General features: G+C 42.1%; 3 protein-coding genes, 1 non-coding gene and 1 pseudogene across 6 annotated transcripts; 2 read left to right on the top strand and 3 right to left on the bottom strand.

Moving 5' to 3' along the window:
• Nucleotides 1-52,586: 52,586 nt before the first annotated feature.
• On the top strand, nt 52,587-54,509 carry LOC136319513 (small ribosomal subunit protein eS8 pseudogene; annotated as a pseudogene).
• A 5,405-nt stretch (nt 54,510-59,914) lies between these two features.
• On the bottom strand, nt 59,915-91,875 carry ATPSCKMT (ATP synthase c subunit lysine N-methyltransferase). 2 transcript variants are annotated; one of them, XM_066253609.1, is made up of 5 exons: nt 91,853-91,875; nt 73,733-74,019; nt 72,100-72,237; nt 69,961-70,011; nt 59,921-60,447 (listed from the first exon to the last, which is right to left on the bottom strand). In XM_066253609.1, the coding sequence occupies exons 1-5, from the start codon at nt 91,866-91,868 to the stop codon at nt 60,277-60,279; spliced, it is 663 nt and encodes a 220-aa protein (XP_066109706.1). In that variant the 5' UTR covers nt 91,869-91,875; the 3' UTR covers nt 59,921-60,276. The 2 variants fall into 2 exon arrangements, with proteins under 2 accessions (XP_066109707.1, XP_066109706.1); XM_066253610.1 differs by lacking the exon at nt 69,961-70,011 and having other exon boundaries at nt 59,915-60,447.
• On the bottom strand, nt 62,136-62,211 carry TRNAT-AGU (transfer RNA threonine (anticodon AGU)). Its single transcript has one exon. It is a non-coding gene; the product is annotated as a tRNA-Thr (tRNA).
• A 351-nt stretch (nt 91,876-92,226) lies between the features above and the next one.
• Nucleotides 92,227-108,635, top strand: CCT5 (chaperonin containing TCP1 subunit 5). The gene is made up of 11 exons (XM_066243573.1): nt 92,227-92,416; nt 95,374-95,434; nt 97,756-97,920; nt 99,674-99,872; nt 101,108-101,300; nt 101,381-101,530; nt 104,943-105,062; nt 105,700-105,885; nt 106,463-106,600; nt 107,503-107,683; nt 108,361-108,635. Exons 1-11 carry the CDS (start codon nt 92,312-92,314, stop codon nt 108,486-108,488), a joined length of 1,626 nt encoding a protein of 541 aa, XP_066099670.1. The 5' UTR covers nt 92,227-92,311; the 3' UTR covers nt 108,489-108,635.
• A 4,929-nt stretch (nt 108,636-113,564) lies between these two features.
• On the bottom strand, nt 113,565-130,436 carry CMBL (carboxymethylenebutenolidase homolog). Of its 2 annotated transcripts, none has more exons than XM_066253611.1 (6): nt 130,135-130,436; nt 121,346-121,581; nt 117,541-117,648; nt 116,670-116,812; nt 115,166-115,257; nt 113,565-114,270 (listed from the first exon to the last, which is right to left on the bottom strand). In XM_066253611.1, the coding sequence occupies exons 1-6, from the start codon at nt 130,165-130,167 to the stop codon at nt 114,091-114,093; spliced, it is 792 nt and encodes a 263-aa protein (XP_066109708.1). In that variant the 5' UTR covers nt 130,168-130,436; the 3' UTR covers nt 113,565-114,090. The 2 variants fall into 2 exon arrangements, with proteins under 2 accessions (XP_066109708.1, XP_066109709.1); XM_066253612.1 differs by having other exon boundaries at nt 130,237-130,435.
• Nucleotides 130,437-144,179: the final 13,743 nt, after the last annotated feature.

Raw genomic sequence — 144,179 nt, forward strand, 5'->3', positions numbered from 1 at the left:
CTGTATTTAAGGAGACGGAATTGCATATTACAAGAAAATGATTATTCAGCTACCTTTTCATTAACAATTTGTCTAAAAGGAGACAGACTTAACTGCTTCTGTTGAAGTTGGGAAGCAACAAATTGAATATGTTCCATAAGGTTTATGTCATACTTCAAACATAAGGTGAGATACAGACACCATGATACTGCATTTGGAAATGGCGGTGGGTTTATTGTCACTTGGTGGCTATTTAATTGAATAGCCATAAATACCACAAAAGGAGGGGGAGGGCTTGTCATTATCTGAACAGTAATCTCAAGTGAAAACTGCAATGATTTCTTTTTATATATGAATTTGGACCATGACATATTGAAAAAAAATATATTTCTTCTGGGGACCTGTACTGAATGTTATCAAGGAAACATCACCTACAGAATGCATCCCAGGTCAACTCCTATAATGGGTTTCCATGTGAGAGAACAGGGAAGACATCCACAGGTGAAGTGGGGAAGCTTCTGAATGAGCCCAGGGTTAATGCAAAGAGGGGCTTCACTGAGTATGCCCCGACACTGAAGTCCTGGGGCACGTGTGCCAACCAGGCTCGCTTCTACGTCTGTCAACAGAAAGTCCTGTCACTCTCCACTATCATCTCATAACGTTCTACCTTTTTTTTTTTTTTTTTTTTATAATTTTATTTTTTTAATGGGGTGACATCAATAAATCAGGATACATATATTCAAAGATAACAAGTCCACGTTATCTTGTCGTTCAATTATGTTGCATACCCATCACCCAAAGTCAGATTGTCCTCTGTCACCTTCTATCTTGTTTTCTTTGTGCCCCTCCCCACCCCCTATCCCTCTCCCATTCCCCCCTCCCCCCGTAACCACCACACTCTTGTCAATGTCTCTTAGTTTCAGTATTATGTCCCACCTACGTATGGAATAATACAGTTCCTGGTTTTTTCTGATTTACTTATTTCGCTTCGTATCATGTTATCAAGATCCCACCATTTTGCTGTAAATGTTCCGATGTCATCATTTCTTATGGCTGAGTAGTATTCCATAGTGTATATGTGCCACATCTTCTTTATCCAGTCATCTATTGATGGGCTTTTTGGTTGTTTCCATGTCCTGGCCACTGTGACGTTCTACCTTTTGAACATACCACATGATGACATGAATTTGTGTTGTCATATGGCCAATAAGTCCACAATAGCTAAACACTCCTAAACCCCACCCATGGTTTCAAGGGGTCCAGAATTATTCCACTGTGTCTGTGAGATGTATGTCCACCTGGAAATCCACTGTTGCTCTGCCATGGAATATTACTAATTAATGCTCATTGCATGTAATGTTCATGTACTCAATGCCAAAATAGCTATTCTGTTCTCCTATTTAATACAAAGAGATCACTTATCACTGCAGAGGGAAAAATCATACTGAAAAATACCTAATTCCTCACAGAACAAAGGAAAACAATAGAGGCCGCAATGGGTAGAACTGGCCCACATATCAGCTGTGGGAGAAGCAGAGGGTTGCTAGAGAAAAAGAAGGAAGAGGTTGTTCTCTAACAAATATTTAAAGATAGTATATCAAAGAAGCCTGACCAGTGGTGACACAGTGGATAAAGAGTCAACCTGGAACACTGAGGTCTCTGGTTCAAAACCCCGCTTGCCCGGTCAAGGCACATACAGGAAGAAACTACTATAAGTTGATGCTTCCCGCTTTTCCCCCCATCTCTCTCTTTCCTCTCTCTAAAATCAATAAATAAAATCCTTTTTTTTTAAAGAAAAGATAGCAGATTGATACGACCGTTGTTGAGACCAGTAAAACAGACACTAGAATAGTTGTTTTCAACCCTTTTTGATAACAAATATTTTTTAACTACCCCTTTACTAACTTGAAACAGAATTTATACAAAATATAACCTAAAACAACACCCACAGAATGGCTACTATTAAAAAAACAAAACAAAAAAAATAGAAAATAACAAGTGTGGATGTGGAGAAATTAGAACCTCTGTGCACTGTTTATGGGAATGTAAATGGTGTGGCCACTATGGAAAACAGTTTAAAGATTCCTCAAAAAATTAAAAATGGCCTAACCAGGCAGTGGCACAGTGGATAGAGCATCGGACTGGGATGTGGAGGACCCAGGTTCGAGACCCCAAGGTCGTCAGCTTGAGCACGGGCTCATCTGGTTCGAGCAAAGCTCACCAGTTTGGACCCAAGGTCGCTGGCTTGAGCAAGGGGTTACTCGGTCTGCTGTAGCCCCAGAGTCAAGGCACATATGAGAAAGCAATCACTGAACAACTAAGGTGTTGCAATGAAAGACTAATGATTGATGCTTCTCATCTCTCTCCATTCCTGTCTGTCCCTATCTATCCCTCTCTCTGACTCTCTCTCTGTCTCTGTAAAAAAAAAAATTAAGAATGGAACTACCATATGATCCAGCAATTACACTTCTGGTTGTATATCCAAAGGGACTGAAAGCAGGGACTCTCAAAGACAGCTGCGTCGCCATGTTCATCACAGTATTATTTACAATAGCCAAGAGGTGGGAACAACCCAAGTGTCCATCAATAGATGGATAAACAAAATTTAATCTATACATGCAATGAATATTATTCCACCTTAAAAGAGAAAGAAATCCTGTCATATGCTACAACTCGGATAACCCTACAATTCCACCTGTATGAAGTTATAGAAACAGAAAGTAGAATGCTGGTGCCAGGGACTGAGGCAAAGTAGGAATGGGTCGCTGTTTAATGGGTATAGAGTTTCAGATTTGTAAGATAAGAAAGTTCTAGAGATCTGTTTCACTGCAATGTGAATATACACTTAATACTACTTATTGTGTACTTTAAAATGGTTAAGGTGGTAAAAATAAAAATATATATATAGATATATATCTTTACATAAACATTTTTTTAATTTTTTTTATTCATTTTGGAGAGGAGAGAGAGAGAAGGGGGAGGAGCATGAAGTATCAACTTCCATACGTGCCTTGATCAGGCAAGCCCAGAGTCTCAAACCAGTGACCTCAATGTTCCAGGTTGATGCTTTATCCACTACACCACCACAGGTCAGGCACAAACATAAATTAAAGAATAATCAACACAATGCCCTAATTATAGTAAAAGGGGTAAAATAAATTTGTAATAAAACATACATATATTTCAACACAGAACTGCTCAGAGAATGCACTAGAGCAGTGGTCCCCAACCCCCGGGCCGCAGACCGGTACCAGTCCGTGGGCCATTTGGTACCGTTCCACAGAGAAAGAATAAATAACTTACATTATATCCGTTTTATTTATATTTAAGTCTGAATGATGTTTTATTTTTTAAAAATGACCAGATTCCCTCTGTTACATCCGTCTAAGACTCACTCTTGATGCTTGTTTCAGTCACGTGATACATTTATCCGTCCCACCCTAAAGGCCAGTCTGTGAAAACATTTTTTGACATTAAACCGATCCATAGCCCAAAAAGGTTGGAGACCACTGACATAGAGGGTGGATGCAGTAATCAGATACTTACTGCTGTCCCTAGAAAAACATACAAGCCACAGAGGCAGATAGACAGAAGTAGCCTACACAGGCAAGTCAACCACCACAAGTAACTTTCCAACTCTCAGCAAAGAAACAAGCAAAATTACTTACATAGTGGCTATCTTCCTGGAGAATCTAGGGCACATACAACCAAGGAAGTCCCCTTCAATCCATTATGTAGCACCCCCTGGGAAACCACCCTGGAAGAAGGAGTGAGAATTGCTCAGCTAAACCATGAGACCCAGAGAGGAAATCAAAGGGTGGTGCCTCTTATTTGGAGTTCCGTCCTCGGCCAACACCACATCCCAGACTCTTGCCAGAAGTTTCCAAACCAAAAGAAAAAAGAAAAAAAGAAACAATAAATGAATAAATGAATGAATAAATAAATAAAAGATTCTTCTTGGTAAACCCATCTTAGGACAAAATTTAGATTTTGAGATTTTGTGTATTGATTTCTTTGCCACCCAATTTATGCCCTCCCTACACACATCTCTGAAATGGAGTTTTATGTTAGTTAAGATTCTTGGAAGCAAAAGTCTTCTGCCTCAATGGAATGAATTACTACTGGTGAGAACTGGTATGCTGTTGTACCAGTAAAGGAACCATCTTTGGTTTTCCTGACTATCCCCAAATAATCCTGTGCCTGGAGATGCCCATTCTGCCAGCAATTGGCATTGATCCTGGATTGAATGCTAATGTCTGTGCATTTTCACTCTGTGATTGGCATCTTTATTCCTGCTTTGCTGAATTGTGCAGCTGCCTGGAGGCTGAACAGAACTGCCACAGCTACAGTGGCACTACCAGCCTCTCCCAGCTCCCATAGCCCACCGCACTTAACTAGTGTTTAGAGGACACAGGGACAAAGGATCTAACCAGGAGTTATACCAAGGAGAAAATAATAGTTAAAACGCCAGTTGGACTTTACTTAACATCTTAACCACATGCCTTCACATAACGAGTGGTTTAATGGGCTCCCTTCCAGAGCTAGGGCCACATAAGGAGGATCTCTAGAGGTTCCTATGTCAGGCAGTTCTCTCTACACTCATGCATTCAACATACATTTACTGAGACCAAGGGTGTGCTGCTACTAATGCTAAACACTTATACTGTAGTAAGGTACCAAAGAATTGCAAAGATTAATACTTTAGGAGGAAGAATCAGGGTTTTTGCCCCCTCCTTTCTGTAGAGAATGAAGGGAGAGGAATATGGGAGTTTTTTGGATATACTATGTACTGAGATAAGACACCCCTTTTTAGTAAGAGGCTTAAAAGGTACTTTTTTAATTTAGGCCAAGCATTCAGAGAGATTTTGTAAATATGATTTTTATACTTGTGTGTGATTTTACACCAGCTCAGGATGGACGACAGCATTGTGTTGTAAATGGAAAGTTTTTGTGCTGGGTTTTGAAAGAAAGTAGGAAGGAGACTTGGACCCCCTCCCCTCCCCACCTGTGAGGAAAAAGGTAAACAGCTAGCCAGGTGCAGGGGGGGGGGGAGAAAGATTAAGCAGCCTTTTCCTTTTCCCCTTTCTTTCTCCTTAATGGAAAATTTACAAATGATTATCCTGACATCACGTAAGCCCCCCCATCCTGAAATCGTGTGATTGATGTATGTACCTCTAAAACAAAGGGATGGCAAATAAACACTAAAAGATTAAGAAATGTCTTTTAATATGTAAAACATTTTTTGCTATTGTGTTACCTTATAAGTTTTCATATGTAAGAATGTTTTTTATAAATCCTATAGACCTATGTTGATAATTATGTCATGCTCCTCTCCTCCTCCTTTTCCCGCCAACCTGTATGTGATCAAGTGAATATAACCAGCCTCAGAGCTATATTGGGCACTGCACAATTTGGGTCAGCTACACCCTGTGTTTGTCATATGCAGCCGCTTATTAATAAATCTCCTCCTATTAATAAAACTCCTAAAAAATCATTTGGAATTGGTGTCTCTATGTAGACCCAGTGGAATGCTACTTTACAACAATACTAAGGTGAGACCCAATCCGTTCACCCAAGCAGTTCCAATTCAGGGCGCCGTCTGCAGTTACAGAGGTAAATGCCACATTGCCAAGGAGAGGAGTTAACAGCAGGCAGTGAAAACCTCCCCACAAAATGCCTGAGATCCTGAAATGACTGGGGCAAATGAGTTTCATATGCCTGAACGACCAGCAACATTAAAAACGGTGGGCAAGTTTTGTGTCTAGACAGAGCTGAGTCTAGGAACTGTTAGCTGATCCACAATTTTCTACTTAGCAGAGCAGGTACACAGAATTCAATTTGGGGGTGATCTGTATTCTATTCAGTTTCCACAATAGCATTTAAATGTAGGCAGGGACAAGGGAATTCATCTTCCTGCAAATTCATTCCCTCGGGGTCCTCCAGCTCACAGCAGGTTTCCGTGCTAGCAAGGTGGGCGGTAGAATAGACAACAGCAAGAAATTACAGCCACAAATCGCCCTGCATGAGCCACTGGCTCCTGCCTGCTTCTATAATTGCAGGCCCAAAACCATTGCCGGCACAGGGATAAGCATCCTGAAAAAACAGTGCTTCTCCAGCTACCCAAGGAGCTGGTCTGGCTCTCACATACAGCAGAAAATCCCCTTTTCTAACATGTTTCCTTCAGCTAAAGCGTTTTACTGTTTCATCACATTTTATCATTTCTAAAATGTGGAATGCGTTTTGCAGTTAAATTGAACATTTTAAACGGTAGGACTTTGTTTTCTTCCTCACACAAATACTCGTATTAAACTGATAGTGTGTTTTACAATTAATGATACCTTAGAATCCATGACTTAAAACTTATTCTATAGGACAACTAGAAACATAAAGCTGAGAGGCTAAGCATGGCTTCACACACATTTCCATGTCATCAAACAGCTTTTGTTTGAATCTCAGCAACCTGGAGGTTCAGTTTTTTGAATCCCCAGAGCAATCACCCTTTTGTGAGACCAACTTGACCTTAAGTCCCTGCAGGTCAGGCCCCTGGCCAAGCTCTCCCAGGCAAGAGCAGCCAGCCTGTCAGTCTTAGGGAACAAAGACTAAGCTGAGACAAAGGGGTGGAGTCAAACCCCTGAGCTCAGCCAGTGTCCAAGAAAGACGTGGCCAGGAATCCGTTGACTTCTGCTTCTGATGGGGCCAGGAGGGTAGGGAGGTAGATCAGTGAAGGTTAGTGTTTGTCCCAGCACCCCTCCCATACTACACAAAGTTCAGCAGCCAAGCTCCATGAACATCCAGGGACAATAGCATATTTCCTGAAAGCAGTAACTAACAATGCTACTGAGAGAGCAGGTACTCGGAGAACAAATATGATGGTGACCTGGTCCTGGGATAGAGCTAATGCGTGGGAACCACTCGTGACATGCTGGGATTACCTTCAGCCCTTCATCCTCTTGTTCACTCATCCTTCATGGCTGTTTACTCTCAAGCCCCGCATCTTGGGCCCCAAAGGGGCTCACTAAGAAAGATTGATAACAATGAATTACACACTCTTCTTTTCAAAGTCTTGATCCTAGGACTAGATGGAATATGTTTTCTAACCAATCTAGGATTTCCATGATAAGCAGTTGAATATGGAACAAGGTTCAGAAAGCCTTAGGAAATACTAGAAACATCATCATCACCAGCAGGCAGCAAACTTGAAAAGGCCAGTGGTGACTTGAGTCTTGGTGCATCCCTCGAAGGAACTGACAGGAGGAGAGCGGGGAAACAGCCAGTCTCCGCAGGAGCCTATCTGAGCCAGACATCTGTCAAAACACTACAGACATCAACTCTGAAAGTGGGAAACAAGAAGACGGGGAGCAGTGCAAAAACACAGACACTACTGGAAAATGCAGCTTTACTGAAAAAAAAAAAGCTAAAGAATAATATAAAGCTAATATGTGAGACTCTAAAAAAGATACTGCTTCTGTTTCATTTTATAGTTGTTGTTTTTGAAGTAAAACTTCAGGAGACAAAAATTCCCAACATTAAGTTTTCCAAACTTTATTTTTTAAATGCGGTTAATAGCATAGTATGCCAAAGCAATACAAAACTATAAAAGTCACCACATGTGAGCACATCTGTGCACCTTCAGAGAAAAAGGCAGGGTTCCAGAAGGATGAAACGGCACAAGTTTAAGTGAAAGCCAACTAAATGTTCCAAGGGCCTCGAGAACAGCAGATCCACAAGATGGAAGAACCCTGGGGACAAAAATCACCCCCCAACTAGGAACCCCCAGCTGGTCTGTCCCATGACTGAGAAACAAAAGTCTGTGTGTTCGGCCCTGATGTTGATAGGTGTACTTATTCAGCCACTGGTGTGACCCCAGTGAACATGCAGCTCTGTCTCTATTAATACACAATCTTAGTGACATTTCCTAAGTTCTCTGAGCCTCCGGGCCTGTATCTGTAAAATGACACCAATAGGCCCTCTTTACAGTTGTGTCGCAATTCCATTAGCAAGAGGATGGAAATATAAACCTGGCACATTATAAGTCTTTGATAAAGGTTTGCATTTATTTGTTTTTCTCCAAGGAATAGAGATTGGGAATGACTGGGAACTACAATGAGGTTAATAAAATTTAACAGCATCACTAATAACTAGAAATAGCTTACTAAAAACAGATACAAAGGGGAAATAAAAATTTGTAAATATGGTTTTGTTTCATGTAGCAGGAAACGTGTTTCCAGCTTAGAGCTCTTTTCCTTTGAGTAGTTCTTAGTTGGGGCAATTTGTAATTGTACAATGTGGGATATAAGGCAGAAAAACTATTGCCTAAGAATATTTCTGGCCCTGGCTGGTTGGCTCAGCTGTAGAGCATCTGCCTGGCATGTGGGCTTCTCGGGTTGGGTTCCCAGTCAGGGCACACAGGAGAAGCGACCATCTGCTTCTCCAACCCTCCTCCTTCTCTCTCTCTCTCTCTCCCTCTCCTGCAGCCATGGCTCAAATTGTTCGAGCAAGTTGGCCCTGGGCACCGAGGATGGCTTCGTGGCCTCATCTCAGGCACTAAAATAGCTCAGTTGCCAAGCAATGGAGCAGCGGCCCCAGATGGGCAGAGCATTGCCTATTAGGGGGCTTGCTGGGTAGATCCCAGTTGTGGTGCATGCAGTAGTCTATCCTTCTGCCTCCCTGCCTCTCACTTAATTTTTAAAAAAAAATTTTTTTTTTAATTAAAAAAGAACTATTCCTCTTCTACCTTTGGTTCATACGCTGATCTTACCCAGTCAAACTGAGCATGTCCTGAGAGCACAAAAGCTTTGTGGAAGAAAGGGAGGTGAGCAGAAGCAATGAGTGTCACTGCCAGGCTTGACCCCTGAAACCTTACATGTGTTCCCCACATTCTTTCTCCCCCCCCCTACTGTTGTCTTGAGAGACAAGATTAGGGTGGCCTTGAAAGCCACATGTTGGAAACTGCAGAGACACTGGCAGCCAAAATCCCTGAATGACCACATGGAGCAGAGCCACTACCAACCTGAAGGACTCCTCTGAGAAATGATACAAAACTCTGATATGTGCAGCTTCTTTAGTCTGAGGTCTCTTTGTTACAGCAGCTAGTGTTACCGTAACTAATACAGACTTATCCATCTTCATATCCCCAGTACCTACAAAAGAGCATAGCTGTGTTGTTAATCAAATAATCTAAATACAACATCCATACTTGTGAAGCAGAGCTATCCAGAACTGCTACCAGTTCTAGAAAAACAAAACATATACTCTTTATTATGAAGAAAAAAGGTCATTAAAAAATGAAAGCACTGAAGTCTGCAAGTATCTAGTTCGGCCATCTGTATGGTACACACAAACTAGAACATATCCACGTATGAAGGAGACAGTAGCAATGTCTTCCCTCAGTATGATTTCTCTTTCTTCGAGGTACAAAATTTCAGAAATCTTTACAAACCTCCCTTCCATCACTCAGCTCTGCCCCATCCCCATTCAAGGTTTGTGCCTAACTGGCCAAAGTCAAATAGATTATTCTATTCCACTAGTCATGGAGATTGATTTGGGCATGATTTTGGGAACAAGGCCAGACCACAAAGTCTAGCCAGTTTATTAAGACTGACTATAATTTAAAGCATTAATTCAGTCCACTTCAATATACTGAGACAGCAAACAGTGCAAAAGACATTCCTGAGATTAGGTTACATGCCCAAGAGCAAGATATCCTGTGTGTTCTTGATGTTCCATCTTAGAGGGATGTCAAAGAAAAGGATGATTTGGTCTTTCTGGCTTCTTCTACCATCATCTTCCCTGGTGAGGTCTCCAATGAGCCCACCTATCAGAGATGGGAAGGAGATGGCTACAAGGTCCAGCAAGCTATCTGACTTCTCCAATGAATATACAATTTCAATGATGTACTGGGCGTTTAGAGTGGGTGAGGCCTTCTCCACAGTGCCTCTTACCAAGTGCTAACATAACCAGGTTTAACTCTGGCCATGCCCTGAGCTACTCAAGCCGTAGAACTGGGGCAGGGGGTGCAGGGAGACAGGAACACCTGTGTTGAAACACTCCACAGAGGATTCTGACAGCAACCTCCTCCCCCCCCAGGTGAGCTCCAGGGATAGAAAGCAAATCTTACCTCCCTAATCTGTGCTTTATATTTTTGAATTCTTTTCTGATAATAGGAAATAACACATATTCATTATGAATTTTAAAAGTTAAGTAAAAAGTGAGTGAAGTAGAAAATGAAAAGCTTTCAAAATCTGTCCCCACAAAAAAAGCAACCTTATATAATAAGTGAATGTAAATCTTATAGAGCTTTCCATATCTATACAAATATATAACTTTTCTAATCAATCATGTAGTCAAGCTACCATTATGCCTTAATGTTACAGCAGTAATATGGGCTTATAATCCACTGAAAATGCATATTATTACTATACATTTATTAAGGGTGGGTCAATTTTTTATAATAATGTTCTGGTTTCTGATATTTCCCGTTTTTTCTTTTTGTTTTTTTCTTTTCTTTTATTTTCTACCTACTTCCACCTGGAGCAAAATTCCCCCTCCTCTGCACATAGTTTCCTAACTTCTTGGGTCAAAGTGTACTTGGAAAATCATTGAGGGAAAAGGGACCAAAACGATGAAACCACTCTCAGCAAGGTAACACCGATGTGACACAGAGCAAGCGCGACAGCTTTCATCTGTGTGGTTGGTATTTATTTTTCTACTTCTGGTCACTCATCTGAACATATTTTCCTTTTCATTTCCAGTCAGCATATAAAAGAATTTTTTACTACATAATTTAAGGTGTTTGAAATTTTGGTATAACTGTATTAGCCATGGTATTCTTGGGTTGAATCTTTCCAATAGCAATAAATCTCTATAAAAAAATAAAAGTAAAATGATGCAGTATATCATTTTTGATTCCATACTACTCCTGGTTTAACTTATGACATTTATATTTTTTTTAATTGAGAGGAGGGTGGATAATGAGGCAGACTCCAACATGTGGTCCAACCAGAATCTACCCAGCAACCCCATCTGGGGCCAATGCTCAAGTACTAAGCTATTTTTAACACCTGAGGTTGACATGCTCAGAACAACCAAGCCATCCTCACCACCCAGGGCCACACTTGAACAAATCAAGCCACTTGGCTGTGGGAAGAGAAGAGGGAGAGAAGGGGGAGATTGGGAGTGGGGGAGAGAAGCAGATGTTCACTTCTTCTTTGTGCCCTGACTGGGAATAGAACATGGGAAATCCATATGCTAGCCCCACACTCTATCCACCAAGCCACCAGCCAGGGCTGACATTTACGTCTTTAACATTTTTATCTAGCTTTGTGCAAATAGATGGGAAAGTATCTAACATGGTACAAAATATAACTATGAAATAAAAGCTCGAGGTTAAGGCACAAAAGGGACTAATCAGCTACAAAAACACCTCTCAGGATGAATAAAATAGTTAAAGTTTTAGCTGAACTATCAACTTTGAATACAATTACAGCCCCATAGTTAGTAGATCATTCAGAAATGGAGATTTTAATGTTCTTCTTTTCAAATTATAATGTGGAACTTTAGGCAATAGAGGGTAGTTTGTAGGAGTGAAAAGTCATAAAGTAGAAAATGTAACACATCTAGCTTGGGGGGGGGCAGTAAGTGCAGCAAGTGAGGCCGTTGTCCTTCTAAAGTTTTAGGAACAGCAACACCTCTGATCTGAAAGTCCCAAAAGATTGGACCAGAACAGAAAGCTGGATGAGATGAGTTTAAAAAAAAAAAATAGAGTAAGTACTCTGAAATAACTAGTGAAGAGAAAAATCATAGACAATGTCTGCTAAAATTAAAATTAGAGCTGTTAAATAGGAATTATCAATAGTCAATTGCTGTGACAATTGCACCTTCAGGACTATTCACATCACCCCAAAAAAAGTGATTAAATACTCAAGAAAACTTCAAAGAGAGATTCTTTACTTAAATTAGGTATACTTCCTGTCTAAATGGTAATCTCTCTGTTCTAGGCCCAAAAAAAAGACAAAGCTCAGCTCAAAACATCTCCCACCACAAACAGGAGAAAAACTCTCAATACCCTGGGGACAGCTGGAAACCCTGAGGAAGACATAATCCCAACTTCCAAGGTGCTGAACAAAGCTACCACTTGCTCCAGAAGGAAACACCATCTTTAACCATGAAGGCTCTTTGCTCTGCAAATATCCTTAAAATGACAGTCCAGGACAGTGGCTGTCAGTGCCTCCTTTGCAAGGCATTCAGAAACGCAGATGACAATTATAGTGACACAAACTTCTTTTCAACAGCATTAGATGTCAGAAAACAGTGGAATAATATAATTGAAGTGATTAAAATAATAATAATAATAATAATAATAATGGCCTAGAATTTTGTCACCTCAAGATAAGAGCAAAATAAAAATATTCTCAGATAAATGTAATCTTTATAATAAACTATCCAAGCCTGACCTGTGGTGGCGCAGTGGATAAAGAATAGACCTGAAACACTGAGGTTGCCAGTTAAAAACCCTGGGTTTGGCCCTGGCCGGTTAGCTCAGTGGTAGAGCATTGGCCTGGTGTGCGGGAGTCCCAGGTTCGATTCCCGGCCAGGGCACACAGGAGAAGCGCCCATCTGCTTCTCCACCCCTCCCCCTCTCCTTTCTCTCTGTCTCTCTCTTCTCCTCCCGCAGCCGAGGCTCCATTGGAGCAAAGTTTGCCCAGGCGCTGAGGGTGGCTCTGTGGCCTCTGCCTCAGGCGTTAGAATGGCTCTGGTTGCGGCAGAGCAATGCCCCAGATGGGCAGAGCCTCGCCCCCTGGAGAGCGTGCCGGGTGGATCCCGGTCGCATGCCGGGAGTCTGTCTGACTGCCTCCCCGTTTCCAACTTCAGAAAAGAAAAAAAAAAAACCCTGGGTTTGCCTGGTCAAGGCACATATGGGAGTTGATGCTTCCTGCTCTTCCCCCACCCCTTTTCTTGCTCTCTTTTTTCTCCTCTCTAAAATAAATAAATAAAAGGTTAAAAAAATAGTATATGTTAACTAGAATTCAATTTTTTTAAAAATAAAAAATAATAATAAAATAAACTATCCAAATTGTGAGATGTAATCAGAAAGCAAATGAAGTTTACTAATATTTACTTTCTTCTCATTTTTACTTTAAAACAGCTAGTAGACAAGTTCCTCTTCTACTGTTGGAGAAAGCTCAGGGCCATAAATTTTCTGGTCACTGTTAGATTAAAAAAGTGTTAAAGGGCTAAATCACAAAAGCTCAATTGTACATTTTAAATCTCCATTGTCATGTAAGCATCGAAATTCAAACTTGGATTCCAAGCTGAGGTCTCTCTACCTCCTCAGGTCTGGTAGGGCTGTAGCAGTTACAACACCTGCAGTCTGGGGAGGGGCTGCCATCACCTCCCCTCCCTCCCCAGCGGGGATTTCTGCTCCTGCCTATGAGAGGCAGCTTCTGATCAGGTCAGGCGTGAGGGAAATCAGTGCTGTTGGGGTTCAAACTTGTTTTTATCTGACTCTTTTTCTTACAGTGTATTATAAACTGAATATTTGTTCCCCTTCCCGCCCCCCCCAAAAAACAACCATATGTTGAAATCCTAACCCCCAATGGGATGGTGTTAGCAGGTGGAGCCTTTGGGAAGTGATTTGGTCATGAGAGATTGGTGCCATGAGAGAATACAACAAGAAGACATGCATCAGATTTCTGGAAGTAAGGTTCATGAGCTCCAGGAAAAAGATAGGGACATCCCAGGAAAAGTGCCAGCACAATAGCAATATCTACAAACACTGAGATGTGAAGTCTCCCAGTGAATGGCCACATTCCTGCATGTTCACCAGACAGTGAACAAACCCCATGGATGCACAGAGTCCCGATCAATTTTTTAGTGTCCCACGCTTAAAAATGAACCACCAGCCAAAGATCTCCAGACATGAGAAAAGACTCAGATGCAAGGAACAAATAACTACAAAATCTGAAGAGTGAAAATTAGACAAGAAAAAGAAATAAAAGGCATCCAAATCAGAAAGGAAGAAGCAAAATTGCCTCTGTTTGCAGATGGTATGATCTTAAACATAGATGAGTCTAAAAACTCCACCAAAAAATGTTTAGAATTAATAAACAAATTCAGTAAAGTTGCAAGATACAAAATCAACTTACAGAAATCAGGTGCATTTCAATACACTAACAACAAAATATCTGAAAAAGAATAAACCACCAATCTCATTTACAACAGGATCGATAACAGTGGAATACCTAGGAATAAGCTCAGTTGAGGAAGGCCTGGCCTGTGGTGGCATAGTGGATAGAATGTTGACCTGGAATGCTGAGGTCACTGGTTCAAAACCTTGGGCTTGCCCGGTCAAGGCACACATGCTAAGCAACAAGCAAGCAATGAACAATTAAAGTGAAACTGAGTTGATACTTCTCACTCTCTGCTCCCTCCTCTCTTTGTAAAATCAATAAATAAAATACCTTTTTAAAAAAACTTAAGGAGCCTGACCAGGTGGTGGCGCAGTGGATAGAGCATCGGACTGGGATGCAGAAGACCCAGGTTCGAGACCCCAAGGTTGCCAGCTTGAGCGCAGGCTCATCTGGCTTGAGCAAAAAAGCTCACCAGCTTGGACCCAAGGTCACTGGCTCGAGCAAGGGGTTACTCTGTCTGCTGAAGGCCCGCAGTCAAGGTGCATATGAGAAAGCAATCAATGAACAACTAAGGTGTCGCAATGAAAAACTGATGATTGATGATTCTCATCTCTCTTCGTTCCTGTCTGTCTGTCCCTATCTATCCTTTCTCTGACTCTCTCTGTCCTTGTAAAAAAAAAAAAAAAAACAACTTAAGGAGTTGAAGATTTGTACACTGAAAACTGTGAGATTTTGATGAAAGAAACTGAAGAAGATACAGATAAATGGAAAGATATCCTGTATTAATAAATTGAAAGAATTCAAATTGTTAAAATATCCATACTACTCAAAGCTATCCAGAGTCAATGCAATCCCTATAAAATTCCAATGGCATTTTTTATAGAAATAGAAGAAAACAATCCTAAAATTCATGTGGAACTACAAAAGACCCAAATGGTCAAAGCAATCTTGAGAAAGAATAACAAAGCTGGAGGTGTCACACTTTCTGATTTCAAACTTTATTACAAAGCCATAGTAATCAAAACAGTACAGTTCCAGCAAAAAAAAAAAAAAAAAATATATATATATACACACACACACACACACACACACAGACCAATGGAACAGAATCAACAGCCCTTAAATAAATCCACACATATACAGTGAACTAAATTGTGACAAGGGAGCCAATAATACTCAATAAGGAGAGAATAGTCTCTTCAATAAATAATGTTGAGAAAACTGGTAATCCCATGCAGAAGAATGAAATCAGGCCCTATCTTATCTCACTCACAAAAATTAACTCAAAATGATTTGAAGATTTAGACCTAAGATCTGAAACTGTAAAACTCCTAGAAGAAACCATAGGGGAAAATCTCCTTGATATGGGTCTTGACAATAATGTTTTAATATGACACCAAAAGCACAAGCAACAAATGAAAATATAAATAAATGAGACCAAATCAAACTAAAAGGCTTCTGCACAGCAAAAGAAACAATTTTAAAAAAAAATTAAAAGACAATCTATGGAACAGGAGAAAATATTTGCAAACCATCTATTTGATAAGGGGTTAAGATCCAAAATATATAAGGAACTCATACAACTCAATAGCAAAAACACACAATTCAATTTAAAAATGCACAGAGGACTTGAATTGATATATACTGCTCACAAAAATATGGGGATATTTCAAAATGAATACGAAGCTATAAAATATCCCCTAATTTTTGTGAGCAGTATATTTCAAATGAAGACATACAAATAGTCAACAGGTATGTGAATAGATGCTTAATATCACTAATCACCAGGGAATGAAAATCAAAACCACAATAATATATCACCTCAGACCCGTTAAGATGGCTATTATCAAAAAGATAAAAGATAAAAGTATTGGTGAGAGTGTGGAGAAAATAAGAACCCTTGCGCATTGTTGGTCAGAATGTAAATTAGTATAGGCATTATGCAAAACGGTATAGAGGTTCCTCAAAAAATTAAAGATAGAACTATTATCTGATCCAGCAATCCCACTTCTGGGTCCATACCTGAAGGAAACAAAATTAGTATTTAGAAGAGATATCTGCACCCCCATGTTTATTGCAGCATTCTTTACACTAGCCAAAATATAGAAGCAACTTAACACACACACACATATATACAGTAAATACAGGCTTGAAAGTGTTTTTCTTGCTGTATTAGTTAACATAAATATATATTATATACACTATATATAATGGAATGTTAGCCATAAAAAAGAAGATCCTGCCATTTCCAACAACATGGTAGATGGAAGAATGTTTGGGCCTTGAAGGCATTATGCTAAAAGAAGTAAGTCAGACACAGAAAGTCAAATACCCTATGATTTCACTTATATTTGTAATCTAAAAAAGCCCTTGGTTAATGCTCTGCTCTCGCTGTCTTAAAATTAATAGTGTTTGAACAAAGAAACTTGCATTTCCACTTTGCACTGGGTCTCACAGATCAAGTAGTTGTTCCTGACCAAAATTTACGCAGAATGGTGACTATACTTAACTACAGTTGATACTATATACTTGATAGCTGATAAAAGAATACATCATAAATGTTCTCACCATCAACAAAAGTAATTATGTGAGATGATGCGGTGCTAATTAACCCTATGGTGATAATCATTTTGCAACATATAGTGTATCAACTTATCACATCATATACCTTAAACTTATACAATGTTTTATGTTAATGATATCTCAATAAAACTAGGGGGGAAACCTACAAAATCTCAGTTGTTTGCCAGAACAAACATCTGAGAGGGAGTGTTGGAATAAAAAAAACTGGTTGAGAGTGTGGAAAGATAATGTCAGAGAGGTAAAGAAAGACAAAAGGGAGAAGAAAAAAGTCATCTCTAATAAAAAGGGGAAAATGCATTGAATCGTGCTTCTGAACTACTGTGATACTCTGCAATACCTTTTAGAGAACTGTTCACACTCTTGTGATTTTTGTATCTGCTTTGAGCTGGGATTCTTCAGATTTAAGTTAGCTTTGATTTTAACAAACACTGGGAAGACCATACAAGGATCCCAGCCAGGAGCTTTAACTTTGCTCTACAGGACCCTGGAGGAAGGAGAGAGGCTGGGTAGGAAAAAGGGGTGAGCATAGCAGTTGAGGCATCTCTGCTTCCACAAGTGTGGGTTTATTTTATAGTTTGTCTCCTGGACTTCTGCAACTGATTTAATATGAACCAAGTTCAAAACCCACACATCCAAGTGCTATGTTGGTGCCAGGCTGTCAGACGAGACATGATCCCCTCAGGAACTCCTCCAATGTTCATGGACAGGTGCACTACATTACAAGATACCAAGAGCCTCAAGGAGACAGAACTGATGAATTCTCAGAAGATAAGCAACTACAAATCTGGAGCAAAGATCCCAGTTGCATGCTTGGCTCTCTCATTTCTCTCAATAACAGCTCTGCCCCTTTAATTACAGGTTGTGGATGGTTATAGCAAGAAAGAGAGCAGAAAGGTTACAGAGGTGCCTGTAGAGAGGTGGAGGGTGGCAATCTATACACAACCTCATCCAAATTTATTCCTTGCGCCTGGGCTTCCGATACTTCATCACCCACCCTTATGATACAAGCACTGAACTGGAGGTCAATAAAGTATTCTCTCCCAGTTCTCTGCAAGTATCTGTTGCTACATAATTTCGGGCAGGAACAACTACTTGATCTGTAAGACCCAGTGCAAAGTGGAAATGCAAGTTTCCTTGTTCAAACACTATTAATTTTAAGACAGCAAGAGCAGAACATTAACCAAAGAGCCTGCTTCAAATTGCGGGACCCTGTACCATGGCCCAGGTAGCATGGCCCTGTAGCCAGCCCTCATTCCAGACCATGGGAAGACCACTGCTAGCGAAGGGGAGAGTAATAGTCTGCTAGGAAAGGGCCTAGTCCTGAGTTCCCTCCCTTTACATAAGCATGGCCAATCCTAGAACTTTGGTTTTCTTACCAAATAATTGCACCAAAATAGCAAGTGAATGTGAAGCATAAACATTACTAAAAGAAGCCATCTTTTCTCCTCCCATATTCCAGAAAAATAATCAAATCTCTGCTTCATGTGCCCTGCAGAGAACATGCAGGGGGAAAAAAAGAATAAACTGTAGCCCCAGCCTTTAGTAATAAACCTTCTCTCTCACAAAGGACATTGTCTCCCTAAAGGAATGCCAGGCGTCCGTGAGAAACGGAGCGGTATTCCGGGAGGCAGACAGTTATTTTCCCCAAAGTTCTAAAATCCATGTAGGCAGTTAGCTGAGTAGAATGAAAGTCAATAATTCACAATTACCTCTTTGTACATCTCAATGCCTAGATACATTTTTAACTCTAATGGTGCAGTTTATATATGAACACTAATCATTGCCCTTTGCTCATAACCAATAGCAGAGAAATTTTTTGTTGATGCTGTCACAGCGGTATAACTTCGAAGTGGCTAAGAACTCTGGTTCTGGACTCTTCTCCAGCCCAGTTCTACCATTTTCAATACCTGGGACTTGAGTGAGTTGGTGGGTTTCATTAAGCCTCATTTTCCCAATCTATAAAATGGGGATAATGGCAAGTGAGGATTAAAAAAGATGGTACATGTGACACGCACCCACAGCCCAGCACATCGTAAACCACTCATGAGGACACTCCTTCTCATGTCAAGTTCTCAGGGGTTGGCACAGGAACAGAAGCGAAACACCAGGTGTCCAGGGCCCTGGGGATACTCTGTTCTGGCTCCAGGGACGCTACTGAGAGTCCTGACTTGAACCTGCCCTGGTCCTCAGCCTCCCACCCAGCCCCAAATAATGTCCCGCAGGCGCTGGGCTCAGGCTGGAGCTACGACAGCCACCTCTGCTCAGGCTGCCCTGCTGTCATCTGCCCTCGCCAAGCCTCTGCCAGGCCAAACTCCCAAAACACAAAGACTGCGGAGACCCAGTCCCAGCTCTGTTCCTCATCGCCGTGGCCTGGTGTTGAGGAGCTCCCACAGCATGACTCACCCCTGGTGAGCCAACCTTATTTCTTCCTCTACTCCACACCCTCAGCCTCCCCTCAACAGGCTAGTCACACTCCCTGCTACGAAATAGCGAGCTCACTCCTGCCTCCGGCATGGCCCCTACTGGGAAGGTCTTTCCTGGTCCTCTGCCTGCTCGAACCTATCAGACATTTGGGAACTGTGACTTCTAGAACTCATTAGAAAGAATGTAATTTAATCTAGAGCCCTCTGCTCTCCTTTAATTCATGTGGAAAAGATTAAGTTGGATGCCTCACACACTCGTCATAACAAAGTAAATTACATATAGGCCAAAGATTAAAATTTTTTAAATCTATAAATATTATCAAAGAAAACATGGACAAATTCCCTTATTTTCTTAAAGAAGGACTTTTTATGCATGACACAAAATTCAAAAGCTATAAATAAAAGACTTTATACATCTGAATAAAGAGTATTAAAATTTTTCATGAAAAAAATAGCAGTATCGATATATGCTTGTAGCACTATGACAAAGGGCTCCTATAAATCAATAGGAAAGAAACAGCCACTAAATACAAAATGGGCAAAGGATATAAAATAGACAGGTCATGGAGGGGGGGTGGCTTTTGAAACCATGAAAAATACCCAACTTTATCATTTAAAAATACAAAGTACAAACTACAATTGAATGTTATTTTTCACCATTAGTTTAGCAAAGATAAAATTTTCGTGTAATCTATTGTGTTGGCAAGAGTGTAAGGAAAGAGGCATGCTTATGAATACTCTTTTATCCTCTTGGCTGGAGATATAGATTAGTACAACCTCTTGGAGCTGCAATTAAGCAGTAGTCAATTAAAGTTTAAAGTTCACATACCCACTGACCCAGCACTTCTCTGCACATCACTTGCACTGGATTGTCTGTTGTCAACTCTTCATCGCCACCACCTCCTTCAAAATCTCTGCATCATAGAGGAAAAGTGAGGAGCTCCGCGCCCCAGAAGCCCCCGGCCAGGTGACTCCGAGTTACTCCTCCAAGGAGAAGCCCTTGCAGGCAAGAGGCAGAGAGGAGCCCCCGTTCTTTTCTATATCCAGTTGGAGCCAGACACATTGGAAGGTGAGAGGCGGATCGAGGCTCCTGGCAAGCTCTTGAGAGCCCCCCACATTGCCTTGCACACATAGCCGTGGTGAGAGCTTTGAGAGTCCTGGAAACTATGGCGGTTTCCCCGTGAGCTTGTAAGACCCACCCTCTCAGGTGCTTCTGCTTGAGATTCCATTTACTTCTTCCCTGATCTGCACGGCTCCAGACCTGCCAAGGATGGTTAAGCCCTCACTCCCTTTATGAAAATCTTTACCACCAGAACTACATAGATGGCTTCTCTTCTTCTGGCTGACCTGTCTGACACATTTATCCTTGAGGAATTTATCTTATGGATATACTCATACACGTGTGAAATCATATATATGCCCCCCAAATTCACTGTTTCTAATAGCAAAAGGTTGAAAACAACTTAAAAGTATATCAACGGTGGATGATTAAAAACCCCATGACACATGCATATGGTCGAGGTCCATTTCCCATTAAAAAATGCACAGCGCTTTATGGATCCATATGGACTAATCTTCAAGGTGAAAACATTTCAAATTAATTTATATTGTATGCTACCATTTGAATAATAAAAAAAAACACAGTATATCACCAGGTGTATACATAAGAAACTAGTGACCATAGGTACCACTGAGGAAAAATTAGGGAATCTGGAATGGGAGGTAGAGCTGCATTACCCCAAATATTATATTACCCTTTTTTATATTTACAAATTCAATCTAATGGGGTGACATTGGTCAATAAGAATACATAGGTTTCAGGTAGACATTTCTACAGAAATTCAACTATTGATTGCATTGTGTATCCATCCAAATACCCTTTTTATTCTTAAATATTCTATCATGTACATATATTTCTAAAAGAAACTACTAATTATTTCAATAGTTAATATGATACTGTAATTATTATGAAATGCCAGACAAGCTTCAACAAACATGACACTGCTTTCTTCCCTTTTCCTCTCTTTCTATTTTTTATTTCTTCCTGAAATTTAAAACAAATTAGACCTTTTTATTACTGTACTCTGGAATAATGTCTATTTTGCTTTTTTGGAGATTAATTTCCTATATCCATCTATATCTATATAGAATCTAAAGTTCCCTCCTTATACTCCAAAATGTTATAGAGACAAGATTGAGATTTTCAAGTTTCCTTGGGTTATTCTGATATGGGATTACTCAAATTTCAAATCCATGCACCTTATCTTATTGAACTCAAATGACTAGTGTGTGTGTGTGTAGGAGAGACAGACAGACAGGGACAGACAGGAAGCAAGAAAGATGAGAAGCATCAACTTGTAATTGAGGCACTTTAGTTGTTCATTGATTGCTTTCTCATATGTGCCTTGACCAGGGGGCTCCAGATGAGCCAGTGACCCCTTACTCAAGTCAGAGACCTTGGTCTCAAGCCAGCAACCATGGGGTTATGTCTATGATCCCACGCTCAAGCTGGCAACCCCGTGCTTAAGCTGGTGAGCCTGTGCTCAAGACATATGAGCCCACACAAAAGCTGGTGACCTCTGGGTTTCAAACCTGGGTCCTCAGTGTCCCAGGCCAATGCTCTACCAACGTGTCACCACCTGATCAAGTGACTACTGTATTTTGATTGATAACTCTAGAGAATGACTTGACTGTTCTCTGATCTTCACTCTAATGAAAAAGGGAGGCCTGACCAGGTGGTGGCGCAGTGAATAGAGCATTGGACTGGGACATGGAGGACTCAGGTTCAAAACCCCGAGATTGCCAGCTTGAGCACGGGCTCATCTGGTTTAAGCAAGGTTCACCAGCTTGAGCCCAAGTTCACTGGCTTGAGCAAGGGGTCACTCAGTCTGTTGTGCCCCCCCCCCATCAAGGCAGATATGAGAAAGCAACCAATGAACTAGGTTTCTTTGTGCTGCAACAAAGAATTGATGCCTCTCATCTCTCTCCCTTTCAGTCTGACCCTCTGTCTGTCACAAAAAAGAAGGAAGGAAGGAAGGAAGGAAGGAAGGAAGGAAGGAAGGAAGGAAGGAAGGAAGGAAGGAAGGAAGGGGTAACTTGACTACTTGTAAATAAAAATCCACATTCTTTAAGCTTGCCACCATTCTCCTCCTTGTCTAGAAATTGGAAGTCCAAATGGATGCCCTCCATTGAAGGGTGACTGTTTGAATTCCAATAACACTACTGAAACTGGGGTTTGATATAATTAGCCCCCAAAATTCCAGGTTCCAATAATGATTCACCAAATGTTATTGCTCCTTTAACTCTTCTATGAAACTTTTTCTAATTATTCCAGCAAAAATTTCTTCTTTTATTAGACCTCTGTAATATATATTATGTGTAATTTCAGTAATTATTTTAGTGTCTTTTCAGTATAAAAATTGACCATTCACCAATATGTTCAAATATATTTAAGAGCCCTTTTTTAAAATATTGTTTCTGTTATTAATTTCTAGACAGTGATAAAGAAATTTCCTGGTACTTTCTGACATTTCCACATAAAGACCAATGGTTGTGCTTTATTCTGCTTTATATATAATGTCTCCTATCTTCCTGGTTATGTGTCAGTAATTCCACCTCCCTCTCTTTACTTAAGCAGTTTTGTGCTGGGTTTCTCTGCCTTCTGAAGCTCTGCAAGAGTCCCAACAGTGCTAATCTCATCTTACTGTGGAGCCAATAGCACACGCAGCTGCACTCACCTCTCCTTTGAGCCATTCTCGTAACTCAGATCCTAATCAAGCACTTCCTCCTGACACTGATTAATCCTTCTGTAACTCCCTTCAGCGCCCCTTCCCTCACACTCATCTGCCTTCAGGCCAAGTTCTGCCTCAGGTGTCTTCCCTGATTACCCAAGTGAAATTGCGAGAGACAGAAATTACTTCCAAGAAGCTTAAGGAAAAAGACATATTACTGGGTCAAATTATGTCCCCAGCATCCGTGAATGTGACCCTATTTGGAAACAGGGTCTTTGTAGATGTGATCAAGTCAAGATGATGTCATTAGTGGGAACCCTAATCCTATATGACTGGTGTCCTTATAACAAAAGAGACACAGAAGAAAAGACACCAGGAGAATGCCATGTAATCAGAGAGGCAGAAACTGAACTTATGCATTGCATCAAGTCAAGGAATCACCACCATCCCCAGAAGCAGGGAGAGAAGCATGGAACGGATCCCCTCTCTCAGAGCCCCCAGATAGACTCAATTCTGACAACACCTTGATCTTGGACTTGTGGCCTTCAGAACTTTGAAAGCATAAATTTCTGCTGTTGTAAGCCACGCAGTCTGTGGAACTTTGTTATGGCAGCCACAGGACACCAATACACACATCCTTAAGGATGGGACCACATGAAGGCAGGCCACTGAACACTGTCAGGGCTCTTTCTTCGTGTCCATCTTTTCCCCTCTCCACACCTGCTTTATCCTTCCTTCTCTCACTACAGATGTTGCAGAGGGACAAGACCACTCTGTCAGCAACTCCCAGCTTTGTTTCTTACAACTTCTGCCACCTGAGAATGACTGGCTAAGCTCTCTAGGCTCTCTGTCAAAAATCCAGGGGAAGGGCTAGTTGGGTCAAGAGCCTCTTGCAGCAATCAGTTGTGGACAGAGGAGGAAGGGTCACACTGCACAGATGACTGATTAAGCAATTGTGGCTGAATACAGCTTCCAGAAGGGACGATGCTTTGATTTATACTAAAATTCCACCTTCTCCCTCATTTCAATTCTTTCCAAGATTTCTCTCTCTCTCTCATTTTTGTTTGTTTGGTGTAGGTAATCTCTCTCTCTTTTGTACACCCTTGAGGATCTCTGCTTTCTGAAGTACTGTTAGAGAACAAACACCCAACCATACAACAAACAGCAATTCATTCTATTCTATAGAATAGTTTAAGCTAGTCTTAACTCCCTATTATAACAATGCACCAGACAACTCTTAGAGTTTATCAGGGAGTTATTGGAACTGCATGTGATAATAGTTCCTTGGAAATCTCATTATTCAAAAAAGCACGCAACAGGTATTCCTCAGGTCACTATACAGCTGGCCCTTGAATAATATTGTTCATTCAACATCATTTCAATATAACATTGATGAGATTCTGTGGAAACTTAACTCTTGTTTTTATCAATCAACCTATGGTAAAACTGGTTTCACATACATTATTTTACTGCAGTTCCAACAGCCTATCAACGATGTTGAGGACTTACTGTATCTTGCTTTTACAAACATTTACAATCTGTGCCTTGTCCATCCCTTTTCCTGGTTGGTGGTTCACTTTGAAGCTAAACATGATCTGAAGATTCATTGATGATTCTACCTTCTTGCTGTCAACTGTTCATGCCCATTTGTTGCAGCACCCAGTGAACAGAACTGACCTGGGTTTGAGGTCCAGGCTTGTTCTAATCGATGATTACATGAGACTCTTGCCTTACTAGAGGCAGCTGAGTGGAGAAGTATGAATGGTTTTCAGAGAATCCTTTACTACTTCAGACAAATTGACTTTCAACATGTTCTTTGGACAGTGATTCAAGAGTGTCACCTTTGAATACAAAGGACAGCTCAGTGATTAATGAGCAACCTCTGATGTCAGCTCTACTTCACCTAATAAAGGACAAATTCCAATATATTTAATTAATTGATCATATTACACAATCAGACTCTACAAGAATTTTGGAAATTTTTCCTTCCCTTACCTTATCATTGATTAGATCAGTCAAGATAAACTAGGCTATGCCACAATAATAGTCCCCAAAATCTCAGTGTCTGAAAACTATTTCTCACCCATGCTCATGATCATTGTTAATTGGCTGGGACCCTGCTCCATGTCATCTGCATTCAGGGACACAGTTTTACAGATACTCTACCATCTGAAACATCACAGATGCTGTGGCAGAGAAAAGGGGAGATGGCCAATTGTTCATTAGCTTTAAGGGATTCTGCCTACAAGAAAGATATGTCACTCCTATTCACATTTCATTGGTCAAGTGAGTAACATGACCATACCTATCTTCAAGGAGTCATGGATGTACAATCCTACCATGCTAGAATATTGGTGAATAGCTAGAGTCCAAATAATAACTAGAATCCAACTCTCTCTAGTTTCTGAACACTCAGCTTAGTCTTCTTCCCTCAAACAAAATTTACTTAACTTCCTCCCTAAAAGAGATAATTCAAAAGTTCCCTCTAGTCATGGATCAGGTCACCTCTGGGTGATATGGAGTAGTCCCTTCATTAGGAGGTGCACAAATCTGCTCAGGCTGGCATAAAAACATTACACAGACTGGGTGGCTTAAACAACAGAAATTTATTTCATACAGTTCTGGAGGCTGGATGTCCAAGATCAAGGTGTTGGCAGGATTGGTTTCTCCTGAGGTCTCTCTCCTTGACTTGTAGATGCTACCTTCTTACTGTAGTCTCACATGGACTTTTCTCTGTGTGCATTCCTGGTGTTTATTCCTCTTTCTATAACATCACCAACCCTATTGGATGAGGGTCCCACTCTTATGACATCATTGAGCATTAATCCTCTCTTTAAAGGCCCTATCTCCAAGTATAGTCTCATTGGAAGTTAAGGCTTCAACATTTGAATTTTAGGGGACACAATTAGTCCATAGCAGGAGGTGATACAGTGACTAATTAGGGCTTAGATGTGGCTCCTTTTGTTCTGGAAACTTATAAACTAATAAGACAAGTTATCTACCCCACAAACAGCCAATTTACGAGGATGAAGGAAAATAGGAGTTATACAGCTCTGGCCAGTGGTGCAGTGCATAGAGTGTCATCCCCAAGTGCTGAGGTCACTGATTTGAGTCTGGGGTCATTGGCTTAATCCCAAGGGTGCTGGCTTGACCCTGAGGTTGCTCGTTCAAGCCCTGATCAGGGCATGTATGAGGGGCAATCAATGGGTGCACAACTGTGTGGAATGAGTTGATGCTTCTCTTTCTTCAAAAAAAAAAAAACCACAGGCCCTGGCCGGTTGGCTCAGTGGTAGAGCGTCGGCCTGGCGTGCAGAAGTCCGGGGTTGGATTTCTGGACAGGGCACACAGGAGAAGCGCCCATCTGCTTCTCCACCCCTCGCCCTCTCCTTCCTCTCTGTCTCTCTCTTCCCCTCCCGCAGCCGAGGCTCCACTGGAGCAAAGATGGCCCAGGCGCTGGGGATGGCTCCTCAGCCTCTGCCCCAGGCGCTAGAGTGGCTCTGGTCGCAACAGAGCGACGCCCCGGAGGGGCAGAGCATCGCCCCCTGGTGGGCAGAGCGTCGCCCCCTGGTGGGTGTGCCGGGTGGATCCCGTCGGGTGCATGCGGGAGTCTGTCTGACTGTCTCTCCCTGTTTCCGGCTTCAGAAAAATACAGAAAAAAAAAAAAAACCCCAGAAGATAAACAGCAGACACTGGCCTTTGCAATTCTGAAATCCCCTAGACAAATACCATGATGTCCATCCTGGAGGTGGGGGATATTGGTCCCTAAATATGGTCTCTGTGAGAAGGCTCATTCCCCATAATTGTCCATGGCCCCTGTCTTCTATTTACCTTATACTCTTTGACTGATGTAGGCATTAGGAAATATGTTTTGCTTGAGGGCTTCACAGCTTCCTGCCATAAATCTCAGGGACCCAAGGGTCATTTTAAGTCTTTAATATTTACAGTTTCTTTTAGTTCAACCTAGTGATTCTTTTGGATATACACCTGTTTTAACAACTTAGCCTCTTATCTCTTTGATTCCAGAACTCTATCTGCCACAGTCAAAGCTGCAGATATTTTTAGGACATCTTATTTGAATCTTTACTTGATGGCATCTTAGTCCTTGCAGAGGTTATAATGGTGTGATAGCCAAGGAAATATAATCAGTTGAATGGTTTTTAACAGTAGGCAGAGAGATCATGTCCTTTGCTGCGAGACTCAGACTGAACATTTCTTTATCACCATAAGGTTCTCTCAATTTATTTTCTGCCTTTTAGACTCTAAAATCAGTCAGCCCTTCCAATATTTCAAAACCTCAAATTTCCCATTAATGCCTACTAGGAGTCCAGCTAATTCTCTTCTGATCTTGTCTCATAATACCTTACCAAATTGCAGCCAACAGAAACCACCACACGTTACTAACATTGTTTTCCTGTCTCTTTCTCTAGAGCTAGAACTTCAATAGGCCTTCCAAGTCACTGTAGGCCACAGTTTAACCAAATTTTTTTGCCACTGCATAACATGAATTGTCATCTTTCCAGATTTTATAACAATTTTTTCTCTGCCTAAACTTGTTCTTCATGCCAATAACAAATTATAATTTTCCTGCTGTGTTAGCACCTCGATCCTAGTAGCAGATTCTGTACCAGTCAGAATAAGCTAAATTACACTACGGTAGGAAACAACCCCACAATTTCATGGCTAGAAAAAATAAATACCTCTTTCTCTCTTGTGTGACATGTACATTATGAGTCAGCTGGTGAGGAGGCAAAGAGTAGGATCTGCTTCATGTCATTTCACTAAGAAATATAGTCTGACAAAGACTCTACCATCATGAACTCTTATGGCAGGAAGAAGTGAATGGAGTGATTGATGAACCAGATCTTAGAGACTTCCTCCCACACTTTATTGACCAAATCAAGTCACATGGCCATGCCTAACTTCAAGGGTTTAGGGAAGTCCAGTCCTCCCATGTGCATGGAAAGAAGAATCCAAAATAATAGTAAACAGTTCTTATGATTATCACACTCATTTTTTTTTTTTTGGATTGAAAAATCTAAGAATAAGCTCCAATGAACTTCCCAAAGGATCACACCCAAAAAGAAGAAACCAATTTTTGTTTGTGTTTTTATATGAATGAGAACACCTTAAGACCTTTTCCAGACTCATCTTCAAAATGTAGGTTCACTGGATTTTAAGAGATGCTATGTGGGGAAAAAAATTATGTGTCTCAATAAAATTGAAAAAAAATGGATAAAAAGATTAACAGGTTTCTTCACTGAAGAACTTCTCAGGAGCATCTTATGGAACTTGTGTACCTTGAAATAAATGGCTGTTATTTCTAAAAATAGAATTCCGTAAGTGGATTTATTCTGTGCTGTGTCGAAATTTTTGTTTCTCAGGTGAATTAACTCTAGGCATGGTTATTTTAGAAAATATGAGCCATGGAGTCCAAATAATTACCTGGAATTAGAGAAGGGTATCTCTATGTTAGGGAACCAGCACTAGCATGCCAGAGTTTCATATCCTCCACTTCTATGACTTAGGGAGGCATCTGACAGCTCATGTGGAAAAGACTTGACATTCTGTATAGATAATTCTCCTATCACAGATCCTCTCTGCTCTCAACCTCTGACCACTAAATCAGGAAAAGGTATGAAGGTGTTCTTCCTCTACACAACACTCAGGTTGCCCTTTTATGAGTTCATATTAATTCAACTTTATTTATTTAACAATAGAAGAAAGCTACACCATAACCTCCATGGGACTAACCCAAACTCACCTGTGTAATCTCATTGATCCTGACCTATTCCACATATCTTATCCAACTATAACTGGAGATTTCTTTACTTTTGGCCAAAGTATAATTTCCATGCTTTTTTTTCTTTGGGATACAAGGAGGCTATGTACCCATTTATATCCAGTTTCTGCTGTGTTTATGACTTTTAAAATGCAATACAAATTTTCTCCTGATCCTAAACTGCACTATGAACAATTTATTCTGATACATTCTCAAGAATGAGTGTCCTCTCTTCTTGCTCTCTTTCCTTATTTACTTCGAGAAGAACATTGGCAGCCTACTCAAGAAAGATAACGCTCTGTGGTTATGTCTTCTCTGGGAGTTACAAACAAGACTCCATCAGCCTGCCAAACATATGCATGAGTATTCCAATGTGAAACAGAAGCTTCACTGATCAGTGAACAGAACAAACCACAGCTGCTAGTTAGTTCTGGCTCGAATCAGAAGCTATGACTTATGCCATCTCCAAAGGCTGGTTACAGCTCTGATTCATGCATGAGCTATTCAGTCCATATGGGGTAGACAACTCAGCCTGAGCTGAAACTTTCTATCTGAGTTTTATAGGGCTCAGGAAACAGTACTTCTAAAACCAACCCACTGCCATTTTCTGATCACTGACTGAATAGCATCATTCAAAACCACACACTTTTAGTCTCTGAGGACACAATCTGACTTGCTCATAATTAAAATTTGTGGAGAGCTGCTAAAAGCTATCCTCTCAACCAAACTACCATCTCTGTCTCTTTAAGTGAAGGCATTAGTCTCTGGAACTCCCCTAACCTGGCATTAAAATACCCTTGGGAATAAACTCATTAAGTCTGTGCTTCTCAAACTTCCCCACTAATAGAAAACAATGAAAATGTCCAGAAGGGGATACAGAAGGGATTTCTGAAGTGATGTGAAATTCCTTTGAAGAAGTTTCTGCTTCCTCTTTTAAATGTAAATAACCTTTGTGTTCTACTCCAGAGATTTTTATAATTATTTTAACATAACAGTAAATACTGACTGAAGTACTTGTATCAGTCAGGGTCTGCTCAGGAAACAGAAATCAGCCCCATTATTTTAACAGAGAATTGAACATAAAAAGTTGATAACCAAGCATTGGTGACCTAAAAATTGCAAATAGGGGACAGACACTGAGGTTCACAGAGATCATAATGCATAAAACAATTAGCAAACCAGGAATGGGGAACAAAGGGAAGAGGTGGGGATTATTAAACTCTAGAAGCAGACAGAGGAGCCCCATAGAGGATGAAGGTAACTGAGGAAGGGACACAAACAGCCAGTGTGGTGCTTCCAAGGAGACCAGTGAGACTGGTTCTGGGCACGTGGAAAAACTGAAACCTGAAAGCAATCATTCCTACTGGGAAATCTGATGTTGTCCGTGACAGGAAACAAATGGAAGTAGGTCCCGCCTTCCTTCCCAAGCCTTGCAGCTAGCACTACTTGATGGCAGAGACTAGAAGAGAAGAGAGCAGCTGACCAAGCAGACCAACACCACCACACTGAACGTGGAATGGTAAGGGGAGCTGAGAGACAACTTAATCAGCACAGTACTTACTTTCCAATGATAGTTGTAGTCGAACTGATGCTCTAAGAAGAGGTACCACGTTAATTCATCCAATGGCCCTATACACTTCTGCAAAACATTTCAGAGACATGACAATGTTCAAGCATTGGCTTTTACCAGCCTAGTATGAATTAACTTACCAGGGGTTTATTTAGCAAGGTCCAAGACACCTGCATTCCCACTGCAGTCCAGCTACTTTTTGTGTGGCCTGGGGCACATCACTTCTCAGTTACCTCATCTAACATGAAGGAGTTGGATTAAATTTCCTTAAAGCCCATTCTAATTTTATAATTACTGAAGATTATTATGGGAAAGCTCAACTTTTACAAGCATGGTTTTATGGGGAGAGGAATCCAAAACAGTGAGATTTCTAAGATGTTGTTGGACATCCAGGAATAACTTGAGGGTACTGGGAGGAGAGCCTTGGGAAAAGGAGATGAGGGGGAAGGAGACAAACTGGGAATGGAAGAGTGCAAAGATGGTATTTGTAAGGGAGGCTAAGAGAGAGCAGACGTGCCAAGCAGGACAGAGCACCTGGTGTTTCTGTGATTCTGATTATTTGAATTTTTCTCAGTGGTTTGTCTTATGCTTTCTGGTGGTTTTGTGCCCTATCATCCTGTGTGAAAACAAGATAGGATGAGCACAAGTCCACTCAGGAGAATTAGAGTCCAAGATTGAACACTTAATCCTCTTCTCCCTTCAGGACTGTAAAAATGGAGGGTGGGAGGGAGACCTGTACATATTGCCATCTGACACAAAGCATTCCTTGACATCAAACTGCCTTCATATAGATGAAATACTTTGTGCTTCTTGGCAGAATGGTGGTGTTATTTCAATGCAATGGACATGTAACTCACTTCCTTGCAGAGGAAGGATTGCTTGTAACTGAATCACCGGAAAAGCCAGGTGAGCATCAAAGGATAGACAATGTTTGTGGCTAGACTTTGTGTGTGTGGTGTTGATGTCAAATGCTTACAATTCCTCTATAACTCTCCCACGAATCTAGTTACACATTACCTGTTAATTAGATATCCTCTTTGAGATATCATGGCTGATTTAATGAAGGCCAAACCCATCAAAACAGATTTTTTTAATCTGACCTGGTGGGGTTTTTTTTCCTTTTGTTTCATTTTCAAAGATTTTTATTATGGAAAGATATTTGGTAATAATCTTTATTAGGCTGATAAGTTTTGAATTGCTTTTCATTTTATTATCACATTAGTTCCTTCTTAATGGTTTTACTAGAACTCTGAAATCTCCCGAGTTTTAATAACCTCTCTTTTTTCAGCACTTATAGTCATGAAATTAATTGTATAAAATCATGATCCTTCACTGAATGTGTCACCAAGCCAAAAGAAGAAAATACAGTAGGAAGAATTAGACCTTGAAGAGTGATTGACCATTCATCTTGCTACAGATTTTTCACTGAGACTTTCATTTGCTTCTCTGTAGCACAATTTCCTTTCTTTCCACCTCTAAGAATATCATTCACATTGAGGAATACTTAACAATTCTCTGAACTGGGATTATTAAAGTTAAACTATTTTAAAAAGTATCTGAAAGACATGTTTTTATTCACTGAAGAATACTCTATGGTTGCTTTGTTTAAAGGAGAGACAACGATAAAATGAACTATAAAGAGATTATCAAATTAGCAGTTAGAAAGTTTTCTTAGAGTCCTATTTTCATGTTTATTCTCTTTGATCCATGGTGGTAGCAATTCTCTTAAAAATGTCTACTAATTAAAGTCCTCAGTTTAACTCACCTTTGTTAAATCATAATTAATTATTTAAAGAACAAAATGTCAGATATAACAAGCTCAGAAAGAACAAAAATTTTAAATAATATTTTATCTTATATTTTGGCAAACAATGAGACTATCAAGTGGAAATCAGTGGCCAGGTTTTTTAAAAGGAATAAGTAATTAAATACTCAATAAGACAAAGAGTAGGGCAAATTAAAATCATAATTTAAAAAATTTATTATCAAATGAACAATTATTTTTGGTGATCAGAGTTTCTGTGCATTTTTAGCAGTGCACAGTTTATTATGTACATGACATGTAAAGTCTCTCCGGCAGCAGCAAATTAGAACATTATCCTCATGTCGAAAGTTCTCTCCGAAATCTAACACAAGATAGATGTGCAATAATTGTCTACTGAATGAATAGGTTTGTTCAATTAATGGTTTTAATCAGTTAAAAGAGAACTGAGTCTATCAACAATAACTCCTTGGTCTGACTAAACTTTGCAACTAGCCAGTTATTGATGGATCTGATTTTTTAACAATTCATTACAGAGATAAGTTATTTCTAAAGATCTTTAAAAAAGCAAACTATTAAGGTGATAACCAAACTATGACACAAACTATTAATACATTGATCCTTGATGTATGTAAAAATACATACATACTTTAAAATTATTTTTTTCAAAAGCAGCAGGTAATCTAATGGCTACACTGTTGAATTTCACCAAATGTTTAAGAAAGAATTAAGCTCAATTCTTCACAAACTCTACCAAAAAATAGAAGAGGAGGAAACATTTTCCAAACTTATTCTATAAATCTAATTTTACTCTTATATCAAAAGCAGACAAAGATATCACAAGATAACTACAGACCAATATTACTTAGGACTACAAACACAAAGATTCTCAACAATATACTAGCAAAACAAATACAGTAACATAAGAAATATATTTTATAAGGTTGATTTTATAAGTTCATTTTATAAGTTTTATTATAAGAAAGGCAAGGTTGTTTCAAAATGTGAAAGTCAATCATTGTGAAACACCATAACAAAAACCACATTATCATATCAATATACATAGAGAAGATATCTAACAAAATCTAACACTCTTTCATCATCACAATGCAATAAACTCAGAATAGGAGGAAACTTTGTCATCCTGACAAAAGTTATCTACAAGAACCCCACAGAGAACATTATACTAAATGCTGAAAGACTGAAAATTTTCCTCCCAAGACCAGGAATAAGATACAGATGTCCAGTCTCACCACTTCCATTCAATATTGTACTAGATGTTCTAGCCAAGACAATTAGACAAGAAAAAGAAATAAATATATTACCCAGTTAGATGATATAATCTTGTGCATAGAAAATCCTAAGGGATCCACAAATATATTATTAGAGCTAATAGACAAGTTCAGAAAGTCAAAGTCAATAGACAAGTACAAAGTCAATAGACAAGAGTAAATTGCATTTCTATACACTAGCAATGAATAATCTGGAAAAAAATTAAGAAAACAATTCCACTTACAATAGCATAGAAAAGAATAAAATATTTAGGAATACACAACAAAAACTGTACAAGTTTGAATATAAAAAACACTATGAAACACTGTTGAAAGAAATTAAAGATCTAAATAAAACAAGATCCCATTTTCAAGGAGCAATAAACCTAATATTGTTAAGATGACTGTAAAGCCAGGAGCCGGGGCCGGGGCCACCATCAGAGCAGCCCAGCCCATGCAGGTTCGCATTGGATTCGGACAGTTAGTAAAGAAACAACGGAGCCAAAAACTGGTGGGCCATAGTCTTTAATCCTAGCTTGCACTCGGCGGGCAAGCAAAAAACACACACTGGGCTCCAAAACCCACTCACATTCAGTGCTCACAAAGCCACTGACTTATCCGAGTTTCCTAGCATCAAAGGTGTCTAGCTCACCAGCCTTATTCTCCTCAGTTCCCCATCTCCTTCCTTATCCCAGATACAAACTCTGCACAAACTGGCATCTCACTCAGCACTCCACCATCTTGGCTGCTTCTCCTGGCCACATGGCCTCTTTCTGCTCTCTGCTCTGCTCCCTCTGCTCTCTCATGCTAATCATCCCAGGAAATAAGAGCGCAAACTCCCGTTCCGCCCCCACTTTATACTGTAGCTTCACAACCTCTAATCCAATATACAAAGTAGGGAAGTCTCTAATACAAAGTCACTTCTCTGAGGCATGATTGGATTGTACCACCCCACATCAAAATGGGGTGGGAAAGGCTTAATCCCAAAACCAAGCCCCAGGCTACAAGGATTCTCAACACACATTAATATCACCTGGGCAACAGCCTCTTCGTGGGCAGCGTCATATTTAACAAAGTGAGCATAATATACTCTATCTGCCCAACAATGACAATATTCCACAAATCAGTCTTCAGATTCAATGCAGTAGCTCCTTTTCTCTTACTTGACATTTTACTATCATGTTCTTCAGTTTTAAATGGTAACCTTTGACTCTCACCTATTAAATATACAATACAACAATGATTTTGTACCATTTTCCCTCTTTCTCTCTCTTCTTTCCTATGTGTTGGTAACATTTTATTTCAACTTTTTCAGAAGATAAGACTTTTACTTATTTTTTTCTGCAACCATTTTTGCTCTTGTTTTTGTCCTAAGTTTATAATTAAATCTATCAAATTGCCAACATCAGTGCTTTTGCCAAAATTCCTCCAGTTCTCTGTTGGTTTGATAAAGCTTCTCCTCTAGTAGTACCTCAGGAAAGTTTCCTTAGTCCTTGTGCTTTCAGAACAATTTTCATACAGCCTTAATTCTTTTTTTTTTTTTTTTAAGATTTTATTTATTGATTTTACAGAGAGAGTAGAGGGGCAGGGAAGAGCAAGAAGTATCAACTCACAGTTGCTTCACTTTAGTTATCCACTGCTTTCTTGTTGCTTGTTATATGTGCCTTGACCTAGTAAGCCCAGGGTTTTGAAGAAGTGGTCTCATTTTTCCAGGTTGAAATTCTATCCACTGTGCCAACACAGGCCAGGCTACTGCCTTGATTCTTAAAGAACAGCTGAACTGGATATAAAATTCTTGCTTGCACTTTCTTTCCTTGAGTTTCTTAAAAATAGTACTTCACTGTTAATTTGGTTTTTTTATGTGGCTCTTGAGAAATCTAATGCCAACCTAATTTTCTTACCTTTATTAATAATATTGTCTTTTTGCCTAAAGACCCTGAGGAATATTTTATCTTTAAAACCTATCAGTTTTATTAAAATATTATAGTCCAGAGTTAATTATTACAGTTTATTATCCCAGGCATACTATAGACCATTTCAATATTTAGATTTCGAGAAAGTTTTCTTAGACTATAGTTTTAAGTATTAGTTCTGTCCCATTGTTCTGTTTTTCTTCATCAAATATAGTTTCATTTACTTCTTTTTCTTGAAATATTGTTTAAATATTAGTCCTGATATACTAGTGATAATGGGTCTTTCCCTTCTCCTCCTATCCCCCTTTTTTTCTCTCATTCTACCCCTTCCCCTTTATTCTCTTTCTTCCTCCTTCTTCATCTCCTCCTCTTCCATTTCTTCTCCTTCTCCTTTTCCTTTTTCTCTTCTCCTTCCTCTTTCTTCATTCTTTTCTTCTTTACCTTACCCTTTTCTTCTTTACCTTACCCTGTTCTTCAATTAGGCATGTGTTAGATCTACTGCACTTCTCTTCTAATTCAACCACTTTCTATCTGAATTCTTTTACTCCTGTCTTATCTCATTTTCAAATTCTCAGTTGTTTTCCTGCCTTTATTCAATACTCTTATTAAAATTTTCAAGTACAAATGGCTTCACTGGTGAATTCTAGTAACTATTTAAGGAAAGAATAATACAACTTGTGTTTAATTCTACACAAACTCTTCCAGAAAAGAGATGATAGAAGAACATTTACAAGCTCACTTTATAAGGCCAGCATTATCCTGATACCTAAACCAGACAAAAACATTGCAAGAAAAGAAACTAAATATCAATAACTCTTATGAATGTAGGACACAAAGATCATTGTTAAAACATTAGCAAATTGAATAAAGCAATTTAAAAGAAGGATAATACACCATGACCAAGTGTCATTTATTTTGGGAAAACAAAGCTAGTTCAACATTCAAAAATCAGTGTTTACACAGTGTCTGCACTCCCTCCAACAGTGCAAGAGAGTTCCCTTTTCTCCACATCCTTGCCAACACTTGTTGTCTGTTGATTTATTAATAATAGCCATTCTGACAGGTGTGAGGCAATATCTCATTGTGGTTTTAATTTGCACTTATCTAATGATTGGTGATGTAAGCAGTATGAAGTTGCCTAAAAAAAATTAAAAATGGAACTGCCTGATGACCCAGAGATTCCACTACTGGGAATATTTTTAATTGAATTTATTGTGATGACAACGGTTAGCATAACTATACAGGTTTTAGGTGCCCAATTCTACAACACATCTCTGTAAACCATAATATTGTATGTTCACATCCCCCCCAAGTCAAGTCTTCATCCATCACTCCTGTATCCTCCCCCATCCCTCCCACAATCACCACATTATTGTCCATGTCCATGAGTATTTTTTGTTCTTTTACTCAGTCCATCCAACTCCTTGCCTGAGACCCTCCCCAATAGCTATAAGCTTGCTCTCTATGTACAAGTTGTCTCTATTTTCAAAGAAACTGGAAACACTAATTCCAAAGAATATATGCATTTCAATGTTCATTGAAGCATTATTTAAAATAGCCAAGAAACAACAGCTGATGGCAACCCAAGAAGACCTAGAAATAACACAACTGAAAACTGGAGGCAGACAACACCAACCCTAGACTTAACCAGCTCTACAAACAACACACCCAAATGAGGAGGATATACACAGACAAAATGGGAAGACAAGAAGTGCAATCCAAATGAATCTACAACAACAAAAAAAAAAAACAGAAAATGAACTGAATGAGATGAAAATAAGCAAACTACCGAATGTAGAGTTTAAAATAATGATTATTAGAATGCTGAAAGATCTTAGAACAACAATGGATGGACACAATGAGCATATAAATAAAGAGATAGCAAACATCAAAAAGGACACTGAAGGCCCTGGCCGGTTGGCTCAGCGGTAGAGCGTCGGCCTGGCGTGCGGGGGACCCGGGTTCGATTCCCGGCCAGGGCACATAGGAGAGGCGCCCATTTGCTTCTCCACCCCTGCCCTCCTTCCTCTCTGTCTCTCTCTTCCCCTCCCGCAGCCAAGGCTCCATTGGAGCAAAGATGGCCCGGGCGCTGGGGATGGCTCCTTGGCCTCTGCCCCAGGCACTAGAGTGGCTCTGGTCGCGGCAGAGCGACACCCAGGAGGGGCAGAGCATCGCCCCCTGGTGGGCAGAGCGTCGCCCCTGATGGGCATGCCGGGTGGATACCGGTCGGGCGCATGCAGGAGTCTATCTGACTGTCTCTCCCCGTTTACAGCTTCAGAAAAATACAAAAAAAAAAAAAGACACTGAAATAATAAAGAACAACCAGTCAGAAATGACAAATACAATATCAGAAATAAAGACTAACTAGAAGCAATTAAAAGTAGGTTGGATGAAGCAGAGGATTGAATCAGTGAATTAGAAGACAAGATAAATGAAAACATGGAAGCAGAGCAGCAAAAAGAGGCTAAAAAATCTGAGGAAACTCTAAGAGAGCTCTGTAACAACCTAAAGAGAAACAACATTCTCATCATAGGGGTTCAATAATAAGAAGAGAAAGAACAAGGGATAGAGACCTTGTTCAATCAAATCATTCCTAAGGGAAAAGTCACACAAGTTCAAGAAGTACAGAGAACTCCATTAAAAAGAAACCCAAAGGAATCTACACCAAGACATCATAATTAAAATACCAAAGCTAAGAGATAAAGAAAAAATATTAAAAGCTGCTAGAGAAAAAAAGGCTATCACCTACAAAGGAGCCCCCATTAGAATGACATCTGACTTCTCAACAGAAACACTTGAGGGCAGAAGGGAATGGCAAGAAATATTTAAAGTAATGCAGAACAAGAGTCTACAACCAAGACTTCTTTATCCAGCAAGGCTATTGTTTAAAATTGAAGGAGAAATAAAAACTTTCCCAGACAAAAAAACTCAAGGAATTCATTACAACCAAACCAATGCTGCAAGAAATGTTAAGGGGACTGTTGTAAGCAGAACAAAAAGGGAAAAGAATATAGTAAAAGAGAAATATAGCTCTAAAGAATAAAATGGCAAAAAACAACTATATATCAATAATAACCTTAAATGTAAATGGATTAAATGATCCAATCAAAAGACATAGGGTAGCTGCGTGGATAAGAAAACAAGACCCTTACATATGCTGTCTACAAGAGACACACTTCAAAACAAAAGATACACATACACAGAAGGTAAAAGGATGAAAAAAATATTTCATGCAAATGGAAATGAAAAAACAGCTGGGGTAGCAATACTTATATCAGACAAAATGGACTTTAAGATAAAGGTTATAGTAAGAGATAAAGAAGGTCACTACATAATAATAAAGGGAACAATCCAACAGGAAGATATAACCATTATAAATATATACACACCTAATATAGGAGCACCTAAATATATAAAGCAGACTTTGATGGATATAAAGGGCAAGATCAACAGCAATACTATGATAGTAGGGGATTTCAATACCCCACTAATATCACTGCATAGATCAACAGGAAAGAAAATTAACAAAGAAATGGCAGACTTAAAACACTAGATCAGGCGTCCCCAAACTACAGCCCGCAGGCTGCAATGCGGCCCCCTGAGGCCATTTATCCAGCCCCCACTGCACTTCTAGAAGGGGCACCTCTTTCATTGGTGGTCAGTGAGAGGACCACTGTATTTGGCAGCCCTCCAATGGTCTGAGGGACAGTGAACTGGCCCCCTGTGTAAAAAGTTTGGAGACCCCTGCACTAGATCAACTGGATTTAATAGATGTGTTCAGAACCTTTCACCCTAAAACAGCAGAATATACATTCTTTTCAAGTGCTCATGGTACATTCTCTAGGATAGACCACATCTTAGGGCACAAAAGCGATCTCAACAAATTTAAAAAGATTGAAATCATATCAAGCACATTATCTGATCACAATGGCATAAAACTAGAAAACAACCACAACAGAAAAACTAAAAAATACTCAAACACATGGAAACTAAATAGTATTTTATTAAATACCAAATGGGTTAACAATGAGATCAAAGAAGAAATAAAAATACTCCTAGAAATGAATGGTAATGAGCATACAACAACTCAAAATTATGGGACAGAGCAAAAGCAGTACTGAGAGGGAAGTTCATAGCACTATAGGCATACTTCATGAAGCTAGATAAAGCTCAAATAAAAACTTAATCCAGCAACTAAAAGAACTAGAATAAAAACAGCAAGTAAAGCCAAAAGGTAGTAGAATGAAGGAAATAATAAAGATCAGAGCAGAAATATATAAATGACATAGAGGCTAAAGAAACAATACAGAGGATCAATGAAACCAAGAGCTGGTTCTTTGAAAGGGTAAACAAGATCAATGAACCTTTAACCAGACTCACCAAGAAAAAAAGAGAGAGGACTCAAATAAATAAAATTAGAAATGAGAGTGGAGAAATAACAGCTAACACAACAGAAATTCAAAATATTGTAAGAAAATACTATGAAGAACTGTATGCCAAAAAATTAGACAACCTAGGTGAAATGGACAAATTCCTTGAAACATATAATCTTTCAAAAATCAATCTGGAAGAATCAGAAAACCTAAACAGACTGATTACAACAAATAAGATTGAAACAGTTATCAAAAAACTCTCAAAAAACAAAAGCCCTGGGCCAGATGACTTCACAGGTGAATTCTACCAAATATTCAAAGAAGAACTAACTCCTATTCTTCTCAAGCTATTTCAAAAAATCCAAGAAAAAGGAAGACTTCCAAGCTCAAGCTCCTTTTATGAGGTGAGCATAATTCCAATTCCAAAACCAGGCAAAGATAACACAAAGAAAAAAAATTATAGGCCAATATCCCTGATGAATTTAGATGCTAAAATCCTCAACAAACTATTAGCAAACCAGATCCAGCAAGACATGAAAAATATCATACATCATGATCAAGTGGGATTTATTCTGGGGAGGCAAGGCTGGTACAATATTCATAAATCAATCAATATGATTCATCACATAAACTAAAGGAAGGAGAAAAACCACATGATAATTTCAATAGATACAGAAAAAGCATTTGATAAAATCCAGCACCCATTTATAATCAAAACTCTCAGCAAAGTGGGAATACAGAGAACATACCTCAACATGATAAAGGCCATCTATGACAAATCCACAGCCAACATCATACTCAATGGGCAAAAATTAAAAGCAATCCCCTTAAGATCAGGAACAAGGCAGGGGTGCCCCCTTTCACCACTCTTATTCAACATAGTTCTGGAAGTCCGAGCCACAGCAATCAGACAAGAAGAAGAAATAAAAGGCATCCAAATTAGAAAAGAAGTAAAACTATCATTATTTGCAGATAATATGATATTGTATATAGAAAACCCTAAGTCTCAGTCAAAAAACTACTGGACCTAATAAATGAATTCAGCAAGGTGTTAGGATAAAAAATTAATACTCAGAAGTCAGAGGCATTTTTATATACCAACAATAAACCATCAGAAAGAGAAATTAAGGAAACAATCCCTTCACAATTGCAACAAAAATAATAATAAAGTACCTAGGAGTAAATTTAACTGAGATTAAAGACTTGTACCCATAAAATTATAAAACATTGATAAAAGAAATCAAGGAAAATACAAACAAGTGGAAGTACATACTGTGTTCATGAATAGAAAGAATAAACATCATAAAAATATCTATATTACCCAAAGCAATTTATAAATTCAATGCAATACCAATGACATAGTTCAAAGATATACAACACATATTCTAAAAATGTATATGGAACCAAAAAAGAACACAAATAGCCTCAGCAATCTTGAAAAGGAAGAATAAAGTGGGAGGTATCACACTTCCTGAAATCAAGTTATACTACAAGGCCACTGTACTCAAAAAAGCTTGGTACTGGCTTAAGAACAAGCATATAGATCAATGGAACAGAACAGAGAACCCAGAAATAAACCCACTCCTTTATGCACAACTGATATTTGACAAAAAAAGAGTATACAATGGAGTAAAGACAATCTCTTTAGCAAATGGCGTTGGGAAAATTGGACAGCTACCTGCAAAAAAATGAAATTAGACAACCAACTTACACCATTTACAAAAATAAACTCAAAATGGATAAAAGACTTAAAGGTAAGTCGTGAAACCATAAGCATCTTAGAAGAAAACATGGGCAGTAAGTTCTTCGACATCTCTCATAGCAATATATTTGCTGATTTATCTCCACGGGCAAGTGAAATTAAAGACAGGATAAACAAATGGGACTATATCAAACTAAAAAGCTTTTGTATAGCTAAAGACAATATGAACAGAATAAAAAGACAAACCACACAATGGGAGAACATATTTGACAATACGTCTGATAAGGGGTTAATAATCAAAATTTATAAAGAACTGGTAAAACTCAACACCAGGAAGACAATCCAATCAAAGAATGGGCAAAAGAAATGAATAGACACTCCTCCAAAGAGGACATACAGATGGCCAATAGTCAAAATGTTCAACATCACTAATCATTAGAGAAATGCAAATTAAAACAAAAATGAGATACCACCTCACACCAGTCAGAATGGCGCTCATCAACAAAACAACACAGAATAAGTGCTAGTGAGGATGTGGAGAAAGGAGAACCCTCCTGCACTGCTAGTGGGAATGCAGACTGGTGCAGCCACTGAGGAAAACAGTATGGAGATTCCTCAAAAAATTAAAAATGGAACTGCCTTTTGACCCAGCCATCCCACTTTTAGGAATATATCCCAAGAACACCATATCACCAACTGAAAAAAAGAAATGCACCCCCATGTTTATGACAACATTGTTCACAATAGCGAAGATCTGGAAACAGCCTATGTGTCTGTCAGTAGACAAGTGGATTAAAAAGCTGTGGTACATGTGATATATACAATGGAATACTATGGGACCATGTAAAAGAAGGAAATATTACCTTTTGCAACAACATGGATAGACCTGGAAACTATTATGTTAAGTGAAATAAGCCAGGCAGAGAAAGAAAAATATCATATGACCTCACTCATTTGAGGAATCCAAGGAACAATAAGAACTGAGGAACGGATTTGAGACAGAGGAGGGATCAAAGGGACCACAGGAAAAGAGGACAGAGGGAAAGGGGATGATAGGATAGGATAAACCTAAAGGGAATAGGGGAGGGCAATGTTGGGAAGTGGGCAAGAGAGATGTTGAGGGGAATATGGGGGAGGAGGGATACATTCAAGGCAACCCTAGAATCTATTTAAACACAATAAATAAAATAAAAAATAAAAATAAAATAGCCAAGGTTTGGAAGCAGCCCAAGTATCCATCAGTAGATGAGTAGATAAAAAGGTTACAATGGAATACTACTCAGCTATTAAAAATAAGGAGATCCTACCATTTACAACAGCATGAATGAACCTGGAGATTATTATGCTACATAAAATAAGCCAGTCAGGGAAAGAAAAGTACGATATGATTTCACTTATATATGGAATCAAATGAACAGATTAAACAAACAAACAAAATAAAAACAGATGCATAGATACAGAAAACAGACTGACAGCTGTCAGGGGGAAGGAGTTTAAGGATCTGGGTGAAAAAGGTGAAGAAATAAAACAAAAAAAAAATAACTTAGACACAGACAACAATATGGTGATTGCAAGAGGGAAAGGGGGAGGGGGCGAGGTAGAAGGTAAAAGGGGATAAATGATGAGGAGTCTTGACTTGGGGTGGTCAACACACAATACAATATACAGGTGATGTATTATAGAATTGTACAATTACAACCTATTTAATTTTATTAACCAATGTCACCCCAATAAATTCAGTAACAATTTTAAAAAACAATTCTGTTTTTCAAACAGGTACATCCTTCACCAAAGAAGATATATGGGTAGCAAATAAGGTTTAAAAAGATGCTCCACAAAATGCAGAATGATACCCTAATAAGAAATCAATACAAACCTATTAAAATGAAAGAGGAAAAGACTGAGAAAACCAGGTGCTGAAGAGGACACAGAGCCACTGAACTCACACACTGCTGCTGGGGATGCCAGTGGCAGACACAGTCTGGCAGCTCCCTCTGACGTTAACACACAAGCCAGCAATCCTACTCCTAGGTATTCACCAAAACAACAAAAATTTATGCTCACAAAAGAAAGCCTGTATAAAATGTTTATAGTGGCTTTATTCATAATCATCAAAAACTGGGGAAAATCCAAATGGTGTTCTTCTGATGGATGATAGGTACATTCACACAGGCCTACTCAGCAATGAACAGTAACAGAAATACGCAGCCTCCTAAATGAATCTCAAATGCATGACACTAAGTGAGAGAAGCCAACTAAAATGGTTACGTTCTACATTATTCCATCGATATGACACTGGAAAAAACAAAGCTGGGAGGAAAGAAAAAGATCCGTGGTTGCCAGGGAGTAGGGTGAGGCAAGGGGCAGACTAGAAGGGAATTTTGTGGGTAATGGGACTACTCTATATCTTGATTGTACGGTAAATATGTGGCTGACTGCATTGTTAAAATAGCACTGTAATCTAAAAAAGAGTGAATTTTTCTGTATGTAAATTATACCTCAAATTTTCCAAGTGTATAGCTTTCATACTCTACCTTTAACACCTTAAAACCAATACCGTAAAACATTTCTGTATAGTATTTATATATATCATCATTTTCAGCCTACACATGGAAGATATTTCTCTTTTCTTGGGCCAGAATATCGGTTTTTCTGAACAAAGGATTGAAAACTGAGAGAATAATATATCACGCCCACTTTGAAACTTTGAAACATTCTGCTACTGTGGGGAAAAAATGCAAATAGCAAATCACTGTCCTTCATCATTCTCTCCACATACAAACTGAACTATAAAGTTCTCGTTCTTGTTTTAATTTCAGCAATAATTCATTTGATTCTGGGAAAGAATTCATCATGATCAGTCTGAATTATTTTCCTATTTGCTAACGGTTTGCAGGCCTTGACCAATAGTCATATGGACAATTTGAAATATTTGTTTGCTCATCTCAGTCTTAACATAATCCATTGTGTTTTGTAACAATGTAATTCTTTATGACTGAAAATAAAATTAGGAACTTGTTTTAATAAAAGTTCTCTTTATATAGAATCAAAATTCATCTCTTAAAAACACTGAATAAAAACCCAAACAATCATCAAACTACTGAAGATACAAAATGCTGACACGTGAACCAAACCATGAAGCAGAATAAATGTAAATCCATCACGAACTTATCTCATCTCAGAGAATTGCTGAGCACTCCAACATTTTTCCTTCTCTTTGCCTAACTGCTAAGTGGGTGGAAATGTTTTACTTACATTTACTGGAAACAAAAGTGATGCTGCATCAGCAGATAGGTTACAAAATAAAACATAAAAGAATAAAATGACGCCTACTTACATGTGAACAAAAAACAACAAGAGGTTTTATTAGGGCATGAATTTTGCAACTGAAAATTGTATTCAAAAAAATTAAAATGTGGAAGGGAACGGCCTAAGTCTCCATTAAAGACAGAGCACATGGCACAAGTCAGGACCTACAGGCCTACAATCCAAGAGAGTCAGGACCGCAAAAAACATGAAGGTGAATGTCAGGAGAACAGAAGAGAAGTCAGTGCAGCTGAACTGATAGATGAAGAAAAAAATTGCACTTAATAGTGATAAAAGTAATAAATGTGAAATGCATTGATAAACGTGAAATTCATTGTTCTATATTTGAAATTCCAAAAAACCTTACTTTTTGACATTATAAATGTGAAAATTATTAGTAGAGAGAAGTTTTCTCTTAATGAGTGATTATGCTAAGAGGAAATTCTTTCATTAAAAATTACAAACTTAGACTCATTAACTCAGGAAAAAACCAGCACTGTGAGAATTTTATAGCCATAAAAAGTGTAAAGCCAGTAGCCGCGGCCACCATCACAACCGCCTGGCCCGTGCAGGTTCACATTTGATTCAGACAGATGGTAATGAAACAACGGAGCCAAGAACTGGTGGACCATTAGCTTTAATTCTAGCTTGCACCCGGCGGGCAAGAAATACACATAGTGGGAAAACACTTCCTTTTCTATTTAGGGCTCCCAAAGCCACTAAATAGAATAAGCCACTGACTTATTCGAGTTTCCTAGAATCAGTTTTCTACCTCACCAGCCTCATTCACCTCTGTTCCCCATCTCCTTCTCTCTGCACAAACTCTGCACAAACTACCTTCTCCTTCAGCACTCCGCCATCTTGGCTGCTTCTCCTCTCCTCCATGTGGCCTTTCTCTGCTCTCCTCCAGCATGGGCTCCTCTGCCCCATTTTATAGTGTAGAAATCAAAACCTTTAATCCAATATACAAACAAGGAAGTCTCTGATACAAAGTCACTTATCTGAGGCATAATGGGATTCCTCATAAGAGTGTACCACCCCACATCATGCAATCAGTCAAGGGTGTTGGGAAAAGCTTAGTCTTAAAACTAAGGCTTAGGCTATAACGACCCTGCCTGCTTACAGCCTGTCCCCCACACCCAATGCAAACTATAAGCGAGCAAACATACATATCATATTTACAAACTTATTTGACCAACAAAAAGCAAAAGAAAGTTTTTTTTTTAATGAAACAGAGAGCAAAATGTATCCTAATTTGGGTTTTTTCAATGTACTGAGAGACAGCTATGTCAGCTAACTACTCTAAATAAATCCAGTCTCCAAGCATGTGAGGATAAAATGCTACAGCCACATTTTTACAGGGAATACTGCAGATACTGTGTAGAGCAGGAGAGGTGCCAGAGATCTACAGTGGTATGCAAATATTAGTGTAAGTCATGAAGAGGTGAGAACGATCAGTTCTGAAAAACACAGGCTAGAAAGCGTGATGTTACCTCGGGGGAGAGACTGGCCTGGAAGGTTTCTGCAAGCCTGCAAAAAAGAAGCGGAGGCTGCAGCAGTATGTGACGACATGGGTGAACCAGGGGACACTCTGCTGAGTGAAGTGCACCAGTCACAGAGGAAACACTGCACAATCTCCCGTATGTGAGGAATCTAAAATAATCAGACTTGTAGAAACACACAGTAGAGTGGCGGGTGCCAGGGGCTGGGGCAGGAGAAACAGGGAGTTGCTCTTCAATAGGTATGAAGTCTCCATTATGCAGGATGAATAAGTTATAGAGATCTGCTGAACAACTGAGCACCTAGAGTTCATAGTTCAATACTTACTGTAAACTTCAAAATGTGTGAAGAGGGTAGATTTTATGTTATGTTTTCTTTCCAACACAAAACAATAACAACAAGCAAAAGCAGGAGGAAACTTTTGGAGGTGATGGATATGTTTACGACCTTGATTGTGGTGATGGTTTCACAGAGGTATGCTATGTTCAAATTCATCAAATGGTATGCGTGTATGGTCTCTGTCTCATTCAAAGTCCATGGCTGTTTCTTTCAAACAATGTGTATGAGGACACTGATAGCATGATTATTAAAATTCTGTGTGGCATAAAGTCCACAGGGACAACCAGTTAGGTCCTAGAGTCCCTTGAAAATCCATAGCAGTAGGAAAAATCTAACATGATAGAATTTATAAAGGAATATATTTAAGGTTCTTCACTTGCTTCAAAACCTTAAAACTAACAAGGGTCAAAGGATAATAACTCCAGGCCATGGCCAGTTGGCTCAGTGGTAGTGAGTCGGCCCAGCATGTGAAAGTCCTGGGTTCAATTCCTGGCCAGAGCACACAGGAAAGGCACCCATCTGCTTCTCCACTCCTTCCCCTCTCCTTTCTCTCTCTCTCTCTCTCTCTATCACCCTCCCACAGCCAAGGCTCCATAGCAGAAAGCTTGGCCCAGGCATTGAGAACAGCTCCATGGCCTCCGCCTCAGGCACTAGAATGGCTCCAGTTGCAACAGAACAACACCCCAGATGGGCAGAGCATCACCCCCTGGTGGGCATGCTGGGTGTATCCTAGTCGGGCACATGCAAGAATCCGTCTCTCTGCCTCCCCGCTTCTCACTTCAGAAAAATACAAAAAAAAAAAAAAAAAAAAAAAAAAAAAAGAATTACTCCACTGATGTCGTTTGTATTAGACTGTGGAATGTGACTGATGATTTAGTAACATATAGATATATAAGTAAAAATCCCATGTGAGTCAAACAATGGCTGTATCAGTCTAATTTGAAGGCAAGTTCAAGAGACAGAAAGATGGTTGTCTGCACTGGTCACTGGTCAGACTATACCTGGGGGCTGTGTTTACACTTAAGAAAGATCATTTAAAACCTAACTGCTAAGGGGAGAGTCAGCAGCCTAGGGAGTGTCGGATTATATGAAGAACTATGAGAATGAAAGAGTCTCTGGGGACAACGAACTTCAAATCTTGCAGTTCTACCCCACAGAGGAAGCATTAGGTTAAGGATGGCACCAGGGGTAAAATTAGAGCCAGTGGGTGGGAAGTGCTAGGGAGCCAGGTTTCAGCCAGGTATACAGAAGGCATTTCCAATGGGGGTGCACCCGGGTAAAACCGGCTGCATTAAGAGTTGGGAGTGACCCAGGAAGAAATACAAATGGCCAACAGATATATGAAAAAATGCTCATCTTCTTTAGCTATTAGAGAAATGCAAATCAAAACTGCAATGAGAAAAAAAAAAACGGCAATGAGATACCACCTCACACCTGTTAGATTAGCTATTATTAACAAGACAGGTAATAGCAAATGTTGGAGAGGCTGTGGAGAAAAAGGAACCCTCATACACTGTTGGTGGGAATGTAAAGTAGTCCAACCATTATGGAAGAAAGTATGGTGGTTCCTCAAAAAACTGAAAATAGAACTACCTTATGACCCAGCAATCCCTCTACTGGGTATATACCCTAAAAACTCAGAAACATTGATACGTAAAGACACATGCAGCCCCATGTTCATTGCAGCATTGTTCACAGTGGCCAGGACATGGAAACAACCAAAAAGCCCGTCAACAGATGACTGGATAAAGAAGATGTGGCACATATACACTATGGAATACTACTCAGCCATAAGAAATGATGACATTGGAACATTTACAGCAAAATGGTGGGATCTTGATAACATGATACGAAGCAAAATAAGTAAATCAGAAAAAAACAGGAACTGCATTATTCCATACGTAGGTGGGACATAAAAGTGAAACTAAGAGACATTGATAAGAGTGTGGTGGTTACGGGGGAAGGGGGGAAAGGGAGAGGGAAAGGGGGAGGGGGAGGGGCACAAAGAAAACTAGATAGAAGGTGACAGAGGACAATCTGACTTTGGGTGATGGGTATGCAACATAATTGAACGACAAGATAACCTGGACTTGTTATCTTTGAATATATGTATCCTGATTTATTGATGTCGCCCCATTAAAAAAATAAAATTATTTAAAAAAAAAAGAGTTGGGAGTGAAACGCTACGCCCTGAATTATTCACACAGGGCTCCATAACCAAAAGGAAGTATTTCCCACTGGAAGTGAGGTTAGGAAAGGTTGAAGTCCTTAAAGGTTCTATTCAGCACTGTTTGTGTATGTCACTTGTCAATCTACTCAACATGTCCTTTTTTAGACAATATAAGAAGCAAAATAGAAAGCATAATGGCTTTTAACTTGCTGTCAAAATGTAGTGTTGGGCATAACTAGTCCTAAAAGTTAATGGCAAACTCTCAGAGAAGGCAAGAAATGATGAGGGAGAAGGCCAGGGAAAGAGGGATGAACGTGACCCAGAGTGGGTGGGGAGGGAGAAGGGCGGAGAGGAAGGCTTCACCAGGGAAGAGGCGCTCTCCCAGACCTGCTCCTCTCACCCCTCCATGCAAAGTCCTCGGCCATGCCCCACCCTCCACCTCCTGTCTCAGTGCACTTCTAACTTTGGGTTCTTTAAGCTGCTGACCTAGATCTCATAAATCACATGTTTCTCTCTTTCCATTTTATGATAAATATATACCTGGGGGGTAGGGGGAAAGACTTGGAGGTAGAAAGAAAAATCAAGAACTAACAACATTTAACCAACACAAGTCAGTGAAATTCAGTTCTCCATCTGTATAGAAGCCCTAAGTGCTGACAGATTTGCCCTGAAATGTCCCAGCTCTCTTATTTTCCAGTCTTGTTTACAGGTGTCCACAGTCACAACAGCTCAGCTTGTCACAACCCCACATCCCTGTGTGCTTTAAAAATTGGCATCTCCTCTGTGAATAAAAGCTATCTGTACATGTGAACTATAAAACATTAACTTTTCATTAAAAAGTAAAATACACAGTAAAAAAGTGCAAAAAAATATTTTAAAATACATAATGAAAGATGTCTTCCTCTCACGTCACATCCCAATTCCCACCTTCCCTCCCGAGAGGCAAAAGCTATTACCAGTTTCTCATATATTCATAGGTTATTTCTGGCAGGAAATGTCACGCGCTTCTTGCACAGTCCTGGGCTTGCAACAGGGCAGAAGGCCTCACATGCTCATCTGCTTTCTGTTGATCCCCCAAAGCAGCCTTCCCACACTATTAATTTTATTACTATCCCCTGGGGCAGTCTGCAGCACTACAGAGCTGCCTGTCTGCCCTGTCCAGTAATCTCCAGATACCAATACCTGTTCCCATTAATGCTATGGTTTCAAGGTTGCACCCATTCTGAGTAGTCTCTTATTAACCCTCCTTTTTCCATAAAGCCGTTATGTTTAATGTGCATTCTTGCAGAATGTGTTACAGTAGAGGAGCATTTATGTGGAAATCACATGTGTATTGACACGAGTCACTCTGCCATCTTTTTCACAGCAGTTTCACACAGATTCACCAAAATGTGCTTATTCTCCACTGGTGCACACTGAGTCTGGGCCCAACATTTTACTTTTCAAGACAATGCTGTAACATGTTATTATGAACTAAATAGTCCTCTCAAAATTCATATGCTGAAGCCTTAACCCCCAGTATCTCAGAATGTGATTGTATGTGGAAACAGAGCCTTTAAAGAGGTGATTAAAGTCAAATGAGGTCATATGGGTGGACCCTAATCCAACAGGACTGGTGTTCTTGTAAAAAGAGAGATTAGGGCACAGACACACAGAGAGGAAAGGCCATGTGAGGACAAAGGGAGAAGGCAGCCATCTGCAAGTCAAGGAGAGAGGCCTCAGGAGAAATCACACCTGCTGACACCTTGATCTTGGACTTCAGTCTTCAGCCCAGGAGACATAAATTCCTGTAGTTTAAGCCACACAATCTGTAGTATTTTTCTTTGGCAGTGTGAACAAAATAATACAGATGTGCACTTTCACAAACTGCTTATTTTTCTTCCCTTTTTTTTTTTTTTTTGGTATTTTTCTGAAGTGAGAAGAGGGTAGGCAGAAAGACAGACTCCCGCATGCACCTGACCAAGATCCACCCTACATGCCCACCAGGGGGCGATGCTCTGCCCACCTGGGGCATTGCTCCATTGCAACCAGAGCCATTCTAACACCTGAGGTGGAGGCCATGGAGCCATCCTCAGCGCCCAGGCCAACTTTGCTACAATGGAGCCTTGACTGAGGGAGGGAAAGAAAGACATAGAAAGAAGGGAGAGGGGGAAGGGGGGAGAAGCAGATGGGCGTTTCTCCTGTGTGCCCTGGCCAGGAATCAAACCCAGGACTTTCATACACTGGGCAGACGCTCTACCACTGATGCAACTGGCTAGGGCTACAAACTGCTTATTTTTCAACACAGATGTTATTTTTGCACTACCTTACCCTTATGTAGGGTAAACTAAAAGGCAGGTGCTGAGTCAATTCTGCTTTACCAGACTCTATTTCATCTACCTACTACTGGGCAAGCAGAACAAAATTCTGGAAAATCTGCTTTACCCTTCTCTCAGGCTGATGCTTCTTGCACAGGGTGCTGTGCCTACAAAAGAATTATTCTGATTCAAAGAGGCAAGGAACTCAAGCTTCAGAATTATTCAGATGTTGTTAATATCTACTCTAACTGGACAGATGGGATCAATTGCTGAGCAGGAGAGCCTTACCCATGCCCTGATCGGGTAGAGAAAAAGGGGAAATCATACCAGTTCTCACATTAGGCAGGCCTGGGTTTGAACACCAGCTCCACTTCTTGCTAGTTAGTACATGAGACTTACCAAACTACTCTCTAAATGCCTGTTTATCCAACTTAGAAATATCATATCTAAAATAAGCACTAAAAATGATGTATGTAAAAGACCTCAACATGACAGACAGTCTCAACATGAGAATTAGCTTTGTTATAATAGTTACTGAACTATGAGTTTCCATTCAGAAGTAACACTTCCAGATCAGGAGACACTATGGTGATCACAATGTGCCTTTCTGAGCTGTCACAGACATGCAGGTTGGGCAGGCTGGACTGGGGTAAGGGCCAGGTGGAAACAAGCAATCTGGCATTTCTCCATTATGCATCCATCTCTTTCAGGCTCACTAAAACTCAAATCCATACTAAAGCATTCCTTAACAAAATTCAAATGCCCTTGAAATTGGCAAAACGTAATGTAACACAAATCAAAGATGAGTGGACATGTGGGGAAAAGGCCATGTGATCAAATGATGAGAGCTAAGTGCCTGGGACAGGTAGGCCTGGAGGAATACAAAGGGAAGATCACCGAAACTGTCGGAAGTCCACCGGCCTTACAACTTGCTGCCCACCCACTCTGCTCCACCAGCATTCAGCCTGACGCCTTCGACACAGTCTCTTCTTTAGCTGCCACGCCCCCCATGAACACTGCAAAGCTGTCTTTACAGCAAACCCTGCATGTCCTTCCCACTCAAATGTATCCACCATTTGGGGGCTATACATAAACTTTTGTTAAATTATTCTGACACTAAGATTTTTTTTTTCCATTGATTTGAGAGAGATAGGGACAGAGAGACAGAGAGAAGCATCATCTCATTGTTCCCCTTAGTTGCTCCCTTTAGTTGTGCATTCATTGGTTGCTTCTTGCACATGCCCTGACCAGGGATCGAACCCACAACCTCAGCACACTGGGACGATGCTCTATCCACTGAACAGTCTGGGCAGGGTCATTCTTATAATAATTCAATTTCGCTGCCCAATTTTTTAACCTACAATATCACAGAGAGGAAAACTAACTTGATTCCTCCCTCCCATCCTTGAATTAAATCTAATAATCAAGCTATTGTTTTTTCGATCCTTCTTGGATACCATTCACACCATATTAAATTAGAAAAAGACATCAAATTCTCCTCACCTATAAAAGTTACGAGATGTTTTGTTCCTTTTCAATTTGCATCAGTCCATTAGGTCACAAGTGTGCCCATTCCAATATAACTATGTCATTATTACAGGAACACTTTGCTCTGAAGGAAGGTGTTCTGCCTAAGAGAATCTCAGCTTTCTGTTTGAGCGCAGAAACTTTATTGTGTTCTTTAGATAGAGTTGTCCCTACATTTATATACATATCCATTTTTCCCTTTGTGTTTTCTCTTTTCAGCCAGCGCCAAGCCATGGGCATCTCTCTGGACAACAGATATAAGGGCCCCAAGATCGGGGGCAAGAGAGAACCCTGCCACAAGAAGTGAAAATATGAGCTGGGAGGCCTGTCGCCAAGATCAGGGGCAAGAGAGAGCCCTGCCACAAGAAGTGAAAATATGAGCTGGGAGGCCTGTCGCCAACACTAAGATTGGTCCATGTCACACCCACAGTCCCTGTGCAGGGAGGCAGCAAGAACTGCTGGGCCTTCAGGCTGGTCGTGGGCAGCTTCCTCTGGGGCTCGGAGTGTTGTACATACGAAACAAGGGTTATCGATGTTGTCTACAGCACATCCAACAACAAACCGGTTCATACCAAGACCTAGTAGAGAACTGCATCGTGCCTGCTGACAGCACATAGTACCGACAGTGGTCCCGCTACAGCCTGCCCCTGGGGTGCAAGAAGGGGGCTGAGTCCTGAGGAGGAAGAGATTTTAAACAAAAAATTATCAGAGAAAATTCAGAAGAAAGGTGATGAAAGGACAAAGCATGCCAAAATCGGCATTCTTCCAGAGGAGCGGTCTCAGCAGAGTGAGCTTCTTGCATGCATCGCTTCAGGACCAGGCCTGGGTGGCCGAGCAGATGGCTCCGTGCTAGCAGGCGAGGGGCTGGGGTTCCAGCTGAGGGAAAGGGAGGCCCAGAAAGGCAATAAATCCTCCTCCCTCCTATCTTAGCTCATGTAATAAAGGTGTTTATTCTGAAAAAATAATTCATTTTTCCATTTAAACATACAACCCACACCATCTTTGGGGATAATAAGTTCCTTGTGTTTAATACCTATTAGGACAAGTAGTATTTCATTCATCATAAAATAACCTATTTCTTAAATGGAGTCCTTGTAGGAACTTGACATTCAACCAAATGCGATGTGGAGATGAGCTGAGACATTCAGGGACAGTGCCACTCTGCTCCTGCTGCCCTGGTCCTCTGGCTGGACGCGGGCCCCTACCAGGGTCCTCCTACCCCTCAGGACTGGCCTGCTCTCTGGACTGAAGCCTTGACCCAGAAAAAACTCTGTTATTCTCTTGTCTCTCACAGCCCTCCAAGCTCCTCTGACCTCAGCTTCCTGGCCTTAACTTCCACCTAGATGTCCCCAGTCTTTGTGTTCTCCAACATAAATTTGCAGCATGGACTCTTCATCTCATCTCTATGGCCTGCCTTTGGCTCAGATGCCCAAATCTGGGCCCATCCATTGAAGAGGGGTCTGGGTCCTCTTAAGGCTGCTCCTTTGACAAAGTTTGGGGTAGGGCAGTGTCACTTAGAAGAGGTGAGGCATCATTAGGGACATGTTTCTCCCAGGGCTTCAAGAACAGTCCCTGGTTCTAATCAGTGCTGGGGGCACAGCTATTCTCTCTCACAAAGCCCTCTGGGGCTTAACGAACTCCCACTTTCTTCTCCTAGCACCCACCCTTCTTCACTGGAGTTTAGATACAGACTGTCTTCATTTATCAGCTTCTCCAATGTTCCCAACAACAGGCACACCTTGGAGCTGTGGGATCGGCTCCAGATCACTGCAATGGAGTCATAATCTTTTTGTTGGTCGAGTGTCTTGCCTTCAAATTGTAAAAAAAACATCTGTGAAGCACAGTAAATTAAAGGGCAATAAAACAAGGTATGCCTGTACTTTGTTTTTCAATATCAGAGTCCAAAGTTGCTGCAGCCCCCTCATGCTCGGGGGTGCTAAGTTCTGTTGGAGTTGAACACTTCACTGCTGAAGACAACTCTGATGCCTCAGACCCCGAGATCAGCCAGAATGATGCCGGCAGGCGGCCCTGCTGGGCCGGAAAGCTTACCGGCATTTCAGGACCTGTTAGCACTCCGCGCCTGCTTGCAGATGGATCCCTTCTACAACATCCCCACCAAGTGGCTGCCCAGCCTCCGTTCCAGTATCTCCAGTGACAAGGAGCTCACCATGTCCAGAGCAATGCATTCTAACTTTAAATGATTTTAGACCACACTTCAGACTGAGCTTAACCTCCACATCTCTTTAACACTTACTCAATGACAGAGTGTATACCCAGAGCCAGTCAGAGCAGGTCTAATTGCAGGGAAGCAAGACCCTGTGCTCCTGTGTTGATGAGACCAAGCAAGGTGACAACTCTCCTTGGTTTAAAAAAAAAAATGAAGACAGTGTGTCCTCCTTGAGGATGGGAACAGGGGAACATGGTCATGTTCATGATCACTTTCCCTTCTTCCGCTTGGCAACCTTTCAACTATTGGAAAACATGTGTCCTGATTTCTTCAAGCATTCTCTCATCCAGGAAAACACCCACGACCTCATAACTGGCTCTCTCGGGGTATGTTTTCAAGACCTTTCACCATCTAGAATCTATTTTGGCTTTTCACCATGGCTTCGTTCATTCATTTCTAGTTTTTGATATCATCTGTGTTAGTTTAGGTACAGTGTCAAAACACGCGCCTTGTGAGCCAGGAGGGGGTGGCACAGAGACCTCTCCCAGGAAGGCCTTTCCTTGTGCGCATGGTGCAAACTGCACCCCCAACTCAGCCAACCATCACATCAGGGGGACAGCACCCACCCTGCCCAGCCAGCACCTGGGAGAATCCTCATGGAGCTCGGCTCCCTGCCCACTGCCTTTCCTCATGCAGGCTAAGGAAGTGCTGACTGGAGGCTGGACAAGTCTGGGGAGTGCTGGGTGTGGCTCCTCAGTCACCAGCTACACCACAGACTGGGGAACATAAGCAACAAGTATTTATTTCTCACATTTGGGGCTAAGAAGTCCAAGATCAAGGCGCCAGCTGGTTCAGTGTGTGATAACAACTGCTTCCTGGTTCATAAATGACTGGCTTCTTCCTGTGTCCTCCCTGTGACAGAAGGGATGAGGGAGCTCTCTGGGGTCTCTTTATGAGGGCACTAATCCCACTGATAAGGGGTTTCCTCTCATGACCTATTACCCAAAGGCTTCACCTCCTAATACCATCATACTGAAGGTTAGGATTTCAACCCATTTTCAGGATAGAAACACGCAGTCCACAACACAGCCTCCCTACTTGGCAAAGCTACGTGCCAAGGACAGCCTGAAGGTAACTTCTTCCCTTCCTTTTCCTAATTCCTTACTAATCATGAGAAATCAGCTCTCCCCCTATAAAACTCCCTGGGTGCAGGGATACAGCTAAGGCTCTGCTGTTCCTCACCTCTGCCCACATCTTCAAGCACAGGATGCTCTTCTGAGGTGACTTGTCGGTTGTGAAGGCTGGGTCTGTGTTCACAGCCCTCTTGACTTGGTGCAATTCCCCAAACACCACTCTGGAAGCTACTCAGATAAGGATCCCCACCCCAGAGTCTCCACCCCTCTGGTACTCCAGAGGCACCTTCTGACCTGGTCAGCCAGTGCTGTCCCTCAAGTATTCTCGGGCAGGGAAAGTGGGCTCCCAGGCAGGCAGTACTGGGCTCCCCTCACTCCAATTCAGCCTCATACCCTCCCAGCACTGTCAGGCTGTGGCACAGGTGAATAACAACACCCAAGTCAGAGCAGCTTAAAAATAACATGTGTTTATTACTCCACTTAGCAAGATATGTTGAAGTTGTAGGCTCCAGGTCAGTTCAGCAACTCAGTGGCATCGAAGACCCTGAGTTGTTCTGCTTTTCTGCTCCACCAGCCTCAGCACCTTGGCTTTCCTCTTCAGTTTCTCCAGGGGTTGCAAAGTGGCTGCTAAAACTTCAGGTGTTACCACTGTATGCAGCCTGTCCAAAGACAGGATGCTTACACCTCAAGTATCTCCTTCTAACAGCAAGAAAACCTTTCCAGAAACTCCCAGCAATATGTCCCTCAAACCTCACTGGCAGAAACTGGATCCTGCCCACCACCCACTCTGATGTCCGAGAGATGGGACCAAACAACTGGCCGGGCCCATTGTCTCTGAACACATCAATGCCTGACACCTGAAAAACTGGGGATTCTGTTCCTAAGGAAGAGGGGCCATGATGGCTGGGCAGAGGGAGCAGTGTCTGCACATCTCTGGCAGACCCGCTGGCTTCCCCTGCTCCAGAGTGGTCAGAGGCCTACAGACTCTGCCGCCTGGTCCAGCTGACTTCAACATCTGCATGAAGAACTAGGCACACTGTGGCTCTTACAGGTGAAAGATACACCATGCAGCCAAGCTCTGTGCTTCTTGTTTGTCTGTTGAGACTTAAGTAGACTCCTGCAGTATACACTGCAATGGCTTAGAAGTCTTCCCTGGGATGCACTAAGACAGGCCTAAGCTGGGAAACTCATGTCATGGCACAAGCTTAGAAGACGCCTGGACTTGAGAACATTGATTTCTTTACAGCAGGTCTTCCAACACTTGGCCACCAGGGAACTACTTTGGCAAAGGGGTAGAATATAGATGTGTCATTTAAATGTCAGGGATCTTGCATTTTTTCTATTATGGTTGGTTATAACTTGTCACAGTGTACGCCAATCAGCCAGCGATGATAAACACAGAGAATGTAGAAGACAGTCTCATTTCTTAAATCTTTTAAACTTGGTTGCACGTGCATATGTGGAGCTCAGCATTTCAAGGAACTGAGCAACTGACAGAGGGTCTCATGAGAACCCCCTTCAGCATACCTAGGTTGCAATCCTGGGGCCATGATTTTGAAGAAGGTCATTCAGGTGGTAACAAGCTCAAATCATGTACTTGCATGTTGGACCCGGCAGGTCTTTCTTCACAGTGGCTCCCGTTAGGTGCATTACCCCTAAGCTATATTTCTATTTATTTATCTTAACTTTAAATTTTACCATATTAGTACTTATTCCTGATTTCAACCTGCAAAGACATTTTTGAACTCTGTTTTTGACATCAAACATACCAGGTGTTATTCCCTACCTTGCGTCATGTGCAAATTTGATCAATGTCCTTATCCAAGAAACTGATAAAAATTCTAACCAGCCTGTCAGGGAAGCCACAATAACCTCTACTGGAAAAAACTTACTGAATAGGTCTTACTTAAAGGAACAATTTTTTTTTTTTTTTACAGAGACAGATAGAGGGATAGATAGGGGCAGATAAACAGGAACGGAGAGAGATGAGAAGCATCAATCATCAGTTTTTCGTTGCGGCACCTTAGTTGTTCATTGGTTGCTTTCTCATATGTGCCTTGACCGGGGTGCTACAGCAGACCAAGTAACCCCTTGCTCAAGCCAGTGACCTTGGGTTCAAGCTGGAGAGCTTTGCTCAAACCAGATGAGCCCGCGCTCAAGCTGGTGACCTCAGGGTCTCGAACCTGGGTCCTTCCGCATCCCAGTCCAACGCTCTATCCACTGCGCCACCGCCTAGTCAGGCTAAAGGCACAATTTTAAGAAGCAGTTAAAGATCTTGCAGATTCCATGAATCTTAATACTTCTACAAAACAGTCTGTTTTATTGAGGTTGCAGGATTAAGCATCATCTATTCTTGGGAAGCTAAAGGAGAAACCCCCAAAGTGGCAAATTATGCATGACTCTGCATATAACCTGATGCCTCTCGTTCTGTCACCAGGAACACATCTGCCTCTGCCCACCACACCATCCTGGCAATGAGCTACACGGGCCCCTCTCCAAGCCTGCCCAGCCAAGTTATGGGGAGCGGAAGTGACAGTGAGGGGCAGACAAAAAAGCTGCACACCATGGCAGAGAATTCATTCTCCATCAGGAAATCAGGGCCTGGGGAAAGGGAGAAATGGTAGCAGCCAAAAACCTGACAAATGTCCACAACACACCATCCTGTCACCCAGAACACACACAGTTGTTCTTTCTACTGTCACACTGTTAGTTCTTTCCAAGAACTTCACACCAACATTTGCTCACCTATGTCTTTGTCCCTACACTTGCTGAATATAAATTAGGGAGGGGCCTTGCCTGTTCATTCACCACTGAATCAGAAAAGCTCATTACACAGAAGACACTCCATAAGTATTTGCTGAATGAATTAAGAAGTCCCCAGTTGCTTCTCATTTAAATAAAAATTATCAAATTGATCGCATTTTAATCAGTTTAGTAAAAGACGCAAACCATCTCACTTTATCAGATTTCTAAGACAGTTTGGTATTTAGGTTACAAGGTGTATGGCTAGCAGTTCAATTCTTTTCTGTGACAAGCAGAGATTAGTTGAGCCACCATTCAATATTAATTTTTCAGATATATGAAGCCTGTCTACTCAAATTCAAAGGTTTTCCTCAACTTGTCTTTATCTAAATCAGTGAAGTCTCTTCTCATAAATGAGAAATATTAAATAAAGGGTAGCTCTCATAAAATCAAGAAGTGACCAGCAGAAATAATCTGCAACTTCTGTGAATAAGTTTTTCAATAGCAACTAAAGTAATAATAATTGCTATTTACAGATCAAAGACTATATGCCATGAGTTTTGCAAATCGGTCCCCCTGTTCAGTACATCATTATTCCAAAGACAGGGACACTCAAGAAACCAAGCCTCTGAGAGGGTAAGCCACTGTCCGAGGCCTGCTGAGGGTCCAGCAGGAATCTGAACCCAGGTCCGGGTTACACTGACGCTCACGATCATTTATTTTATTATTAAATTATTGCCAACCACTCCACTACACCATGTATCTTCTCTGAACACCCTGTTTGGTGAAATCCAAGATTCTATCAATGGTATCTGATTATGTACAATGCTGCCATCACAGCTATAAAATACCATCAGTTGGAAGGAACTCACAATTTCAGAAATGTTAAAATATGTATATACAGGCCATGGCCGGTTGGCTTAGTGGTGGAGCGTCGGCCTGGCGTGTGGGGGTCCCGGGTTTGATTCCCGGCCATGACACACAGGAGAGGCGCCCATCTGCTTCTCCACCCCTTCCCCTCTCCTTCCTCTCTGTCTCTCTCTTCCCCTCCCACAGCCAAGGCTCCACTGGAGCAGGGTTTGCCCGGATGCTGGGGATGGCTCTATGGCCTCTGTCTCAGGTGCTGGAATGGCTCTGATTGCAGCAGAGTGACACCCCAAGATGGGCAGAGCATCGCCCCCTGGTGGATCCCTGTAGGGCGCATGCGGGAGTCTGTCTGACTGCCTCCCCATTTCTAGCTTCAGAAAAGTACAAAAAGGAAAAGAAATATATATATGTATATACACACTCACATCTTAGATTCAATAAAATACAGTAATCTATGATCCTAGAAAAAAAAATTATTCCTAATAAATGTTATAAAATATAAACGCCTCTCTAAATCCCTGAGAAAATTAATTTTGTCAAAACATATAGAGAAGAAAGAGATAAATCTTAAGTATGAATCAAGTTAGAAAAAACCAAATATTTACTAATACACACCTCTTTAAAATGGTTTCTTCTCATCTTGTTTCTTCTCATCTGTGGCATTAAATCATAGTCTTTATAATGTAAAGAGCTGCCAACATCGTTCCCAACCATCAACATCCATCACTTACTTGTATTTTCATACATCCAAGTGCAAGAAAAGCTGAAAGCACATTTTTTTAGGATATACTATGAAAGGGGACTTTAAATATATCTACTGTTCTTAATTTGTTTTGTTTTCTCCAAAAATTAAGGAAAGTAACAGTAAATTCTCATGCCATGCCCAACAAAAATATACTCTTTGCTAAACACACAGCTTTCAGTCTCTGTGAAATCAAAGACCATTGACACTACAGAAAAAAGAGTCTCAATAAATTTTGTATTTGAATGATCCAGTGGAAATGCATCAACCTTCAGGGCCTCTTTTCACTCCCTCTAAAAGTGCTTCTGTCATAAGCCCACACAGTGTCTATCCCCTCTCCGGTGACCTGGTCCGGGGTCCAGTTGGGGAAAGGGAACCGGCAAGCGATAACTCTAGCATCACCCTCAAGTTCAAGCTCAAGTTTCTTCTCCAACTGTTGCATCTGTGGAGAAAGACAGTAACTATTTTAGCAGTGAGTAACAGGAAATGATTCCCAAATGTCCTCTGTATTTGAGTCCCTGAAAATACCTGTGAAAAAATTGCTAATTGTAACAAAGATCACCTCAGGGTAGACTTACATTATCAGACAATCCATCAAAATACACAAGTCACACTGACAACAGTTATAAGAACATCTTCTGCCTGACTAGGCGGTGGCGCAGTGGATAGAGCATCAGACTGGGACACAGAAGTTTGAAACCCGAGGTCGCCAGCTTGAGGGTGGACTCCTTCAGCTTGAGCATGGGGTCACCAGCTTGAGTGCAGGGTCGCTGGCTTGAGCATAGGATCATAGACATGACCCTATGGTCGCTGGCTTGAGCCTAAGGTCTCTGGCTTGAGCAAGGGGTCACTCGCACTGCTGCAGCCCCCAGTCAAGGCACATATGAGACAGCAATCAATGAACAACTAAGAAGCCACAATGAAGAACTGATGCTTCTCATCTCTCTCCCTTTCTGCCTGTCTGTCCCTATCTGTTCCTTTCTCTGTCTCTCTCTGTCACAAAAAAAAAAAAGAACACTTCTAGTTCAGTTATGAAATACGCCATTTTTAGCAAATGTGTATCACAGATACCTGGTTTTCAAACTAAAGTCATGATGTGGCAATAATTAAAATAAGAAATAGATTTAAGGCCCTGGCCGGTTGGTTCAGTGGTAGAGCGTCGGCCTGGCGTGCAGGAGTCCCGGGTTTGATTCCCGGCCAGGGCACACAGGAGAAGCACCCATCTGCTTCTCCACCCCTCCTCCTCTCCTTCCTCCCTGTCTCTCTATTCCCCTCCCGCAGCCAAGGCTCCATTGGAGCAAAGTTGGCCCGGGCGCTGAGGATGGCTCTATGGCCTCTGCCTCAGGCGCTAGAATGGCTCTGGTTGCAACAGAGCAACACCCCAGATGGGCAGAGCATCGCCCCCTGGTGGGTGTGCCAATTGGGCGCATGCGGGAGTCTGTCTGACTGCCTCCCCGTTTCCAACTTCAGAAAAATACAAAAAAAAAAAAAAAGAAAGAAATAGATTTAAATTATTTACCAACCTAAACACTTCCATCTACTCTGTCTCAACTATTTAACATATTTCTCCATAGTTTTAATATTTCTGAAATCTTACCACTGACATTGTCTTGGACTTATAATTAGCATTTTTTCTTTCTCAATAGCAAAGGTGCATCTTAAAATCAATAGCCTCTAGATTCAATGAACTATAGAATATAGACTATAAAAAATATACACATTCTACCAACTTGAAATATAAATATTTCATACTTCTTATAAAGTGTATCAATAATATACTGATCATTTATTTCTTTTTTTTTTTTTTTTTTTTTTTTTTTTTTTCATTTTTCTGAAGCTGGAAACAGGGAGAGACAGTCAGACAGACTCCCGCATGCGCCCGACCGGGATCCACCCGGCACGCCCACCAGGGGCGGTGCTCTGCCCCCCAGGGGGCGATGCTCTGCCCATCCTGGGCGTCGCCATATTGCGACCAGAGCCACTCCAGCGCCTGAGGCAGAGGCCACAGAGCCATGCCCAGCGCCCGGGCCATCCTTGCTCCAATGGAGCCTTGGCTGCGGGAGGGGAAGAGAGAGACAGAGAGGAAAGCGCGGCGGAGGGGTGGAGAAGCAAATGGGCGCTTCTCCTATGTGCCCTGGCCGGGAATCGAACCCGGGTCCTCCGCACACTAGGCCGACGCTCTACCACTGAGCCAACCAGCCAGGGCCGATCATTGATTTCTTGATAGTCAACACAACATATAAACAGTAAAATCTTATTTATCACTGTGTCATTTTATTACCAATCTACCTGTGGAGAAAGTATGTTATTGCTTGCTAAAAGTACTGACATTGTAATTGTATCCGCAAATTAACAATCACTTAAAATTTATTTCCAATTCCTAAAAATTTATTACCACCTTCATCTTCTAAGAATATTTTTTCCAATCTTTCCTTTTAATTTCTTTTGAAACAATTTCAAACTTACAGAAATGCTACAATAAAGCTTTTTCATATTTGCTTTACCCTGTTTGCCCTCTTCCGCTCTGAACATTTTTTTAAAACATTTTTTAACTAGAGAATTGGTTGCATGCAACATGCTTCTTTATTTCTTGATACTTCTGTGCTTTCTAAGAAATAGCCCTAGCACAGGTATTACATTCAGGAAATTTAGCATAATATTCCAATAAAATAATTCCAATAGTAACATTCCAATTTTGTCATATGTCTCAACAATTAATGTCCTTTACAACATTTCCCCCCATCTAGGATTCCATATTACATTTAGATGTAATGATTCTAGTCTCACTCTTTTTTTATTAATAAATAAGATTTTATTTATTAATTTTATGGGCGTGGCAGGAAGAAGTATCAACTCATAGTTGCTTCACTTTAGTTCTCTGGTTGCTTGTTGTATGTGCCTTGACTGGGCAAACCCAGGGTTTCAAACCAATGACCTCAGCATTCCAGGTCAACAATCTATCCACTGCACCTCCACAGGCCAGGCTCCTTGGTCTCTTTTAATCTAGAACAGTTCCTCTATCTTTCTTCTCCTCTTGTGTCAATAACATCCTTTAGAACAGGGGCCCCCAAACTTTTTACACAGGGGGCCAGTTCACTGTCCCTCAGACCATTGGAGGGCCGGACTATAAAAAAAAACCATGAAAAACCCCTATGCACACTGCACATATTTTAAAGTAAAAAAAAGGGGGGGGGAACAAATACAATATTTAAAATAAAGAACAAGTAAATTTAAATCAACAAACTGACCAGTATTTCAATGGGAACTATACTCCTCTCACTGACCACCAATGAAAGAGGTGCCCCTTCCGGAAGTGCGGCGGGGGCCGGATAAATGGCCTCAGAGGGCCGCATGTGGCCCGCGGGCCATAGTTTGGGGACCCCTGCTTTAGAATATGGGCCAGTTATTTTTTTTTTGAACAGCCCTAAAAAGGGTTATTCTGAAGTTCATTGAAGTTCATGACTTCGCACGTTGAGTCCTTGGCAATGATCCTATAAATGGGGCTGTGAACATCTTGGTCAGACATCCACGGAGTCCTCTTGCTTTGAGGGTGACAGTCACTTGGTTGAAGTGGGATCTGGTATCTCCTCAGTATGGTCACTATTTTTTCCTTTATAATGAATAATTTGTGAGAAAATATCTTGATAGGATGTACATATCCTGTTACATATCCTGTCCCTACTAGGATTCACTGATTATTGAGGCCTAAATCAATCAATTTTTTTGCAGTGTGGCTTTGCTAATCCCATCATTTCTTCTAGGTGGAATTCTACTTTCTACCACAAGAAACGGCTTTCCCTTCTAACTACCCAGCTAGCTTCACTGTAGGATGAACTCCTGAATTATTTCACTTAGTGAGTGATAATCTACTTTGTCTCTTTTATTCTAAAGCTCAAATTGTCCAAGTCTGGCCCCTGGTGTTGTAAAGTGCCGTACCCCAGATGCTAAAAAGTACAATACCTCACTTCTGTGGGTTTACATAGAGACAGCAAGTCCAGATGAGTTTTGCAGGGTTTTATTAAAGGAGGAGATTAAATATGCCGGCCGCATATGGCTGACACGGGGTATTTGCAGACGCAAATTGTGTGTGTCTGCCACAGCCCTTGCGCAGGTTATATACCTTTGCTCTCACATACACACAGGTTGGCAGGAAAAGGAGGAGGGGGATGGGACACAATTCATTAGCAAGCTCACCACATTTGTCTATAGGATTCATAAAAAACAATTTTACACATCAAAACTTATAAGGTAACACAATAGCAAAAATGTTATTCTATATATTAAAAAATATTCCTAAATTTTCTAGTGTTCATTTGCCATTCCTTTGTTTAGAGATATATACATTAATTATACATTTTCAGGAAGGGATGGGGTAGTTTCCATGGTGCTAAGGGATAAATGCCTGCAAATGGCTCATCAAATAAGAAAAGGGTTTTTTTCTATCTCTCTCTTCCTGCACCTGGCTAGCTATTTACCTGCTTCCTTGCAGGTGTGGGGGGAAGGGAGGGAATCTCAATCTCCTTCCTCTGTTCACTTACAATACAATGCTATCGGCCATCCTGGTTTGGTGCAAATCACACAAGCATAAAAAATCATATCTACAAAATCCCTCTGCACATCTAGCCCAGATTAACAAAATGCTCTTTAAGCTTCCCAGTAGAAGGGAGCCTCCTACACAGTACATTTCTGCAAGCCAGGAACCTTCCACATTTCTTCTCCCTTCCTTCCCCAAAGGGATGATGGGACAGGAAGCCTGACCTTTCCTCCTAAAATAACAATATTAATTTTTCAGTTTTTAGGTACCTTACCACACCGGGAGCCTCTTCAAGTGGGCTTTTCTTTCCTTTGAACATACCCCTATCAAATATTTTAAGCACTTCCTTATATTCGGGCTCAACAAAATGTTACAGGCTTTTGTATCTTCCCTTCCTCAGCCCTGGGATGAGCTGTCTGTCAAAGGTTCCTCTCAGTGGGAAAAGGTATTTAGAAACCAAAATCTGCCCTAGAGTGATAGCCCAGTTAGTTAGAGCAGCATCCCCACATGCAAAGATTGTGGGCTTGATCCCCAGACAGGGCACATACAGAAACCGATCAATGTTTCTGTCTCTCTCTCCCTTCCTGTCTCTCTAAAATCAATTTTAAAAATTTAAAAAAAAAAAGAGCTAAGCAAAAACTACTCCCTTTACAAGTACCAAAGTAAATCAAGACAAATTGACAGTACTTCTATGAAGATTTTATACCTTTAAAAAGTGGCTTGGAAAAACTCCTCAATATGACTTACGATTACAGTGAGCTAGAATTCTGATTCGTTAGCCTCAGTACCAAAATAACAAAGAATCAATTATAGCCTGGCCAGGTGGTGGCACAGTGGATAGAGCATGGGACTGGGACGCAGAGGACCCAGGTTCAAAACTCCAAGGTCACCGGCTTGAGAGTAGGCTCATCTGGTTTGAGCAAGGCTCACCAGCTTGAACCCAAGGTTGCTGGCTCGAGCAAGGGGTCACTCGGTCTGCTGTAGCCCCCCGATCAAGGCACATATGAGAAAGCAATCAATGAACAACTAAGATGCCACAATGAAGAACTGATGCTTCTCATCTCTCTCCCTTCCTGTCTGTCCCTATCTGTCCCTCTCTATATTTAAAAAAAAAAAAATCAATTCCATTAAGGATGGAATATTTCCATTCTTTTAGTAACCAGGAAAAGATTACTTTAAAAAAAAAGTTTTGTTCCTTAGGGAAAAAATTAAATAAGCAAAGAACGAGACAATAAGTATTTTTTCAAAATACCAGGGGTTTCTTATGGTAATTTTGTTCATAAAAGGAATAATTGTAAATGCATTCATATTACCATTATTCTTTTCTCTTTTACAGTTTCTTTTATTTGCAAATGACTGTCATATGCTAAGTCAAGATAAACTTAAAAATGAAAAGGAGCTATTTCAATCATAAGAAATTAACTAATTTACACATAAATATGCAACAAATCTGGGTCTTGATATCACACACAAAGAGAAGCAGTAATATGTCATGTATGTCTAATGGAATTCAAACGTATTCATACAATTATAGGTTTCAAAGTGACACAAACTCATCATACTCTAATTACATCTTTAAAACTTTAAACATAAGGTGAAACCATCTCAAAGGCAGAGAAGACAAAGTAGCCAGGGCCATGCAGTTCAGAACCCCTCCCCACACCTTGTTCCCTAAGGCACGGGCTTTGCTTGCCTTCTAGGTAACACCCCCACCCTCACCTTCGGCCTCCCCAATTCCTCCCCTCCAGCCCTTTGCTGAGTGCCCCTCATCTGTCAGAGGCCAAGGCTCAGGACTTGGATGGCTCTCCCTCTCTCTGAGTGATCTAAGCCACCCCTCTGCTTCAACTCCTGGGTGCTGATGCCTCCAAACCTGAGCAGCCCTCCCTCCTGAGCCTCAGAGCCCTCCATCCACCACTACCCACCTGACGACATTCCCCACACACATCTCAGAGGTCACACACCACCCAAAATCCCCATCTCCCAAACCTCTCTACCAGCACCTTTCCCAGCTCACCATGGCAACGCCAAGCTTCCAGTTACTCAGGCCAAAAACCTGAGAGTCACCCTGGACACCTGTCTTTCTCTGCGCAGGGCAGCCTGTGATCCTTTTCACCCAGTCTCTTCCTCCACTCCTTTGCTCAAGCCCGGGATCATTTCCGCCTTATAAGGACCCAGGGTCCTTAGAGTCTGAGTCCCAGTCCTATTTCCTCTCTGACCTCACTCTCCCCTGCTCCCCACACTCACCCTGCCCCTGCCACCACCTCCTTGAGGCTCCTGGAACCCAGCAGGCTCACGCACCCCAGCGCCTTCAAAGTGGCCGCTCCTGCCGCTGAAATGCTTTCCCCTCTTCCCGACACAGAGCACATGCCTCTGCCCCATCCTTTTCTGGCTTTAGTTTGCCCCACAGCACTTACCCCTTTTCTTGCTCAATGTATTCCATATAGGCCTCTCATTTAATATCTGCTCTCCCTACTAGCTTAAGCACCCAGGGCAGGGATGTTTTTCTCTTTTATTCACTACATTATTCTAAGTAGGCTCTGCATAAATACTGGTCAAATGAATGAAGATTAAATAATCCAATCATGAATGATTTTTCTTTATCAGAACATGCTAATAATATTTTCATTCATCAATTTAAAACAGGAATCACAACTAAAATTAGTCATTCTTTAAAGTTACAAAATATAATAGCCCACTGGGAAAAGTGTACTTAATGTGTATGTTTATATCACATTTATTCATTCACTTAACAAATATTTTCTGCGTGATTATTCTCTGCCAGATGCTGCCATGCTGGAGGCCTGGCAGCGAAGAACACAGGCCAGCCTTCACTCCCAAGCTAGTGCCCACAGCAAACACCACCAAAGCCATCACACAGGAAATGTGCAATAACTCACACAAGGAGAAACAGGCACCGTAAGAGTGAAAAATAGGGGGCTCTAGAGCTCGTCCCATTGGGGGATCAGGGATCACTCTGTGAGGAAAAGACAATGGACCATGAGTGGTCAACGGGTGTTCACCAACTAGGCCCAGAGCTGGGGGACTGAAATCAGAGGAAGGACATGGCCCCACACACAATGGAGCCCAGGAACCAAGAGAAAAATGGGGGCTGGTGCACAGGCAGCTGAGGGAAGCCAGGGCCACCCCATACCAGGCCTCAAGGCCATGCAGAGGGTGTAGGCCTTATTCTCACTGCTTTTAAGAAGCAGGAAGCCACAAAAGGGTTTTAAACAAGACCACAAACAATCTGTTCCGCATTTTCAAAAGATGCTCTTGGTGGATAAGCTTGTCTTAAATGTGAGTATTTATAATCCTACTACAGGATTTACCAGGTCCAATAGGATTCCTCATTTCTTTATATTAGATACACATCAATATTGAAATGTTAGGGTACTTGTGATTTTTAGCCACGACTATCAAAAGCAGGATGAGGACTTAGAGCACTAGGGTTTCTACCTCTGCAGTTCCCTAAGGGTCCTTCTGGCTCTCTCAACCTATGTGTGCTTCAGCTGCCCTAGAAAACAGGTCATGCCACACTGGCTTTGCTGAGCCACCTCAGCATGACTGGAATACTGGCCCATGCTCAGGGAAGGGAAATGCATTTTAATAGAAGAGTGAATGATGAGACCTGGACAGATACAAGGAGTTCTCAGGGCATACACGACTCATCTCACTGAGGGAAGACCCAGCCCCTGGACCTCAGCCCCTGGATCCTGGCCACTGCTCTCCCTCCTGCTGACATCCTCCAAGTAGGCAAAGCTTGATGAGGGCAGGAAGTGTGGCCCCTGACACTTGAAATTGGGCCTCCAGACCAACAGATGCCACCTGGTCCCTCTGCACCTGTGGTCGATCCACCTGCGTGGAAAACTGCACAGTGGCTGAATCCCTGTCATTCCAGGGAATATAGATGCTTCCTACGTTTCAGCTGCTCCTCTTTTTATTAGGAATAGTAAAATACTACAAGTCCCTTATTTAAAAACTTCTCTATGTACAGAAGAATAAACAGTAACTGCAAAAGCATTCATCAAAATAATAGGACCACTATTGCCCTTGAGTGAACAGTCCCAAAAACTAACTATACTTCAAACATGATAAGAGAAGCACAAGGACTTGGAGGCCACCTGTTACGTGGTGACTGTGACAACCAAAGGCCACTGCTGCCCCCCGCAGGGACACAGCTGCCGTGGCTTCATAAGCCCACATCTTGAGCCATCATCCAGCCTCCCAGCACTGCATGGAAGTCCCAATAAACATCAACTTTCTATTTTTAGAAAGCATGCATTTCAAATTAAAGTGATTTTCCCCCAAATGCTAATTATTCTGAAGGAAGGCCCACACAGCATAACTAGTAAATACCCATCAAATTCCACAGCAAGTCTATGATCCTCATAGTTTTGTTTTGCCTCGTTTTGTGTTGAATGGCCAAGGATCATGCTCCTCTACATCATCTCATTTCTGTTACAAAAGTGTAGACAGCCAGATCTCACCTTACGTTGAGGGTTACTAAAAATTACAAACGTACAGAATCCTGACACTTTCAAGAATATGTAACAAAACACTTCTAACTAGACTTCAAAAATATGAAAGAAAATGGCATTACACTGAAGGCTCTAGTGGTAAGAATGAATTTTTCAAGCATTAAAATTTCTTATACAAAAATTAAGATATGAATAAGAAAACAAAACAACAAAAAAGTAAAATTCCCTTTTTTTAAAGTAGAAAACCATATCAGTTTTATAGTGGCATTTCAGCAAACATCCAATTTCAACAAGTTTATTATGGCTACAATTACAGACTTTGCAAAGTGAAAAGGGATTTCTTTCCATGGTCTGTAACCCAACAATTACAACAAAAGCATCCCATCCTGGTCATCTTCCCAAAGGCTAAATTTAGGACCATTTTCAGTGCAATGCTGTGGTATTTCCACTTTTGAAAGTACATAATCAAAGTTCAGTAGAAATCAGTCATCTGAGGTCAATTGAAACTAGCCAATACTCATCTGCACTGAAAACTATCTTACTGCAAAATCGCAGGAATGATCAACTCAAAGGGAACATCCCATTAACTTTCCCAAGTGATTTCCGCTGGATGGAGTGGGCGACCAGGAAAATCTCCAACTGCATTAGACACTGGGAGCTCATAAAGCAGTTCTCAGACTGGAATTGTTAGGGCTTAGAGAGATAATGTAGATTTTTATCTGAAGCAAAAGTTTAAAGATAAGACTGACTCTTTTATGAGTAACCTTTTAAGGTCCTGAAGTAGTTTCTCTAATCAATAAACTGAAAACTAGTGCTCCCTTGTCATCTCTGGGAGGCCGTCACTGTGCCTGTGGGTGAGCAGCCATAGAGGCTGTTCTGTTACTCAGAAGGGCCTTCACAACCTAAAACCAAAGAGTCAGGGGACAGGAGAGTGCATACTTACCATCTGGGGCACCCCAAAAATAACAACGTTTGAGTACTGCGAAAATGTAACCTGAAGGAGAGGAGGAAACAATTCACAGGTTATTTTTTTTCTTATTTTCCAAGTGAGAGGAGGGGCAATAGAGAGATAGACTCCCACATGTGCCCCTACATGTGCCCAGCAACCCCATCTGGGGCTGATGTCTGTCCATCAGGGGCCATGCTCACAAATGAGCTATTTTAAGCACCTGAGGCAAAGACTTCAAGGAGCCATCCTCAGCACCTGAGGTACTCCAACCAATCGAGTCACGGCTGTTGGAAAGGAACAGAGAGAGAGAAGGGGGAATTGGGGGTTGGGTGGAAAAACAGATGGTCACTTCTCCTGTGTGCCCTGTCCGGGAATTAAACCAGGGACAACTACATGCCGGGGTGATGCTTTACCACTAAACCAACCGACCAGGGCTTAGGTTAATTTTTAAAAGCCAAATATCCAGCTCAACTTTTGTTTCAAAATGAGTAGCAATTTTATATTGTACCAAACAGTAGGTTTTCACAGAGGGGCCCCTCTGAGATTTCACAAAGAAAAAATACCACGTGCACACTTTCATTCTTACTACTTCGATCCATCACTTTGCAAAATGCTTCCCCATAAGTCATCTCATTCCATCCTCACAGTGACTCCCTGCAAAGCCTGGCCCAGGGGTTGTCTGTCAGAAAAGCCACTGACTCATCCAATGATCAGCTGGTGGTTGAGCCAGTTGGCCCTGGGCCTTCTGTACCTCTGGTGCACCTTCCTACTCTACTCTGCACCAAAGTAGCTTTGCAAGAACTCGAGAGATTTCAGACTACCTGTTTATGTTGAACCATCCTTATTCTAGTCCCCATCCTCTTCATTTTATTGCAAAAAGCGCAATAAAATGGTCTTTAGTTAAAAAACTGGGGGGGGAAAGTGCTTTGCCAGTCAAAATTCTTATTGCCCGATAAAAGTCTTCTGTACTCTACAGAGAGATCGTTTATGTATATGTGGTATAAAAAAATGCAAGCAAAACTCAAATGAATTTTTATAAGCTACTGATGACACCATTAAAATGGGAAGTTCTTATTTAAGAAAAAGCATTTTATGGAGCAATCCTAAAGCAAAATTACAGGGCGTTTTTTTAGAGTACAAATAAACTTGGAAGTATCTTGTACTTTATGGTTACCGGGAGGAACCATGGCAGCATGGTTGGTGGATTCTTTCTCTTTTATTCGCACCCATCTCTGCCTCTCCAACTCACACAACACACAGACAAGTCTACTGTTCACCAAGAACAACATTAATAAATCAATCTCTATATTACAAGTTACAAGATTTCCAAATGAGAGTTTTTAAATCTCATTTTGTATTAAATGAAACGAGAACTTTTCTAATTTAGCAAATTCTTATAATTCACATGATATATCATGTCATAAACCTTAAGCTCATGCCCTAGCCGGTTGGCTCAGTGGTAGAGCATCGGCCTGGAGTGTAGAAGTCCCGGGTTCGATTCCCGGCCAGGGCACACAGGAGAAGCGCCCATCTGCTTCTCCACCCCTCCCCCTCTCCTTCCTCTCTGTCTCTCTCTTCCCCTCCCGCAGCTAAGGCTCCATTGGAGCAAAGATGGCCCGGGCGCTGGGGATGGCTCCTTGACCTCTGCCCCAGGTGCTAGAGTGGCTCTGGTCGCGGCAGAGCATCGCCCCCTGGTGGGCAGAGCGTCGCCCCCTGGTGGGCGTGCCGGGTGGATCCCGGTCGGGCGCATCCCAGTCGGGCGCATGCGGGGGTCTGTCTGTCTCTCCCGGTTTCTAGCTTCAGAAAAATACAAAACAAAACAAAACAAAAAAAACCTTAAGCTCATACCCTAAAGCAGTGTTCTTGTAATCTTCATACAACACCAGGATGAGTAACTCTTTTACGGACCCGCACAGAATTTCTGGTGGACTGGTGGTTGAAAAACACTGCTTGCTCTTAAGTGGTCAATTTGCAAATCTATCCGTTTAAAGGTTTTTACATTTTATTATGCTAAAATATACACTTTTATTTTAATTACTTTCTTTTTATACATTTTCCAGTTTGCAATCATACCAATTATGAATTATAAAGTCTCAGTTGGAGTTTCCTAGAATTGTACTTTGCCTTACATACCTTCCACAAATCTGCAATATGAAATTTGGCCGAGTGCTGTACCCCTTCTCGCCAAGCACGGTATCTGGAGTACCAAACCAGCCATGGGTTTAATTCATAGCCAACCGCTGTGAATCCTGCCTTCGCAGCTGCTATCACCTGCACAGAGGCAAAGATTCATGCAGGATAAAAAGAAAAAATATCAAATTACCAGGAGAAATAATATGAATATTTCCTATTTATGATCTATAATCATAAAATGTCCAATTCAGAGTCACCTCCTTTGTTCAAGACACCATTAAAGATAGATTTCTAAAGTTATGTTGCTTTATGGATAAGATACTCCCAGCCAATTTTAACGCAGTTTCACATTTTTGTCAAAATTTCACCTCAAGCGCCAGAACAGATAGGCAAGCCTGCTTCAGACAATTATGTAATTAATTCCGGACTGCCCAGCCTCTGGGTCAGTCTGACAAAAAGTTGCTAAAATCCCAGCCTCTCTCCATCAGTGACAGCACACCAGGGGCGAAATGAATGTACCCAGGGGACTGTATTACGGACTACATAGTTATAATATGCAATAAAAATAATCTGTCAATAAAAGCCATATTTCCTTTGTATTTAAAATTGTTCATTCAAAATTCAAAGCAGGTAAAAGTAAACTGGAACAATCAGAATAAAGTCAGCTGCAGAATGCCACTGCCTGCATGACAGGGAGAGTGGACTGGTCTCTGGGCCTCTCTGCTCCTTGGTCTTGCCACCACTCTTCACAGGAGCATCCCGGAAGGAGCTGTCCCACCAACAGTCGTTTCCAGAGAACTAGAATGCTGCCCCTTAAGAAGGAACCATTTTCTCCTATGTACCCATAAAGATTATATTCAAGTATGCAAAGCACTCAATCTGGATTTTAAAACTTCCTCCTGATTAATATATACATCTGATTTCTTAAAAACATGAGGCACTTTTTAACTTCTTCCTAATTATTCCAGGTCACCATAACAAAAGTGCAGGGGCAGGGGCTGGTGAAAAGCATCGTGGCCTGCTGGTCTGCACTCGAAATGTCTCCAGAAAACTGTGCTAGACGACTGCTACCCTCACTTTTCAGCTCATCATGAATGGAAGCTGAAGGCCTTAGGTGCCACCTTGTCCATGGAGGAGCATGCTCTGGGACACCCATTTGCCAGTCAGTGGCCTTGAGTCAGTAAAACAGCTTCCCAGCAGGGCCCCCTACTCTAACACTGTTACCCCATAGGAATTTTACATGTGCAAGTATAGATATATGTAGAAGCAAACATTTATGATGCAAAATGTGTAAACCAGTGAAACTCCATGATTTAACATGTTTCTTCTAGTTAACACCACCTCTGTTGGCCCAAGTTTCTTAACAGCAAATCTCATAATCACCAATTCATTGTTCCTTTTTACTTGGCGTACCTTCAGAGCACTTTCTCCTTTAAGAAAAAATTAAATCTGAGAAAAACACATTTGAAATTCATGTTGGGGGGTTTGATAGTTTGGTCAAACAAACACGAAATGAAACGACTACTTTATTCAACAGGTTTAGCGAGTCTGCATAAACCTCTTAAGAAACATGAAAGAGAAATTTTAGCAATACTGGTGCCAAACCTTAAAATGTCTTACTAGCATAACTCACAATCCTTCCGTCGCCACTACCAATGTCCACCAGAGGTCCACTTCTGCTTCGCAGCGTTTTCACAACATTCTCGATCTGCTTTGTAGTTGCAGGTACAAAGGGCAAGCAAATTTTTCGGAGTGCCGGTGTTATAAACGGAGTAGCCACAGCATACACAGCCACGAGTGTACCCCCAACAATCCCAGTAAATAAGAAGCCCCAACTGCTCTTCTTTAAACCGTTGGCTTCAAGACTTGTAGGTAGAGCATACCCTGACTGACGTTCTTCGAGTGTTTCTGGGAGTGTTCCTAGATTGAGAGCAAGCAGAAAATACATAGGCAGCCCCAAATCTGAAATTTAAGATAGTATTTTTCTATAATTCTTATTGACAAGTAAACTCATGTTATTTTATACATTTTTTTTAAGTGAGAGGAGGGGAGATAAAGAGACAGACTCCCACATGTGCCCCAACTGGGATCCACCAGGCAACCACCATCTGGGGCCTATGCTCGAATCAACAAGTTATCCTCAGCACCTAGGGCCGATGCTCAAACCAGTTTAGCCACTGGCTGTGAAAGAAGAAGAGAGAGAGAAGGAGGAGAGAGAAAGGAAGAGAGGCAGAGAGTCGCTTGTCTTGTGTGCCCTGACTGGATATCGAACCCAGGACACCTGTACACCTAGTCAACACTCTATCCATTGAGCAAACTGCCCAGGGCCGAACTCATTATTTTAAAAAATAATAATTTAGTTGAATACAATTCAAATTACAAGTATAGGATCCCACAATGAGTTCTAAATTCCATGAACTAAACAACGATGTTTTAGAGAAAATTATTTTGATACTAATGGAAGACTAAAATCTTTTTTAACACTTTGTCTCTAGGAGTCAATCTTAGAAAACAATGTACTCATACCTATTTGGCATTTTATGAAATCAATACAAATATTAACCATTAACTCCATATTTTTATAATTCAGAACAAAGCCTCATAAATAAACATGAAGATATCTAATTATTAACCAAGTTCAAATAGGAAAAAAGGATTTCATATTGAAATTGGTCAGGCATCTCTAATCCAATTGCAAATATACAATTTGAACCAATTGAGGAGACAAGAATCAAGTTTTGCTAAAAATCTTAAATAAGTATGCTAATACTTTTTAAAGCAGATATAAAAAGAAAAAAATTCCACACTGCTGAGGGCTTGCTGGAGGACAGGAGGCAGTGGGATGCAGAACTGCGGTTCCATCAGCAGGAGGCAGAAGCCTGCCAGCCACGCCTGAGGCCCAGTGTGAGCTCAGTCTAGCCCAGCAGGGGTGGAAGAGACAGGGGAAAGTGGTCCAGCGGGCTATGAGCCGCCTGCAGGGGAAGGACGGGAGCCTGGGAACAGGCAGAGACCAGTAGCTGAGCAAAGGTGCTCACCCCTGCCCTTGGTGCCCAGGCTTGTGGCCCCTGCACAGTGCGCAACCCCACGGGCAGAGGCAGGGCGAAGGCTGAGACTGGCTGAGGCTTGTAGAGCCAAGCACGTGAACACAGCCCCTTCCGTGGAGGAGAGGCAGAAACTGCAGCAACAGCCATAGCAGACCAGCACAGGCAATGCCCATACAAACATCCTAGGCAGCAGCAGCAGAGGGGGTGGTGGGCTTGCAGAGAGACCACACCTAGGAAACACAGAGTCCACACCCATTGGACTCCAGTGGCCAAAACCATCTTATACACAGACAAAATGAGAAGGCAGAGAAATGCAACACAAATGAATCAAAAGAAATCCCCAGAGAAGGAGCTGAATGAGTCAGATATAACCAAATTACCAGATGCAGAGTTTAAAATAATGATTGTTAGGATGTTCAAAGAGCTTAGAACAACAATAGATGGTCATTACAAACACCTAAATAAAGAGATAGCAAATATAAAAAATGAAATTGAAATAATAAAAAAGAATCAGTCAGAAATGACAAATACAATATCAGAATTGAAGACCACAATGGAAGGAATTAAAAGCAGGATGGATGAAGCTGAGGATTGAATCAGCGAGTTAGAGGACAAAATAAACGAAGGCATGGAAGCAGAACAGAAAAAAAGAAAAGAGACTCAAATGTCTGAGGAAACTCTAAGTAAGAGAGCTCTGTAAGAACATGAAGAGAAATAGCATCTGCATCATAGGGGTTCCTAAAGAAGAAGAGAAAGAACAAGGGATAGAAACTTTGTTCAATCAAATCATAGCTGAAAACTTCCCTATCTCACACGTTCAAGAAGCACAGAGAACTCCATTAAAGAGAAACCAAAAAAAATTTACACCAAGACACATCATAATTAAAATACCAAAGCTAAGTGATAAAGAGAAAATATTAAAAGCTGCTAGAGAATAAAAGGGCTACACCTACAAAGGAGTCCCCATAAGGAAGACATCTGACTTTTCAACAGAAACACTTGAGGCCAGAAGGGAATGCAAGAAATATTCAAAGTAATGCAGAACAAGAACCTACAACTAAGATTATTTTATCCAGCAAGGCTATCATTTAAAATTAAAGAAGAAATAAAAAGCTTCCTAGACAAAAAAAACTCAAGGAATTCACTACAACCAAACCAACACTGCAAGAAATGCTAAGGGGCCTGTTGTAAACAGATCAAAGGGGGAAAAGAATATAGCAAAAGAGAAATATAGCTTTAAAGAATAAAATGGCAATAAACAACTACATATCAGTAATAACCTTAAATGTAAATGAATTAAATGATCCGGTCAAAAGACATAGGGTAGTTGCGTGGATAAGAAAACAGGACCCTTACATATGCTGTCTACAAGAGACACACCTTAAAACAAAACATGCATATAGACTGAAGGTAAAAGGATGGAAAAAATATTTCATGCAAATGGAAAAGAAAAAAAGGCTGGGGTAGCAATACTTAGACAAAATGGACTTTACAACAAAGACTATAGTAAGAGATAAAGCAGGTCACTACATAATGATAAAGGGAGCAATCCAACAGGAAGATATAACCATTATAAATACCTACGCACCTAATATAGGAGCACCTAAATATACAAAGCAGACTTTGATGAATAAAGGGCGAGATCAACAGCAATCATATAATAGTAGGGGATTTCAATACCCCACTAACATCATTAGATAGATCCTCAAGAAAGAAAATTAACAAAGTAACAACAGACTTAAAGGACACATTAGATCAGCTTGATTTAATAGATATCTTCAGAATCTTTCACCCTAAAGCATCAGAATATACATTCTTTTCAAGTGCTTATGGTACATTCTCTAGGATAGACCACATGTTAGAGCACAAAAGCAGTCTCAACAAATTTAAGAAGATTGAAATCATATCAAACATTTTCTCTGATCACAATGGCATGAAACTAGAAATCAATCACAACAGAAAAACTGAAAAATACTCAAACACTTGGAAACTAAATAGCATGTTATTAAATAACAAATGGGTTAACATTGAGATCAAAGAATAAAATAATTCCTAGAAACAAATGATAATGAGCATACATCAACTCAACATTTATGGGACACAGCAAAAGTAGTACTGAGAGGGAAGTTCATAGCATTACAGGCATACCTTAAGAAGCTAGAAAAAGCTCAAATAAACAACTTGACCCTGCATCTGAAAGACCTAGAAAAAGAAGAGCAAGTAAAGACCAGGGGTAGTAGAAGGAAGGAAATAATAAAGATCAGAGCAGAAATAAATGACATAGAGGCTAAAGAAACAATACAGAGGATCAATGAAACCAGGAGATGGTTCTTTGAAAAGGTAAACAAGATCAATGAACCTTTAACTAGACTCACCAAGAAAAAAAGAGAGAGGACTCATATAAATAATATTAGAAATGAGAGTGGAGAAATAACAACTGACACAACAGAAATACAAAATATTGTAAGAAAATACTATGAAGAACTGTATGCCAAAAAACTAGACAACCTAGATGAAATTGGACAAATTCCTTGAAACATATAATTTTCCAAAAATCAATCTGGAAGAATCAGAAAACCTAAACAGACCAATTACAACAAATGAGATCAAAACAGTTATCAAAAAATTCCCAACAAGGCAGGGGTGTCCCCTTTCACCACTCTTATTCAACATAGTTCTGGAAGTCCTAGCCACAGCAATCAGACAAGAAGAAGAAATAAAAGGCATCCAAATTGGAAAAGAAGAAGTAAAACTATCATTATTTGCAGATGGTATGATATTGTATATAGAAAACTCTGAAGTCTCAGTCAAAAATCTACTGGACCTGATAAATGAATTCAGCAAGGTGTCAGGATATAAAATGAATACTTAGAAATCAGAGGCATTTTTATACTCCAACAATGAACTGTCAGAAAGAGAAAGTAAGGAAACAATCCACTACACTATTGCAACCCCAAAAATAAAGTACCTAGGAGTAAATTTAACCAAGGAAGTTAAAGACTTGTACTCAGAAAATTATAAAACATTGATAAAAGAAATCAAGGAAGATACAAACAAGTGGAAGCATATACCATGCTCATGGTTAGGAAGAATAAACATCATTAAAATGTCTATATTACCCTAAGCAATTTATAAATTCAATGCAATAACAACTAAAATACCAATGACATAGTTCAAAGATATAGAACACATATTCCAAAAATTTATATGGAACCAGAAAAGAACACGAATAGCCTCAGCAATCTTGAAAAGGAAGAATAAAGTGGGAGGTATCACACTTCCGGAATCAAGTTATACTATAAGGCCATTGTACTCAAAACAGCCTGGTACTGGCATAAGAACAGGCATATAGATCAATGGAACAGAACAAAGAACCAAGAAATAAACCCACACCTTTATGGACAACTGATATTTGACAAAGGAGGTAAGACAATACAATGGAGTAAAGACAGCCTCTTCAACAAATGGTGTTGGGAAAACTGGACAGCTACCTGCAAAAAAATGAAACTAGACCACCAACTTACACCACTCACAAAAATAAACTCAAAATGGATAAAAGACTTGAATGTAAGCCATGAAACCATAAGCATTTTAGAAGAAAACATAGGCAGTAAGCTCTCTGACATCTCTCGCAGCAATATATTTGCTGATTTGTCTCCACAGGCAAGTGAAATAAAAGACAGGATAAACAAATGGGACTTTATCAAACTAAAAAGCTTCTGCACAGCTAAAGACAATAAGAACAGAATAAAAAGACAAACTACACAATGGGAGAATATATTTGACATAGCGTCTGATAAGGGGTTAATAACCAAAATTTATAAAGAACTTGTAAAACTTAATACCAGGAAGACAAACAATCCAATCCAAAAATGGGCAAAAGAAATGAATAGACATTTCTCCAAAGAGGACACACAGATGGCCAATAGGCATATGAAAAAATGTTCAACATCATTAATGATTAGAGAAATGCAAATTAAAACCACAATGAGATATCACCTCACACCAGTCAGAATGGCGCTCATCAATAAAACAACACAGAATAAGTGCTGGCGAGGATGTGGAGAAAAGGGAACCCTCCTGCACTGCTGGTGGGAATGCAGACTGGTGCAGCCACTGTGGAAAACAGTATGGAGATACCTCAAGAAATTAAAAATCGAACTGCCTTTTGACCCAGCTATACCACTGTTAGGAATATACCCCAAGAACACCATAGCACTGTTTGAAAAGAAGAAATGCACCCCCATGTTTATGGCAGCATTGTTCACAATAGCAAAGATTTGGAAACAGCCCAAGTGTCCATCAGAGGATGAGTGGATTAAAAAGCTTTGGTATATATATACTATGGAATACTACTCAGCCATAAGAAATGATGACATAGGATCTTTTACAACAACATGGATGGGCCTCGATAACATTATACTGAGTGAAAGAAGTAAATCAGAAAAAACTAAGAACTATATGTTTCCACACATAGGTGGGACATAAAGATGAGACTCAGAGACATGAACAACAGTGTTGGGGTTACAGGGTGGGGGGAGGAGAGGGAGGGGGTTGGGGGAGGGGAGGGGCACAAAGATCATGGCTTTTCAGCATTGGCCATATTCCCCCCTTAATCTATAGACAGACAGCAAATATTTACGTATGGTGTTCCCACTATAAAGACTGCTGTCTTAGGGACAAATGCTGACAAACTATTTCAGCAGTTCCTCCTTCTTCAAAGTCTTATATGTAAACATAGAGCTCCAAGTTTCATAGGACATACTCAAGCTCACTCCATGCTTCCTGGTGCTTTATTTAGCACAAGGGAATGCCCCCCCCCCTTTTTTTTTTTTTGTATTTTTTTTTGTATTTTTTCTTTTATTTATTTATTTTTTGTATATTTCTGAGGATGGGGATGGGGAGGCAAGCAGACAGACTCCTGCATGCGCCTGACTGGGATCCACCTGGCATGCCTACCGGGGGGAATGCTCTGCCCATCTGGGATGTTGCTCTGTTACAACCGGAGTCATTCTAGCAACTAGGGCGGAGGCCATGGGGCCATCCTTAGTGCCCAGGGTGGATTTGCTCCGGTGGAGCCTTGGCTGTGGACAGGAGGAGAGGGACCGGGAGCAGGGAGAGGGGGAGGGGTGGAGAGGTAGATGGCGCTTCTCCTGTGTGCTCTGGCCGGGAATCGAACCCGGGAATCCTGCACACCAGGCCAATGACTCCGACGGGTCTACCATATCATGCTTTTTACTTAAAAAAAAAAAAAAAATTTACATTTCTTTTGAAAGCTGATGAACAGGAGACACCAAATCTACCTTCTTTATTAGATCTAGCTAATAACACTGTTCTGTCTTTTTTCCAAATAGCTCCAGATATATGGAAAAGATTTATATAGGCGGATGGGGATCCTTAAACCCCTCAGCGAGATCTTCTGAGAATGGCTTTTAAGATACCTAGAGGCAGAAAAAGCCCAATAGAGATCAGGGGGAACTACCAGCTTTTAGGATACACCCTTAAAGGCTCCAGCACCCCAAAGGGGTCTCATAGGATGCCATCTGGGTCCTGCTTCAATAGTGGAAAGGAAGGTCATTGAGCTAAAGCCTGCCAGGCTTACACACCTCTGCTGTGAGGAAACAGGGACACTGGAAGGTGGGCTTCCCCCTCGCTCCTCTAAGGGAGGGTTCAGTCTCTTCCAGGCCTGCTCCAGCCACCTATGACCTAACCTTGCCCAGAATGCTGGGGTTTGCCACTGAAGGCTGAAGGTGCCCAGGGCCGTCGACCCCATCTACGACACTGTGGATGAGCCTAGGGTATTTCTTCCAAGAAGCAGGTAAACTGATCTCATTTGCACAAGGGCCACTTAACTATGTTTTGCCTGAATAGTCAGGTTCTTTATTCTTCCCTCAAAGATCTCTGTTGTGGGTGTTGATAGTCCTATTTTCTGCTGCTTTGCTTAATATATAGTGATTCCTTTATTCCTCCTACCTCAATGCCCCACTCATATTTCAGGCTGGGACCTACTCTTAATTTAGAGCTCTCTTTCCTCCTTTTGCCAACTTGTATTATGAATTTACCTTTGCCACCCAGCTTAGTGTATCCCAAGGTTCTCTTTACCAGGCCACAGTCACAGAGCTCCAGGGAAAAGCAACCTGGTCTCAACTCTCCAGGCAGAGGAGAACAGAAGCTCCATATCCACGCATGCTGCAAATGGCTTTTTCCAGTCTACCTGAATCATTACCAGCTAGAAGCAGCGGTCATTGGGACTTGGACATGAGCTGCAAAGTATAGAATGGTGACAACAATTCCAGTGCCATGCGGACTTTTCCTGTGGGGAACTTTCCTGGACTCCTGCTCCCTGTGACAGCTCCTAACAGACTGAACTGTGGTTGGGTTGCATTTTTCAGGGATTTGGCATGGTGAGGGGGCCAACTTGGATTTGGGGAACATGTTAAGGACACTACTCATTTATGGATTCTTGCTGTATTGACCAAGAGTTTGCTTAAAGGCATTTAATCACTGTAAAAAAAATAGAGGACTAGATGAAGAGGATGGGGCACACATACACCATGGTATATTATTCAGCTAGGAGAAATGGTGACATTGGATCACTTATAGCGGAATGGTGGAGTCTTGGTAGCATTGTGCGGAGTGAAATAAGCGAATCAGAAAAAAACAGGAACTGCAGGATTCCATACATTAGTGGGACATAAAAGCGAGACTGAGAGGCATGAACAGGAGTGTGGTGGCTAAGGGGGGTGGGGGGAGGGAAGGAGGGAGAGGGGGAGGGGAGGGGGAGGGGTACAGAGAGAACTGGATGGAGGGTGGCAGAGGACGATCTCTCTTTGGGTGATGGGTATGCAACATAACTAAATGACAAGATAACCTGGAAATGTTTTCTTTGAATGTATGTACCCTGATTTATTGATGTCACCCCATTAAAATAAAAATTTATTTATATATATAAAAAAAAAAAAAAAAAAAAAAAAAAGAGCATACAATGGAGTAAAAACAAATGGTGTTGGGAAAATTGGACATCTACCTGCAAAAAAATGAAACTAGACCACCAACTTACACCATTCACAAAAATAAACTCAAAATGGATAAAAGACTTAAATGTAAGTCGTGAAACCATAAGCATCTTAGAAGAAAACATGGCAATAAGCTCTCCGACATCTCTCGGAGCAATATATTTGCCGATTTATCTCCACGGGCAAGTAAAAGTCAACACCAGAAAGACAAACAATCCAATCAAAAATGGGAAAAAGAAATGAAGAGACACTTCTCCAAAGAGGACATACAGATGCTCAACATCACTAATCATCAGAGAAATGCAAATTAAAACCACAATGAGCTATCACCTCACACCAGTCAGAATGGCACTCATCAACAAAACAACACAGAATAAATGCTGGCGAGGATGTGGAGAAAAGGGAACCCTCCTACACTGTTGGTGGGAATGCTGACTGGTACAGCCACTGTGGAAAACAGTATGGAGATTCCTCAAAAAATTAAATTCGAACTGCCTTTTGACCCAGCTATACCACTTTTAGGAATATACTCTAAGAACACCAGAGCACTGTTCCAAAAGGAGAAATGCGCCTCCATGTTTATGGCAGCATTGTTCACAACAGCAAAAATCTGAAATAGCCCAAGTGTCTGTCAGTGGACAAGTGGATTAAAAAGCTTTGGTACATATATACTATGGCAGTAGTCCCCAACCCCCGGGCCACGGACCACTACTGGTCCGTGGGCCATTTGGTACCTGTCCGCAGAGAAAGAATAAAAAACTTACATTATTTCTGTTTTATTTATATTTAAGTCTGAACGATGTTTTATTTTTTAAAAATGACCAGATTCCCTCTGTTACATCCGTCTAAGACTCACTCTTGACACTTGTCTTGGTCACGTGATTCATTTATCCGTCCCACACTAAAGGCTGGTCCATGAGAATATTTTCTGACATTAAACTGGTCCGTGGCCCAAAAAAGGTTGGGGACCACTGTACTATGGAATACTACTCAGCCATAAGAAATGATGACATCAGATCATTCACAACAACATAGATGGACCTTGATAATATTATACTGAGTGAAATAAGTAAATCAGAAAAAACTAAGAACAATATGATTCCATACATAGATGGGACATAAAAATGAGACTCAGAGACATTGATAAGAGTGTGGTGGCTGGGGGGGGGAGGGGCACAAAGAAAACCAGATAGAAGGTGACGGAAGACAATTTGACTTTGGGTGAGGGGTATGCAACATAATCAAATGTCAAAATAACCTGGAGATGTTTTCTCTGAACATATGTACCCTGATTTATCAATGTCACTCCATTAAAATTAGTAATAAAATATATATATATGGCTTGCCATCTAAAATTAGCCCGTCTTTAGACACTATCAGCTACCAGTCAACACAAGAAAATTTCATATAGAAATAAAATGACTATGTAGATTAAAAAATTATCATTTCAATGCTATCACAAATATGGAATAAAGCAAAAAAATTCCCATCACTGATTACAGAAAAATAAAGGGTACCTTACATATCCTCCTCTTGAGTTTTAGCCTTTAAAATATATTCTTATTAAGATCTCAAGGTTTTTAAGATTGAAAATGATTTTAAATTAATTTTGCAATTGATTAACGAGGAACACAGCACCACAGGTAAGAGCAAGAGCCTGCCCAGGTTAGGACCCTGGTCACACAGCTTGCTAATGGTGTGATCTTTCACCTCTCTGAACCTTATTCTCACCTGTAAAGTGGAGATCATGTAAGGATGAAATGAGTGGGTGCAGTAAAGTACTCCGAATAGTGCCTGGCACTTGAACTCCACAGGGAACAAGACCCTCCTGCCCTGACGCAGTTAAAGGTCTAGCTGAGGAGCTAAAACCAAAAACAAAGGAATTCATAGGAAACAGGGAGAGCAAGGAGGGAAGACAACTGTTTTTTTCTCAAAGGCATTAATGTTCAGTTTCAGTAATTAGCAAACCATTCAAAAGGCCCATTGAATTAGTTTCCTGTTGCCACAAATTTAGTGAGTTAAAACAACACACATTTATTGTCATTCAGTTCTGGAGATCAACTGTATGAGATAGGTTTTCTTGCCTTTTCCTGCTTCTAAAGGCTGCTCACATTCCTTGGCCAGTGGCCCACATCACTGCAAGTTCTGCTTTCAACATAACATCTCTTCTGACCCTCCTGCCACTTTCCTTTACAGGAACCCCTGTAACTACATTGGTCCCACACAGATAATCCAAGATAATCTCCCCATCTCAAAATTCTGCAAAATCTCTCATATAACATATATCCACAGGTCCTGGGAATGAAGATGTGGAGCTGTTTGGGGGTGGGGAGTGTCATTATCCCACCTACCATACCCATGAAATGTGGTGATCTGTTACAATTTTGGGAGGTACAGATTTGAACACAGAACACACCAAAAGCTGGTTCACAGCAATAAGTCCCTGCTCCAGAGCAGCTCGCCAAACATCGGCACCTCCCACACAACAGGTTTGTTCTCCTGATGTCTCAAGTCCTCAACTGAATTTTAAAACTGGTTCATGGTAGAAACCAACTCATAAACAAAAACAAAAGTCTACTGCTGGTGCTAGGGATGTAGGTAAATAAAATTTAGGAAAGTGACAGTGTCCAATAGAAAGCAATAGTTTTACAGACATTTCCAGTTATAATTTTCAGCAATGTATGGAGGACTTTATTGCATGACTATTGCAGTCATGCATTTGATTATTTTTTATAGTCAAAGCACATCCATCACGCCTTCTATGAAATTATCTGGTGGGCACCCCAATTACACAGCACAGTGGTTAAAAGGATTGAGTCACACAATTCTGGTGTCTGAGAACTTAACTAGTTGTGTGACATTAGGTAAGTTGTTAAGGCTGTGTTTCCTCACCTCTAAGATTTAGAAATAATATTGGGAGTTAACTTGGGGCAGTGAACACACAATATGGTGTACAAATGATGTGTTGTGGAATTGTGCACCTGAAACCTTTATAATTTTGTTAACCGGTGTCAGTCCAATAAACTTAATAAAAAGAAACAAATATTTTTTTTTAATTTAAAAATAAGTGATTTTAAAAAGAAATACTATCCTCACAGGGCTATTGAATCAGTTAAATAAAAAATGCACACAAAGCCCCTAGCACAGGCCCGAAAGGGTAAGTGATGACTGTTAGCTGCTATTATTCTCCATACTGTCATGGTGTTGGGAATCAATCATTTTTAACAACTTTCTTGACATGTAATTCATACACCATACAATTTAATGTGTACAAATCAAAGGTTTTTATTATAGTCATAAATATGTCATAGTCAATTTTAGAAAATTTTCATGACATCAAGAAACCCCTTACCCTAGGCCTGACCTGTGGTGGTGCAGTGGATAAAGCGTCATCCTGGAATTCTGAGGTCGCTGGTTCAAAACACTGGTTTCCCTGGTCAAGGCACATATGGAATGATGCTTCCTGCTCCTCCTCCCCCCTTTCTCTCTCTCTCTCTCTCTCTCTCTCTCTCCTCTCTAAAATGAGTAAATAAAATCTAAAATATATATATATATCATTAAATTTATAAAAAAAGGAAAGAAACCCCTTAACCTTTAATTACCAGCCTTCTATCCTCCCCCTCATTCCCTAGTCCTAGGCAAGCATTAATCTACTTTCTGTCATTATGGAGTTTCTATTCTAGACTCTCACAGGAGTGAAATCACATAGTATGTGGTCTTCGGTGACTAGCCTCTTTCACTTAGCATAGTGTTTTTAAGATTCATCTATGCTGTACCGTGTATCAGCACTTTATTCCCTTTTATAGCCAAATAATATGCCATTGGATGGATATACATTTTGTTTATCCATCTGTCCATTAATGGACAGTTTTTCTAGTCAGCATAAGCCAGTACAGTTAAATAGATGACCTAAATTCTATTTCACCTGTGTAGACTTGTACTTCTCAATTCTTCAGGCCTCCCATCTAACTGTGTGCATGGCAGGACCTAGTTGAGACATACTCAAGGCTATATGGTGTACAAAATGCAGTGGAAATATATGGGGAGGTGGAGGAGATTGATTCCAATGACGGAACCAGGAAGGTGTTGAGAGAAAAAAATTGAGCCATGCATGAGGGTGCTGGGAAATAAAAGGTATTAGAAAAAAAGGAAGGCCCTGGCCGGTTAGCTCAGTGGCAGAGTGTCAGCCTGGCGTGCAGGAGTCCCGGGTTAGATTCCCGGCCAGGGCACACAGGAGAAGCGCCCATCTGCTTCTCCACCCCTCTCCCTCTCCTTCCTCTCTCTCTCTTCCCCTCCCGCAGCCAAGGCTCCATTGGAGCAAAAGTTTGCCGAGGCGCTGAGGATGGCTCTGTGGCCTCTGCCTCAGGCGCTAGAATGGCTGATTGTGGCAGAGCGCCGGGATGGGCAGAGCATCGCCCCCTGGTGGGCGTGCCCCCTGGTGGGTGTGCCGGGTGGATCCCGGTTGGGTGCATGCGGGAGTCTGTCTGCCTCCCCGTTTCCAACTTAAGAAAAGAAAAAAAAAGAAAAGAAAAAAAGGAAGCCTTGGAACTAAGGCAGAGAAGGTGGGGAAACCATTCGCTGAGCAGAGTGATAGATAGCACGAGAAGGCAAGGACGAGACTTTGATGCCGAGCTAAGTGTGCATTTTATTCTTGTGCACTGGGATGGGATTTTTTGAGCAAAGTCACAACAATATTTGTTTTTAAGAAAGACAACACCCGCAGCAGTGTATCCCTTAATGAAATCACTGAATTTTCTGTCAGAATTTTTTATACCTGCAAGTCTATTAACTCCATAAAAATTTGTATGAGCTTCTGAAGTTACGACGTAAATCCAACATAAGACTTACACCGTTACCATCATTCAATAAGAAAAGCCTTGATTTTTATCAGTGAAAACCAGTCCCTGAAGATTCAAAACTAAAATCAAGACTGCTTCTACAAATTTTTAATCCTTTAATGGAATATGTTTAGAGTCATAAGACTGTTTACTAATATATAAATAAAAAAGACTTCTGTCAATGTGCTCTTTGGAACACCAAGCCATTCCATTAGATAAAAGCTGTGCAAATATATGATGACGGAAAATGATTTGACTTTAGGTGATAGGTAATATCAACAGCTCAAATGCTATAAAAATGTTTACCTGGAACCTATGTACTTTTTGATCAATGTCACTCCATTAAATTTAATTATCTAAAAAAATAAATAAATAACAGGCCCTGGCCGGTTGGCTCAGTGGTGGAGCGTTGGCCTGGCGTGCAGAAGTCCCGGGTTCGATTCCTGGCCAGGGCATACAGGAGAGGCGCCCATCTGCTTCTCCAGCCCTCCCCCTCTCCTTCCCCTCTGTCTCTCTCTTTCCCTCCCGCAGCCAAGGCTCCACTGGAGCAAAGTTGGCTCGCACGCTGAGGATGGCTTTATGGCCTCTGCCTCATGCGCTAGAATGGCTCTGGTTGCAACAGAGCAGCACCCCAGATGGGTGGAGAATCGCCCCCTGGTGGGCATGCCGGGTGAATCCCGGTCGGGCGCATCCGGGAGACTGTCTGACTGCCTCCCCATTTCCAACTTCAGAAAAAAAAAAAAATTAAAAAACGCTGTGATGGCCATTGACTGTTTTTTGTTGAGCACTTACAAGTTAGTCCTTGAAAGTAAAGGACCCAGAGGTGACCTTCTGTTGTCCCCATGCCTGCCTAGTTACTGACTTCTGATAATGGTTGAAAATCCCAATTTCCAGGGACAGACCTGGGTCACCTAAAGCTAGAGGCAGTGACTGAGATGCTCAGAAAAGTAGACTGGATTCTCATCCAAGTTCAAAATAAGGAAAAAAGGTCAGAAAGAAAAAAACAGACCTGTTTGGAATTGTGACCTGTCACTTTATCTAGTAAAAATATGCCCCATATTAAAGACAGATGAGCCTGACCAGACAGTGGGACAGTGGATAGAACATCGTACTGGGACACGGAGGACCCAGGTTTGAAACTCTGAGGTCGCTGGCTTGAGCGCGGGCTCATCCGGCTTGAGCAAGGGCTCACTCACTCTGCTGTAGCCCCCCTAGTCAAGGCACATATGAGAAAGCAATCACTGAACAACTAAGTGGCTGCAACGAGGAATTGATGCTCCTCATCTCTGTCCCTTCCTGTCTGTCTGTCCCTAGCTGTTCCTCTCTCTGACCCTCTGTCAAAAAAAAAAAAAAAAGACAGATGATTATTAGTATATATTTTCAATTTATTCATTATAATGAATCCTTCTAGTCCCTGCACCTGCCTTTATTCCTGTTAAGGTTGGATGCAGAATTTAACAACTCCCATTGGGACCATTGGGAGGGCTACTAGGGAGAACAGTCTGTTATTGATAATGCTGAGAGCCACTCAGCACCATGAACATGTTATCAATATATGTTAAGAAAATAAGTTATATCAGTGAACTTAGTGAGGTTTTTCATAGAAAGTATATTTCATATTACTAAAGATTTAACTACTAACAAGCTACACAAGTTATTTTACTACTTCTGAGTCCTTCAAGTAACATCAATAGCTAGCTTCCAATTTCCATTCTTTAAAATATTTCTCCATTGTGCTCCTAGATTTCAAAGTGCCAATGTTCATGGTAGATACAAATTTCTGGGGCTTAAGCCACTGACCAAATGTTTCATTTCTAGGCAGCTGCTGTGTTCACTGTAAGAAATTCATTATATTGAAATGTTTCCATTAGTGTGGGATACATACAACACATTATACTCATTAACTTACTAGAATGTGCCCATCCTGGCCCTGGCCAGTAGCTCAGTGGATACAGCATCAGCCTGGTTTATGGACATCCCAGGTTTGACTCTGGTCAGGGCACACAGGAGAAGCTTCTCCCCCTCCTTCATCTCCCCCTTCCCGCTCTTCCCCTCCCACAGCCAGTGGCCTATTGTTTCAAGCATGGCCCCAGGTGCTGAGAATAGCTCTGCTGGAGGACATCAGCCTCAGGTGCTAAAAATACTTGGTACTTGGTATTTGGTAAAAGCATCGGCCTCAGACAGGGTTGCCGGGTGGATCCCAGTCAAGGTACATGTGGGAGTCTATCTCTCCTTCCCTCATCTAGAAGAAAAAAAAGTTATTCCTATATGTTGAAAAGCCAAATCTGATCATATCTCCCATACTTCTTCAAATGGCTCTGTAGACCCTTAAAATGAATTTGCATCATTGGAAGTGAGCCAATGAATTGCATTTATTTGTAGTGATGATGGAGGAAATTAATTTCTGGCATACTGAGGCACTGTAATGTTTTAAATTTTTCTCAGGACATGCCTATTTTTGAACCTAAAATATCAGCAAAGGCTAGGCAGACTCTTTTCCAACAGAGTAAGTGCCACAACAAAAGTACATGAGTTTTGAGTTACAGCCTCAAAAGCAGTGTTGATGGCAAACTGGGTAACCTCTTGCTGAGACTGAAAGCAGTATTCTAGGCTTCCACCACCACCCAGAATAGTGGATTTATTCGCTCCAGGAAAAGGCACAACAGTATCCAGCTCTCAAGCAACCCCTCTCTCTTCTACACATAGGCTGCACACAGCCCAAAGCCCATTGGGGTTTACATTTTAATAGGGTTCATATATTTAATCTTCAAGGCCTACTGAGCTCTTCTATTCACATACCAGTTGAAAAACTACAGTCTATGTTTTGTCTTTTCAACATATTTTTTGGTTCCTTAAGAAGTCTTTCTTGTACTGCCTTAATGCCATTTATGCCCTTTCGCTATACAGCACCTAATGACACTGGGAAAACCCCCGCCCCAATGTTCTGACAAGAAATAAACTGCATGGAGAACATCATTAGACATATCCTATATTGCACAACAATCTAATGAGCCAAAGAAATTGCAGCCCTGGCCGATTGGCTCAGTGGTAGAGGGTCGGCCTGGCGTGCAGGAGTCCCGGGTTTGATTTGCAGCCAGGGCACACAGGAGAGGCGCCCATCTGCTTCTCCACCCCTCCCCCTCTCCTTCCTCTCTGTCTCTCTCTTCCCTTCCCACAGCCAAGGCTCCATTGGAGCAGGGTTGGCCCGGGCACTGAGGATGGCTCTATGGACTCTGCCTCGGGTGTTAGAGTGGCTCTGGTTGCATCAGAGCAACGCCCCAGATGGGCAGAGCATCGCCCCCTGGTGGGCGTGCCAGGTGGATCCCCGTCCGGCACATGCAGGAGTCTGTCTGACTGCCTCTCCATTTCCAACTTCAGAAAAATACAAAAAAAAAAAAAAAGAAAAAAGAAAAGAAAATAAATTGCAGAATTCACCATTTTGAATAAGAAAATAACGAACTGGCCAAGTTTTAGTGAATTGAGACTTGACTCCAAAATCTAAAATGTCCTTGGATTACCAATCTAAGAATAGGTGGGTCAAGCATTATTAGGAGAGATTAAATGGTCACCAACTACCCTCCAATGACAAAGCCAGTTCTTGATTTTCAGACCAGGGTTAACTGTTATAATACATTAATTCATTTCAACATTTTAGTCTCTAATAAAGACCTGGAATAATACAACTGGGATAAGTCCGTGTTCTTAGGCAGTTGGGGTACAGAGAGGCTGTAAATCCTAACAAATAGGCCATAAAATATTTGGTCCTGATTAGTGCTCTAAAGAAAAAGCAGCCTCGCCGGTGGTGGGGCGGCAGTGGATTGAGCCTCAGCCTGGGATGCTGAGGTTCCAGGTTGGAAACCCCAAAGTCGCTGACTTGAGCATAGGCTCTCTCCAGCTTGAGTGTGGGATCACAAACATGATCACACGATCGCTGGCTTGAGCAAGGGGGTCACTGGCTCAGCTTGAACACCGCCCCTTCCACCACCACCACCCCTCCCCCCGGCACGTATGAGAAGCAATCAATGAACATCTAAAGCCGGCAACTACGAAATGATGTTTCTCAGCTCTCTTCCTTCCTGTCTCTCAAAAAAGAAAAAAAGAAATGAAAATGAAAAAGGAAAAGAGCAGTGTAAGTGTGAAGGATTTAAAGAACTGGATACCATTAGAGTTGCCCAGAAAGAACTTTCCAAGTCATTCAGAGCGGAACCCTCAGTACAAGCCTGTGCAATTTTGCTTCTTACTAGCTTGGCTATATAATGTTGGGCAAGTTACTGGACCATTTGTCCCAAATGGGCATTTATTTAACAAATACTTAAACAGAACTTGCTAAGAGCCAGGCACTGTTCTCCCTGTATTGTTCAGCCACTGTGCAAGGTAGATACCTGTACTACAATATGATTGCCGTTTTTGCAGACAAGGAAACTGAGGCACAAAGAGCATTAAAGTCACTGCCCCAAAGACTGAATAAAATAGCAGCGCTGATTCTTTCCCACCCACCCACCACTGCGACTCCAGTACCCACGTCACATAAGATCGCACCAAGCACTACGTGATTTAATCACGGTAAAGCTCTTAGAACAGCTCCTGGCAGCTAAATACCAGCAATTGCACCTGCAGCCCACAACCCAAGGCAGGGACCCGGGCCAGCCCCGGAGGGAGTTGAGGCGCGGCGGGAAAAAGCACTGTGCACCCAACGCCAGACATAGAGTTAGTGAAGAAAGTGCCAGCGGCTCCCACTCCCGCCTGCACCCAACACGGACAGGACAGTCGGGGGAGATCCAGCCGACTGCGAGCCCCACAGCACTCCTGAACTGAGCGCGGTACGAAGGAGCCCGCCTTGCCCTGCCGACCTCACCTCCTCTCCCTTCCATCGCGAGATTTCCGGCAATGGAAAAAATAAAAAATAAAACCGGAAGCGGATTCTACCATCTTCTTACAGTCGGGGGAAGAAGGAAAGAGAAAAAAAGTGTTCTAAGTAAATAGTTCCTTGTTGGGATCCACTATCAAGAAACTCTAAATTGTATAACTTCACTAACTGAACACATTCTGTCTACTCTTGGCTTGTGCATTCTAAAGCTCCTGTCCGTGGCTTCAAACTCCCCCCTACAGCTTCTTAGATGATAGGAGTTTCCCAAGGCCGCCGATTCCAGAAAGTACTATCTGGCGTTAAACTAGTCTCAAATGAAAAATAAGTCTCATGCTGGTTGCACTGCTCATGCGCTAGCTGTTGAGTCCCACCCGCGAGCGGAAGGTGCGTTCTCGCATCCGGAGAGGCGTCCGCCGGTTGCGGGGAAGTGTCTTTTGCTGCTGCACTATGGCGTCCGTGGGGACTCTCGCCTTCGATGAATATGGGCGCCCTTTCCTCATTATCAAGGATCAGGACCGCAAGACTCGTCTTATGGGACTGGAGGCTCTCAAGGTAACGGGACCAGGGCACACTGGCGTTGGGTTGAAGGGAGGCGCCCGAACCCAGTGGCTCTGCGCTTGCGCGAGCCTGGAAACTGTTCTGCCATGTGCTTCGGGGGGAGGCCGAGAGAGTTCCCCCCGTGTGCAGCCCGCACCCCGCGCCTCGAGCCCGGGACAGGCCGGCGTGTCAGCCTTTCGGGTTAGGGTGAGCCCCAAGCGCCCTTCAGAGCTGGGTGGGGCAGTTGAAAATCACAGGCGCTGAGCCTGCGTCTCGCTCGTTGCTCCATCCTGACTGCCTTAACGGTCCAGTGTTTTCATCCGTAAGATGCAGAGAAAGTATTCTCAGGTCACCTAGACATTTAAGACTGCTGCTTAATCTTCAGCTAGTGTACTTGCATAAGCCCTAAACGAAATGGGAGTTCATTTTTGACGCTCTTTATGCATAGCGTTTTCCTGGATGCAGTGTCGTAAAAAAAGTTTTAAGTGTAGACCCTTAAGGAAGAAAATCCTACTGTAACCGTAAGAAATGGACACCAGTAACTAAAATACAAGGCTGTCTGGGGCCAGAATCACCAGTTATTAGGGGGGGTGCAGACAAAAGTTGGGAGGGTGTCTTTCAGACATTTGGAACAAGTGGGTTTTGGTTAAGGATGGGGTCATGTTTGAAAAGGTAAACAGCAAAGGCAAAGACCTGGGAAGGAAAAGGCTTGACACGTTGTACCAGGAGAGTGCAACCTGGTTTTGGTAGAGCGCAGTCTACTTTAAGTTATACTAGTTTTCATGAATGGAAGCCTTTGAATCCCCCACAGTCAAGATGTTATCTGTGGGAAGGAAGGGGTTTTGAGCAGAGTCACAACTTAAATAGAACTGGACGTTAGGAAGTAGAGTTTGGGATAGACTGAAGGGAATAAGGAAGATCAGGGACGTTAAGTACACCGTTGCAGGAGTCCAGGTTAAAAAAAAAAGTCTCAGCACAGACATTGACAAAGCACAGAGGAAGGGAAGCTTTGAGAGGGTACTGACTTTAGTGTTTGTTATAAGGTGAAGTAATTTACAACATTAGTATGTACAGATCTTGTCACTAGGTCTGAGATTACCCTGTTCACTTAATGTCTTGGCGGTTTACTTAAATTAAGAAACGGTACAGGCCTGACCAGGCGGTGGTGCAGTGGATAGAGCATCGGACTGGGATGCCGAGGACCCAGTTTCGAGACCCCGAGGTCACTAGTTTGAGCGCGGGCTCATCTGGTTTGAGCAGAGCTCACCAGCTTGGACCCAAGGTCACTGGCTCGAGCAAGGGGTTACTCGGTCTGCTGAAGGCCCACGGTCAAGGCACGTATGAGAAAGCAATCAATGAACAACTAAGGTGTTGCAACAAGCAATGAAAAACTAATGATTGATGCTTCTCATCTCTCCGTTCCTGTCTGTCTGTCCCTGTCTATCCCTCTCTCTGGCTCTGTCTGTAAAAAAAAGAAAAAAAGAAATGGTACAGTTCTTCCACAGACTTGTTTCTTTGAGTTAGTACAAGTTACACAACCTCTGTCAGGCTGGGAATTAGAATTAAATGGAGTAACCTAAGAAGTGATAACACAGTGTTTGACTTAAGATAGGTACTGAGGCCACTTGTATTCCATAATCAATTTCGTTTTTCACTAAAAGAGACCAGCAGATAAATTAACATTCAACAACACCCAGTAAAACGGTACAATAGAAGCTACAGGTAGTTTTATACTGGCCACTGTGTTACCTACGTACATATTTCTGTAATTCTCGCACTGAGACAGGTATTATTTTACAGAATTGAAAACTTGGCTCACAGCCGCTAAGTAATTGCTGACAGTCACAGAGCTAGTAAAGAATAGGCCCGTGATTGAAGCTCACCTCTCTGACTCCTTAGCCAGTGGTCTAGACCTGGGTTCTCAGCCCTAGCACTGCTAATATGTGGGAACAGATTATTCTTTGTGGTGGGGGCTGTCCTCTGTGGCATATTTAGCATCCCTCACCTCTCTCTACCCACTGCCAGTAATAGGCCCCTGCCCAGTTTTGACAACCCAAAATGTCTGCAGGCATTGCATTGCCAAGTGTCTCCTAGAGGAGAAAAATCTCCCCCACATGATTATTACCCTTTAAAAGTTTCATTTACAGCCTGACTAGGCAGTGGCGCAGTGGATAGAGCGTCGGACTGGGACACTGAAGACCCTGGTTTGAGACCTTGAGGTCTCCAGCTTGAGCGCAGGCTCATCTGGTTTGAACAAGGCTCACCAGCTTGAGCCCACGGTTGCTGGCTCAAGCAAGGAGTCACTCAGTCTGCTATAGTGCCCCCTCCTCGTCAAGGCACATATGAGAAAACAATGAACAACTAAGGTGCCGCAACGAAGAATTGATGCTTCTCATCTCTCTCCCATCCTGGCTGGCTGTCCCTGTCTGACTCTGTCACACACACAAAAAAAAGTTCTATTTACAGACATCTTAGTCAACATATTTTAAGAATTATAATATTTGAACTGTTTCAAAATTTGGTCAGGATTTTAACAGGTAGTGAGAGAGTTTTGTGTGTCTATTATTTGGGGGACAGGCATTGACCATCCTTACAAGGTCTCAGGTTGTAGAACACTTTGAAAAACTCTTGAGGCACATGGGGGAAGGGAACAGTTAAGGTTTGAGGACTGATAAGTGACAGAAAAATGGCTTAGATGGCTGTAGTTCGCATCTGAAGGATAAGAGGTGAGATAAGAGAACCTGGGTTTCTGGAGGGTGCTGTGAATCTGGGTTAGGTTGTGATGGCAAGAGTAGAAACAAAGGAAACAAGACATGGAGGTAAAATGGATCTAATTATGTGTGGAAACGTCTCCAGCTAGACTCTCCCATGAAGTTAGCATTGCAGAGTGCTCTTATAATCCATCATCAGCTGTGTGCTTTGAACTATTAGGGTGATGTGTAACTTGATTTTTTTTTTCCTGTTTCATTTAGTCTCATATAATGGCAGCAAAGGCTGTAGCAAATACCATGAGAACATCACTTGGACCAAATGGTAAGGGACTAACATTCTGAGTTTTTTAATGTTTTAAATCAGAAATTAGTCCATAAAACCTCTTTACAGAGGAGGGATTGGAGGGGTCATTCTACTTCTGCAATACAAGCAATTTTTTGGAGTATTCCATACTCTGAACACGGTTATAGTTGTAATGTGTACAATTCTTTTCATTTCCACGTAACATTTCATTCCAAATCGTGTGTGTGTTACATGCCATTGAGTCTGCTCTTACTCCTGGCAAACACTGAATTGTGTCCACAATGTCCTGTCCTCACCTGCCCTGTTCAGCTCCTGTAGACTTATGGCTATGGTTTCTTTTATGGATTTCAGTCTTTTCCTTCTGCCTTATAAGTTTCCCAGCATTATTAATCACTGGTTGATTGTTGAATGTGCTCTGATCAGGGAGCGGTTGATCCCATAACCTTGGCACATATATAGATGACACTGACTAAGCTACCTGGCCAGAAAGTGGTCTTTATCTCTACGCAATAGTCATTGAAAAACTGCATTCAGAATTCTAACTCTGCTTTTCTCACCTTTTGCCTTAGCCCAGTGGTTCTCAACCTTTCTAATGCTGTGACCCCGCAATACAGTTCCTCATGTTGTGGTGACCCCAAACCAAAAAATAATTTTGGTGGCTACTTCACAACTGTAATTTTGCTACAGTTATGATTCGGAATGTAAATACCTGATATGCATTATGTATTTTCCGATGGCTTTAGGCGACCCCACCGGGATCGCAACCCACAGGTTGAGAACCTCTGCCTTAGCCTGTCTCTAACAATTTTTAAGATTTTTTTGTCACCCATCTTGATTTTTCTTTTTACTTATGGCATTGTCATTTTGCATCTAGTTTCTATTTACGGTTCTTCTGGCTCTCAGTTAACTGTAACAGTGCAAACTTGTTCTCTATGTGAATTTTAAATTCATCATCAGTAAACATACATTAGATTTTGTCACTACAATTCTTCTAGTGTTCTTCAGATTTACCCTAACGTTTGATATTAACAGTTAATGGTCAGTACCACAATATGGTCTGGTCTTGTTTTGGCGGAGATGATTCACCTTCTCCACCTGTTTCTAATTACATGGTCTCTAATTTCTGTGTTCACCGTCTGTGATATCCATGGGTACAGTCACCTGTTCAGTTGTCTGAATCGTGTGCTTGTGATGGACAAGTTGTTGGCTTGCAGAAATCCTTGAGCAAGTCTCCTTTATTTCTGACCTTAGTCTGAATTTTCCAATGACTTTTGATTTCTGCTGTATTTCCTACTTTTGTGTTTTAGTCACCTTTAATTATCAGCATACGTATTTTGTTTCAGTGTGTGATCAATTTATTCTTGAATATTTGCATAAATACTTTCAATTTCATCTTCTTTTGCTTCTGTTGGAGCATAGACTTGAATAACAGTTGTGGTCATAGGCTCTCCTAGACATCTGATTGATATTTTTCCGTCAGACCTTGCGAAGTAGCCCCTAATTTCCTGTGCTACATCTTGCCTCGTTACTAAAGCCTCTCCATTTCTCCTGAACGTGTCATTTCCAGAGCAGAGCACTGCTGGAAACGCTCCATTCTAGCCCGTTTTAGTTCACTGACACCAAGCACTGCAATGGTGAGATGTTCCATTTCTTGCTTTACAGTTTCCCGTTTACTTTGATTCATGCTCCTTCCATTCCCTGTCCCTGTTGTATGTGTTGTGCAATGCTGTAATTTCCTTTTTCTTTGCGTGCATCAGCCGCTGGGCGTCCTTTCAGCTTTGGTTCAGTTGTGTCGTTTGCGACACTGCAGTCTGTAATTGTTCTGTGCCCTTCCCCATTAACTGAGGACTTTCCGACCTGGGACTCTCATCTTTCCGCACTATCGTACATTTCATTTTGGAATGTCTCCTCTTAGGGTTTTCAAAGTAAAATGAGAATTTTTTTTTTAAATAGAAAAAAATATGGGAGTGTGCCATTGGCCTCTGGTGCACAGTGTGTGGGTTCAAACCATAGGTACTGAGTCCATGGTCTTGCGATCTCCAAATGCCCACGAAATGGTCAGCACTCCTGTGGTATTCCACATCAGAACTGTCGTCCTTTGTGATATTACATTTAGTGATGCTCCATCATTTTCTGCCATTTTCAAGTTTTAGCCATTTTGATTGTTTACAGTGTCTTGCTTTGTATTAGCCAATCTAAACTGTCTTCATATATGTTGAATTTTTATAAAAAATTTCTAGATAGGACCTGGGTCAACACTTTTAACTTTCTTTGTAGATTTTCATATAGGTTTTTTGTTTGTTTCCTCAAAGTCATTCTAAACATTGCCGTCTTTTCAGGGCTTGATAAAATGATGGTGGATAAGGATGGTGATGTGACTGTGACTAATGATGGTGCCACCATTTTGAGCATGATGGATGTTGATCATCAGATTGCTAAGCTGATGGTTGAACTGTCCAAATCACAGGATGATGAAATTGGAGATGGAACCACAGGAGTGGTTGGTAAGAAAAGGCAAAATCTTTTCTCATTTAAGAGGTATTATTTAGAACTTTGCTTATCAATTGATTTTTAGACATTCTTTTTTTTCTTTTTAATCTTTTTTTTAATATATTTTTAAGATTTTATTTATTCATTATAAGGGGGGGGGAGGAGCAGGAAGCATCAACTCCCATATGTGCCTTGACCAGGCAAGCCCAGGGTTTTGAGCCGGCAACCTCAGCATTTCCAGGTTGACGTTTTATCCACTGCGCCACCACAGGTCAGGCTATCAATTGATTTTTAAACAGAAGCATCAGTTTATTGTTCCACTTGTTTATGCATTTATTGTTGATTTTTGTGTGAGACCTGACCAGGATCAAACCCACAGCCTTGACATAATCTGGACGATGCTGTGAAGAGCAGAGCTACATGGCCAGGGCAGGAGGTGTTATTTAAAATTACAGAGCTAACATGTCTACTCAAAATGTTTACTTTGAATCACATTGTGAGGAGACAGACAAATCAGGCAGAAGGTGACCCTGTAAAACAAGTGACCTAGGCCCTAGCCGGTTGGCTCAGTGGTAGAGCGTCGGCCTGGCGTGCAGAAGTCCCGAGTTCAATTCCCGGCCAGGGCACACAGGAGAAGCGCCCATCTGCTTCTCCACCCCTCCCCCTCTCCTTCCTCTCTGTCTCTCTCTTCCCCTCCCACAGCGAGGCTCCACTGGAGCAGGGATGGCCCGGGCACTGGGGATGGCTCCTTGGCCTCTGCCCCAGGCGCTAGAGTGTTTCTGGTCGCAACAGAGCGACGCCCCGGAGGGGCAGAGCATCGCCCCCTGGTGGGCGTGCCAGGGGGATCCCGGTCGGGCGCATGCGGGAGTCTGTCTGACTGTCTCTCCCCGTTTCCAGCTTCAGAAAAAAAAAGAAAAAAAAAAAAAGTGGCCCAGACCCTTCAAACACACAGTATCAGGGAAGAACAGAAGGGTGGTTAAAGGAACTAGAGAAATGACAACCAACTGTAATACGTGAAACCAAATCAGATGTCAGCTTTTATTTAAGCTGTGGAGGATGTTTGGGGCATTAAGTGGGGTGTGGTTGTGGATCATTCATTACAACATAGTATGTTTTCAGTGTTGTTTCCTGAGTGACCGGTACATTACATTGATGGAGAAAATGCCCTGGTTCTTAGGAGCTGTGTGTTCAGATATTTAGGGCTGACATGCCATGGTTTTTGCAACAGTTCTCAAAGAGTTAAATAGGAAAAGAGTGCTTATATAGACAAAACAGATGTGTGTGACAGAATGTTAATAAATAGCGTTCATTTTACTGTTCTCGCATATTTTCTGAAGTTCTGGAACCTTAAAACATTGGAGAAGGTTAAAGAGATGAACTTTTTTTTTTCTTTTTTTTTTTTTTCTTGTATTTTCCTGAAGTTGGAAACAGGGAGGCAGTCAGACAGACTCCCGCATGCGCCCGACCGGGATCCACCCAGCATGCCCACCAGGGGGCGATGCTCTGCCCATCTGGGACGTTGCTCTGTTGCAACCAGAGCCATTCTAGCGCCTGAGGCAGAGGCCACAGAGCCATCCTCAGCGCCTGGGCCATCTTTGCTCCAATGGAGAAGAGGCTCTCTTTTTAAAAATAGATTATATGGTCTCAGCCTCTGATAACTTCCAGCGTAGTTCTGGAATCTTCAGATTTTCAGGGCAGCATCTAATTGTATTGACTGTACAAGATGTAACGTTTTCCTGAACCTGTTGTGCACTGTCTTGTCTGCAGTCCTGGCTGGCGCCTTGTTGGAAGAAGCTGAACAGTTGCTGGACCGCGGCATTCACCCAATCAGGATTGCTGATGGCTATGAGCAAGCCGCCCGCATTGCTATCGAGCACCTGGACAAGATCAGCGATAGTGTCCTTGTTGACATAAAGGACACTGAGCCCCTGATTCAGACTGCAAAAACTACGCTAGGCTCTAAAGTGTACGTTTTCATTGTTATGGGTAGCATTTGCAGAGGTGGCGAGGTTTGTTTGCTTGTTCTAAAGGCCTCAGGAAATTATCTCAGTGGCTTTGTATTGATTTGATGAGTTTCTTTCTGTTTCTATTATTTTGGTTTTGTTTTCTTTTTAATGTAGGTATAGACATATTCAACATAAAGCAAAATATTGTAAATCGCCTACATAGAATACTAACATCATTTTTAGTTTCATGGTTATCTTTCTAAATAATATAACATTTCAAACCTTGTTTCAAGTACTAGATTTCCCTTGTGGTATTTCCAGAATCAAAAGTAAATTTATTGAGCAGTCTATTTAAATGTTTCAAAGCTTTCAAAAAAAGATAACATTCCCCCACCTGCAACCAGTGTTGCAGTAGAAATTTCTGCAGAGATGGGACCTTCCCATCAGTTCTCTCTTCTTTTTTTTTTTTTTCTGAAGCTGGAAACAGGGAGAGACAGTCAGACAGACTCCCGCATGCGCCCGACCGGGATCCACCCGGCACGCCCACCAGGGGCACGCTCTGCCCACCAGGGGGCGATGCTCTGCCCCTCCGGGGCGTCGCTCTGCCGCCCCAGCGCCCGGGCCATCTTTGCTCCAATGGAGCCTTGACTGCGGGAGGAAAAGAGAGAGACAGAGAGGAAGGGGGGGATGGAGAAGCAAATGGGCGCTTCTCCTATGTGCCCTGGCTGGGAATCGAACCTGGGTCCCCCGCACACCAGGCCGACGCTCTACCTCTGAGCCAACCGGCCAGGGCCAGTTCTCTCTTCTCATAAGTGCTATATCTCACTCTGGTGAGATTGGCTTTTCCTGGGTGGTTTCCTATCTTTCCCATTCTCTTTTAGACTTGTAAAATATTAATCATATTCTCAAAAAATAGCAGAATTTTGGGGAAATCTTTGTTCCTGCCATGCTTCAGTAGTCTCATGTACATTCATATAGAAGGAAATATTTAAATTTTAAAGTTAGTGAAAATAAAGTTGTACATTTCTTCCATCCCAAGTTACTGGTTCCCTTTGGATCCCAGGTGAAGAATCCCTGTCCCAGACGGTGTTGTGATGGCATTCTTTTCTGAGACTCTGAAAATCATTAGTTTTATAGAATATCTTTGAGTTATAATATATTCTGTATTTGAGTTACCACACTACATTACATAATCTGCTTTGCTTGCAGTAACCATTAAGTGAATGTGAACAATTTGTTTCATACATTTTCTCAGGGTTAACAGCTGTCACCGACAAATGGCGGAGATTGCAGTGAATGCTGTCCTCACTGTGGCTGATATGCAGCGCAGAGATGTTGACTTTGAGCTCATCAAAGTCGAAGGCAAAGTGGGCGGGAGGTTGGAAGACACTAAACTTATCAAGGGCGTGATTGTGGACAAGGATTTCAGTCATCCACAGATGCCAAAAGTAAGTCATTGCCTTTCACAGTTTCAGGCTTTTTTAACTCTTAGAGCCACCAATTCAAATGTTTCTATTTTTTCCCATAGCAAGTAGAAGATGCTAAGATTGCGATTCTCACGTGTCCATTTGAACCACCAAAACCAAAGACAAAGCATAAGCTGGATGTGACCTCAGTAGAGGACTATAAAGCGCTTCAGAAGTATGAAAAGGAAAAGTTCGAAGAGATGATTCAGCAGGTGAGTCTCCCCGTAGCTCGTAGTGGTGTGTAAGCTCCTTGGGGTGCAGCGAGGCAGCTGTGGTAGGGAGTATGCGCCCCTACCCTGTACTCTCTGGTACTTCATTATGTGCTGGATAATACGTTAGCACAGTGGTCCCCAACCTTTTTGGGCCACAGACTGGTTTAATGTCAGAAAATATTTTCATGGACCGGCCTTTAGGGTGGGACAGATAAATGCACAAAATAAAATTATTTGACCGGCGTAAAAATTGTGGTATTTTTAAATATAATTGTCGAACTTATGAGACAAACGTCAAGAGTGAGTCTTAAATAATGTAACAGAGGGAATCTGGTCATTTTTTAAAAATAAAACATCATTCAGACTTAAATATAAATAAAACGGAAATAATGTAAGTTATTTATTCTTTCTCTGCAGACCGGTACCTGGCTGCGGCCCAGGGGTTAGGGACCACTGCATTAGCAGTATAGGTTTGCTTTCTTCACTTCTAAGTAATAAAAATAAGTGTTCACAATGATAACAAGTTATGTGGCACAAAACGGCATAAGGGCACTGGAAGTCTGACTGTCTTAGAATGATAATGTGCTAGGGTTCCTGAAAGATAGGGCTCAGGTACCTAGAGCTGTGCTTCTCCTTTTACATACTTGCTCTCCTGGACACATCTAAACTAGTAAGTTCAAGATTTGGACAATTTTAATATGGCTTACCACATATTTTTAGACGTCTAAATAAATGTAACTCTTAGTCAAAGGAGTTGCTGGATACCTTTAAACCTCAGTGCAATCATAGAAATTCCAATTCTTTGCTCATACAGTCAGTACTATTTTATAAACACCTTCTCTCTTCCCCTTGGCTGTTACTGTTTGACCTGTGCATGCTATGTGGATAGCAGTTCTCTGGGACTCTGTCCTTGGGGATTTAAAGCAGCAGAACTCAAAAGATAAATGAACATGGACATTACCATAGCAAGCAAACTAGAGGCTAGTTTGATGTCTGTTTTTAGGGGAGTATTGAACTTAGTCCTTCACAATACTGTGTTTCCCCATGTATAAGACACACCTTAATTTTAGAGCACTAAATTTGGGGAAAAAATGTATTACCTTAATTACTGAACTCAAGTTTTATTCATCATAAAATTCATACTTCTTATGACTGTCAAAACTCCCATCCATTATCTTGTCCTCCTCTGTATCTGATGATGAATCTCTGGCTTCAACAATGAGTGCAAAAAAGCAGGAAAAGTAAGTTTAAAAATATCTGCAACAGCCTGACCAGGCGGTGGTGCAGTGGATAGAGCGTCAGACTGGGATGCCAAGGACCCAGGTTCAAGACCCCAAGGTCACCAGCTTGAGTGTTGGCTCCTCTGGTTTGAGCAAAGCTCACAAGCTTGGACCCAAGGTCACTGGCTCGAGCAAGGGGTTACTCGGTCTGCTGAAGGCCCACGGTCAAGGCACATATGAGAAAGCAATCAATGAACAACGAAGGTGTCGCAGCGCACAACGAAAAAACTAATGATTGATGCTTCTCATCTTTCCATTCCTGTCTGTCTGTCCCTGACTATCCCTCTCTCTGACTCTCTCTCTGTCTCTGTAAAAAAAAAAAAAATCTGCAACACCATATAAGACGCACCCAGATTTAGACCCCAGATTTTTCGGAAATGGGTGTGTCTTATACATGGGAAATACGGTACACGGTATACTTCTCCGTGCCTACTTTATATCAGGCACTGAGGTACAGCAGTGAACAAAGCTCTGAAGGTTCAGAATAAGGAAAAGTGGGAGGAACCTCTGTTACAGACACTGGCCAGAGAGCCTCTGAGAAGGCAGCGGGTGAACAGAGGCCTAAGTAAAGTGAGAGCAGCAGGTCTGGGTGATGAGAAGCGTTCATGGCGGAGGCAGTGGGAGTGGACAGCATGTACAGAGGTCCTGAGGCAGGATGTGGTTGACATGTGCAGAGAACAGCAGGACTGAGTGGTTGGAGCATGCTGGTAAGAGTGTGTAAATAAACACTCATTACCTGGGTGGCCATGGGAGTGCTGGACAAGGTGCAGAAGAGGAAGAGCAATGAGAATTGAGGCCAAGGGGGTTGGGTGGATTGCACTGGTACATGTACCTGTGTCACTTGCCAGGAATGATAATGGGAATAGTGAGGGGACTAAAGAATGAGAGGAAGTGGTGTAAGGAGCAAAAGGACCCTTCTCTTTATTTTGAGCACATGAAGAAAAAATAGCCATTTGAGTAGGAGTGCAGGGGACACCAGGGTTTGTTCACAGCAAGAATATAAGGGAGGCCCTGTCCGATTGGCTCAGTGTTAGAGCGTCGGCCTGGCGTGCGGGAGTCCCGGATTCGATTTCCAGCCAGGGCACACAGGAGAAGCGCCCATCTGCTTCTCCACCCCTCCCCCTCTGCTTCCTCTCTGTCTCTCTCTTCTCCTCCCGCAGCCAAGGCTCCATTGGAGCAAAGTTGGCCCCGGGTGCTGAGGATGGCTCCATGGCCTCTGCCTCAGGCGCTAGAGTGACTCTGGTTGCAACAGAGCAACGCCCCAGATGGGCAGAGCATCGCCCTCTGGTGGGCATGCCAGGTGGATCCCGGTCGGGCGCATGCGGGAGTCTGTCTGACTGCCTCCCTGTTTCCAACTTCAGAAAAATACAAAAAAAAATAAAAAAGAATATAAGGGAAAGACTACAAGAAGGAATTTTCTGTTGATGGACTGTGTTCTGGAGAGTTGGGGGAAGGAGGAGAGGTAGAGGTGCAGATGTGGTGGATGACCTGGGAGTCTTGGGTGATAACAGAAGTGAAAGGGCGGCTCAGCCATGGCACAGCCATCACCAATGATTACCAGTGGAGGGAAATAGATGGTCGGCTCTAATTGTCTCCTTGGGACGAATCAGCTTTTTGCAAAGGGTGGAAGGAAGGGTGCTTCTTGTTAAAAGTAGGATCATCTTTGTTGGTCTCTAAGTCTATCCTTCGCTTCATAGAAGATAGCCCACTCAGGTGAAAAAAGCACATTACAAAGTAATGTGTATCATAAAATGGTTTTTTATGCACAAATGAATGAAACTGCTTTATAGGTATCTATGACAAGACAGAAGCTGTTAACCTTAATTTTCTCAGAACTAGCAGAGTGCTTAGGTTTTTTTATTCTCTTGTTTTGTTTCTCTGATGATTCATTTCAATATGAATTAATGATTTTTAAAGCATAGTTTGAAAATGAAGTTAATTCCCGGAGATGTTCATTATTTAGAACATGGAGCTAGACAGAAAGTAGATAGTTGTTTCTTTTCCTGTGCTTTATCTCAATGCACCTGTCTTAGCTAAATATGCAGCTCACCTTTTGTCAACCTTTTTTCAAATATTAGAGCACAGACAATACTTATATTATATTAACATGACTGCGGCATTTTTTTTCCCAGATTAAAGACACTGGCGCTAACCTAGCCATTTGCCAGTGGGGCTTTGATGATGAAGCAAACCATTTGCTCCTTCAGAACAAGCTGCCTGCGGTTCGCTGGGTCGGAGGACCAGAAATCGAGGTAAGAACCTTTGTGGAAGGAAACTACTGAATGTAGGGGTGAAGCTTACAAGGCATTTATTTATGTGGGTCTGTTTTCATAGCCTTTGTCTTAAACTACCATGTTATGCTAAGGCTTTAGAGGGTAGAGGACAATGAGATGGGGGAGAGAAAAGTGCTAGAATCTTTATTGTTTTACTAATAGTGCCATCTGTTTTCAGTTTTCTGTGACCTATCCTTTTATGTGTCATCTCATTTGGCTTCTTGGCTCTCAAAGTGGTCTTCCCCACTTCTGTGTCAGCTGAATGCTAACAGCATCGTGGACATGGTCTGTACCTGGACATGCACAGCCTCGTCAGTCCTCACTGCAGCCTGGTGTGCAGATGGCCAGCTGTGCAGGGCTCTGATTCAGATGCACAGTCAGGAGATGAAGTTGAGAACTATGGGGACATGCGCAGGGTGACAGGCAGCACCAGAGCCAAACCAAGACACTCGTTTCTTCAGAACCTTGTTCACTGATCAAGGCTTTTTGGGTTAAACTTGAAATTTGTTGGTCAGAGTAGGGCAACAAGGTCATAGAGTTGTGCTTGTTTGTTATCCCGTTGTGAAAGTTCATTGTTGACCAATATTGTCTTCTCTACCTAACCCACCCCACTCAGTTGATCGCCATTGCGACGGGAGGACGGATTGTCCCGCGCTTCTCAGAGCTCACAGCTGAGAAGCTGGGCTTTGCTGGGCTTGTAAAAGAGATCTCATTTGGGACAACTAAAGACAAGATGCTGGTCATCGAGCAGTGTAAGAACTCCAGAGCTGTAACCATTTTCATCAGGGGAGGAAATAAGATGGTGAGAATTCAGTGGCTTTTTTCCCCCTGGCTTTGGTTGTGGTTTGGCTTTGCCCATAATGTGTTTAACAGAGAGACAGTTCCCATAAGTAACACAGGGTCGTTTTTCTCAAAGAACAATGACATATTAGGGTATGAAAATTACTGAAGAATGTGTTCTGTTTGTCGGTTTTGCGGGCAGATTCGATAGAAATAGGGAACCTATGTAAAGAACCATTGACTAGATCCCTGTTTCCCTGGAACAGATTTTTACTGCGTTGTAATAAGTGATTCGTTGTGAGGTTTTTCTTTGTCAGTTTTGTTTTGTTTGACCCCTTCCCTTGGTTGTGTGTCCTGTGCTGAGTTACTGGCTGCCTGTTGCATGTTTTTTTACTACATTATAGGAAGAAGAGGTTAACAAACCATCTGATAACAAATATTCTGTCAGGCTCTCTTCATGTTTTAACAAAGCTGGTTTTAATGGGGGAGTTAGGACTAATTTCAGCAAGCACTTAGATTAAACAGGAGGTGCCAGGTATTTAACTCTAAAAATGAATCAATTGTGATCACATTAATTTAGGCCGAACTGTTTTCCCTAGATCATCGAGGAAGCAAAGCGATCCCTTCACGATGCTCTGTGCGTCATCCGGAACCTCATTCGTGATAATCGCGTGGTATATGGCGGAGGCGCAGCTGAAATCTCTTGTGCTTTGGCAGTTAGTGAAGCGGCCGATAAGGTAAAATGCACGTCAGGACTTGCGAAGGACTAAGGCTGTTCTGGGCTGTGAACAGGGTGCGGTGCTGCAGACGGTGGGTGCGAGGCTCACAGTGAACTGGAGCATCAGCAGTTCACCAGATGTTCAGTCTGAGTCAGTTTTCTTGCCCCGTTAGTCAAATTCAGGTTACCATAAACTAGCATTTCTCAACCTCCTTCAGTTATTCCAGTCTTGACAGTTACTTTGTGTAGATCTCTACACCTAATGTTTTTTGAAATTCAGAACTAATTATATTATAATGTAAGCAAATCAGTAAGAGCCAGTTCTCAGACTTCTCACATTTACATCTTCTCCATCCTTATTCCACAGCAACATGTTTAATATTCTGGTAGATTAAAAATAATCAAGATAGGCGCTGGCCGGCTGGCCCAGTGGATAAGAGTGTTGGCCCGGTGTGTGGAAGTCCCAGGGACAATTCCCAGTCAGGGCACACAGGAGAGTTGGCAGTTTGCTTCTCTTCACTCCCTCTCCCCCTTCTCTCTTCCCTCCTGCAGACAGTGCTTGATTGGTCCAAGCTTCAGCCTCAGGCTCTGAGGATAGCTCAGTTGATTTGAGCATTGGCCCCCCAACGGGGGGTTGCCCGGTGACTCCCTAACAGGGTGCAGGTGGAAGTCTATCTCCCTTCCTCTCACTTAAAAATATAATGATAATAAAATAAAAGTAAGAATGGTCTTTAGTCAGCACTGAGTCTAGAAAATGGCTTTAAAAAATAATAAAGACAGCCTGTGCTTAGAATTTTTTATGGGTTTTTTTTTTTTTTTTTTTTTTTTTTTTTTTTTGCTAAAGTATATAATTTATTTATGTTTCTGAATTGCTCCTGGGGGGGTTGCCAACAACCCTCACCATGGCCCTGTACCCTCCAGTGCCCAACCTTGGAGCAGTACGCCATGCGCGCCTTCGCCGACGCCCTGGAGGTCATCCCCATGGCTCTTTCTGAGAACAGTGGCATGAATCCCATCCAGACGATGACCGAAATCCGAGCCAGACAAGTGAAGGAGATGAACCCTGCTCTTGGGGTTGACTGTTTGCACAAGGGTACAAACGGTGAGGAGCTGTGCATCTTTGGGCTGTGGTTTGATTTAAATTGAGTAATTACATCCTGCATGGCTATGTAGTATGTAATGCCTACCGTGTAGTTGTGTTCTGCTCTTAGTATCTAACCCCAGGGATGTTATAACAGCAACAATTCTTTGTCAGATATTTAAGTTTTTTTAAACTTGAATGCATGATTGTACTTAAATTGATTATTTTTAGGTCTGTCTTGGAATTATAGTCAGATTTCACATATTTCAGGTTTACTAGATTATATGGTTTTGGATACTTTGTAGGGTGAGATGTCACTGAAAAGTTGCACCTTTTAGCGAGTCATCTAGCATTTTAGCTTGTGATTTAAGAGAGGTACCCCTCTACCCCCACCCACCACACACACCCTAGCTTGTGATAACCAGGTTCAAATTCCAGAATGTTCTTGGAAGGAATAAAATTTATTCCTCTGGAAATTTAACTGTGTTCCAATTTTAAAATGATACCATTAATCAAAACAGGTTTTTAATATTAAATATTATATATGATGTTTTAGGACCGTGATGGCAAACCTTCTTATAAAAACCACCCACTTTTGCTGTGCTGGTCAACCTGGTCCCTCCCGCTAGGCGGGACCTTTTTTATAAAAAGGTTCGCCATCACGGTTTTAGGATAACCAATATATTTGTATTTTTCAGATATGAAACAACAACATGTCATAGAAACCTTGATTGGCAAAAAGCAACAGATCTCTCTTGCAACACAGATGGTTAGAATGATTCTGAAGATTGATGATATCCGTAAGCCTGGAGAATCTGAAGAATAAAGGAACAATTTAGATTAAAATGTAGTACGATCCACTACTGTGATTAAATAAAAGCGTGTCTTATGGTGCATCTACAGTTATTTATTATTACGTTGTTTTTCAGACACTGTAGATGCTGTAATAAAAATAGTTGTTTGGTAACCCTGGTTTCACTTGTTCAGAAACATATAATTATAGGGATACTGTCTCACAAGCTTTTGTATTCGTTATATTAAAGGGATCTCTTTAAAAATCATCTTTATCTTTTGCTCTTTAATAGGAATTCACTGTAATCAAATGCTGCCTTTATTTAAGAAATTCATTGTTTTTAAAAAGCTCTAGGATCTATTTTAATAGCTTAAACATTGAGTTTGTTCTCGAGATTTATTTTAAAATTGAGGTGTATGGGCTTGATCCTTTTAAATGTAGTTAATGCTGTGCTTATCTAAATGGGTGGATCTTGTGGTTATAGAGACCTGTCATAGGTGAGTGTTCCTTCCACAAAATCATGGGCTATCTTAAGTGCAATAGGTTACACTGACATAATCTAGGATCATGGTCGGCAAACTCATTAGTCAACAGAGCCAAATATCAACAGTACAACGATTGATTTTTTTTTTTTTTTGAGAGACAAATTTTTTAAACTTAAACTATATAGGTAGGTACATTCCTTATCAAGGTAGCACCCGCACATGGTATTTTGTAAAAGAGCCGCATGTGGCTTGCGAGTCACAGTTTGCTGACCAGGGATATTATTACAATGCTAATGAGACCAGCACTGAAAGATTAACCTTCACATAGTTCTTACTGCTTGACTCTGGTCTTGGCCCCATCCTGAATGCAAGCCAGCTTGCGCACAGAGCAGGCCAGAGTGGGCAGACTCCTGGAGCACCCGCAGATTTTTAGAAGGGCAGGTTGGAACCCAGCTGAGGTTTTTCTTACCAGGATCAAGTGGAAGGAATGTCTTGCAGTTGCCATGTGCAGGTAGACTGCTGTTGACCTGCATTAATTTTATACTCAAATAATAGTGACCAACAATTGGCTGCTGTTACCACGAGCCAGCTGTCGTTCCTATGGAGATACCTTTGGTATTCACATCCTATAGGTGAGATTTGATCTCTTGCTAGACATCTCGTGACGGATAAGTTGTAGAGCCAGGTCAAACTCGGCGTCTAATTCCAGAGGTCCTGTCTCCGCTCTTTTGCTTGTGTATGATTGTCTAGATTTTCTAAAAAGAATTTCTTATGAAGAATCCTGATGGTAAAGTTCACTAACATGCCACCCAGGGTAGATGATTTGCTGTTAGGACTTGTCAGGTTTCCTAAAATTAGGAAATGGTAATTCCTGATTGAAGTGTCAGGGTTGCTACGTGTGAACCTGAATGCTAACTATTGAGTCATCATGTTCTCTACATTAATGTATTGGTTGTTTTGCTAAACAAGTATACTGTGGATTTTGGAATAAGTGCTGATATCAGTCTAACTAGTTTTAAAATGTTTATGGAACTAGACAATCGAGTGTTGAAAGCCTAAAACCTACTAGACCTTAAACTTCACTTGAACATCAAACTAGTGCATATTTCATACAGTGGATTGTGAAGTCACACTATTATAATTTGTGTGACTACGTTGGTGCTGCATCAAGATGCATCTATTCGAGAATATGTACAAGGACTGACTCCAGTCTGCAGAGCATAGAGCAGGGATTTGAGGTGTGCAAGAGCCACTACTCCAGTCTTTCCTTCCAAAAAGGAACCTCATGTTCCTGGTGCTTTTTGTCCAGAGAAGAAACTGCATAGCCTGTGAGCAGGAAACCACGTAGAGATGTTTCACAGCTGTTGATTTTATTTCATTAAAAGCACCTCTTCAAGGCAGCGTTACTTTATCTTCAGATTCCAAATCAGTTGTCTAGTCCTACATGCCCTGTACATTAGATGGCCCGCATCTCATCTGATGTGTGGCAAGAGCAACTAAAAGCACATGACCCTTAGATCAGATTTCCACAGGATCCACCATTTTCCTGTTGGTTCCCAGTTCCTACACAGGCTGGACTGTTTGTTAAATAGCCTGGTCCTTACAGAGCACTCAAGTACTAATGCCTCTGGAAGGGCCAAGAGGCTAGTCTTATATGTGACTGAATTTCTTTAATCCTTTTGCCTTTCCTGTGAAATAGCTCTACGAAACGATTGGGGCAGGAATGGTGTTAAATTATTTGTAAGCATGGAGAAGTGTTTCCATTTTAGGTGAGCTAGCAAGCAGCTTTGCAAGATGAGAGTCATCTAAATCCTCAGAAAAGAGGCTATGGAAGACAACTACTGCTTAGAAAATGTGCAGGGTTAAGCAGAAATGGGGAGGACCTTAGTAGTGTGTTAGACATTTTATGTCTCCAAAGTGCTGTTGTAAACGTTTTCTATGGGTACTAACTGGTTTTGAAATGGTGGTCCATAGGCTGTTGGTGTCTGGGACCCTTTCAAGAGACAGTGAGGGCAAAAGTATTCGCATACTAACTTACTTGCCTTTTTCACTGTGTAGACATTTACACTGATGGTGCAAAAGCAGTGGTGGGTAAAGTTGCTTTCATGTTAGTGTGAGTCAGGGCAGTGGCCCCAAATCATACTAGCAGTCATATATTCTTCACCACCACACCAGAAATGCCAGTTTTCACTGACACGTGGTCTTGATCAAGCAGCAGATTACTAAATCACTAGATCTCAGCTCTTGACATAAGTATGCACAGATTCTGTGTAACAGGTACAGTGGTTGTCTGCTGAACCAGCCCCTTATGGAACACCATTTTTACTTCAAAGTGACTGATGAACTGGTTACTCAGACTTGGATATATAACAGATTTTCTCAAAAATTACTATAACAGGCCTGTCACTTCAATGAAACAACTGTCCGTTAGTTCAGGCTCCCATAACAAAAATGGCACAGATTGAGTGGCTTAAACAACAGACATTTCTCACAGTTCTGGAGGCTGGATGTCCAAGATCAAGGAACTGGCAGATCCAGTGTCTGGTGATGGCCCACTAGCTGGCTCGTAGACATCCACCTGCTCCTGTATCCTCGCATGGCCCAGAGAGCTCTACAGTGATAGGTCACTCTCCTTATTTTAAATATTTTCTGAAACTCCTTCCATGATTTTCATGGAAGTTCTAGCTGTCCCTATGCATCCCTGGCTCCTCCATCTCACTCTTCTCTGAAATCCCCACCATGACCCAAGTCATACAAGATACGCTGATGATACTTCCCATATGAGACTGTCTTCCCCCCAACAACCTACATAGTAATGTCATTTTCCTCATTATAGATATTTTACACTGAGAAAAGTCATAGAATTTAGGTACACACCCAAAATCAACATGGTCGGCCCCGGGTACTTGGAGCTCCTCTAGGCCAATCCTGCCTCCACCTTCTCCCTCTGCCCACACCTGGTGGACGGCTCCCCCGGCTGAAGGTCCACACGGGCCGACCGCTGCCAGATCTCCACACCCCCACTCTTCACTGCTCCTTGCCTGGGGACCCAAACAGTCCTGGCCATGGAATCCCCCACTTAGATGTGTGCTTGCTCCCAGACTCTTTCAAGGCACATGTGGGAAACCAGCCAGAGGGTTTCTGGGAAAGAATTCCCTCCCTAATTAAGAGTTACAGGAAGATCTATCTCTTCCCACCCTTCCTGCCGGCTGGTGTTCAGGCAGGCTGAGGCCTAGAGCCATGCCCATGAGGAGGGTCTGGGATGGCAGGCACCTCTCCACGTTCTGACATCAGTAAAGCCCTGAACCACTCAGGTCCATTCAGGGGTGTTGTGGGAGACTGCAATGTTATTCTCTTCACTGTTAGTCAAGCCATTGTGAGTCAGGCTTTCCATTATTTACAACCCAAGAAAACCGACCTAATATTCCAGGATGGGGCAAAACCAAACTTTTCTCCACAGTTGTGCCCCTCTTCCTATATTCCCTGTCTTGGGTTATTTCTAAACCGACCTCAGATACTTAATTCACCATATCCGATGGCTCTGGAATCCTTTTCATTCCTGGAGTCACTGCTTCCTGCTGCTCTCACAGACAGAAGGGAAAACATCACACCTCTGGGACTGGCAACCCCACCCAGCAATGGAAGAGAAGGACTTGGCAACCCCAGGGCTGACAATGAATGGCCCCAAGTTGGAATAGCACATGGAGATGAAAGCCCCACCCTCCATCCAGGGCCCAAACGCCCTTCCCATTCCCGCACCCAGTGAAGAGAGCCTCCTGAGGGCCCAGGCCTGGGTGGGCCGGGATCTAAGCAGCCCTTCTGCTGAGTGCAGATGAGAGGGGCCAATGGCAGGGACAGCTCACTGGCCTAGGCTTGGTTAGTTTGCCAAGTCAAGTTCTCAGCAGCAACTGGGAAGACCAACTGCAGGGCTGTCACATGGGGGGATAAACAGGATTAACAAAAAGTGCCTGACCTGTGGTGGTGCAGTGGGTAAAAGCATCGACCTGGAATGCTAAGGTTGCCGGTTCAAAACCCCAGGCTTGCCTGGTCAAGGCACATATGGGAGTTGATGCTTCCTGCTCCTCCCTCTGCTCTTTCTATCTCTTTCCTCTCTGTGTCTCTTTCTCTCTCTGTGTCTCCTCTCTCTAAAAAGATGAATAAATTGAAAAAAAAAAGTCAACAGGAGCAGCTATAGAGGATGCAAGCACCTTTGCTAGTGGAGGTGAGCACTGCCCAACACATTCCCACTGGCCACACATGGCTTCTGAGCACCCAACATGTGGCAAGGCTACTGAGGAGCTGGTATTTTATTTGACTTTAATTCTGATTGAATGCATCAGTGATTTTTTTTATTCACTTTTCAGAGAAGAGAGAGACAGAGAGAGAAAGAGGGGAGGAGCAAGAAGCATCGACTCCCATAGGTGCCTTGACCAGGCAAGTGCAGTTTTGAACAGCGACCTCAGCGTTCCAGCTTGACACTTTATCCACTGCGCCACCACAGGTCAGGCGCATCAGTGATTTTTTATTTCAGCTCCAGTCCCTGGGACCCAAAAATGCCTAGGGGACAGCTGGATGGTAAATCCAATCCATTATTTTTCAATCAGCTTCTAGAAAAAGCCACAAATTCAAAAACTCAAGAAGCAAGTTTATTAGCTTGATAAAATTAGGCCAATGGAACCCTATTTTAATCTCTATTTCTCATAACACAATATATAAACATGAAATTCATTTGCATTCAAACAAATACATCTAATTAAATTGGGCTTTTAATCTGAGTTTACAGGCCATGTTTTCAAGGCTTTGCACCGTTAGTCATTTTAAAGGATGTCTTCCATTCAAGACCTGGAGGCCACACCTGCGCTGTCCGCCGTCCAGCACAGTCCCGGGTTTCTACTAATAGTTAGGGTATTACTCTATCAACCCAGTTCTTCAGGTACCAACCTACTTTTTTTAATTTTTATTTAGGTACATGTTAAAAGTTAAATTATTTCATACAGTAACATTTCCTACTGAATTTGTGTTTCAGATGAAGTGATGAATTTCAGGATTCCTTGATTTATTTTATCCAAAGTAGAAATTAAATAATCTAAGTACTTCAAAGCTAGTTTCTGCACCAAAGCTATCCTGAGAAAATTTTGTACTGGTCACTGCTAAACATACTTGTTCAGCCATTCTAGTAAATTCCTTCTTGCCTCATCAATATAGGGCTTGTCTTCAGGAGAACAGTCTTCTCTCTTTCGATGCACGAACCCATGAGTTTGCCCAGAAAATGTTTTAATTTGATATTCCACTTTGCAATGTTCTTTCAACTTCTGGGTCAGCGAAGACACCTGGTATGCAAAGATATTCATGATGAATTGATTCTCTCTAGTAATATATCCCAATCTCTTAATCTTCTGTGAATGCTCATAAAAGAGATTCAACATCAATGTTTTAAATTGTGTACCGTAACCATAATAAATGTTTTACTTTTAATGCTATAACCAACATAGTCCTTACCTCTGGCAAAGGAGAGAATTCGGGGCAATATAAGGGCAATATAAAAATGATACAATGTCCACTATTTGAAATTGTATTAATATCTTCTATATAACATAATATTCAATATATAATTTAATTTGTTCAAGTATATATATTTAATATACTTAACATAAATTTTAATATACTCCAGTATAAAATATTTGAAATTTATACTAACAAATATTGGTTATAAATAAATAATTTCTTTTAAAAATTTTTAAAATTTTATTGAGAAAATTAAATTTAGTGGTGTGACATTGATCAATAAGAGTACATAGGTTTCAGGTAAATATTTCCATAGCATGTGAACTGTTGATTGTGTTGTGTGCCCATTACCCAAAGTCAAATCATGTTCCATCACCGTATATTTGTAATAATTTCTAAGTGACTGTTTTTGAACCACCATTTTCTTCTGCATTTTCCTTATCAACTTGAGGATTCCATATGCGGGGACAGGAGGCAAGGCCTCATCTACTCCCAGTAACCAGGTCACTCCAAGAGCACTTTGTCAAGGGGGATGGTTACAATCCCATCCTAAGTCCCCAATAAAACCCAACTTTAAAACAATGTTAAAAATTAAAATAACCTTAATGCTAAAAATATTTGGAGCAAGCAATAAATGAACCCTTTAGTATGTTCCCCCCAAAATGTCAAATCCTATTATTATTAAATATAGAAATAAGAAGAGGAAAGAGGCCAACCTACTTGCTCAAGAGGAATCACAGCATCATTTTCAGCAAAAATGAACAACGTGGGGTTCTTCAAACTGTACACGTCCTCGGAATCCTTGACGATGCCTATAGGTTGGGGACAGAGCCACGGGTGAGGGGGGGTGATTTCCACCCGCACACATGCCACAGAAAACTACACGAGTTTGCTTTGATTTTTCAGAGTAAAATATGTGCTTTGGGGGTTTTATTTTCTTTTTAAAAACAACTCCATACAAGTGGGCTGCCCTATGAAATTAGTCTCAAAGAAAAACTGCTCTAGTGGGATTTACTGCCAAGGAGCAGGGTGTGGGTTGGTGGATGGAAAACTAAGAAGCAACATCAAGTTAATGGGGATTCACAGATATCGAAGGTGATGGATTCTCGCCAAACTGACCCAGTGAGTAGGCCAAGGAGAGAGGTGAAGGTTGGAGCCTAGCCTGACTCAAGTTTGGTCAAGTATAGTCCTAGTCAGTAAGCTGGAGAAAATAACGGCTGGCTTTTTTTTTTTTCCATTTCCTGTTGGCAGCACAGCGAGGCCTCCCCTCACCTATAAATCCTCTCTAGGAAGCAGGGAGTCACAGGAAAAATGGCCATGTTCCCTGCCCCGCTACCTGGCTGATGCGCGATTTGTTTGCCACCAGGAGTCTTGCCACGCTCTTCAGCTCATGCACTGCGCAATGGCGGCCAGAAGGTGGCGCCAGAGAGCCATCCACTCAGGAGCACCTTTTGCTAATTCGCACGAAGGGACGGTATGCTCTAGCAACCCCGGTGACAAATGGAAAATTTATTCCTTTCGTGTTAGTAAATACTTAAAAAGGATTTTTTAATGCTAAAAGTAAGCAAAAATACCATAGTGGGGAACCATTAAGCTAAATAAGAATCATTCATATAACTGTATAACATATATATTATGAAAGAAGGCCAATTTTTCTTATTTTTTAAACTTTTTTTTATGGTTTGAATACTTCTATATCGTGAATTTAGTATGACATTTTTACTCACAGATACAATGTTCTTATCAATGCTATGATACTTTTGGTTTGTTTGAGCTGACAGGTTTATGTTGCTGTTTACATTTTACAGTAGGTTTTCCTCTTCTTCCCTTTTTTATAGAGTGTGTGTGAGTACATGTGCACATGCGCACATGCGTGCTGTTGAGAATTATCTGTATCTTGGGAAAATCTTTCCATAGATAGTCCTCACAGAAATATCGCTTAGCATTAGTATTATCACAGAAATAGATGTTATCCCTCCATCCTAAGTGAAGAAACTGAGACATCAAGCTAGGTGACTTTCTGAAAGTAACACTGTTGGGACCCAGGTCTCTCCACTCCAAGTGACATCCTCTGGTTACTGCATTACAAACCTCCACCTAGACTATCAAATTTTTAAAGCCAATTTTGTGACAACCTGGGACCCTCAGCTTGGGAAAAGGTTTGTAGTTATGGTCAGCCACAAATCCCCATTTCACTATAGAAGTCAGCACAAGGCAGATTTACCGTAGACAGACACCCCGGCCCTGAATTCTGGGTATTTCATCATCACATGATGGACAGCCACACCTCCCCAGCAGAATCCCACGACGCCAATTTTCTGGGCATGACACTGTTGTTTCAGGTACCTCAGGATAGCATCAACCTCTCTAGAACAGAAAGAAAAGAGCTACTTTGTGAGGCCCTGGAAAGCAGCTGTTCCTTGAGGTTCTGAGAGCCTTACTTTTGAGCTCCGCCCTCACCGCCTCCTGCCTCAATGAGAAGTGACCCTTCTCCTGGCAAGTCTCCCTGCCAAGCCCATCTCCCCCAGCCACCTGCTAGGTGGGCTCCTCCCAAAAGACCAGCAAGTCTGACCAGCTCACTTCCCAGCAGAAAGCTGAGCGACAGCCCTCCCCAGCCTCTGCATGAAGGCCAGGCCACAGCATGGCGCTGAGACGGGGCCCCAAGATCTCCCCCTGCCCAACACCCCAGTCTCTTCTCTCCTTTCAACAGGCATAGCTGCAACTGAGCAGCTCCCCAAACCCTCTGACTTAGCACACCCCTGCCTAACTCCCCACTGCATCATCTGTCTCCTCCTCTTGTACCCAAAGAGCAGAGTGAGCTTCAGCCACCAGCACTATTTAAACCATGAGGAGACCAACAACAGTGGTCCTTGTTTCGCCAGCGGTTCATCTGCAAATTGGTTATTTGGAACAACCGAGAAGACATTTTCAACTAGAAGCAATGTACTTAATTCGAGGGTCATAGCCATCCAAATGCTACTTGGAGGACGGGTAGGTGTCTGAACAGTAACGCCAGACCCACCTCTCAGCCCGGGCTCTGCTCTCCCTGTGCCCTGGAGGGCACCACAAACACAGCCTCCCCGCTGATACTTTACCTATCAATCTTTCTGGCATTTCTTGTTTTCAACCACTCCGGAAAGGTGGACCAGTCCCCGGAAGGGTGCCATGGCTCTTGCCCTACAAAGAAGTCTGGAACGATGGTTCTGTAAATTAGGGACATTTATTGATTTTAGTTTTGTTGCTGTTGGGATTTGGGATTCGCTTAAATTCATTAAGAAACTTGCCATATTGGTGATTCTTGCTCACAGAAAAAGAGAAGTCATGGTCACAAGGGACAGCTTTGATCACAACAAAGAGGCCAACTGGCACTAGGCCAGGGCATATTGGATTTCACAACTGAAGGTGCACGGCCTCTGGCAGCCTGCTTATAACCCAGCCCATCTAAAATGACGAGGAGACTCAGCCGGACACGCTTTCCACGAGATATTACAGAAGGGGCCCCGCCAGCGAGGGCCAGGAGCAAGGTGGCTACGAGGGGCCCTCCTGTCCCCAAACCTCTCAGATGGCCTTTCACGTTACCCTCAGGTCAGAAGGGCACACCTGGTTAGCATGTCCAGTCACTATGACCAAGCAATTTTCCCTGCCTCCGCCCAGCATGCCAACAGGGCACAACTTCCTGCCTGGTTGGTGTGGTCTAATGAGGGCTTTAAAGGGGGACTCGGAGGGAGAACGGCCAGCTCGCCTGAGGCCGTGCCAATTGTAGAGGTGGAAAAAATTTCCCTCCTTCCCTTCTAGGTTCTTTGGCTGGTCTAGTAATTAAATTAACATAAGACAGACGAACAGATGAAAAACAAATTCATTTTTGTGGACAAAAAAACGGGGTTCTATGGAAAGTAACCTCAGCGATCATAAATTCCTAACTGGGCAGTTGTGGTGGGTAGTCACATCTCAGGCATGTAATTTTTTTTAAAAAAGGGTTTTCTTTGCCTTAAGCAAGCCCTGTCCATTGTTTCTATGCATCTAGGTTAACACATCTTTGAAATAAGCATAACCACCCTCAAGAGAGCACATCATCTCGTTGACTCTCCTGTAATCCAGGCCCGACCTTGCTTCTCCCGCCTCCAGGAACTCTTCCTTACCTTCCCCCCGTAATTCTGAATGCAGGAAAGAAGCGCAGAACTCTTTAATTCTAGGGAGCATCTGAGATTTTGTTCCCTGGCATATGTCTTCAGTTTGACTCAAATAAACTCATAAAAATTCTCTACAGTTTGAATGTTTCTTTTTATTTTATTTTAATGATTTTTAGAGAGAGGAAAGGAGAGACAGAAACATCCATCTGTGTCTGTACCCTGACCAGAGATTGAACCGGCAACCTTTGTGTATCAGGACGACACTCTAACCAAGCAAGTTATACGGTCAGGACAGGTTTGAACTGTTTCTCACATCGACAATTTCATACATACGGGAGCCTCATAAAAAAAAGGAGACCAAAGGCAGTCAGGCAATTGAGGCTCATCTGTCATCCTAAGGTTAGAACTGATATGGGGGTATGAGGCTTTTAAAGGGAAGGTTAAGTCACAGGACAATAAGAAGAGCAGATGTTTGGTAATTAGGTGTTTGTCCTGCCATACAGCTAAGTCATTCAAGTAAAAGTTACTGTATTTCCCCACGTATAAAACGCTCCCATGTATAAGACAGAATTTAATTTGGGGGCCCGAAATTTGAAAAATAAAATGTATTACATAAAGTTATTGAACTAAAGTTTTATTTATCATAATATTCATACAACTCCTGAAGCGGGAAATACAAGTAAAAAAAATCTACAATCACTGTAGAAGACGTACCCAGTTTTCAGACCCCAAATTTTTCGAAAAAGGGTGCATCTTCTACATGGGGAAATATGGTGTCTCTGGTAATAGCTCTCTTTCTGGGTCAGGCTCTCGAACTAAATGCTTTGAGTTGGTTAAGAGGGAGGTAAAAGTTTTTATTCAGTCTGCTGAGTCTTGATTGCCTTCAACTCAAAATAATCCACATGCCAAAGTGTGAAGGAGCTTTTAAATCACAGGCATCTTCGCTCTTTTTACAGCCTGTCTCCTGCTAAAGGAACCAAGCAAAACAACAGAAGCCACAACCCCATTCATTCTACAAATTGCAATGGAGTGACGTGAGGCAACAGCGCTTCTGTCTTCACACCCGGTTTCCTAACCCCCAAGTGAGAACAATGACAGCTCACGCCTGAGGGGCTGGTGGGAGGATTGAGGAAATGACACTGTAACAACAGCCTAGTAGGTCTGGCGATGGTTTTGTTTTTGTTTGTTTTCTCTTAATACTGGGTTTACCCCTGGGAAGTTAAGTTGCCTCATCTTTAAAATGAAAAAGATAAAAATCAAGAGAAAGTCCTCTTTTTAGTCAACATGAAATTTGCATCGCGCAGCAGGGGCCACTTCCTTTAAATAGGGTTCTCTTTGCAGGAAAACAAAGAAGATGCACCGTTTGCTTTCCAGCTTCTCTTTTGGAGAAAACAAAGGAAATCTCATTGCTGGGTTTTGTGCTTTCTGAAGCTGGAGAGGAAGGAACGGTTCCTATTCTCTGTGCTTTCCCGAGGCTGTGGCCAACACCAGGGCAGGTGAAAAGCAAACAGGTGACAGCATTCACCACAGGTCCGGACAAAGACATAGCCTTGGGGAGACCAGCGAGGTCTCACGGTGTCAGTTCTGGAACCCAGTCTGTAAGGCCAGGGGCGGCGGCCACCATCACAGCCGCTTGACCCCTGTAAGTTCACATTCAATTCAGATAGATCATAATGAAACTGCAGAGCCAAAAACTGGTGGGCCATCCTTTATTCTAGACTCGTACCAGCCAACAAGTAAAAACAAACACACAGGCACCAAAACCCACTCACATGTTCTCTTGTTCCACAACCAGGAGAATCTTCACGGTTTTTCCTAGAACCAAAGGCCCCACTAGCCTCAGCCACCTCTTCTTCCCCATCTGCACGCCTCCATCTTGGCTCCATCTCCTCTCTGCCACCACTGGCCTCTCTCTCCTGCAACAACGTGGTCTCCTCCCATAAGGGCCTCCTAACTCCTCCTTTTAAAACTTTTTGGTACGAAAATCCCGCCCCCAGCACACATTAGCATAACCAAGCCCCTTCCCAAGCAGGAAGGTAATTAGCTGTATCACGTGGGAACATCATCACATGAGCAGTGGCCACTTTTAACAATAAAAGTGAGAAAACCCCCAAAATACAGATTTCACAAACTTATTTGCCCAACACAATCTATCTCAGACAGAGCCATGCTAGTTCACACGGAGACCAGGATGACCAGAGGCGCCCTGCCTGTGACATCTGACTCGAGGCTGACATGCTTCAAGGGCCAAGGAATGGGTCCATCTCAAAGCTAGCAAGGTTCTGCCCAAGCTGTCCTGTACTGGTGCCCAGCAGGGCCCCACATCAAGGGCCCTCCTAGGAAGACCTGATGCTCAGAGTTTGGGTTGGGAGCTGCTGGCTTCCTCTGGACAGCAGGTGGGTGTCAAATTTCATGTGACATTTCCCATTTACCTGCACTCCAAAGAGATAAGGAAGTCAATAATGTAAATTAATATATAGTCAGGCCCTGAGCAAGTAGCTCAGTTGATTAGAGCACCATCCCTATACACCAAGGTTAAGGGTTCAATCCCCAGTCAGGGCACATACAAGAATCAAACAGTGAATGTATAAATAAGTGGGCCAACAAATCCATGTTCCTTTCTCTACCTCTCTCTCTCTCTCCTCTCTGAAATCAATTTTAAAAAATAGTCGGGTTTATTGTTTTTGTTTTTGTTTTCCCTACAGGGAACAAAATGTAGATCACAAACATTCACATGGATTGAAGCAAAGGAGCAGAACTTCATACGCACGTGTATCCGTTTCCTGCAATCATGTCAGCCATATATCTGGTATTGGGCAACTGCCAGCCAAATATATCTTGAATGACAATCACAGATTTGCCGGCATCAACGGGGGATCTGGTGACATAAGCCTTGATGTGCTCAACTTGAACTTCACGCCCCATCCCTCCATACTCTATTTTATGGCCAATGTCACAAGGACAAGGATGAGCTTCGTTTGCCATTTTGGAGATACTGAAGTCAGGCTACAGAAAGAGAAACACACTTTATATTCTGAATGGTGCAAATCTGCAGATTATGAACAGTAAATAAACTAAAATCAAGAATACAAAAAATATTAATTTCAACTCTACTCCTGGTGTACTCATGCAAGAAATGAATGGTGATATTTGGTCCATCTGAAGACATTATAGGAAACAATTTTATATTAGCTTAACATGTTCGCATATACCTCTAATATGCTTAATATGTATTAGGCACAGTTTTAACATCTATTTTCTGAAGAAAAAAAAATAAGTCAATGATGACTGCTGATCTGGCAACACCGCAGACTGGAGCTAAGGGAGACTCCATTCCCACTGTAAACACTAGAAATACCAGAGTGAATGTTACCATCAAAGAAAAACAAAAATGGTGGGCTTATAACTAAAGGGGAACAGCATCCCAGCCAGGACTGGAGAGGAAACTGAAACCAGGTTGGGACCGGTGCTGGTCGGCCCAGAGAGGCTGGAGACAGGGCTGACCCAGAAGCAGCCCTAATGCAGCCTGGATTCGGTGTCCAGCGAAGCCCTGGGACATCCCCATGACATGTCAGAACCATCCAAGGTTCAGAGTTAGTGGGGGAATAAAAAACAAACAAAAAGAAAGAAAGAAAAACTCTGCCAACCAGAACTAGGAATATGATAAGGAAGGCCAGAAGAGAGAAAAAAAACTACCCCCCCCCCAATCTACAAGGTTTTTTCCAAGTAGAAAAACTTGGGCTGAGAAATTAACATAACAATTGGCCCTGGTGACCCAGCAGAAGCAAATGCAAACCTACTTTACAGAGAGACTTGCACAATCCAGGACAGAAACACTACCCACTGAAAAGGAACTCACTATAAATCACTACAAATAAACAATGATCTGGAGGAAGTACAGTGACAGTGTGGGGAGAAACGGGGAAGGGACAGGACAAGACTGACCAAACAAACAGAAAGCTGGAAAGCTGGAAAGAAGAAGAAAAAGAAAGTAAAACCTATCAACTACAAAGGGAGAAATCATGTGGCTGAAATAGATCCAAATAAATATTAGTAGATTAAATTTGTTACTTGAGATTCTCAAACTGATTTTTTAAATAGCGAGGCACTGTCAGAAAGGGAAACCTGGGGCTGCTGAACCCAAAGACGTCCACACGGACAAAGTGGCCAGATGGCTGGCTTCGCTTCAGAAAGACTCAAGGGGGATGGAGGTGGGAGGGAGAGTGTCCCTGTGTCACAGTGTTGGAACTGGGTAGTGAGTTCAGGAGCCTCCTCTGAACTAGTTTCTCTACTTTCATATATGCTTAAGATTTTCCTCAACAACAACAAAATTTATTTTTATTGAAATTTAAAAAACGATAAGATAGAAGCCTCCATAAACAAATCAAGAAGACAAGATACAGAGTAGGATCAGATATTTTTCTCAAAGCAGAAGGTTTCCTATCTATATAAAATATGTGAAGAATTCTTTTTTTTATCAAGGGGTGGGGGACGGACACGGACAGACAGACAGGAAAGTAGAGAGATGAGAAGCATCAGCTCATGGTTGTGGCACCCTAGTTATTCGTTGCTTCCTCTATATGAAGAATTCTTATAAATAAATCAAGAAGAAAAAGACAACCTCAGTAGAAAAAGGCTCCAAAGATATGAATGGGCAATTCACAAAGGGGAACACCTGAATGATATAAAACAATACTCAAGGTCACTAGTATTTAAGGAAATTATACAAAGAACATCAGTGAACATCAGCGATGTACCATCTTAGATCTTGCAGGCTGTAAATAAGTCTGTTAACACCAAGAGATGGCGCCCATGGAATGTAAACTGATACAAACTCTGGAAATATGTCTGGCAAGGTCTATCATGATGAAGACACCCTGCAACCCAGAAATCCCACCACTTGTATTCTCTAGAACAGGGTCCCCAAACTTTTTACATAGGGGGCCAGTTCACTGTCCCTCAGACCATTGGAGGGCCAGACTATAAAAAAAACTATGAACAAATCCCTATGCACACTGCACAGATCTTATTTTAAAGTAAAAAAAACAAAACGGGAACAAATACAATATTTAAAATAAAGAACAAGTAAATTTAAATCAACCAACTGACCAGTATTTCAATGGGAACTATGCTCCTCTCAATGAAAGAGGTGCCCCTTCCGGAAGTGCGGCGGGGGCCAGATAAATGGCCTCAGGGGGCCGCATGTGGCCCGCGGGCCATAGTTTGGGGACCCCTGCTCTAGAAGTTCATGTGTGTATGCAAGTGCATGTGTGTGAACCCATGCACGCGTGTGGTGGGTGGCTATGGAAGTATAGCATAGACATAATGGCAAAATTTGGAAGCAATCTGGCCCTGGCTGGTTGGCTCAGTGGTAGAGCATCGGCCTGGTGTGCGGAAGTCTCGGGTTCGATACCCGGCCAGGGCACACAGGAGAAGTGCCCATCTGCTTCTCCACCCCTCCCCCTCTCCTTCCTCTCTGTCTCTCTCTTCCCCTCCCACAGCCGAGGCTCCATTGGAGCAGGGTTTGCCCGGGCACTGAGGATGGCTCTGTGGCCTCTGCCTCAGGCGCTGGAATGGCTCTGATTGTGGCAGAGCAACGCCCCGATGGGCAGAGCATCGCCCCCTGGTGGGCATGCCGGGTGGATCCCGGTCGGGCGCATGCGTGAGTCTGACTGCCTCCCTGTTTCCAACTTCAGAAAAATACAAAAAAAAAAAAAAAAAATGGAAGCAATCTAATTGACCATCAGGTAGAGAATGGGATAAACTGTGATTCATTCATTGTTGTGGGTTGAATTCTGTTCCCCCAAAAAGATAAGGTCAAGTCCTAACTGTGGAACCTGTGAATGGGACTTTATTCAGCAATGGGTTCTTCTCAGAGGGTAATCAAGTTAAGATGAAGTCATCCTGGATGCAAGTGGGTGCTAATCTAATTAATGACGTGTCATTATCAGGAGAGGGAAATCTGGATATAGAGACAGCCACACAGGAGAGAGAACAGAAGGGGGGGGAGCGGGGGTTGGTACGATGCATCTGCAAATCAAGGAACACTAAGGATGACCAGTAATCACCAGAAGCTAGGAACAAGGCAGGGAAGAATTCTCCTTTAAAGGTTTGAGGAAGAGCCTGGCTCTATCAACACCTGCATTTAGGACTTCTGGACTCTAAAACTGAATAAATTTTTGAGAGAATAAATTTCTGTTGTCCTAAGTCTCAGTTTGTGATCATTGGTATGGCAACCCTAGGACACAAAAAAATTCATGAAAAGAATATTGCATAGCAATTCAGTGGACAAACTATATATGATATGTCAATATGATACATCTCAAAAACATAATGCTATAAAAAAGACAACGGCAGCCCTGGCCAGGTGCCAAGTGGTTAGAGCATCGTCCTGCTACACCGAAGTTGCGGGTTCTATCTCCAGTCAGGGCACATACAAGGATCAACCAATGAATGCACATATACTCTCTCCTTTCCTCTCTCTTCAAAATCAATAAATAAATATAAAAAGTTAAGAAAAGACAATAGCTTTCTAAAACTCTATTTATTGATTTTTAGAGAGAAACATCGATTTATTGTTCCATCAATCCATCATAGGTTGATTCTGTGTGTGCCCTGACTGGGGATTGAACCTGCAACCTTGGCGTGCCAGGATGACATTCTAATCAACTGAGCCACCCAGCCAGAGCCAACAATAGCTTTTTTTTTTTTTTTTTTTTTTTTTCATTTTTCCAAAGCTGGAAACAGGGAGGTGTAAGGTCGGTGGATGGAGGGATGGTCATGTGGGGAGCCCAGACCCGCCCACTTTGGCTAGGACCGCCCAGAATCAAGCCCGCCAAAGGAAGCTTCCCAGGAACCATTTGGAAAGAAGCGATGGTCTGCCAGCCAGTGAAATTTCACCATGTCATAGTAGCTCCACTTCCATAGAGGGACCGTTTAAATATCTCCCACGCAGTTTAATCTTTGCAACTTCCCTGACCTCCATCTTTCACCTCCATCTCTCTTTCTTTCCTCGGGGCCAGGGAACCTTGCCAGGCGGGGTGTGCGCTCTGTACTCAATAAGGCCGTTTACTTATTCCACACTTTGCGGCTCCGGCCCTCTTCCTTCCTTCTTGGCGGGGAAAAATACCTAACAGGTGGCAGTCAGACAGACTCCTGCATGCGCCCGACCGGGATCCACCCGGCACGCCCACCAGGGGGCGATGCTCTGCCCATCAGGGGCATCGCTCTGTTGCATCCAGAGCCATTCTAGCGCCTGAGGCAGAGGCCACAGAGCCATCCTCAGCGCCCGGGCCATCCTTGCTCCAATGGAGCCTCGGCTGCAGGAGGGGAAGAGAGAGACAGAGAGGAAGGAGAGGGGGAGGGGTGGAGAAGCAGATGGGCGCTTCTCCTGTGTGCCCTGGCCGGGAATCGAACCCGGGATTCCTGCAAGCCAGGCCGACGCTCTACCACTGAGCCAACCGGCCAGGGCTAACAATAGTTTTTTTGATTCTAAGTAAATACTAAAACCAAAAATAAAACATCTTATTAAGCCTGACCAGGCAGTAGCGCAGTGGATAGAGCATTGGACTGGGATGCGGAGGACCCAGGTTCGAGACCCCAAGGTCTCCAGTTTGAGCACAGGCTCATCTGGTTTGAGCAAAGCTCACCAGCTTGGACCCAAGGTCACTGGCTTGAGCGAGGGGTTACTCGGTCTGCTGAAGGCCTGCGGTCAGGGCACATATGAGAAAGCAATCAATGAACGACTAAGGTGTCACAATGAAAAACTGATGATTGATGCTTCTCATCTCTCTTCGTTCCTGCCTGTCTGTCCCTATCTGACTCTCTCTGTATCTGTAAAAAAATAAATTAATTAATTAATATCGGGTTTTAAAAGTATATCACTCAAGAGAATAAAACACCACCATTAGACAGTGGGAAGGAGATTGCTGACTTTAATTGTATTTGTTATATTTTACTTCCTTAAAAGGTTTTGATTTGAAGTATATAGGAAAAAATGAAAAAATCTGAGTCATGTGAATATGGGCAGCAGCTATAGTATAGTGTGTACTTTCCAGAACATTCTAAATATTCATAACTAGAAATAACATAACTAAATGTTAAGGAGAAAGAAATTAAGAGCTAGCCATTTGATCAAAGGAAACTTTATTCTTCACAGTTTTATGTTCATTAGCTACATCATAGAACTATGATTAGTAAGAAAAGTCAGAAGAGTCCAATATCTGTAGCAGTGAATTTTATGTCCACTCACTGTTGTTGACAACTGATTTCTCCAGCTGAATTTTTTTTAATCTGGGCTGTCCTGAGGACAGAGAGACCACAGAGAATACTGGTTGTTCCAAATTAACCTTGTATCTGAATCTTTTAACTTTATCCTCAGTTGATATCCACTTTCCAAAAGAAATGTACAGCCAGGAGACCCACTCTCAGGACTGATCCTGCAAAGTTATTCTCCTGCAGAAAGGGCTGATGGTCAGGAGAGGCCTGGGTGTGCTGTGTGTGGAAGGCTGGGCTCCTGCCAGGCCCTGTAGAACAGCAGCCTGTGTGACCAGGACCAAGGTCATGGTGGGTAGAGAAGTTTCTATAGACTATACCCCCCAGTGGGGTGAAAGCTTCAGGGAACACACCCTTGATGCTCTATTAACTGTACTATATGGAAACTTTCTATATGCATAAACCTTTCAGGAGTTTGCCTTTTTCCCCAAATGACACATTTGTTTAAAAAAAGTAAAACCATGACCCTCATATAGATATAAAAGTGAACACATTACAGATTTTATTTGAACATATGACAGGAGCAAATAAGACAGATGTTATAACTTGTTCAAAGGCAAAAAAAAAAAAAAGAGCACAAGCTTATATGGAATAAAGGAATACTGAGATGAATTGCAAGTTGAGACAAACTGATTTTTCCACTAAATGGGCAGAAGCCAATTATTTCTCTACCACACTAAACAGATTTTACAAATCTATTTGTTACCCACAACTTTCAAATAATTGCAGAAATTGTTCAAATATAATAAACAGCACTAGACTAAAACAGCCCAGAAGGGTATGCTGCAAACAATGGATACTTTTCCACTGAAGCAGTTTTTGTGCACGACCCTATATAGAATCATCATTCACTGTGAGTGGTAAGGATTTGGTCTCATCCTAGAAGGAGATGGGATTGTGGGTCTGACATGTATGGCGGGGTCCTGATAAAAAGTGTGTCCAGAACGACTTTTCTGTATCATGCCAAGTGGGCTTGGCAACACATCCTGGCTACGCTAAGATCAGATCTTCAGTCCCACTGGCAAAGCCTCTGGAAGTCGGAGACCTCTTCAGGGTTGGCCAAGACATGTGCCTGCAAGAGGACACCCTGATGGGCACATTCTTTAGCAATGCCAGACTAAGTTCACCACTAATACCCGTGATTCTCCCGCAACATTCCCACAAGATGCCTCCTATGTGTGTATGCTTGCAAAGCCGACACCCCTACAGACTGATAGTCCCCCCTCCCTCAAAAAGAAAAAATAGACTGGTCACTTGACAAAGAGTCTCTCCTTAACCAAACTCCTCGGAACCCTCTTCTTAACTAGGTCATGACTTTGGGGCTTCCAAGTTCATCTCTGCATTGTCCAGTTTCAGTAAGAATCCTGCTAAGTCAGTTTCATAGAATCCCCCATCTTCCATATCTGATCTGGATCCTCACCCTCCAGCATCCTCAAGCTGATGTCTAATCACCTTCTTCTGCCAAAATCCTGTCAAGTCAGTCTAGTTGGATTCCTCTACCCCTGAAGCTTCCTCTTAGTAATTTTCCGTCCACTGACCCCTACTCTGTTCCCTGGCTATAAATCTCCACTTTTCCTTGCTGCATTCCAAGTTCAGTTTAATTGCTTCTTGGCCTTTTGGCTAAGATCAAGTGCAGAGAGAGTTGAGCCCTATCTCTTTCCTACTGCAAACTCCATTGCAGTGGTCCCTACACCTATCATGATGGTCCTGAATAAGTCTGCCCTGCCCTTCTTTAACAAGTGTCATGAATGAATAATGTTTTCCTGAGGAGCCTCCAGCCCTGTTTCACACAGCAAGTGCCTCCACAGAATTACAAGTCAAAGCCCCTGGAGGTCACTGGTGCATGTTTCAAGTGCAAATCCCAAGAAACTGCCAGTCCCCGCTCCTCTCCTTAGGTGTCCTTTCCCCAAGCAGTCTTCAACTCTGTATAAATGTGCGCTTCTTGACTTATTTTTTGAACCAGTTGCAGTATCTTCCTGGCTCTCTCCTTTGATAAATAAAACAGAACCTTTAAAATATGCTCCTTTTTGCATCTGTGTGAGAGTCATGACTTTACCTTTCTCTGAAAATTATGTTCTGACAATATAATTGAACAGCATTCTCTTTTTCTCACCGGAAGTCAGAAAGGCAAAAAAGGGGGGTAAAAGTAAGTGTAGTTTTCCTGCTTTCACACCCTCAAGGATTTAAATAACTCGGAAGTCATACTTCCCAACGCAATCAAGATGCCCACCAGAAATGTAGGAAACAGATTCTGACGAGAAAAAGGGCCTGGCAGAGATGAGGTTGGAGCAAGCGAATAAGTCTAGGAATAACTTTCTGGAAGCTTCAGAGATTTAGAAATGGAAACCACCTGCAGGCACCACAGAAGCAACACTGAAAGATAATACCGGAAGGGCGGTGGCTCCCGGGAAGACTGGGCGCGGCTCCTTGACTGGATCAACAGTGCAGGAACATGCCTGGGGGTGCATTTTCTATCTTGCAGGGAAAGACAAAGCCCTACTTCTCTTTAATAGATGATTCTGTGAACGTCAGCTCCTCCACTTACTTATTTTTCAGCAAGCATGCTTGTATTTTCTATAGGGTACATGGTCGAGACCGCATTAAATAGAAAGTTAGACATGTCGTGCACTTGCGGGCCAGAGAACACAGCTGCCTTTGACCTTTCCTTGGGCCGTTCCAAGGATTTCCCCAGACACCCGTAGGGCTCACTTCTGATCACCTTATCTTAAATGGGCTTTGACGGCAACAGGTGGCATTTTCCATCAGCAAGAAACAAAAATGGCAGTACCCAATGTTAGCAAGGCCTGGGCAAGGTGACACTTCTTCTCACAACCCCTGACTGTGGATGTGTAATGTGCAGTCTTTCTGGGCAGCACGCACCCAGCAGCCAGGACGGCACACTCCTAGACCCAGCACCTTATCTTAATATCCATCCTTAAAAAACACTGCCAAATGTGGATAATGATCTTGATGCAAATATGCTCATTTCTCCCATTGCTTTATATTAGTAGTAAAAACTATACAACCTAAATGTTTAACTCTAGGAAAAAAAAGTTGCAGAGTATTTAATGGCACGTAGGAAAGGCTCTCACGAGCCTTTGGAAAAACAAACACAAGTTTATATACAGTATGATTGCAATGTTTTTTTAAATGTATGGGGGCGGGGGGTGTATGCAATACAGGGAAATATGCCAAGGTGGAATGGCGGGGGTTGCTTTTCTGCAATGACAATGTACTGCTTTGATAAAATTCAGGTTTTTGAAAATGGACTTCGACATTCTTTACCTGTGCACATGGCAAAGACCTTCTTTGCCTCATGCAATACCCGATCGAGTTAGAGTGGAGCGCAGCTCCGGGCGCGTTTGTGTGCCGGGGAAGCGCACGTACCTCGTCCGCCGCCTGGAGACCGTCTACCGCGCGGAAGAGATGAGACCCTCGCGACAGCCCTACCGAACTCGGAGCCACGGTCAGAGGCGAGCCAGAGGGAGGAGGCGCCTCCCTCCCGGGCGGAAGTGGACGCAGGAGGGAGGGCGGCGGGATCCTCGCGGGCCAGTGGCAGCCCCGGATTCCCAGCCTCCGGGGAAGGCCTGCGACGGGAGGGGGTGGGGGAGGTGGAGGAGGAGGAGAGGCAGTTGGGAGGAGTGAGGGAAAAGGGAGATCGGGAGGGAGGGAGTCAGGGAGGGAGGGAGGCTTGGAAAAGGAAGACAGCCAGCCGGTGAAATTTACTAGTGTGGCTGCCTCCTAAAACTTGTAACTTCGTTGTAAATCAAAACTAAGCTAGTCTTAAAAATAAGTTATTCATACTTGCCCTACCCCACCCCAGCCCTACTCCATACTTTGGTCATCTGACTAAGGTTGTGATAACTGCCTTGTAAGAAATGACCAAACCTGTAGAGAATTTTAATGAGTTTATTTGAGCCAAACTGCAAATTGTTGCAAAACAAAATCTCAATGGATTGAGGAAACGCTCCAGAGAATAACAGTTTTGCAGCTCATTTTATACATTAGCGTGAAAAGAGAAAAGGGAAGGAGGGTTACATAAAATCCACTGGTGGTCGATTAAGGGGGCAGGAGAAAAGCAAAGCGGCAAATGTCTGGGACTGGATAAAAAACAAAGTGGAGAGACACGTACTTTTCTTTACTTTGGTGGGTACAGCATTGGTTAACATTTGCAGCGCATAGAGATGGTATCCCCGCAACAAAATAGCAATGTGGTCTCCTCTGGTGCCAGAGGTTGTGTCTGCAGGGGGTCTAGAAAAGAAAATGACTGAGGATTCAAAGGTATGTTATCTTAGACGCATGAAAACAGTAGACTCATTCAAGGTAAAGATTGCTGTTTATCAAGGAAGCTATATATAAGCCTAGAACAGGACTACCTGCCACGACCCACTTTTAGTTAGGAATCAATGATCAGACCATGCTCTATGGTTCCTTTGGGTCTCTGAGTTTTTAAGGCCTGCAGTACAGGCCTCCCCTGAGTTTGTCAGGTTTAGTGTGTGGCCCTTTTTCTGTCCACAAGTGCCACAACTCTTTTGGTATTCCCTCATCTACATTCCTGAAAAAAGATCCCTTTGACATTTTGTACTGTAAATTGGGTCACTGGACTGTGGATGAAAAAAAAAAAGCTTCTCAAAAAAAAGAGATTCTCGGGAAAGTAACCTCACAGAGTGATCTGATAATAAATTCTTAACTGGGTAGGTTATGGTTGGTAGTCATGCCCCAGGTCTGTAACTTTAGTGGAAGGTTTTAAGTCAGCTGTGCCCATTGTTCTTGTGTGTCTAGGTTAACACACCTTGAAATACCAGAAGTTATACTCCTCAAAGGGGTATTAACCCTCCAGAAATCCAGCCCCTGCCTATTTTTTTCCTACTTCCTGGTAATCGTCCTCACATCCCCTCATTGATTTTAAATGCATAAAAGAAGCTGCAAAACTGTTCTTCTCCAGAGCATTTGAGATTTTGCTCCCCAGAGTATATCATCAGTTTGGCTAAAACTGACTGAACTCATAACTTTGGTATATTGGCACGATGCTCTAACTAACTGAGCTAACCAGGCAGAGCCTAAAAACAAATGAATAAAAATTATCAGTGGGGCCTGACCAGGAGGTGGCACAGTGGCTAGAGCGTCGGACTGGGATGCAGAGGACCCAGGTTCGAGACCCCGAGGTTGCCAGCTTGGTGCAGGCTCATCTGGTTTGAGCAAAAAGCCCACCAGCTTGAACCCAAGGTCACTGGCTCCAGCAAGGGGTTACTCGGTCTGCTGAAGGCCCGTGGTCAAGTCACGTATGAGAAAGCAATCAATGAACAACTCAAGTGTTGCAATGCGCAATGAAAAACTAATGATTGATGCTTCTCATCTCTCTCCATTCCTGTCTGTCTGTCCCTGTCTATCGCTCTCTCTAAAAAAAAAAAAAAAAAAAAAAAAAAAAATTATCGGTGGGGAGCAGTGGAGGAGGGTATGGGGGCATAGATGGTGATGTTTGGGGATTTGACTTGGGGGTGATGAACATACAATACAGTATATGGATGATGTGTTATAGAACTGTGTACCTAAAACATGTATAGTTTTATTAACCAGTGTCACCACAATAAATTCAATTAAAAGGAAAATAATTATCTATGGGTTCGGACATTCTTAGGTCGACAGGATCATGTATCATCTTCTAGTTGATGAACCTTGTTTTCATATATATAGTGGTCTCAGGTTTCACAAGACAGAAGCTATAAATATTCTCCCCTTGCAACACCAAAGCTTAATGGGTAGATGTCTCCTAGCCCTGTCAATTTTTTGTTAACCCCTTCTCTTTGGATTCAGTTTCCTTAACTATAAAATGAGGGATTAGACAAGATTTGGTTCTCAAACTTTAGCATGCATCAGAGTTCCTTGGAAGTCTTATTAAACCCAACCACAGAGCCTCTGGTTCAGGACATCCAGGGTGGACCCCGAGAATTTACATGTCCAATAAGATTTCAGGTGATGACGCTGATGCCCCTGGTCCAAGGCCTACACTGTCAGAGCCACTAGACCAGAATCACAGTGACTAGCATATTCACTTAGTTGAGCATCAAAACCACTTAGGGCAGGCGCTCTTCCTCTTGGAAACACACTGCCGTGTCTTTTCCCCTCCTAGTCCCCTCCCAGGCTAGTTACCTTGACTCTTCTCTCCTTAAGCACCAAGAGCCCTTCTTCTCCCTCTCTAACTTGTTTCCTGAACCTGGTCAGCCCAGCTGGCTCACTTCCACTACCTCTGTAACTTTCTAAATAAACTTTCTTTTATAATTTGGAAAAAACAGAACAAAAAAACCCTTAGGGCACTTGTAAAATTCACATGTTTTGGCCTCAGACCTAGTGAACCAGAATCCTCAGGGGCACTAGGGAATCTGTATTTCAGAAAGCTTCCCAGCCTGACCTAGGGTGGCACAGTGGGTAAACTGTCAACCTGCAACGCTGAGAGTGCTAGTTAAAACCCCAGGCTTGCCTGGTCAAAGCACGTATGAGAAGAAACTACTATGAATTGATGCTTTTTGCTCATCCCCCCCCCCTTTTCTCTCTCCTCTCTCTAAAATAAATAAATAAAATATTAAAAAAAAAATAAAGGTGTCCCTGGCCCGTTGGCTCAGCGGTAGAGCGTCGGCCTGGCGTGCAGGAGTCTCGGGGTCGATTCCTGGCCAGGCACACAGGAGAAGCGCCCATCTGCTTCTCCACCCCTCCCCCTCTCCTTCCTCTCTGTCTCTCTCTTCCCCTCCCGCAGCTGAGGCTCCATTGGAGCAAAGATGGCCCGGGCGCTGAGGATGGCTCTGTGGCCTCTGCCTCAGGCACTAGAGTGGCTCTGGATGCAACAGAGCTATGCCCCAGAGGGGCAGAGCATCGCCCCCTGGTGGGCGTGCCAGGTGGATCCCGGTCAGGCACATGTGGGAGTCTGTCTGACTGCCTCCCTGTTTCCAACTTCGGAAAAATGAAAAACAAAAAAACAAAAAACGGTTCCCAGACAACTTTCATGGTAGACCACGTTTAGGACCCATTCAATTGAAGTAGAAAATCTGTAACGGTCATGTCAGTGCCAACCTTCCATAACTTTATGTTACAGGTTCAGCTGAAGGAGGGTAGGTGTAACTCTCAGGATGGAATAGTCCTTGTAGCTTGCTCAAACTGGAAATACACAAGAAAGAGGAAAATCTGGGGAATAGCTCAACAAAGCCAAGTGGCTGCATTATGAAACCATTGCACCATGGTGGGCACACTCCAGTCCTTCCCACTGCAAGAGTGTTATCTTGTTAGAGACACAGATTTACTATCAAACAGATCCTTTCACACCCCATTAAGACACATTTGCAAACAAGTATTTTATTGCCTTCCAACTTTTCCCCAAGTTATTTTAACTGGTAGGCTTTATTTTTTTTTATTGAATAATTAAAAGAAGTCACCCAAGTCTTATCACTCAGAGCAAACTGAGGACCAGGAACAAATCCTTGTTTCTATCCTAAAATGCACAAACTGCTTGCAACATCCAAACTGGCAGTTTTTCAGCTTCACAAATTGTAGTTATAAACTCCTCTGGAAAAGTCATCACATGAGTTAATATTTAAACCAGGCTCAAAAGAAAAAAAAAGAAGTAAAAGTTACATTCTTATAGAACTCAGTGTAGGTGAACACTAGGATTTCGTGGAGTTCCTTAATAAATTAATGAGCTATGACTCAGCAGTCACAGCTGGTCTTCCTCCAAAGTTTGTTTTATTTTTCATTACGAAATAAGGAACTAGATTCCAGGGACTGAATGAGCCCAAGCTGAATTAACAAACAGAACAAAAGCAAAGTTGAACAAGACTGCTGACTCTGCTAAAACCTTGTGATTAACACTGATCTTGAAGACAAGGTCAGGCAAAGTATTTCAGGGAGCTGCTCCTCTAAAGAAATTCTGGATCAAAATCAGAAAAAGTGCTGATGTGTTTCAGAACATCTCAAAAGCACCTGAGGGAGAATGAATGCCAGTTTATCTGTTACCATTCAGGGAAGGATGGTGCTGAGGGAATCCTTCACCCCATGAATGCAGCTGCAGGCAGCCAGCAGGGAAGACAGAGTCTTGAGTGCAGGGCAGGTATTGCTGGTGAAGGCATATCAGGGGCTAGATGGTAAAGAAAGTAGCTGGTCCCTAGAAAATTCCTGAGACAATGAGCCATCGCCTCCAGACAGACAGAAAGCCCAAATTAGCTTATTTTTTTTCTTTTTATTATGAAAATTTACAAAAATATAGAGAAGTAGAAAGAAGACTCCTTTATTCCCTAGAGCTAGATAGAATTATTATTAATAGCTTGCTAGTCTTGCTTCATCAAGTTCTTTTTTTTTGCTGAAGTATGTAAATTATAGAGAACATGACATTTTGCCCTTAAATAATTTTGTGGTAGTCAACCTTCAAGATGACTCACAACACTCTCTGCCTCTGGGAATCCGCACCCTTCCCACCTGGTACAAGGGCTAGTGGCATCTTCCATTCTCATTCTCATTCTCTCTCTCATCACTTCCTCTGGGGAAGTGAGCTGCCATGTTATGAGTACCACCAAAGAAGCACATGTGGCAAAGAGAACCTCTGACCTACAGCCATGTGCCTGAGCCACATGGACACGGATCCTCCAGCCTCAGTCACATTTCACATGACTGCAACCTCAGCCATCTGAACTGTCACCGTGATGGTAACCTCCCAAGAGACTCCTGGCCAGAGCCACCTGGCTGAGTCACTCTCAGATCCCCGACCCTCAGAAACTATGCAAGATAATAATTTCTACTGGGTTAAGCTGCTAAGTTTTGGACTACATCAGGGGTAGTCAACCTTTTTATACCTACCACTCACTTCTGTATCTCTGTTAGTAGTAAAATTTTCTAACCGCCCACCGGTTCCACAGTAATGGTGATTTATAAAGTAGGGAAGTACTACTTTATAATGGTGATTTATAAACTTTATAAAATTTATAAAGCAGTGTTACAGCAAGTTAAAGCATATAATAATAATTACTTACCAAGTACTTTATGTCGGATTTTCGCTAAGTTTAGCAGAATAAATCTTTTTTTTTTTTCTTCTTTTTTGTATTTTTCTGAAGCTGGAAACGGGGAGGCAGTCAGACAGACTCCCGCATGCGCCCAACCGGGATGCACCTGGCACGCCCACCAGGGGGCGATGCTCTGCCCATCAGGGGCATCGCTCTGTTGCGACCAGAGCCAGTCTAGCGCCTGAGGCAGAGGCCTTGGAGCCATCCCCAGTGCCCGGGGCCATCTTTGCTCCAATGGAGCCTTGGCTGCAGGAGGGGAAGAGAGAGACAGAGAGGAAGGAGAGGGGGAGGGGTGGAGGGGTGGAGAAGCAGATGGGTGCTTCTCCTGTGTGCCCTGGCCGGGAATCGAACCCGGGACTTCTGCACGCCAGGCCGACGCTCTACCACTGAGCCAACCGGCCAGAGCCTGGCAGAATAAATCTTTATAAAACAACTTACTATAGTTAAATCTATCTTTTTATTTATACTTTGGTTGCTCTGCTACCGCCCACCATGGAAGCTGGAGCACCCACTAGTGGGCGGTAGGGACTACCACTGGACTACATTGTTACATTGTAATGGCTAGTTAATCCACATTTAGATACCTGCAAGTGGGGTGCTCTGGACAAAAACCCTAAAATGTGGGAATGGTTTTGAAACTGGGTAGGGGCTCCACTGAGAATATGAGTGAAAACCTGAAGTGACTTGAATAAAATGTTAATAACAGAGTCAATGTACAAGAGTCGTCACCAGACCTTGACCACGCCGGTACCCTGATCTTGGACTTTCAGCCTCCCAGCACTGTGAGAAATAAATGTCTGTTGTTTAAGCCCTCAAGTCTATGGTATTTTATTATAGCAACTCAAGCAGACTAACGCAGAGGGACTGATGGGTGCAGATAACTTGTCAAGAAGACCGTACTGGAAGAACTGTATTTTAGGAAATATAATTACACCTGGACTTGATTTAGGTGTTGAGATTCTGGACATTGAGCAGATGCTATAATATAATAGGATGAGTCTTCGGGGGACCCTAGAAGAGGCTGACTTTATTTTGCATATGTGAAGGACCTGAGTCTTTGACGGACAGTGGCAGTCTGTAAGGTGGCTCACATTCATGCTCACCTCCTGGTACTCACGCTCTGTGTAGCCCTCCCCCACAATTGCACCAGAGTAAGTCTGTGTGACAAGTAGCACACAGAGAAAGTGATGGTGTGTCACTTCTGATATGAACTTATTTCTATAAGTGTGCTTACCTCTCTCTTTCTCAGATTACTTGCTTTGGCTGAAGCCAGCAGCGTGGTGAAGAGGCCCGTGTGGTGAAGAACTGAGGCTGCTGGCCGAAGTCAGCAGAGAATGGAAGCTTCTTTTTTTTTTTTTTTTTTAAATTTTATTTATTTATTTATTTATTCATTTTAGAAAGGAGAGAGAGAGGGAGAGAAGAGAGAGACAGAGAGAGAGAAGGGGGAGGAGCAGGAAGCATCAACTCCCATATGTGCCTTGACCAGGCAAGCCCAGGGTTTTGAACCGGCGACCTCAGCATTTCCAGGTCGACGCTTTATCCACTGCGCCACCACAGGTCAGGCTGGAAGCTTCTTATTAACAGCTATGTGCCCAGGCCTTCTTGGACGCAGATCCTGTAGCTCCAGTCAAGGTCCAGGTGACTGCACTTCTGGCCAGACCTGTCTCCTCAGAGACACTGAGCCTGAACCGCCTGACTAAGCCACTCCCAGAATCCTGACTCTCAAAAACTGTATAAAATACTAAAAAGTTTTAAGTCATTGTGTGTATTAACCGTGTGATTCTGATGCTTTGACATCTGGGGCCTTGCTGACCCAGGAAAGACTGTCCCCCCCAGGGCTAGCCAATTCCAGAGACACAGCAGGCAGACTTGCTGGTCCAGAGCACACACCCCAACCACCTCCTTTATTGCACTCTCACAGGGCTCTCCCACTCTGGGCAACTGTCCACCTGTACTCGTCACTCCCGGGGCCAGGCAGCAGACAGCTAGAGACAGCCCCTGTGCCCCAGAGCCACTGAAATGATTCAGACTAGCCAGTGCTAAGCCTGCTTCATCTCTTCCTCCCACAGAAAACCACATTAAAGGCTCTTGCCCACATATTCCCCTGACTCTCTCTGCCTCCAAACTGACCCTGGCTTCCCATGTAAACCACCTGGAACATGGCGTGCCTCCTTCCCTTGGGTGGTGTAAGTGTAATAAACTATCATTTTAATGGCAGGTTTCTCTTGATCTGTTGAACCTGCCATACCTAAATAACAATAAAGCTTACATTTAAAATACTACAGTTGGATAAAAAAGTTGTGACACATTTACCCAATTTGGCTATAACATAAATTATTTGGCCATAAAAAAGAAGGAAATCTTACCCTTTTCAACAGCATGGATGGACCTAGAGAGCATTATGCTAAGTGAAATAAGCTGGTCAGAGAAAGACAAGTACCACATGATTTCACTCATATGTGGAAACTCATGAACAAAATGAACTAACAAACAAAATAGAGACAGACGCATAGAGAGCAGGCTGACAGCTGTTGGTAGGGACTGGGTGAGGGGGTGTAGGGATTGAGCAAAAACAGGGGGGCCGGTTGGCTCAGCAGTAGAGCGGCAGCCTGGCGTGGGAAAGTCCCAGGTTCAATTCCAGGTCAGGGCACACAGGAAAAGCAACCATCTGCTTCTCCACCCTTCGCTCTCTCCTTCCTCTCTGTCTCTCTCTTCCCCTCCTGCAGCCAAGGCTCCATTGGAGCAAAGTTGGCTCCAGGTGCTGAGGATGGCTCCGTGGCCTCCGCCTCAGGCGCTAGAATGACTCTGGCCACAATGGAGCAATGCCCCAGATGGGCAGAGCATCGCCCCCTGGTGGGCATGCTGGGTGGATCCCGGTCAGGCGCATGCAGGACTCTGACTGCGTCCCTGCTTCTAACTTCAGAAAATATAAAAAAAAAAAGGGGGGGGGAACCCATGGACATGGACAACAGTGTGGTAATTGTCAGGAGGAGGTAAGGGTAGGGAGAGGTGGCGGAGGGTATAGGGGGATAAATGGTGATGGACAGAGGCTTGAATTAAGGTGGTAAGCATACAATACAGAGTATAAATGATGTGTTGTAGAATTGTGCATCTGAAACGTATAGTTTTATTAACCAGTTTTACCCCAATAAATTAACTAAAAAGGAAAATAAATAAAATACTATAGTGATTTGAGGTAATATGTTACATAAATCTAGATAATACATTGTTATAGATATATGCTTTTCCATCATACCTCAAAGCCATCTTCACACCTAACAAAATTAACAATTATTTCTTAATAACATCTAATACTTAGAACACCTAATAAATGTTCTCCATCTCCCAAAAAAAATGTCTTTACAACTGATTTATTGGAAGATAGAGTCCAAATAAGACCACATATTATATTTGATGTTAAATTAGATCAATTGAGATAAAAACTGCAAGGAGATACCACCTTATACCTGTTAGATTGGCTGTTATTAACAAGACAGGTAATAACAATTGTTGGAGAGGCTGTGGAGAAAAAGGAACACTAGTCACTGCTGGTGGGAATGTAAACTGGTCCAGCCGTTATGGAATACAGTATGGCTCGAAATATTAAGAATAGAGCTACCATATGACCCAGCAATCCCTCTACTGGTTATCTACTCCAAAAAACTCAAAAGCATTAGTATGCAAAGACATATGCACCCCATGTTCATTGCAGCATTATTCATGGTGGCCAAGACATGGAAACAACCAAAGTGTCCCTTGATAGAGAATTGGATAAAGAAGATGTGGTACATCTATACAATGGAATACTACTTACTCAGCCATGAGAAATGATGATATATATATTGCCATTCATGACAACATGGATGGACCTTGAGAACATTATGCTAAATGAAATAAGTAAATCAGAAAAAACTAAAAACTATATGATTTCACACTAGGCGGGATATAAAACTGAGACTCATGGACATAGACAAAAGTGAAGTGGTTACCAGAGGGAGAGGGTAGGGGGAGTGGGGAGTAAAGACGGACAAATATGCAGTGACAGAAAATGAGTTGACTTTGGGTGATGGACACATAACACAATCAACAGTTCAAATGCTATAGAAATGTTTTCCTGAAACCTATGCATTCTATGCATTCTTATTGACTAATGTCACCCCATTAAATTTAATTTCTAAATAAGTAATAAAAAAAGGAAAATAAAACAAAGACTCTTAAGGTAGGTTCCTGAAAGCTGCTGTGTGCCACTTCCACCTACATCCTAATGTCTGGATCTTAGCCGCATGTTCACAATGGATGCAGGAGCAGCTGACAAATATATTGTATATTTTGAGCAACCAAATCCTCATCTAAAAATTTGAAAGTTTATTATTACGGAAGAAGAGAAACACTGGGGTCACAGCCAACAATCTCTGCCAGAATTTACAAATCCATAACTCTCAAGACCCCAGCAGGCTACAGGGATCCAATACACTTATGATTTGGTTGGGGAAGGGTTAGCTGCACCTCATCCTGAGGAGCTCACGTTATGGCTAGAATTAGCAATGGCTCCTGTTAGCACCGCTTCCTCTTAGAGAATGTGGACTAACCCTAACCATGAAGTATATACACAAGATAGATTGCATCAGCTTTGCTGTCTTATCAGATGCTTTCAGGCATTCATTCTGTCAGGCTATTTTAAGATTGGTAAAAGAGAACAAGCGAAAAAAGAAAAAGAAAAAAGGATTGGTACCTAGCCTAAGGTTACACAGCTAGTAACTAGCAGAGCCAGGACTTGAACACAGAGCTAAAGTTCTTCATTAGATATCATCTCCTATGGAATACAAAACTGAAAACTTTTTAAAGTCAATAATACATAAAATTTAAAACATAAGTAATATCTGCCTTCCAGTGTAAACATCCACTGCCTTAAAATTTTTTATTTTAATACACATATTTGAAAAATGGATATTATAAACATTTATTTCATGAAATATACCTATTAATTGGTGACATTGTAAGTAATAGAAATAAAAATATTATAATTTCCTAAATCAAAAATAAAAGATTTTCAAGTCTTTTTTTAAAGTAGACTTTTTAAAAAGACAAAACCTGATTCTCTCATAAACATAAAGGAATTAGGTATCAAGTATTTCATTCATACACGAATGAGGGTTAAGTCAGTTAAAAGAAACTTTGAGAAACTGAGTATACACAGGCATTAGAAAATGACTACTAAATTAGATTTAAAAAAACAACAACTTGGTTAATAACCTCCAAAGCAATAAAATTGATCATCAAATGCTTTTAATTTTTGCTACCAGACAGAAGTCATTTGTATCTCTACTAGAGAAAATGAATCTCAATTGCTATAAGAATCATTTGTATCACTGTCAGTTTTTTTTGTGTTTTTTTTTTTTTGTATTTTTCTGAAGCTGGAAATGGGGAGAGACAGTCAGACTCCCACATGCGCCCAACCGGGATCCACCCGGCACGCCCACCAGGGGGGCGATGCTCTGCCCCTCCGGGGCGTCGCTTTGCCGCGACCAGAGCCACTCTAGCGCCTGGGGCAGAGGCCAAGGAGCCATCCCCAGTGCCCAGGCCATCTTTGCTCCAATGGAGCCTTGGCTGCGGGAGGAGAAGAGAGAGACAGAGAGGAAGGGGGGGGGGGGGGGTTGGAGAAGCAAATGGGCGCTTCTTCTATGTGCCCTGGCCAGGAATCGAACTCGGGTCCCCCGCACGCCAGGCCGATGCTCTACCGCTGAGCCAACCAGCCAGGGCCTCACTGTCAGTTTTTGATATATTATCTTTCCTCACAAAATTGTAAAATATCTTAATTGATCTTAAATAGTGTGACGTAAAGGCGCCCGCCCCTCGAGTGACAGTCCCCAGCTGATGTTGAAAGGACAGGACAGCAAGTCACCCGTTTCTATTTCCAAGTTTTGAGATTTTATTTTTTCTTAACACTCTTTTAATCTAGAAAGTGAGTCATTATCGTATAGGAAGTGCCACTTTCTGATTTGATTTGCTCTCTGGTGAACTTTAATCAAATGTGATTTTTAAATCAATATTTAGTTGCTAAAATAACACCACATTACTAAACGGATGAAATGATTTTGCGTCAATAAAATTATTAGATCATGCTGGGATGTGGAAGTAATGTTTATTAATTCAGTCATTTTCATCATTAATCATAAATTCTAATACATAGGATCCTGTGGGTACTCTCAAATACAGGGTGGGGCTTTTTTTTTTTTTTAATTTTTTTATTTATTCATTTTAGAGAGGAGAGAAAGAGACAGAGAGAGAGAAGGGGGGAAGGAGCTGGAAGCATCAACTCCCATATGTGCCTTGACCAGGCAAGCTCAGGGTTTTGAACCGGCGACCTCAGCATTTCCAGGCTGACGCTTTATCCACTGCGCCACCACAGGTCAGGCAGGGCTTGTTTTTAAAGGCATAATCCTGAGGATTTTGTTTGATTGTTGACCTCAACACAATTCTCCCTTCCTGTTCTTCTAGAAGTCCTTCAGTGTGCAACAGATAGAGGTTTACTGGTGGTTTTCTTTGAAGCCCTGGGCTGGACATTCGGGGGGCTTTCCTTGCCCACCCCTATAGCACACTCTTCTTTTTCCTTAGACTTTCACTGACCGTCCTGGAAGTTCTGATTTGTAAAGTGCATTGGCTTCTCTTCTCCACATCAATTTCTGATTTGTTCTGCTTCTCCCCTGCGCCCATGATGTCTTCAACGTGGCTTCGTTGCCTGGTTTAGCAGAGGGATCCCTGCAAACATGCCAGGAATGATTACATACATGCTGTGTCTCCTTCAGAAAGAGAGTTCCGTGAAGCTACTGTGGCAGCCACTTGCCAGGAATATTAGATAAAAGAACATTTACTTAGAAGTAGAGGTTCTCATTTTGCTTATGGACAAACCAAGGATGAAACCCTGATTCTTCAGCCTTGAATTTGAGATTTCACTCTGAATTTGACTCCATATTATCTTAATATATTTCTCTACTTTTTATTTTGAAAGTCTTGAAAAGCCAAGAATTAGTGTAATGAACACATTTATACTCTGTACTGAGATTCGAGTGTTGTTATTTTGTGTCATTTGCTGTTTCTTTCTTTTTTTTTCCTGACCTGTTTCAAAATAAGTTGTAGACATCATGACATTTCACTGCTAGTTACTTCTGTCTGCATCTTCTAGAATAAGGACCTTCTTGCACATCACCATAATACCACTGTCACACCTATGAAAATTATCAAAAATTCCCTAATTCATCTAATATTTAGTTTATTTCAGGTTTCCTCAGTTGTCCCCAAAATAACTTTTATGTTTTTGTTTTTTTGGGGTTTTTTTGTTTTGTTTTTTTGTATTTTTCTGAAGTTGGAAACAAGGAGGCAGTCAGACAGACTCCTGCATGCGCCCGACTGGGATCCACCCGGCACGCCCACCAGGGGGCGATGCTCTGCCCATCTGAGGTACGCTCTGTTGCAACCAGAGCCATTCTAGCGCCTGAGGCAGAGGTCACAGAGCCATCCTCAGCACCCGGGCCAACTGCTCCAATGGAGCCTCGGCTGCAGGAGGGGAAGAGAGAGACAGAGAGGAAGGAGAGGAGGAGGGGTGGAGAAGCAGATGGGCGCTTCTCCTGTGTGCCCTGGCCGGGAATCGAACCCGGGACTCCTGCACGCCAGGCCGATGCTCTACCGCTGAGCCAACCGGCCAGGGCCTATGTTTTTGGTTTTTTAAATCCAGGATCCCATCAGGATTCACACATTACTTTTAGTTCCATTATTTCTTTTAACCTAAAATAATTACAGTGGTGATTGTAAAATTATATCCACAAATTCTTTGATTCTACCTATTCAAAAGATAGAACTTGGCCCTGGCCGGTTGGCTCAGCGGTAGAGCGTCGGCCTGGCGTGCGGGGTTCGATTCCGGCCAGGGCACATAGGAGAAGCGCCCATTTGCTTCTCCACCCCCCCCCCCTCCTTCCTCTCTGTCTCTCTCTTCCCCTCCCGCAGCCAAGGCTCCATTGGAGCAAAGATGGCCCGGGCGCTGGGGATGGCTCCTTGGCCTCTGCCCCAGGCGCTAGAGTGGCTCTGGTCATGTTAGAGCGACGCCCCGGAGGGGTAGAGCACCGCCCCCTGTGGGAAGAGCGTTGCCCCTGGTGGGCGTGCCGGGTGGGGTGGATCCCGGGTCGGGCGCATGTGGGAGTCTGTCTGACTGTCTCTCCCCGTTTCCAGCTTCAGAAAAATACAAAAAAAAAAAAAAAAAGATGGAACTTCCTAAATGTGAACTCTACGTAGCGA

This window comes from Saccopteryx bilineata, chromosome 1 (genome assembly GCF_036850765.1).
Source record: "Saccopteryx bilineata isolate mSacBil1 chromosome 1, mSacBil1_pri_phased_curated, whole genome shotgun sequence".
NCBI lineage: Eukaryota > Metazoa > Chordata > Mammalia > Chiroptera > Emballonuridae > Saccopteryx > Saccopteryx bilineata.

Coding starts and splice junctions, on each gene's coding strand:
- ATPSCKMT (XM_066253609.1), bottom strand. Junction 72,238..73,732: donor GTAGTGGCGACGGAAGGATT/GTGAGTTATGCT, acceptor GCCTCTGTGCAG/GTGATAGCAGCTGCGAAGGC. Junction 60,448..69,960: donor TTTTTGGGGTGCCCCAGATG/GTAAGTATGCAC, acceptor CTTTCTCCACAG/ATGCAACAGTTGGAGAAGAA.
- CCT5 (XM_066243573.1), top strand. CDS start 92,312: ATGGCGTCCGTGGGGACTCTCGCCTTCGATGAATATGGGCGCCCTTTC. Junction 92,417..95,373: donor TGGGACTGGAGGCTCTCAAG/GTAACGGGACCA, acceptor TGTTTCATTTAG/TCTCATATAATGGCAGCAAA. Junction 105,886..106,462: donor TCAGGGGAGGAAATAAGATG/GTGAGAATTCAG, acceptor TGTTTTCCCTAG/ATCATCGAGGAAGCAAAGCG.
- CMBL (XM_066253611.1), bottom strand. CDS start 130,167: ATGAGGCAAAGAAGGTCTTTGCCATGTGCACAG. Junction 117,649..121,345: donor ATTGCAGGAAACGGATACAC/GTGCGTATGAAG, acceptor CCTAATTTACAG/AACCATCGTTCCAGACTTCT. Junction 114,271..115,165: donor CTGTGATTCCTCTTGAGCAA/GTAGGTTGGCCT, acceptor TTTGCATACCAG/GTGTCTTCGCTGACCCAGAA.